This window comes from Vulpes lagopus, chromosome 10, assembly GCF_018345385.1.
Source record: "Vulpes lagopus strain Blue_001 chromosome 10, ASM1834538v1, whole genome shotgun sequence".
Classification (NCBI taxonomy): domain Eukaryota; kingdom Metazoa; phylum Chordata; class Mammalia; order Carnivora; family Canidae; genus Vulpes; species Vulpes lagopus.
Window position 1 is genome coordinate 65,471,205 of NC_054833.1, and position 144,179 is coordinate 65,615,383.

At 43.8% G+C, this 144,179-nt stretch overlaps 3 protein-coding genes across 4 annotated transcripts; all 3 read right to left on the minus strand.

Annotated features, from left to right (window-relative positions):
* Positions 1-29,870: 29,870 nt before the first annotated feature.
* On the minus strand, positions 29,871-50,131 carry LOC121500443 (Golgi apparatus membrane protein TVP23 homolog B). Its single transcript, XM_041772157.1, has 7 exons — positions 49,999-50,131; positions 45,066-45,148; positions 43,646-43,790; positions 39,178-39,267; positions 37,842-37,973; positions 33,988-34,116; positions 29,871-32,184 (listed from the first exon to the last, which is right to left on the minus strand). Exons 1-7 carry the CDS (start codon positions 50,008-50,010, stop codon positions 32,158-32,160), a joined length of 618 nt encoding a protein of 205 aa, XP_041628091.1. The 5' UTR covers positions 50,011-50,131; the 3' UTR covers positions 29,871-32,157.
* A 3,359-nt stretch (positions 50,132-53,490) lies between these two features.
* On the minus strand, positions 53,491-89,124 carry CDRT1 (CMT1A duplicated region transcript 1). Its single transcript, XM_041772156.1, is given in 16 exon segments — positions 53,491-54,350; positions 59,528-59,683; positions 60,514-60,782; positions 62,889-63,047; positions 69,005-69,147; positions 70,160-70,239; positions 70,242-70,307; positions 73,164-73,285; positions 79,790-79,990; positions 81,269-81,378; positions 83,858-83,980; positions 84,704-84,831; positions 84,929-85,129; positions 86,113-86,289; positions 88,295-88,526; positions 88,528-89,124. Coding segments are annotated over 16 exon segments (3,261 nt in total). The 5' UTR covers positions 88,801-89,124; the 3' UTR covers positions 53,491-53,529.
* Positions 89,125-96,995: 7,871 nt separating this feature from the next.
* Positions 96,996-118,086, minus strand: TRIM16 (tripartite motif containing 16). Of its 2 annotated transcripts, none has more exons than XM_041771980.1 (6): positions 117,526-118,086; positions 111,040-111,135; positions 107,000-107,233; positions 104,615-104,780; positions 104,072-104,167; positions 96,996-99,724 (listed from the first exon to the last, which is right to left on the minus strand). In XM_041771980.1, the coding sequence occupies exons 1-6, from the start codon at positions 117,997-117,999 to the stop codon at positions 99,141-99,143; spliced, it is 1,650 nt and encodes a 549-aa protein (XP_041627914.1). In that variant the 5' UTR covers positions 118,000-118,086; the 3' UTR covers positions 96,996-99,140. The 2 variants fall into 2 exon arrangements, with proteins under 2 accessions (XP_041627914.1, XP_041627915.1); XM_041771981.1 differs by lacking the exon at positions 117,526-118,086 and adding an exon at positions 114,595-115,275.
* Between the last annotated feature and the right edge of the window lie 26,093 nt (positions 118,087-144,179).

The window sequence follows — 144,179 nt, forward strand, 5'->3', positions numbered from 1 at the left end:
GCCAGGGCTGCCCTGTTTTTTGTTTTGTTTTGTTTTGTTTTTAGTGACTTGTTGTGCATTAAGAATGTATTTCCTGGGGCATCTGGGTGGCACAGTCAGTTAAGCGACTGCCTGGGGCATCTGGGTGGCACAGTCAGTTAAGCGACTGCCTTTGGCTCAGGTCATGGTCCTGGGTCCTGGGATCGGGTCCCTCGTGGGGCTTCCAGCTCAGCGAGGAGTCTGCTTCGCCCTCTCCCCCACTCCCCTGCTTATGCTGTTTCTCTATCTATCAAATAAATAAATAAAATCTTAAAAAAAGAAAAAAGAATATTCCCCCCCTCACGCGTACTTTAGGTGGTTTCCTGAAGGACTCAACATCAGAACTAACTGTGAGTTGCCTTTTTTCAGTGGGGAGAGAGGCAAGTATTTGCTGTTTCTTTGAACCAGCATCACATAAGACAGGGCCACAGGGGCTCCCCGTTGTGGAGTGATTGCACATTCAATGCATGAATGTTCTCAGCACTGAAAAGGAGTAGATAATAAAGACAGATACAGAGCTAGAGTCTCAGACCTTTTTTTTTTTTTTTCCTTTAAGATTTAACGTAAACATGTCCAAACAAAGAAAAAGACAAGCCCTTGTCGGTTTGGGTCAGATAGAGATCTGGGCTAAGATATTTTCCCCAGACACCTGGAGGGAGACCTTTGGTCCACATTGCATGAGTGTTGACGAGGCCTCTGTGGGGATGGAGTTTATTACTGGGGTCCGAGGCTGTGGGATGTGTGCCACTGCTCCCACCAATCTGGGTAGTGAGCGGTAGTGTCCTCCTGTCTTCCTCTGTCCTCCCAAATCCCAGCACGGCGACTTCCGCATGTGGCCCCAGCTAGCGATGTGTCCTCTTTTTGCCTCTACTTTTTTATTGGTGAGGTGGGGATAGAAACAGAACCATTCCCTTAGAGTCAAGAGTCAGCTAAGGAGTAAACAGGTGAAACTGTTAGCACAGAGACCACCATATTGTAAGTGTTCGTTAAATGTTAACCACTTGTGGGGAAGGAGAACTATTTACTAAAATGGGCTCACTCAGGCCCCTAGTAAATATCTGTAGTCTAATTATTCAGTTTGTTCAACCCAGAGGCTACCTGTACAGGTCCCACTGGCTGACTACTACATCCCTCCATTGGGGAGCTCTTCTGTTGGGCCCAAGGTATCTCTGAGTTGGGGGTGGTGAGGGGTCTGGCTTGGCATCGTTAGCCTGACTCTGGTAACTGACTCTCTTCCACCTCCTGTAGCAGGCTTCCCGTTGCCCGTCATGTGGAGGTGGGGAAAAGAGAGGATGTTGGCCGACTACTCTGGCCAGCTGTGAGCTTTGTCCCCTTCCCAAAGCTTTTGGAAAGAGCAGAGAGACATTGCAGGCCACAGATGTCCACTTAGACCCCATGTGGGGGGTGTAGGCCATGTCCTGCTCAGGTCCCACCATTGCCCACATGCCCTGTTCCAACCTGGCCAAGGTCTGCTCTCATTCTTCAGGAGATTGGGCTCCCAAAACCCAGCTCCCCTCCCTGTGGCTTCCCTGTGGCTTCTTACCACCTCCAAAGCTCCACCACCTGAGTGAGCAGAGCACCTACATTGGGACCAGGAAAAAGACCCAATAATAGCTTACAAATGGATAAGGGACAAGGCACAGTTGCAGCATTTTAAAATACTTTCAGTGTTTCCAGACCTACTTCTTGGTCACATCTTTTATGGCCATTTCCTCTCTTGAGTTCCTCCAGCCTCTTTATAATGAAAGGGTGAATGCACTGTCCAGCCTCAGCTCCCCCACTGTCTAGACAGTGCCCTTGGCAAGTGGGGTGCACTCACTCACGGTGGGGGGGGGGTCCGGGATGAGTCTCTGAGGTGTGGTCAGAGGATGCTCTAACTTTGACTTCTGATTGTTCTTATCTTCTTTTTCAGCTTCTCTTTCTGCGTATGTTTTAGATTTTACATAGGAGAGCAGCGAAAACTCTTCCTATTTGTAAATCGGTGCATGGGGTACATGGGGTGCGTGCTCACACTGGAGGTACGCAACGTCAAAGGTTTGATGACCTGCATCCTGGTCCACAGCTCCTGTCCATCATTCTCTGATCTGGCTCTAGGTGGCTTTTCCTACTTCATCAATCCCAGGAGCAGTTCCCCTCCTAGCCAGCGTGGTATTTGCAGCCCCTACCTGCTGGGGGTGGGGGTGGAGGTGGGCAGGCACCCACCAGCCTTCCCAAAAGACACTGGGCTTGGGAGATGGTTGGGCTCCTGGGGGGATGGAGGGGCAGCCCAAGGTCAGGCAGGCACTTGGTGACTTGTGACAGCTGCTGGTTGCAACTAGCCAGGAAGTATTTCAGAATGTGAACAGCAGGCAGCCCGAGCCCAATGTCAAGTCCCCCTGTGGCCACCCCCTTTTCTCCAGTGGGTGATTCACACTTCGCTGCACCTCTGCAAATCCTGCCTCCATTTGCACTGTCCCCTGGGGGTGAAGTGCCCTCCACCTTTCCTCTGCCTGGTAAAATGCCTCCCATCCTTCAAGATCAAGTTGGGATCCTCCCTTCTCAGCGGAGACCCTCTGAGGGCGTCCCCCTGCCCCCACCCTGCAGGATTAAGGCCTCCTGCAGCGCTCCCAGCAGGCCCTCACAAGGAGCGCTTACTGCTGCAGTGTGTTCTATGGGCCACACTCTCCGTGGCCCACACTCGCCCACCCCCCTCCCCAGCTCACTCACCACACTCGCCCACCCCCCTCCCCAGCTCCAACCCAGAATAAACACTATAAGCTTCTTGAGAGGAGAAATTCATGTGTGTCCACGAGTGCAAGGTGCAGCATCGTTTTATACACCTCTACGCACGAAAAGAACCTGCCAGTGGACGATTTCCAAGAGGCTAACAGCGCCTTTTAAGCGCTGCTGAGAATTAATGAACCGTGGTGCCCGGTTTGTACCTGCATCACCCCCTGTCTTGGATGGGGTTTGCATGCAGCACGTGATCAGTAAATACCCTTGGGTCCCTTGTCGGAGGGTCTAGCACAGAAAGCCAGGGGAGGAAGCACTGAGGAGAGGAAGGGCTGGCCCAGTGCCCCTGAGGCCGCAGGGAGCAAAGACAGCTGAAATTCGGGGAGCCCTCTGCACATGTCAGCTGTGACTGCTCCCCCTGTGGTTTGGGGGAGGAGTTCGGGGCAAAGGGACCCAAAACCCCAGCCAGAGTTCCAGCTCTGTGATGGCCTGCCTGTCACCAGAAAGCCACTTAATCCCTTTGACATTCCTCGTACTAAATGATGACAAGTTAGTGACATGTCACATTTACAGAGTGCTAACTCCATAAGCGCTATGCCAGCGCTTTCATTCTTTTTTTATTTTATTAAAAAATTATTAATAGGGGGCCCCTGGGGGGCTCAGTGGTTGAGCGTCTGCCTTGAGCTCAGGGGGTGATCCTGGAGTCCCAGGATCGAGTCCCACATCAGGCTCCCAGGGAGCCTGCTTCCCCCTCTGCCTGTGTCTCTGCCTCTCTCTCTGGGTCCTCTGGGTCTCTCATGAATAAATAAATACATAATCTTTTTTAAAAATTTAAAAATATCAACATATTTTTTAAATGGGAAACCTATGTCACTGGCCCTTTTTATTTTAAGGATAATGGGAGGGACAGCCCAGCCCCCCCTTGGGACATGTGACCTTAGTCAGGCCACTTCCTGCATTTCAGAGCTTCCCAAAAGTTAATCACAGGTACCCGGCCTACTAAAGTTATATTTTATGGAGACACAATACAAGACTGGATGTCAAAGAGCTTTGAAAACCACAGAGCCAGACGGATGTGAGAGATTGTTATAGGCAAACAATGACATTACAGATGTGAAAGTGCTCGCTGCCCTCAAGAACAAGGATCCTATTCCACTCCAGTGTGTCACCATAATAGAGATAGAGTCCCGGCTCTCGGGGCATAAATCTGCCCGGCTGGAAGCTTTCAGAGAATGTCAAAGTCATAACTCATTAATAGCAAGGCATCTTAAAAGTCTCTACAGTTTTCAGGAACCCAATGGAACTGGCTTTAGATCTTGAAGAATTGGAATCATTAAGAAACATAAAATCCAGGATGCCTGGGTGGCTTAGTGGTTGAGAGTCTGCCTTCAGCTCAAGGTAATGATTCCGGGGTCATGGGATGGAGCCTCAAGTCAGACTCCCTGCTCATCAAGGAGTCTGTTCTCCCTCTCCTTCTGCCCCTCCCCACCCCCACTTGTGCTCTCTTGCTCTCTCTGTCAAATGAATAAATAAAATCTTAAGAAAAAAAAAAAAAGAAAGAAACAAAGTCGTAATAGAATTTTCAGTCTAACAATTTTGGGTGTCTGCACCGTACATAAACTGGAAGACAGGTTTTTATTTAATGGGTCCCATTTTCCCATCTCTCTCTGTTCTGATCAGAAAACTGGTCCAGTCTCTAAACTTTTCCAAATCAGAATAACCACTGATTCCACTGGAGGGCTCAAGAATACCATTAAACTCCTCATTTTCCCTTTCAGTAGTATTTTGTGACTCCAGAAAAATAACTTACTTGCAGTATCTAGCAGGCAATCTGATGTCTTAAAAGCATAATATCAGATTTAAATTACAGACATGCAAGGAAGACTCCAGGAATTCAAGATCGTGGCTTCATCTGTGGCTATTTAGAGCCCTGGCTCTCAAACTACAGGGAGCTTCAGGATTACTGGACCACTTGTTAAGACACTGACTGCGGGGCACCTGGGTGGCTCAGTGATTGAGCATCTGCTCTTTGGCTCAGGTCGTGATCCTGGGGTCCTGAGATAGAGTCCCGAGCCAGGCTCCTTGCTCATTGAGGAGCCTGCTTCTCCCTCTGCCTGTGTCTCTGTCTCTTTCTGTGTGTCTCTCATGAATAAATAAAATCTTTAAAATATGTATATATTAAACAGCCCATAGAAGACCATTGAGACGTTTCCATGAATGTGGTATACTTCCAATTTAGAACTCCTGGGTGACACTCCTGCTTCCCAACTCCTAAAGCACCCATTGAATGTCAAGCAAACCAATCCTACTGCCACGACCAGACTTAATTGCACCAAAGGAAGGTGCCCAGATTAGAAGCCACACTGAATGCAGGAGAGCCCAGCCATCTGCTGCCCTGCTTGGGGTGGCTGGAGGAAGGTGGGGCGAGACCTCGGGTATGTGCCCTCCCCTCCTGGGCTCTCATTTCTCCTTCTGCAAAGCGAGGATGCTAACTTCCACCAGTGCAGGAGCTCTTTTCCTCTCACTGCCATGAACACAGTGACTTTGTTCTTCCACATGCCATTCCTGGTCCCCTTTTCTCTGTGCTATGTGAGGAACTTGCCAGATCGTCAGATTTGAGTTGGGGGGGCGGGGGGATGTCAGGTGCTCAGAGAGCCTGAGAACAGCCCCCCTAGGAAACCAAGGCAGACTCAGACAGTGGGGGGTCAGACCCAAATGGCAAAGAGCTTAGACAATGTCACATTGTGGAGTTTAAAAACATGCATTTTTTAGGAGCCTGGGCTTACTGAGTCAGCGATCTGGAACATTCTCAAGAGACTAAACATATCCCAAGAGTGGACTGAATTTTAAACTATGCTTTAAAAAACTTTCTATGTGAAAACAATTGGGCATTTCTTCTTCCAAAATTGTTCTGTATTTTTCTTTATTTAGATTTTCACGCTGCAAATAAGAAGTATCGAGGGCGTTTCAAGCCTCAGACATGGCGTTGGAGGTCATGGCCCAAAGAGTCATCTGGTCCTAAGATGGTATCCAGGGCACCAAGATTTATAGCCTTAAATCTCTCAAGCAAATTACACTTTCAGAGAAAAGAGGTAGAATGCTTGCCCTTGCCCTTCTGATTGCCAGTTTGAGGGTTCTCTGTCACAGCATCCACTAGCAGGATGCAAGGTTATTTTCAAGCAGGGGTTTGCAGCTGCCACATGCTTAGTTCCTGGTGTCACCTGCCTTCCCCGAGCAAGGCACGTGTGAAAGACCTGTACACAACCCAAAGCAGGTGAAACGTTTACCCGAGTATCACCACCACCCTCACCGCCCTCCTCCCCACCCTCACCACCTTTCCCCAGTTCACAGTAAAATATGCTTGGACTCCCGAGAGGCCAAAGTTCGTGGTACTGAGAACCTGAACCAGGTAAACCACTGCCTGAATCTCAGCATGAAGCAGCAGGACCTGGCAGGAAAAAGTACCTCCCCCGATTTTCTCAAGTGTGCTCTGAATCCAGGGACAGACAGCAAGGGAGGCCCAGAGACCCAGGGTCGGTCACTAACGGGAAAACCACAGCACCAACAAGCAGCCTCCGCACTTAGCCACGGGGGCTTCCCTTCTGCCCCTGATGGGGTACAGCCCTTACCTTGGACTCACGAACTTGAATATGAATTTGGGGAGGACGCGATTCAGCCCATCACGTGTGCATGCAACACCCATGGATTGAGCACCTACTATGCGCCGGCCATGTGCTGGGTCCCGGGGATATGGAAATTAGTAAGACATGGACTCTGACGTTAAGGGGCGCCCCCTCGGGAGGGGCACAAAGGTCGACACATAATTGCAGTTCAGGGCAGGAGCTTCAGTCATAGGGGCACAGGGAGTGCTATGAGGGCAAAGAGAGCCTGAAAGCATCAGAGAAGGCTTCCTGGAGGGAAGGAGGGAAGAGGTGGCATCTAAGCAGAGTCCTTTTTCTTTAGTTTCTTGGGTTTTGTTTTTTTTTTTTTTTTTAAGATTTTATTTATTCGAGAGAGAGTGAGAGTGAGAGAGATCACAGAAGGAGAGAGAGAGAGAAGGAGAAGCAGACTCGCTGCTTAGCAAGGAGCCCGATGCTGGGTCTGATCCCACAACCCTGACAGCATGACCTGAGCCGAAGGCACATGCTTTACCAACTGAGCCACCGAGGCGCCTCTTCTTTTACTGGGCTTTTTATTGTAAAAGTTATAACTGGGGGCAACTGGGTGGCTCAGCTGGTTGACCATCTGACTCTTGATTTCAGCTCCGGTCATGATTTCAAGGTCATAGATCAAGCCCCACCTTGGACTCCGCACTCCACCCAGAGACTTGCTTGAGATTCTCTCTCTCCCTCTGCCCCTCCCCCACTCATGCACACCCTGTCTAAAATAAATAAATAAAACCTTTTTTTAAAAAAGAGTTATACCTGGGCTCAATATAACAAATAGAGTAATATAAAGGTTTATGAGGGGGAAAAAAGTACTAATCTTCCCCTCGCTGCCTACAGTCCCTGCTTATAATTGAATAAAGGGTAACAGTTTCCTGTGAGCCTTTGCTCTATGCTCCTACAAATCGATACGCACATATATGGAAGAGTCTTACTAGTTTTCTAAACTCTGCAGTAAAAACGCAGTTATGCTGTGCACAGCACTCTGTGCCTTGGTTTTCCCAGTTAGCTCTATCTTAGCCGGTCCTCCAGAGGCCCCAGCTCATTCTCTTTAACTAGCTGTACCTAGAGCAGCTGTGGGCCTTTCTAGCATCTTCGCACTCAGTGTCAGGGCATCAATGCATTTTTTTTTTTACTTATTCATATTTTTCACTCAGTTGTATTTCAATTAGAAATCTCACTCTTGTCACAGGAGTGCGGTGGTCAGACCCTTGACAGCATAGCATGCAGCTGTCGTCGACGACGCCAGAGCAGATGGCCAGCAGTCTGGCTGCCTGACAGGCTCAGAAGTGCACACAATTCTTAATTCCTGCCTTTCGTTGTCAACCCTACAAATTAACAAGGTGGTTTTCACACCCCAGCTGGAATCTCAGGCAACATACCTAAGCATTTGGGATGGATGGCACGAGGTGGCAGACTGCCAGCCAGAGGCTGCAGGCCAGCCCAGCCCAGCCAGTCCCTTCCCCATGCAGGTGGCACCAGGTAGCGCTGGGCAGGTGCACCTTCTGGGTCCAGGAAGGACCGAGCGCTGTGTGTCTGGCAGGGCTAACCTGGAGTGGAAGGTGTGGGGCCGTCGGGGTGTGAGCTCTGCACAGAGCCTACTACTGTGTGATAAGCCAGTTGACGCTGCCACTGACCCAACTGGTCAGTCTGCCCAAGCCAGTTGGGGGCAGACCTGACATTTTATTCCTCCTGGAGGTCATTACAGGCCTGGATAAAATCTTCCACATTGGCTGGGCTCGGGATACCAGGTTCCCCTCACTGTAGGTCCCCCATCCCCCAGCAGTGTTCCCCTAGCCTGGCAAGAGGCCACACAGCCAGAGGTGGTGGACCTGAGCCCAGGTTGCCCTCCTTGGCCAGCTCACTGGCCCACCTCATACCAGTCCTCGCTGTGATGGTATGACTAGCAGGGTCGCTGTCCCGCAAAGCAGCACCATCCCTCCTTTCAGCAAGCACATGTGCCTCGTTGGGAGGCAGACACATGAGCAAGGACACCGGTGCTACATCAGACGTCAATTTTATGCTGAAATGTCGCTAAAGTCATTTAGATTCAGAGAAGGGTGGGAATGGAGTAGTTTTTGGTTGTGTCTTTGTGAAGAACCGGAATCTAGAAAAGCCAGAAGGCAACTTTCTGAACACCAAGCCAAAGAGTTGAGATGGTAATGATCCTAAAATCCAGCTTTTGTCGTGTACCTCCCTTGCTCTGGGGTCCCTCCGTGTGTCCAGGGCAGACTGCGGACGTGAGCCAGGGGGTTACAGACAGCGTCAGGCCAGCAGGGCACCAGCAAGGAGGCAAGGGCAAGAATGGGGAAGGAATCTTGGTGATTGCTGTGAAGGAAATCCAGAGGTCTGGTAACTGGTGTGAGAGGTGGTATGAAGACGGTCAGCTTAAGTCTGCTCGGGCCGCAGTAACAAAGTGCCCCAGACTGAGGGCCTCTAAAAACAGAAAATTTTTGTCTCACAGGTTTGGGGGCTAGAAATCCACAATCAAGGTGCTAACAGAGTGGCTCAGTGGCTAAGCATCTGCCTTTAGCTCAGGTCATGATCCCAGGGTCCCAAGATCGAGTCCCACATCAGGCTCCCTGCATGGAGCCTCTTTCTCCCTCTGCCTGTGTCTCTGCCTCTCTCTGTGTGTCTCTCATGGATAAATAAATAAAATGTTTAAAAAAAAAAAAAAAAAGGTGCTAAGGTAGGTGCTAGTAGGGTTGGTGTCTCTGGAGGCCTCCCTCCGTGTATATCTGTGCCCTAACCCCCTTATAAGGACAGCAGGCCTGTTGGATCAGGGCCCAGGCTAATGCCCTCGTTTTAACTTACTCCCTCCCTGTAAAGGGCCTGTCTCCAAAGACAGTCACATTCTGAGGGCTGGGGTTTAGGACTTCAAAATATGAATGTGGGGGCAGGGGGTGATTTAGTCCAGAACAGTTAGCAACAGGAAAATGAGTTTGGTTCCAGGGAGACCAAGTCTTGAGGTGCGGCCAGACCTCCAAAGTATAAACGTCCAGCAGGCTGTTTTGTAGATCTGGGCATAATATTGAGGGGAGGCCATGGCCACATGCAACTAGAAGCAGCTGCTTGCACGTCCAACTCACGGTGTGTGCTGTCCGGGGAAGCATGCAGGCATGGCTTCTCACCCTCCACGTGCAAGTCCAGAAACTCCATCCCATCCATTCACCCACCAAGCTCTGACCAAACCCCAGTGAGTTAGTTCACGCTTGGCACACTCGAAAGAGACTCCTTCGTAAATGAGAGGGCCTGTTTACCAATTAAGCCACAGAAATTCCTGGAAGGATCATGAGCACCAGCCATCTCCCTGGGACATTCCTTCCTGTTGACCATTTGGACTTCTCTCCCCTTCCCCATCACCCTGCACTGATGAGAAACTGACTGTGGCCCCAGGACTGGGCCCCACTCCTGTTCACACTCCTTTACTTTCAATCCTAAACATATCTTATGAATACTCTGCATCCTTCCCAGCATCTAACACAGTTTCTTTCTGTGCTCAACAAGTATGTGTTGATGGTCACGCAGGTAATCCCTCTTAGGGTCTGGCCCCTAAGAGGGTGCAGTGGAGCACTTAGGAGCCCAGGCCATGGGTCAGACTTCCCAGTCTGAATTCTGTTTCTGCCAAGTAGAATTGCGTGAATGGAGGAGAATCAGCTGCTCTGTGCCTCACTTCCCTCATCTTATCAAATAAATGCGATGCTCAGGTAGCTAATCTCACATGGTCATCATGAACATAAATGAGGTGATAGATGTAAAGTACTCAGAGCAGCGCAGGACAGTACAATTATATTATACAAGTGACGGCAATTTTTAATATCCACTGTGCGCTTGCTGCATTATCTAGTCCATCTCATTAAATCTCCAAGCAAGGGACACCTGGGAGGCTCAGTGGTTGAGCATCTGCCTTCGGCTCAGGTCATGATCCTGGGGTCCTGGGATCGAGTCCTGCATCAGGCTCCCTGTAGGAACCCTGCTTCTGCCCCTGCCTGTGTCTCTGCCTCTCTCTGTGTGTCTCTAATGAATAAATAAAATCTTTTTAAAAATCAATCCACCGATCTCCCAGACACTCTTTGAGATAAGTATTGCCAGCCTTGCTTAAAGAGGAAGCCTGGTCCAGTGAAGGGAAGCCATGTACCAGCAGCTATTCAACAGGTAACTGGCAGAGACAGAATGTGAGCCTAGAGCTGAGTCTTAGGCTTTTTCTCTTTCTACTCCACAAATTAGGCTGGAGAGAATCCTCAGCCAAGAAGAATGGGTCCTCAGGCTCTTACAGAGAACCCCATGGATGCCAAGAGTCATAAGGTGGGGCTCTCACCCAAAACTAAGGGGTTCAAAAGATGCTATCATGTCCCAGCTCCTACTCTATATGGTTGGGACCCTATACGCTAAATCAACATCACATCCAAGCTCAATAACTTTCTAATATGCATCATCCAGAAGGCATCCCTAGTATTCAGTGCCCCCAAAATGTTCCCCTCGGCACCCATCCAAATCTCCAGCATGCCGACATGCCCACATAGCTCCAACTAGCAAAACAGATGACGGCTGGGCTCCCCAGCAGCTGGTCAAAAACATAGATCGTGACAAGGACAGGTTGTTACTGTGCCTTAGAGAATCGCAAGCATTCCTTCAGCCCCAGGATGGCGAACAGTAAGACACTGTAGGTACTAATTCTAATTAATTAGAAGACATCATGGAGAATCAGTGTTTCCAGAGAATGTTGGCCGCTAAGACTGAGCTCAGTGGAAGAGGTTGACTAGTGGTGTCTGCCGGGAGCACAGGACGGGAAGCAGCGCACCAGATGCACGTTTGCCAACCCTTCTTCAACCACAGCGCTTCACGTCCACTCAGTTGTTGATGAAGCACCTGGTTATCTGTGTGGTTTATGACAACAACGTGGATATGACACATACGTGCAAAGGCACACGAAGATGAGAAATCAAATAAATATAAATGCAATTGCTATGTAGGGGAAATTCCTGTTTTTTTTTAAAGATTTTATTTATTTATTCATGAGAGACACAGAAAGAGAGGCAGAGACACAGGCAGTGGGAGAAGCAGGCTCCCTGAGGGGAGCCCAATGCGGGATCCATCCCAGGATCCCAGGATCATGACCTGAGCCAAAGGCAGATGCTTAACCACTGAGCCACCCAGGTACCCCAAAATTCCTGCTTTAAAACCTTAGGTACTCTTTTGTTAGTTTTATTTATGGGGTAGGGATGTCATGGATTCTTACTTTTCTCAACATTCTTCACAACACAGTCAGTTGGTGTCAGCTGCCTCTTATAGAGTCCAAGCTATAAAAAATTGAGCCATAAAAAATCTTGAGAATGGGCCCCGGATGTCACTTAGCTCAGTCCCTTGGCCACGGCAGGAACACTTCTGGCAACAACTGGACACACCTGTTCAGTCCCTTTATCGACCCTGCTGGACGAGGCAGCCAGTTGAACGTGATTGACATGACTGACATGATTGCCATGAAGCGTTTCCTTGGACTCAGCCAAAATCCTCTTCCTCTAAACTCTATCCAACTGCCCTAATTCTGTCTCCCAGAGCCATATGGGACACGAATACTCTGCCCAACATGACAGGGTTTCTTTTTTTTCTTTTTTAAATTTTATTTATTTATTTATTTAAGAGAGAGAGAGAGAGAAAGGAGGGGTAGAGGGAGAAAGAGAGAACCTCAAGCAGACTCCCACTGAGTGTAGAGCACAACACGGGGCTCAATCTCACGACCCTGAGATCATGACCCAAGTTGAAACCAATAGTCAGCTGCTTAACTGAGAGAGCCACCCAGGCACCTCATCGTGCCTACTTTTAATACCTGGATTTGAAAAAGGATCACACTGAAGTTCTAGAAAGATCTTTGGTCAGATAAAGTCAGTGACCAGGAAGCACTTATATTTTGCCATTTAAACTTTAATATTAAAAAAATTAAAAATAGTAAAAAATAAATAAGCTTAAAATTATGTGTGCTTAGGAGGCTGGGACTCCCAGGAAAGGTATTGGCATCTTGCTTGGCTTTATCCGGTAAGGACAGAGCTGCCTTGTCAGATGCAGGGCCTGCTCACTTTCCACCTCATTAGTCTTTTCAAGCCTGGTTTTCTTGTTTGCAAAATGGTGGTAGTTATACCTGTTTCACAGAAATAGTGCGGAGTAAATGATCACATACTGCAAGTACCTGGTAACGGAAAGCTAGAGATTCAGATATAAGAGAATCTTTGGAGAACTTCTGGACCAGGCATTCTTACACATTACTTGTCGGAGACAAAATGGGATGAGTCTCTAAAAAGTCTTAGTAATAACTTTCAGAATTGTAAATGTGTAGGGAAAGAATGTTTTCTGGGGACTTTCACGTCCAGCCAAGATGTGGTTAACAAGGACTAGACTCAACCTCCCATAGAAAACTGGACAGGAGAGATGAAATGATCTTTTTCCAGGCATCAGACAACAGGCGGTGCATAACTGCAGTGGCTGAGAACAGGAAAATAAATGAAGTGAGCCTTATAATCACCCTGGCTTTCTTCCTGGAGGCAATTTCTGACAATGAGATCAGGGAGGAGGAACCTAACCAGAGCCAGGATCAAAGATGATCTAAAGAAGGGAGAGTCCAGGCTAAGCAGGTGATCTCAAGTCTGGTCACCTGGGAACAGTGGAGTCCTGGGTTGTTTAGCTGGGAGCAAGAAAGACTTGGGGGGGCGGGCGGTACATGCAAATTGTCTTCAGAGATTAAAAAGTGTATCATATTGGGGCACCTGGGCAGCTCAGCTGGCTGAATGTCCGACTCTTGATTTTGGCTCAGGTCTTGATTTCACTCCCCAACCCCCCCCCCCCCCCCCCCCCAGCTAATGCTCTCTCTCAAAAAATAAATAAATCGTAAAAAAAAAAAAAAAAAAAAAAAAAAAAGAGGGCAGCCCGGGTGGCTCAGCAGTTTAGCACCGCCTTCAGCCCAGGGCCTGATCCTGGAGTCCTGGAATCGAGTCCCATGTCGGGCTCCCTGCATGGAGCCTGCTTCTCCCTCTACCTGTGTCTCTGCCTCTCTCTCTCTCTCTCTCTGTGTCTCTCATGAATAAATAAATAAAATCTTTAAAAAAGAAAAGAAAAAAAAACTGGGCAAAATGGGAGAATTCTCTTTTAAAAATATAAAGAACTAAACAGGCTAAGAAGAATAGAAAAGACAATGAAAAAACAATGAAAGTAACTGAATCAGGAACTTAAAACACACATACACGCGCACACACACACACAGGCACACACATGCACACACCATCACCATGTTTAGAGTCTTACAAGCAGATTCTATCAAACATACAAAGGAGAGATAATCCATATTTTGTACAGATTGTTCCAAAGGAAGAAAAAAGATACAGTCCTGAGCTCCTTTTATAAAGCTGACATAACCTTGATACCTTCCTACAAAGAAAACACCAGGCTCAAGCAGTAACTCCAGCCACTGTGACCAAACACTACAGAAAACAGTATTTCCATCTTTACACAAAGAGGTCTATGATATAAAGAGGGAATGCCTGCCAACTCACTTTACAAGGCAATCCTACCCTTGTAGTGAAATTCAATAGGACAGTTTGAGAAAGTAAAATTTCGAAAAAAAAAAAAAAGAAAAAAGTACAATTTCAGATCAATCTCACTCATAAACAGAGGAAAAAAATTATCTAAAATACAAAAGCAAACCCAATGCAGCTATACGTAAAAATGGTGAGGGGCACCTGATTGGCTCAGTCGGTAGAGCACACAACTCTCCATCTCAGGCTGTGAGTTCAAGCCCCACATTGGGCATGGAGCCTATTTAAAAAAAAAAAAAAAAAAAGTGAAGGATCATGAAACACACTGTATTTATTTCATGAGTGTAAGGTTAGTTTGATATTAGAAAATTATTTAATACAATTTACCACTAAAAGAGAAAATGACTCTCACAATGAGGGCATAAAAAAAGTTTGATAATAATTCCTTTCCCATTCATGACAAAATTCTCTCAGCAAGCAGGAAATAGACAGGAACTCCCCTATCTTGATAAATGGTATCTATAAAAATCCTATAGCAAATATATTTAATGGTAAAATGTTGAAAGCATTCCCTTTAATAATGGGAACAATACTATGCTATTACCACATCTTTACAACATTCTACCAGAGTTCCTAACCAGTGGAGTGAGGCATAATCAGATGAATAATATAAAAATTAGAAATAATCAAATTTATCTTTACTTGCAATTTGCATGATTGTGTACATAAAAATCCCAAAGAATTTATACAAAAAAAAAATCCTAAAGTATGTTAAGTTTAAAACATTTAGGAAATGTGTTTGTAGGGGCACCTGGGTGGCTCAATGGTTGAGCATCTGCCTTCAGCTCAGGGCGTGATCCCAGGGTTCTGGAATCGAGTCCCACATCGGGCTCCCCACAGGGAGCCTGCTTCTCCCTCTGCCTGTGTCTCTGCCTCTCTCTGTGTGTCTCTCATGAATAAATAAATATCTTTAAAAAAAAAGAAAAAGAAAAAAAAGAAATGTGGTTGTAAAAGATACCATTTATGGTAACAACAAAAAAGTAAAAGTACCAGGGCACCTGGTTGGCTCAGTCAGTAGAGCATGCAATTCTTGATCTCCAGGTCATGAGTTCAAGCCCCACAGTGGGTACCTAACAATAAAGCTAACAAATATATAAAAGATCTCTGGAAAAAATTATAGAAGTTTTATTAAAAAAAATATCAGGGAATGAAGTTATATGCAACGTTCATGGATCAGAATAATTACTATTGAAAAGATGAGAATCCACCATGGGGTACCTGGGTGGCTCAGTCAGTTAAGTGTGAGAGATCGAGATCTCTCTCTCCATGTGCATTCACCAAGAAAAGGCTGTGTGAGAACAGTGAGAAGGTGGCCATCTGCAACCCAAGGAGAGAGCTCTCATCAAAAAACTGAATTGGCTGGCACGGATTAAGTGTCTACCTTGGGCTCAGGTCATGATCTCGGGGTCCTGGGATCAAGCCCCACATCAGGCTTCCCCACTCAGCAGGGAATCTGCTTCTCCCTCTTCCGACCACTCATGGGAAAGTGGAGAATATTTTGCCCACAATGAACCATGGCAAAGGCAGGAAAGAATAGAAAAATTATGAGCAAGTAATATAATTCACTACAGATCTCTATGTAACACCATACCAAAGAAGTCTATATTAAAGGCTTAAAGACATAAATGTAGGGATCCCTTGGGTGGCGCAGCGGTTTGGCGCCTGCCTTTGGCCCAGGGCGCGATCCTGGAGACCTGGGATCGAATCCCACGTCGGGCTCCCGGTGCATGGAGCCTGCTTCTCCCTCTGCCTGTGTCTCTGCCTCTCTCTCTATCTCTCTGTGACTATCATAAATAAATTTAAAAAATTTAAAAAAAAAGACATAAATGTAAAATACAAAGTTATGAAACTTTTAGAAGAATATCTTTATGTCCTTAGGGAAAAAAAGAGGTTCCCAAGTATGGGACATAAAAAGAGAAACTGTTACAAAATGTGATAATTTCAATATTAAAATTAAAAACTTACTTTCAACAGGATTTCAAGATGGGACACAACATTTGCAACATGTATCATTGGCAAAGGATTTGTATCCAGAATACATAAAACATCCTTCCCAATATGGTATTACAAATTAGTAAGAAAATTATTAACTGAATTATTCAGTACAAGGTGCTGAGACAATGGGCTGTCTATACGGGGAAATATAAAATGAGATCCCTACCTCACACTATACACCAAAATAAATTCTGAATTATTTAAAAAGCAAAATATGAAAAGCAACACTTTCTCATTTTAAAAGAAAATCTTAGAGGGCCTGGGTGGTTCAGTCAGTTAAGCGTTTGCCTTCAGCTTAGGTCATGATCCCAGGTCCTGGGATGGAGCCCCACATCAGGCTCCTTGCTCAGCAGGAAGCCTGCTTCTCCCACTCCTTCTGCCTCTCCTGCTTGTGCTCTCTGTTCAATAAATAAATAAAATCTTTAAAAAATTAATAATAATAATAAAAGAAAATATTGAGTATCACTATGTACTACTTAAGAAGAGAGTATCTTAAATGAATACCAAAGAGGCAGGTTTATAAAAGGAAAGACTGGTAAATCTGATTACATTAAAATTGTGTAAGTCAAAAAAACACACTAATCAAAGTTACAAGTGAAGTTATAGACTGGAAGAAGCTATTTGCAACACATGGCAGACAAAGGATAAATATCCAGAATATTTAAAATGTCCTATACACACCACAAAACTCAGCCCATTTGGAGAACAACCGGATGTTGCCAATGACTATAGCCCAGAGTGGGGTGCATAAGTGTACGCGTGTACCTGCATACTACTCTCCATACCTTTGCATAATTCCTTGGACTTAGAATGCCCTTTTTCTGTTTTGTTCCTGAAATTGGGAAAAAGAGTTCATGAAAATTAATATTTCTTTCTTTGGGCTTCTCTGGCTAATTCTACATCCTCAATAGACAAGCTTTAAAATATTATAATTCATTACGACCAGTATTGTACTAGTCTGCTTGGGTTGCCATAACAAAATACCATCGGCCAGTGGCTTATAAGTCCAAAATCAAAGTGCCAGCCAATTTGGTGTTTTGATGAGAACTCTCTCCTTGGCTTGCAGATGACCACCTTCTCACTGTGTTCTCATACAGCCTTTTCTTGGTGAGTGCACGTGGAGAGAGATCTCTCACCTACTCTTCTAAGGCCACCAATCCTATTGGATTAGGATCCCAGCCTTATGATTTTACTTAACCTTAAGTACTTCCATAAAGCCCTATCTCCATACCTGACCATCTGCCATAACTCCACTTCTGTCCTAGGTATTAGGGTATCTAGATGAGTGTGCGGTTGTTGCCAGGCTATCTCTGTAGGTAAGTCTAAGGAAGGGGGTAAAAGACAGGATTCTAGGAAACAGCGTAATGTGATCCCAGAGAGAGGAAAAAATGTTCCAAGGTGTGTTTAAATTCTCAAGTAAGAGGTGACACCATTCTCTTTGATGTGGAGGTATGAAACAGATGGCCAAGGAAACTCCCCAAGGGAGTGTGTTTTTAGCCTAATTTTTGCTAGATGCTTTCACCATCTGGGTAGCATCTGCTATCCCATCTCTGTTTTGTTTTGCTTCTTGTGTGTGTGTGTGTGCATTTTTTTTTCTTTTTTCCAGAAGGGGCTGCCAAGGCTCAGAAGAAGGTACACAGGGCTGGTCTTTCGGCGGCCATAAGCACCAAGAGATCCATAGTTACTCACTCTTACCTAACCTTGGCAAGTTTTGCTGCTTGAAAAACTTTGTGCCTTCATTCCAAAATATGAACTTGTAACTAAGCATCAGTAGCTGAACAGACATGCCAGCAGAAGCCAAAAACCTAACAGTATATACACAGTGTCCTGCAAGGACAACCGCCCAGCTCTTCCTGGTGGCAGCCCTACTCATGGCCCCAGCTGGTCATGACCATCAGCTGCTTTATCCTTATCTCCTGCTGCTGCTCCATCTAGGGATCACCCAAAGAAAGTTGCCTGTGATTTGGGAACACTGGAAGTCCATAGCCTAGCCCAAATATACAGTTGAAACCAAGACACATATGTTCACTTTCCCCTGGGCTGTTAGATGGTGGGCACACGCTCAGTAGATGTTTACTGAGTGCCACGAGGTGTCTGGCATGGGGCTATGCACTGGGAATATAAAATTAAACAAGAAAGCTAGGATCCCTCCTGCCATAGAGTTTACAGACACCTGGAGGGCCCTGACGGTTAGTTGTATGTGTCAACTTGGCTAGGCTGTAAGTACCCCGTTATTTAATCACACACTCATCTAGGCATTGCTGGGAAGGTATTTTGTACATGTGATTAACATCCACAGTCTGTTGACTTTAAGTTAAAAGAGATTCCCTTTGGTAATGTGGGTGGGTTTTATCCAATTAGTTACAGGGCCTTAAGAGTAAAACTGAGAATTTCCTGAAGAAAGTTGGCCTAGAGATTGCAACATGAGCTCCTTCCCGAGAGTGCTGGCCGCTGGTTGCCCTACAGATTTTGGACTTGCCACCTGCCACAACTGCGTAAGCAGCCAATTCCTTGAAATACATCTCTTTGCATATGTGTGTGTGTGTGCATGAACTAGATGTACGGGCTCATCTGTAGAGACTTATTTCATGGGATGTATCCTGTTCAGATATGTAGATGCAAAAATATGGGCAGAGGTAGAGAGAGAGAGAGATACATTTCTCTCTCCTGCTGGTTCTGCTTCTCTGGAGAACCGTGATTGATACAGGGAGACTCACATGTGCACAAGGCAGTGTCCCAAGTGCTAGGACCAGGAAGCAACATACGTGGTTTGCAGCCTAAGTCAGGATCTCCAGATCTGAACCTTGGATCCATCCACGGGACACACCAGGCCCCTTGGATCAATTATTTAGGCCTCACTTTGCTCGCATGTAAATGGAGATAGTCCCCGCCTCCTCATAGGGTTATTGCAAGGGGTCAAAGCGGTTAACAATCTGGCCTACACTGGGTTGGGAGTATGGGGCCAGGATTTAAACTCAGGTCTGCCAGGCTCCAACGTGTGTATCCTTAACCCTTGCTCTGTCACCACACTCGGGTGTTTGTTCTGCAATAGACACTTTGCCATAGACAAACCCATACATTGTCATGACTTCAACTACGCTCTGTGGAGATGCCTCTTAAATTTATTATACCTTTGGTCCAATCCTAAGGTAGAATTCCAGGTCTCCACTGCATTCCAGTACTTGGATGTGACCACTGGCTTCAAACCCAAAGTATCTTATTTATTTTAGAGAGAGAGAGGGAGAAAGAGAGCAAGCGAGCAGTAGGAGGGGCAGAGGAAAAGAGAATCTCAAGCTGACTTGAGGTTGAGTGAAGAGCCCGACGTGGGGCTCGATCTTACAACTCTGAGATCACAACCTGAGCTGAAACAAACAGTTGGGACACTTAACGACTGTACCACTCAGGGGCCTCAAACCCAAACCTTAACATATCTTAAATGTAAACTCATCATCTTCCCCCACCATCAACAAATCCTGGCTTCATCACTCTCTACTTACATGATTCTGGGAAAACAACTGACCTTCTAATCCTCAGACTTCAGTTGGGGGCGGGGGAGGAGGGAGGGTTGGCAAGCAGACGTATCACAGACAGTTATTTTTTTGTGTCTTATTTTTTGTATCTCTGTGCCTGGTATATTGTAGGTACTAGATACACTATTTCATCTATTCATACAGGATCTATTCACCAGCACTGATTTTAATTTAATTAATTGTACCACAAGAAACGTGAATTTAGTCCTAACTCACTACTTGCAGGCTAATTTTCCAAGAAAATCATTTCCCATTAAACCAAGTAAATAAAGTGCTGCAATGGGCCGGTTTCATTTACATTTTATGTTGGTGTATTGCCATCTAGTGGACAATGTGCAAGGTACAAGCAAAAAGAGGACGGGGGCGCCTGAGGTCATGAGTCTGTTAAGCATCTGACTGGGTTTCTCCTCAGGTCCTGATCTCAAGGTTATGAAATCAAGCCCCATGTCGGGCTCCACACTGGGCGTGGAGCATGCTTAAGATTCTCTCTCTCTCTGCCCCTCTCCTTCTCTTAAAAAAAAATTTTTTTAAGGAAAAGAGCGGGCAAAGAAAAGCACCACCCTAGAAGAAATGTTTATAATTATGAAGACTGAGTCACACATGGCATTGTTGGATTTCAACAACCATCTGAGGAACATAACAGGCCATGCCTTTTAAATATAACAAATTATAAATGAACACTATAGCAAATTACCAGCTCATATAATCTTATGATCCCTCACTTGTTCTAAGCCAAAACTCAAAATAAGACAATCAGCATTCTTTCCCACAACTATTTTGCTACATTTGAATTCTCCATGCCATATGTTAGATGAGACTCTAAATTAAAGTGAAGCCACTCGACTAGGAGTTAGATTTCCTAACTGCTTTTCCTTTAACTGCTAAGAACTCTGTTTTCTTTTCTAAGTTACCATTATCAAGTGCTTACTGTGAGTTTAGGGCCATGCTGAATATTTGACATGGATTATCTCACTTAATCCTTGTGAATCCCTCCCCCTGCTAACTCAAGGGGTAGGTGATCTTACTTATGAGACTCAGCTTACCACCTCATCTATAAAAATGGGATAAATGACTTGTTCAAAGTCAAAAACAGGACGTACAACTGGATCCAGGACCCAGGTGTGTCTGAGTCAAACACAGGTTCTTCATGATTACATCTTTCCACATCCAACACTCCTGCCCAATTCCAACAATGTTGTGAGGACGAAACAAGTCATGGAAAGCACTTTTTGAAGAAACAGCAATGTTTGAAGGCTTATATGCAAAAGCTTACACAAATAGATGTAAAATGCTCTGTGTTCTAGTAGGACAACCATTACTTTGCAAAAGAACCATTGTGGATTGGTCTTTCTCAGTAGTAATGTCCCCTCTTTCATTACTGATTTTAGTAATTTTGATCTTTTTTTTTCCTAGTCAGTTGAGCTAAAAGTTTGTCAATTTTGTTGATGCTTTCAAAGAGCCAATTTTGGGTTCTGTTAATTTTCTCTATTGTTCTCCTATTCTGTTTCTTTTAGTTCCTCTCTAATCTTTGGTATTTCTCTCCTTGCTTACTTTGGGTTTACTTGGCTCCTCTAGTTTCCTAAAGTGAAAAATTGAGCTATTGATGGACTTTTTTTTTTAAGTTTTTTTTTTAAGTTTTTAAGTTTTAGATTCATAGCACAATTGAGAGGAAAATATAAAGATTTTTCATATCTGTCCTACAAATCCGTAACTTTCCACATGAGCAACACCCCTCACCAGAGTAGTATCTTTGTTAGAGTTGATGAACCTATATTGACACATCATCACCCAAAATCTATAGTTTGCCTTAGGGTTCACCTTTGCTGTTGTACATTCTGCATCTGGACAGATGTACAATGCCATGTATCCGTCATCATAGTATCACACACAGTATTTTCACAGCCCTAAAAGTCCTCTGAGCTTTGCCTATTCATCCTTCCTCTCCACCCCAACCCTTAGCGACCACTGATCATTTTACCGTTCCCATAGTTTTTGCCTTTTCCAGAACTTCCTGTAGTTGGAATCATAATGTGTAATCTTTTCAGATTGGCTTTTCATTTGGTAATATGCATTTGCCTCCTCCATGTCTTATGGCCCGATGGCTTTTTAGTGATGAATAATATTCCATGGTCTGGGGGGTGCCTGGATGGCTCAGTCGGTTAAGTGTTCAACTCTTGATTTTTGGTTCAGGTCATGATCTCAGGGTCCTGAGATGGAGTGCTTCATCAGACTCTGTGCTCAGCAGGGAGTCTACAGGAGATTCTCTCCCTCCTCTTCCTCTTCCCTGCCCCTCTCCCTCCACCCTAAAATAAATAACTTTTTTTTTAAAGCGAGATATTGAAGTCTCCAACTACTATTGTTAGATTTCCTGACCACATCACCTTTCACTAGCAAAGCAACTCAATTTATCCTCCTCAACAACAGTTACCATTACAACAGTTACATTACACCAGAGTGCATGCCATGATCTGGTACTATGCTGAATATTCTATATGCACTATCTCTTAATCATTAAAATTACTAATAGCGAATCATCAGTAATAATACTTACTGAATTATTTCTCCCTTCAATTCTCTCAGTATTTGAATTTTGGAGCTCTGTTGCCAAGTGCATATATAACTGTTATGTCTTCCGTATGAATTGACCCTTTAACCAATATGTAATATCCTTCATCTCTTGTAGCAATTTTTTTGTCCATTTTGAATATGTCATCTTACAGCTTTCTGATCTCATTTCTGATGAGAAGCAAGCTTTTAATCTTTTGAGCACCCTTTATATGTGATGGATTGTATTCTCTCATTGCTTTCAACATTCTGTCATTGGCTTTTGACAGTTGACTGTGCTTAGATGTGGATCCCTTTGAGTTTATATTTAGAACTTGTTGAGCTTCTTGGATGTGCAGAATAATGGATGGGGTTTTTTGCCCAAGCCCTTCATCAAATTTAGGAAGTTGTCAGTCATTAATTCTTCAACTGTTTTCTCCTCCTTCTCAGATGCCTATAATGTGTATATTGGTATACTTGTTGGTATCCCACAGGTCCCTTAGGCCGTGTCCACTCTTCTTCATTCTTGTTTTTTTCTGCTCCTCAAACTGGATGATTACAGTTGTCCTAATTTCTAGTGTTCTAATTATTCATCTAACTGCTCAAAGCTGGTGAACTCTTCTTGTGAATTTTTCAGGCCAGTTATTTTACTTCTCAGTTCTAAGATTTCTACTTGGTTCCTTTTATTTTCACAATGTTTAATCTTTTTACTGATATTCTCATTTTGCACATAAGTAATTTTTATAGTTTCTTTTAGCTCTTTGAACATATTTCAGACAGTTAACTTAAAGTCTGGGTTTCAAACGGTTTCTGTCGATTTTTATCCCTGGTGTGTAAGCCATATTTTCTTGTTTCCTTCCATATCTCATAATTAGTTGAAAATTGGGTAATTAAAATAATATAAGGTGGCAATTATGAAAAGCAGGTTTGTTGCCCCCTCAAGATTTTTTGTTCTTGCAGAGATTTTTTTCCGTGATTTTCCTTAACTATTCTTTAGTTATTCTTTCTGCATTATTTGTCATGTGTAGCCACTGAATCTGTTAGCTTAGTCTTCAGCTAATAATTAGATAGGATGTGCTTAAGCACCTGAAGCAGTATCTCCCACCTTTTGCTGAGGGGATCATGTGTACTAGAGCACATCTTCAACACTCTTGCAGTTTATAGCTCTAAGCCTTTATTTTTTCTGTTTGTGCAAAGCCTCAAGACCATCCAGAGCTGGAAGACTGGGGCCTTTTTAGGTCCTTCCTGAGCATGCAAATCCTGCACATGCATATGCCTTTCTGCATCTCTAGAAAAAGCTTAAAGCTTTTCAAAGCCTCCTAAGGACATCTCACTTTAAAACTTTTCAGTTTTTTGACCAGTCTCTTGTTTGCCCCAACTGACATCACCATTTCAGGCAGCTGTGCTGTTTACACAATTATCACTGATTATTTCCAACAAACAACCTGCAGACAGGGTTTTTCTCAATGAGTCATGTTAAATAAAGATAAACCCCTTGACTGGGATTTTTTAGGAAGCTGCAAGACACATTGAATAGTGAGAATTCTTTTGTCTAACTTCATATCTATTTAGAGGAATTCCAAACTATTCCAGTGGTTGCTAAGCCATTGTCTTTCACAGTTACTGTGGTTCAGAGATGTTGGTTTTCAAGGCTACCACAGAGCTGGGCAAAGGCAGATGGGATCCGGACCAGTTAAAATACTACAAAGCTTATTGTTCTCACAGAGACTCAAACATTTTTCTTGAATACCTGTTCCTCAAATTGTTGCAATTCTTGGGTTAATTTCTGGAGTTTGAAAAAGTTGATTTTGACAATTTCTGCCAGTGTTCTCATTGCCTTTTATGGAGGATCAGAATTTCAGAGATCTTTAACTTCACCATTCTTGAAATGCTTTTCCAGGATTTCTTTCAATAGAAAATGAAATACATAAGATTTCTCTTAATGCAATCAGCATATACTGAATTCACTTAGAACAGCAGACATTTCACCTATGATATACCATCCAAATGAGAAAATTGTTTGGCTTCGCAAATTTCATAGACTATCAGCACTGGTTTCCAGAGTATGGCATCCACCTCCAGTAAGCATCACAGATTAGAACACCAGAATTCAAGCTCAAATTTATCTGCTCTTCAGTTCCACCTGAGCAAAGAGGATCTAAGGGACAGATTGTCCATTAATAACTGCCAAAAAACAGTGTTTCCTACCCCTTCAGACCCACAGCCACTTGTTATTACAAATATTTTTAAATGCCCTTTTCATTATTCTAACAAATGTATAGACAAACAATATAGCTTACCTTGGGCATTTTTCTGAATCAGTATGTCTAATTATAACTTAGGGGAAATAAAAGGAATCAACTTCTGATGTTATGTAATTCAATATGAAAACAACTGGTCACAACTCCTGAAGCCACAATAAAGTAGCTTGCATATAGGTATATATAATTACCATGATGAGGCCACTGCAGATGCAGACCAATGCAGCTGCCATGATTTTGAATTCCAACCCAAATGCCATGAGCAATGCTGCCACTGGTGACAAGAATATTTACCAAATACCCTTGGTAAAGTACTGAACAAAGAGTACAACCTTCTCTTATGTGATAGTTGCATTTTTGGGGAAGTATGGCATATCTACAACAAATGTAAATTATAGCTGATACACATAAAATGGACTTACAATGTAGGCTCAGATAATTACTGTCAGTGCTCACCAGCTAAAGACCATGAGGAACAGAGCTATGGTCACACCAAGTTGGGTTTATTAGCACTCTTTGTACAAGGGAGACCCCACACCATGTGGGATGCCTCAGTATGAGGGTGTTAGGAAGGACTTATTCTAGGATTTGGGTTTGTGTTAGGCCCTTTCTAGAAGGGTTCCACAAATCGTTAGGTTTACTCTGGACTGAGGACTTTGAGAAAACAAAGTAATTCTACAATCTAATCTGGGAGGTAGCACAACTAATTGGCAAAGCAGCAGCAGTCACTCATGTAAGCCAGGAAGGGGGGTGTTTGGTCATTTTTTTGTGGCTTACACAGTATTGTTTCTATACTCCAACATGATTGTAGTGTCCTTATTTTCGCCTTGTTCTATCATGGTCACAAAATGGCTTTGTCAGATGTTAGTGTTGAATAAAATTATTTATGTTCAACAGAACGCCACAGCCTTAGCTGTTAGGTTAAAGGTCAGCTTCCAGCAGACAGCTGTGGGGGGAGGCATGCTTTCTTTTTCTCATTATAAACAAAATTTTCGTGTAATTGTTTAGTGGGAGATACAGAAGTTTTCAGGGATGCAGGACAATATGGGGCTGTAGAGAACTGTCCTATGCTCTACAAGTGCCTGGCATCCCTAGGCTCCACACATTAAAATATCACCCAGCAAAGTGACCAATCACTGTGTTAACCAACCCCTCTCCCCAAATTACAAAAACCCCTCCCTTGGGGGTGGCACCATCCCCCTGAGAACCACTGCTGTGAATATCCTAAATCCAATCCCCACATTATATTGAAGAATATATATATTAAGAATACATCAGACTACACCTTCATAGAACCATCTTACCCAGTTGTATTGAATGGCTTTTAGCCAACCCAGCAGCCGGTGTCCTCTACATAAAACCTCACATGAGAAATATGTCGTCAGCACTGCTAGTTGCCTATCTAATGTCCCTTTCTTTTTCCCCTACTAACAAAATCTCACATTTATGCAAGACAGCAATGTGCCTACCGAGGTATCTGCTTTTCCAGACTTCCTGACACCTGAGTGACATCATTTTGGCTAACAAGATGTGAGAAGCAGCAGGTCTTCTATAACTTCTGAGAAAGCTTTTTGCTTTTCTGATCAAAGAGGACAGATGCAACTAGAGCCTATAATCTTCTTCCTCAAAAATAGATGAGTCATCCTCAGCTGTGACAGTCATCTTGTGACCCTGAGGCGATGAGCATGGAGACAAAAACTCACTCTCTAAAGAACTGTTCAGTAACCACATCAACACACTAGCAATAGCCCACTTCCAGACTTCCTTTGTGGAAAAATACACAGACCCTTTTTTTATCTAAGCCACTATTATTCGTAGGATTTTCCATTACTTGTGGCTGAACAAATTTTTAATAGAGGAAATCAAGTTACAACAGACATCTGATGGAATAAAAAAAAATACATTATGTTAAGCCTTTAATATAATACTAAATTGGACAAAAAGCAGTGCTCAAACAACGTGTGGGAGAGGCATTTGAGTGAAATCTTCATTTTTCCATAGCAGGAAGTCAACAGCTGATGTATCAAGTTGAAAAGCCAAGAAATATGTAAGTAGTGAAAGAATATTATTTAGAGGTATGGAAGTAAATACCCCAAAATATAAAAACAAAAGCAGTTGAAGACATTTTCTTCTGGAAGCAGAATTGAGTGAGATAAGATTGTTGCTTTTCTTTGTAGCCTCTGTAATACTTAATTTTCTGACTCATGTGCTTTGTTTAAAAATTAATTACAGTGAAAAGTTCTATGAGAACTTTTTTTTACTTTACTTTTTTTTTTTTACTTTTCTCTTGGCAATAAATTGTAACTTCTTCAGGAAATTATAAGTGCCCTCCTTTCTTATGTAGAATAATATAAAGGTTTTAAGGAGTGCCTCCTGCTTCTCATAAGATATTATTTCTGGGCACCTGGGTGGCTCAGTGGTTGAATTTCTGCCTTTGGCTCAGGTAGTGATCCCTCGCAGGGAGCTTGCTTTTCCCTCTGCGTCTCTCATGAATAAATATATAAAATCTTTTTCTAAAAAGTAGATAATATTTCAATTTTATTTAACTGAAAACATATATTTTTAGAATGTGCTGTTCAAAACCAGCAATAGACTTAAGTTTGAAAATCACTGCACTATGGTAAAAATTGGCATAACTGAATTTCACCTGCAAATATACTGTTTGGCTTCACATGTGTTTCCTTCCTTTTTTTTTTTTTTTCTTTTGAGAGAGAGAGAGAGCATGAACAGGGGGAAGAGCAGAAAGAGAGGCAGAGGAGAGAGACTCTTTTTTTTTTTTTTTTTTAGGAGAGAGACTCTTAAGCAGGCTCCATGCTCAGTGCAGAGCACAAGAGGGGGCTGGATCTCAGGACTCTGAGATCATGACCTGAGCCAAAGTCAAGAGCTGAACACTTAACCAACTGAGCCACCTGGGTGCCCCTTTTCTTATTTTTAAATTTAATTTATAAGCACTAAAATATCAGATTTCATGTAAACATCTAGACTTTTTCATTTCTCTTGAAAAACCAAAAACTCAAGCAACACTTGTTCCTGAGTGGCAACAAATCGCTGAAATTGAGAAGCTTCTGGTCCCTCAGAAGGTGTGTAGACTCTCCTAGTTGACAGTTTTTAACTGGTCAACTCCACCTATCTGGTCCCACCTGCACTATAGGGATAAGGAATCCAATTTCTTTTCTTGCAAAAAGAAATAGCATGGAGCTGGGCGCCTGGGTGGCTCAGTCAGTTAAGCATCTGCCTTCAGCTCAGGTCATGATGTCCAAGTCCTGGGGTTGAACCCCACATTGGGCTCCCAGCTCAGCGGGGAGCCTGGTTCTCCCTCTCCCTCTGCCCCTCCCCCTGCCTGTGCTCTGTGTGTGTGTGTCTCTCTAATGAATAAATAAAAAATCTTTTTGAAAAGTACCATGGAACAATAGAAAGCTTACTGAATTAGGACTTAAAAGTTGTCTAAGTGTGACTTATCAGTTGTGCAACTAATAAGTCAAAGAAGGCTAGTAAGTCATGTTGTGGGAACAAATGAACCAGGTAATCAATTGGCTTACCACACCAGAATTTTATTTCTCACTTGCACTGTATGTCTCACAGGAGTAGGTAGGGAGATTCTGCTCTACAAGTCCCCCTGGGACCCACATTGGCTTGAGCACCACAAGTTGCCACCAAAGGAGAAGAAAGATTAGAGATTTTCCCTTCTTCACCCAGAAATGACACTGGTCACTTTTACTCTCATTTCATAACTACTCACATGGGCTCAATTAATTAAGGGAGCCGGGAAATGTAGAACAAATGGAATACTTGGTGAACATTACTATCTCTTAACACATGCAATCTTCTGTAAATTATCTTACTCACAGGGCACCTGAGTGGCTCAGTTGGTTAAGTGTCCAACTTTTTTTTTTTAAGATTTTATTTATTTGAAAGAGAAGAGCACATGAGCTAGAGCAGGAGCAAGGAGGAGGGGCAGAGAGAGAATCAGATTCCTGCTAAGCAGGGAGCCCCACACAAAACTCGAACCCACAATCCTGGGATCATGACCTGAGCCGAAGGCAGACACTTAACCAACGAGCCACCCAGATACCTAAGCGCTGGACTCTTGTTTTCAGCTCAGGTCATGACCTCAGGGTCCTGGGACTGAGCCACATGACAGGCTCCACGCTCAACAGGGAATCTGCTTCTCTCTCACTCTCCCTCTCACTCTGCCCCTCCCCCTGCTTGCATCCACTCTCTCTAAAATAAATAAATCTTTTTAATTGCACTACCAGGTATTTACACAAAGGATACAAAAATACTGATTCAAAGGGGCACATATACACTCCAATGTTTACAGCAACACTATCAACTATATAGTTTCCAAATTATGGAAAGAGCCCAATGTCCATCAACTGATGAACGGATAAAATAGATGTGGTCTATAGACAATGAATATTACACAGCCATAAAGAGTGAAATCTTGCCATTTGCAACAACATGGATGGAACTAGAGGGTATTATGCTAAGTAAGTCAGTCAGAAAAAGACAAATACCAAATGATTTTACTTATAAGTGGAATTTAAGAAACAAAACAGATGAACATAGGGGAAGGGGAGAAAAAAAAAGGGGAGAGAAAAGCAAACCGTAAGAGATTCTTAAAGACAGAGAACAAACTGAGGGTTGATGGGGGGGGTGGAGAATGGGTTAAGTGGGTGATGGGTATTAAGGAGGGCACTGGTTGTGATGAACACTGGGTGTTGTACGTAAGTGATGAACCACTGAATTCTACACCTGAAGCCAATTTTACCATACATGTTAACTAGAATTTAAATTTAAAAAACTGAAATTTAAAAAAATGAGATCATACACACACAAGAAATTTGATGAGCTCTAAAGGGTTATACAAATTTAAAAGGATCACAGAACCTATGGTGAAATTAATATGCTAACACATGTGCACGCATGCGCACACACACACACACCTTTGCCTATTTATTTCAGAGGTGTGGTCACAGAATAGGTACTCTGGGAGCTGTAAAATGCAATGTTGCTTTCATCTGAATGGCACCATGCAGCCAGTTCACCTGCACTCAAGGCTTGGGTCCACATACCTTTCCCTTGGACTCAGGGGGACCCTGGCGACCTTGTCAACCACCAGGGAAGAGCAGAAGTAATGTTATGTGGATTCTCAAACCAGTCATAAGAACACCACGGGCTTCTCTTGCTCTTAGAATCCAGTTGCTAGGTTGGGAAGAAGGCCAAAGAAGCCTACACAGAGACCACACAAAGGGGTCACAAAGGTAAGTGTTCCAACAACAACCTAGCAGAGGTCTCAGCTAACAGGCCACATCAACTTCCAGGCCTGGGGCTGAAGACACCCCCTAGAGTTTCCTGCCCCTAGCCAATGTGTAAAGACAGGCCTTCAAATCTTCCCAGCTGAGCCCCAGATCCTTTTTTCTATATAGCAGAAAAAAGCTGACCCCACGAGGCTATTTCCAAATTCTTGTCCCACGGCAAATTCCTGTCCCACCACTAAATGTTTACGCAGCAGTGTGCCATCTTTAGCACCTATAACAGTAGCATAATTACCACACAGAGGAAAGGACAAAATACATGTTTACTGAATCATTACATCTCAAATGCTATACTTACAGAAACAATCCTAGGGGATGCTAAAATATACTGTATTAATAAGAATTCCATTAGGCTATAGCAACAGAAAAGCTAAAACAGTTAACACTTCAACAAGCAAGAAGTTTGTTCCTCACCTAAAACTTCCGACGTTGCAGCTCAGGGCTGCTATTCTGGTCAGGGAGGGCTCAGACAATCCCTACCTTATTTCTGTTATTCATAAAAAGAGGCTTCCGAACCCCACAGTCCAAGATGACTGCTCAAGCTCCATCTATTATGTCTACATCTCACCTAGCGGGAAGGACATTTTTTTCAAGATTTTTTTTTTTTTTTTAAATCTAGCTAGCTAACTATCTGACGTGGAGGAGCAGAGGAAAAGAAACTCAAACGGACTCCCGGTGAGTGCACAGCCAGAGGTAGGGCTCGATCTCATGACCCTGAGGTCATGACCTGAGGTGAAATAAAGAGTCAAGAGTGGACACTTCACTGACTGAACCAGCCAGGTGCCCCTAGACCCCTCCTTTTCAGAATACTTCCTGCAGGTACATCCATTGGCCAGAACATGCTCATGTGGCCACATTAAGCTACAGCAAGACAATCTGAAGAAAGCTCTCTATTGCCATGTCCCTGCTGATAAATGTCCTCCCTGGAGGATGGAAAAATGGACTCTGGGAAATAAGTCTGCCACATATTCCAAAATTCAATTCATATTTGGCTTAAGATTACAGTTTCAAATAATGACACAGCTACCTCAGGAACCATACCAGTGTGGCCCCGGTCAGACTCTCAGCTCTAAGGATTTAGTTCAGAGCTTTCTGATCAAACACATGTCTTTACAAGATTATCAACTTTCCTCACCAGAATAGGTATAAGCAAAATGGCAAATAAGCACTTAATAAATTAATGATTCTTGAGAAAGCAAAAGACATTTAGTGACAAATAATTCCTCTAAAAACAAAAACATATCCTGGTGGGTAATCTGTGTTTCCTTAGACAAGGCACTCGATCAACCTAAAGTCCCATCTCATCAGCTGTAAATAGGTATCACATGTAAGTGGTTTGTCGTGAGGATGAAAGATTACACGTGTTAAAGTGTTTTGTAAACAGCAGTTTTATACAAATATAAAGTTATGAACCTTCAAAGCTATCACTCCAATAAAGACACTTATTCAATTAAACATCTTTTTAAATTTTTTAACAATGTATAAATACATTCCACAAAATAATCTGTTGGTTAAAAGACTCCAACAAAGTTTACAGAACCAAGAACAGAATTTGTAGACTCCTACAACCACTTGTAGATTGTTACATATATTGCTTTAAGAAATACCATTAATACAAACGCATGATTTACAATATCCCCATTATAGCAAGAAAAAAAATAGATCCATAAAATGTTTCTTAGGCATTTATTATGCCAAGTATTTAAATGATTATTCTCACTATGACATAAGAATAATACTCTTTTAGTGATAAAAGATAGAATTCATTAGGCCAAAGACCACTGAAGAGCTTCCAGGAAGTTCCAAAGTAAAATCTGGCTCTCCCTTCCAAAAAAATAAATAGAACAGCAGCAATCTCTAAGGTATCCCCTAAACATAAACCATGAAAATTCCATTTATATTAATTGGGCCTTAAGTACATGAGTTATTACAAATAAAAATAAAATTTACAAACTAGTTAACCATTGGCCCAAATTTGGTTTGTACCTGCCTGTGAGCGCCTAAGATGAGAAGTTTCATCACAAAGTATATATTATGTTGTAAAATTAACAATTACCTCTAACTTACACATAAGCCAAAGTGCTCACTCTTACCATGGAAGCAAAACGTTCTTCTGGCAACAATCTACAGAAATAATATGTACACATCTAGAGTTCTGAGACAGACCGAGAACATCCTCCTACATCCTACTGGATCCAATTACAAAGGTCTCCCTTACAAATGTCCATGAACACACTTTCAGTAATCCGGGATATACAGATTACGAGGACTATGTGCATACATATGTAAGTTGTGAACCAGTTTTGACAATGTTCCTGGCAACACCATACTTTCAAACCTGAAATGCTAGAAAGAAAATGAACAGTTGATGTGAAAACCACCTTTCCATTTTTTAAAGTAAATTTTAAACTGGAAAAACAAACCCAATGCTCCTCTTTGCAACATGTACTGAGTTCCAAAAGGTTCAGAGTCAAGAATCTCTTCAGTTGCTCCCCAGTGTAACAGAACACAGGAGCTTGCTCGCACTCTCCTCAGGAAGTCTGGTCTTCTCCAGCATTCTGCAAAAGAGAAAGAAATCCTTACTGTAAGTGAGAACTTACAGTACTTACTTGGTGAACCAGACTTCAAAGCACAAGGAAAACATTCCCTGTCCATCAGCAGAGCCAGGTGCTACACTACCTTACAGTGCATGGCCCAGTTATGTTAAAAATTCTGGACATGCCAGAGAAGCAATCGATGGTTCCACCGAGACGTCCAGCAAGCCAATGTCATGTTAGCAGAGCACCACCAGGTGCCACGTAACTCCACTAACCCGACCCATGTTATGGCAGGGTCAAGGTTCAATTTCCCTGTGCTCAATGTCCCTCCCTGCTTTACAAACACTAAAAACCCAAAAGAAAAAAACTAATAAACACATGCTTGATGGGCACCTGGGTGGCTCAGTCGGTTAAGCTTCTGCCTTCAGCGCAGGTCATGACCTCAGGGTCCTTGGACAAAGTCCCAAATCAGATGCCCTGCCCAGTGGGGAGTCTGCTTCTCCCTCTCCCTCTGCCTCTCCCTGCTGTTCCTGCACTCTCTCTCTCAAATAAATAAAATAAAATCTTTAAAACACACACACACACATTTGACAATAACCACACAGTGGACCACAGCAAAGGTCTATCTAGGACTGTGCAAAAATCCCTCAGAAGAATCATGTCCCTACAAGACTATTCGTTTTCTGTACTTTTTATCATTTATACAAGAGAAACTGTACAGTGGAATGAAAGAACAATAAATTTCAAGAGAAAACAGGTGGGTTAGGCCCTAGCTAAGTATCACGTGTTGTCGGTATATCCTTAAGAAGTCACTCAATCCATCAGGGTACCAGCCATCTAAATGTAGTTCCTGGACCAGAAGCAACAGCACCACCTGGGAACTTGCTAGACGTGCCAATTATGAGACCCCACCCCAGGTCAACTTTGGGAGTAGGACTCAGCAAACTTTCTCTTAGACTTGTGGGTGATTCTTAGGCATGTCCAAGTTTGAAAACCATTGTCTGGTATTATCTGCCCAACCTACTGCACTAAACACCTGGGAGGTATCATACAAAGTAGCTAGTCAATTTCTCCCAAGCTATTTAACCATTACTATTCACCTATGAACAGTACTTTTTCCACTGAAAACCCTGACTTAAATCTTCATACTGGGAAACTAGTTAAAACTTAATGTTCTAGAAAACAAACAAATAAATCTGAGTACTCTAAAACAATCTTTAATGATACAGTCTTATGTCTCTACTTGTTCTTACTATAAATCCTAAAATCATAATATACATTCTCCAAAACTGCTCATTTTAGAGCCACTAGAATTAATGGAAAGCTACTGAACTTAAGGCAAGTTTTTAAGGCAATTTTTTAAAAACAGATTGTTATCAACGGTAAGTTATCCCTGTGGTTTTAAAATAATTTCAGGGCAGGGTGCCTGTGTGTCTCAGTCGGACTCTTGATTTCGGCTCAGGTCAGTATCTCAGGGACGTGAAATCGAGCACCTGCTGAGAGATTCTCTCTCTCCCTCTCCATCAGCTCCTCCCCCCAACATTTTCTTTCTAAAATAATAAGTAAATAAGAATAAAATAATCTCTGGGCACTGACAATACATTTCTAGAATGTCCTAAAAGTCAAGAGTAATTAACATAACTTTATCATCATCTCATAGTTAAAAAATATGTGCCTTAAAAAACCTACTTTTTTAAGTATTTCACAAATAGTAAGAAACTCTCTAAGAATTAGAAACTTCATAAAATACTCAATAAGAATTAGAAATGATTTCATCAGTCACTGGCCACATCAAAATTACCCTCACATCCAGAAAACACTTACTTGTTTTAAAAACTGCTTTCCAAGATAAGATGTAGCCATGTTAGTTAAATTCTTCCTGCTGCCCACCTTGCACCTGATATAGCCATACAGGTTGGCACCTTGTAGCACCACACCCATGATAACCACCGCCTGGGAAAGAAAAAATAATCAATGGTTACTGGCCTAAAACTGACCTTTCTCTGTGCCAAAACAAAACACACATATGCCAAAAAACAAACAAACAAAAAGACACCAACAACAAAGCAGATTGTCATGGGAAAAAGAAGGAAAAGGAAGCTCATGGGTGGGACTTGTGCCAAGGAGACTCCTTAACTTAGCAGAACAGACCTATCTAATACATGCTGAGAACAACACACTCATCATCCACCCAACAAATACTATATTAAACACATATGCTATATAGCAGACCCCATGGCAATGCAGTGGATGAATCGTTCTCTAATATTTTATGTGCATCTGCAAATAAAGATTTATAAAAATTAAATAAGTGAGATTCAGAAGAGGCTCAAATGTTAATTATCCCTTTAACAATCATGAGAGAATGGCCAAGAGATAAAGCTCAACAAACCAGGAGCATGCAGAAGGGCATCTCTGCTCCAAGCTGACGTGTGTGACAACTGGCTTCTGGGGAAGCAAAGCAGAGTAGCAAGGCAGCAATCAACAGGTGTTTGCCTTCTGTGATGAGCAGGGTGCAGGGGGAGGCCTAGGAGGAAACGCACTTTGGCAGAGTGGTTTCTTCCTTGGGGCCACATCTAGGAACCTACAGGTGACCCCACTAAGAACATTAAAGACTAGAATAAAAAACTCAAGCCTACTTTTTAAATATCATGGAAGAAAAGTGCATTAGGACAATGTGAGGAGGTCTCATGGGTGGGCCTCCACCCATGGAGGGGTGGGCCAAGTTCTTCTGTTAAAGGTCAGATAACAAATATTTTAGGGGGCCAAGGGATCTCTGTTGCAAACACTCAACTCTGCCTTTCTGGCCCAAAAGCTGCCACAGACAATACATAAACAGGCAAGGCTAGGCTCCAATAAAAAGTTACAAAAACAGGTGTTGGGCTGCATTTGGCCCATAGGCCATCATTTGCCAACCCCTGCTCTAGAATAAACAACTCCTCAACCCATCGGCTGTTAAAAGGATTACCCAGGAAATATTTCTATCTGTAAAAAGCAACACAGCTAAACAGAATCTCTCTCTCCAATGCAGACTTACTCTCCTTAATCCTTAAGGAGCTGTACAGCTGATTTTAAGGAAGTTAGAGGATTTGAATGTTTAATTAAGGAATAGATTCAAATTCCTAGTAAAAGTAGATTTGTACTTGCTATTTAAAACTTGTGTTTCACAGAAATAAACACATTAGAATTACACAAGGTTAGTTACCTAAATAAATATAAAACTATATTTTTATTTAAATAAATCTCTTTCAACTTCTCATGCCTCTCAAATTGGGACACTCCTAATATGCCAGGGATCACCTGAATGCATAGACTGAGCATGAGTCCTGCTACACATTTTAAAATGTATTTATAAGTTAAGCAGACATCTGGTTTAAGATGGTTATAGGAAAGCCAGACATCAATATCTCTCTATCCCTAATATATAATAGTTTTTTTAAATACACAGGTTTAAAAGAGATTTTTTTTAAAGTCTTAAAAAAAAAAAAAAGGCAAACAAGCTGATGCTAATAAATATTTTAAAAGAGGTGGGGGGGGGGGTGCTGGTGGTGAGAGAAAGAGCCAGCTTGGTTTTGCTCTATACAACTCCTAGCTCTAATGGAAATTTAACGGATGATCACTACCCCCAACACCTTAGAGGCAGAAGTTGAAAGTATATAGACACCTCTGAGAAAAAAATGCAAAAAGAGACATGACTCCTACCACACAACACAAGCTACAAATCCCAGCAGTTTGCCATGAGATGCCCCCTCTGATAAGAAGAAGAAGAAGGACTGGCAATCATTAAGCCCATGTTCTCAGCAGAACAGGGGTAGGAAGAGGTTCCTGGAGAGCCTGAGTGACACCCCCTTACCACCCTGTAGTCTTCACCCAGGATCCCAAGCCACCTTCTTCTGCATAACCTGTCCCAGTTCTGTTTGAGGGAAGTGGAAACAGTGCTAGAGAAGAACGGGGCTGATTCCCCCATATGGATGATAAGGCTCCAGGGCCTCACAAATGATCTAAAGCACCAGCATGGAGCACATGCCCACCCAGGAGAAAGAACTGCACTATCTAAGAGAAGGCAAAACTAAAGCAAGCAAATAAGTAAGTCTATAACCAACAGAAATCCAAAAGCAGAAGCCGGGAAGAGAAGTGGGAGAAAGAAGTGTGCCATCCTTCACAGCAGGAAACCAGCACATATTTACTTCATTTCCTAATCCACGAAAAGAGGGTGTGATACAAACATAAAGGAAGAGAGACCTGCTAGAAAAACTAAAAATACAGAATAAACCTTCCCAACCCCAAGAAAGAATGCATGTGCATATACAACGAAAAAAAAAGACCCTATATAGCAAAAAAAAAAAGACAAGAAAATATTAAAAATACAGGGAAAAACATAAAGCCAAAATATACCTGATATCAGTAAATGTTAAAGTCAACTATGAAAAAACAAGATTCAAGGTTTGGGTCAAGTGACAGATTATATTTTCCAAAGATGTAGCAATAATACCTGTCCCACATGCTTTCCTAGAACCTCATCAAGCTACAGAGCTTATTTCCCATTCCCTTGAATGAGGACAGGTGGCAAAAGTGATGATTTCTGAACCTAGATTGTTCCCATGGCCTGAATTGTGTCTCCTCAAAATTCTAATGTTGAAGTCCTAATCCTAGCACCTTAGAATGTCACTGTACTTGGACACAGACTTTTAAAAGAGGTAATAAAGGTAAAAATGAGGCCACTAGGGTGGACCCTAATGCAGTATGACTTGTCTTTGTAAAAAGAGATTAGGACGGACGTGCATAGAGGAAAGACCACATGAAGGAAAAGATGGCCATCCACAAGCCAAGGACAGAGGCCTCACAAAGAAGAAATCAACCCTGCCAACATCTTGATCTGGGATTTCTAGCCTCCAGAACTGAGAAAATGTTCTGTTGCTTAAGCCCCCTAGAATGCAGTACTTTGTTATGGCAATTGTAGCAAATAACACAGCTGTAAAAGGCAACTCACCCTCTGAGCTGAGACACTCTGCATTAGAGCTATGACCCTCCAAGGAAATAGTCTAACTGCCATGAGAGCCACCATGCTGTGAGGAAGCCCAAAATGGCCTTGTGGTGAGACAACATGGAGAAGCCACAAGACCTCATGAAGAGATGCCTTAGCAGCCTCCAGCCACTGCCTAGCTGCAACCACAAGGACCCCAACCCACAGTCTCCCAGGCAAATCCTCCCCAAGCTCCTGAACCAGAGAAACAGTGAGAGATAATAAAACAGCTCTTATTTCAAGCCACTACATCCTGGGAAGATTTACAACATAAGCAATACACAACCAGAATAAGTTACCAGCTAATATTTTCAGAAAAGCCCATTCTGTTAGTTCCAAACCAAGCTAACCATTTTTGTTTGGCATTTATTGAACACCCCCATCCAACAAGATAATACTGCAATAAATATATGGTGACCTCTGTACAAGGCAGTTGTTAAATCAAAAACTCTGTTAGGCACTTGGGGAATCAGTGAAATGGGATCTTTAAGAGGATTCTGCTCTCCAGTTCAGAGAGCAAGGAGAGTTGGGGACTAGAACTTGGGAAATGTGTGATGGAGCTGCCTATTCAAGATGTTAACATAGGTGGTTGCTTCTGGTGATTATTCATCAGTCTTCCTAATGAATCAGTCGGTACATCCTCACTGATACTCACCAACCACTTCACTCGGAAGGAGAAAAGCGCGCTAAAGGCAAATATCACCCACAGCACAGGACAGGCAATAAGTCCTAACCAAAAGATTCTTGATTCGGCCTCGGAAACTGTTTTACTCTCTTGAGCAGATGCCTAAAAAAGAACATGAACTTAATAAACCAGTATTTTAGCACTTATCAGTAAAAAGTTTAACATTTTTAATTAAAAATACCTTAATTTAAAATTCAACTAAATTAATACAGATGATTCAAGTCCCAAGTTAGAACCCCGCCCCCCACCCCAAGGACAGTTACCATATTTACCACTATTTAATTTTAGGAACTAGCTTAAATGTGCTTTAACTCGAGAATTTTGTATTTTCAGTTCAGAATGTACAGTCTGTCATGACCCAAGATGGTAAAGGGTTGTTTCTGACAGGCTTCTGTTCAATTCTTCTTGCATTCTACTGTTTATTCATAAGAAAGCTTTGAATTGCACCATACGAGGTAATGTTCAAGGCAATGAAGGCTACAGTCACCCTGGAGACTAAAAAGTCAAGTCAGGGACCAGAGAAAGAAATGGAATCAGGGGATTTTGGACAATGACCAAAATGTCTTACCAATACCAAGAAATTTTAAAGGGTGGTAAGCTGCTTCCATATAGAGTAGTAATATAAAAGGAATATTACTGAGCACAATACTGTGTTCTCAGAAGTGTTGTCAAGGCCTTTCCAAGCAGAAGGCAAACAACTTAATCAGTAGTGTCTCCAGGAATTCTGTCCTCTGCCTTCCAGGCTGACTTCTCCAAACTGAACGTTCGCTACAGATAAGCAGGCCAACCCAAAACACATCAGCCTCCCCGAGGGTTCCTGAAGGCAGAAGCTTGAAGAACCCTGTTCTGGTTGACTCAGACTTTCTATCTACTTATAATCCCTCTTCTTTTCTTTTTCCTGCCCACATGTGGGAGTGAACCATGGGAGCAAGAACAGAAAAAGGTGCTGGAAGCAGTTATCCGCTGACAGGGAGAGATCCCTGGAGACACCAGGCACAGCCACACAAAGCTAAGAGACCACAGAGATCATTTAGCAGCAGTCCCTGATAAGCAGCTTAGCACACAGTACAAACTCTGACCCCAAATCCTTTCTCAAAGGCTTCTTTCCTGTATGTGCCTTACTTCCAACCTCAATTAGACAGAAAACGCAGATAGTTTGAGAAGGCCGTCTGGTTTAGTGCTGACATGCCAAGAGATCCGGTTAGTACTTTTCATCGTGAATCCCCCACCCAAAAATATTCAAATGTAATCTACACATAACTTATTGAATGACATTTTGGAAAAAAAGGGGGGGGGGGGGATTTACCTTCCTGGACTCAAACACCCAATGGCTTTTTCCATCTTCATCTATATGATTCCACCAACGCAGACCAACCATGAGTCTACCGGTGACATTCTGATAAAGATTAACATACACACATTTTAAAAGCATTGTTTAAAAAACCTATCATAAGGTCATATCTTCGTGTAACATATCACAAACCCAAAAAAATCTTCGGCTTTTCCTCCATAATACCCAGTTAACAAAGACCACCAGGTAGGCCTGGACATAAAAAAATAAAGAAAACGCAACAGCAGGACCAGCAGGGGTGGAGGTGACAGGGTAATTTTATCAATAAACATCACCCTAGGGTGCCTGGGTGTTCAGTCAGTTGAGCATCTGCCTTTGGCTCAGGTCATGATCCCGGGGGTCCTAGGATCCAGCCCCACACTGGGCTCCCTACTCAGCGAGGGAGGGGTGGGGGGGCTGCTTCTCCTTCTCCCTCTGTGTTCTCTCTCTCTCTCTCTTTCTCTCTCTCTCTCACTGTCTCACATAAGTAAATAGAATCTTTAAAAAAAAAAAAGAAGAAGAAGAAAAAAGTTTCTATCAATTATAAGCCACCCAGACTATGGTACTGTTTATAGCAGCCCAAACTGATTAGACAGTGGTGATAGACCAAGGCTTTTTTTCTTATTAATGTAACAAATTACTTTAATAGCTCTCTCAATCTTTATTTACTCAACTAATATTTATTGAGCACCTACTCTGTGCTACAAATAAAATGGTGACTAACAGATACCACCCCTGTCCTCATGGAGCTTCAAGTGTTATGGGGAAGAGAGGCAGTGAACCAATGCACAAATGTGCTGCCACCAACTATAGTAAGTGCGGTGAGGGAGAAGTGCAGGATGTCTTAAGTAAGAGGAGAACAGGGAAATCTGATCTAGTCTGGGAGTCAGAAAATGTCTCCCTGAGGAATCAACTTTGGGAATGAGAGTTAAAGGATAAGCAGGAGCCACTAATGCAGAAGAGTCTTAATTAGAGGTGCCCACTAACAGATTCAGGAGTTCTGTGAACTTGGTGAGGAAAAAAAATTCTATCTTCATTTTCACTAACTTCCAGCTGAAATTCAGTTTATCTTTATATTATAAATGTAGACAATAAACCCCAGTAGAATTACCAGTACCTGTGACTTGGACCAATAAAAACCAGGATATTATCTGCATTGTATTAGACCTGCTGCATGTATCACAAAATCGTGCTTATGCTCATCACGGCTTGGGATGCAATTAGACCTGCCTCTAGATCTTCTTGTTTAATGCATTCGTAAAGAAGCACATAGTTCAAAATCAGAAATTTGCCTTTCTTAATGTTTTCATTATATGTCAAAATAAGTGACTTCCTTCGTAATCCTACATATTTTCCTTCGTGTATTTAAAAGCGCTCATAGAAAATAAATAAATAGCACTCATAGCTTCGTGAGAGTCTCACATGGCACAAAAAAGGTTAGGGATCCTGGGGCCATGGTGATAGGGGGGTTAGAACAATATTCCAGTCAGCACAGAGCCCTGAGGAAGAAAGTAACATAGACAGATTTATAGGACTTGGTGACTGACCGGACTGGGAGTAGGAAGTAGGAAGAAGGCAATTCCTATGACTGATTTGCTCAAGTTAAAAACCAGTGACTCGAGACCCTGTGAAAGGGAGCACGAACGGAAGAGCAACATCTCGGGGCCAGAGAACAGTGAGATTCTATCCAAGCGGGGTGAATCTGAGGTTCCTTCAAGACAATGAGGTGAGACCATCAAGAGGACAGACAGATGGGTCTGCAGCTGTGAGGGCAGGCCTGGGCTGGCAACTGAGGTCTGGGGGTCACACAGCTCACAGACCACCAGAAATCAGAAGCACAGACATACTGCCCAGGAAAGGAACACAGAAAGAGAAGAAAAAGAGGAGCCTTCACGCCAAAATCCGTATTGAAGAAAAGCTAATACTGAAAGACTAAGGAAAAGAAAAGAGCTGGTAGGAAAGACGGAGGACAGCTAGAGGCCGATTTTACTGGCATTTTCAAACACCTCCTCAGAATATTTTCACACTCTTTTCCCATTTCCCCATTCTTTACATTTCTGCTTTGATCATTAGATTATTTTCCAAATTTCTCTTGGGGTTATTGTTTTTTGTTTTTGAAGCTTCTGGACCTCTAATAATAAAAACCTTTAGTCTGCCATTTTTCCTCCGAGTTCAGCCTTCAACACATTCTGAAAGTTTCGATCATTGACACTAACTTATAAATAATCTGTATTTATAGTCTGTTTCCTGTTTAAGCCAAGAGCTTTCACCAGGTTGGCTTTAATTTGTAATTCGGATTTTAAAAACCTTTTTTTTTAAAGATTTTATTTATTTGAGAGAGAGCACAGAGATCAAGAGAGAGAATGAGTAGGGGGAGGGGCACCTGGTCATTTCATTCAGATCCTTTAGACCTTATTTTTTTGTCGCTTTGATGTGTTAGACTCCTGTCACAATAATTTTCCCCACCTCCCTCTAGAGCTTCTAACAGTTTCTCCCTACACACGGTCGGAAGGAATGTCACTCTGTGAATGGTCCTCACTGTGACTCATAAGATGAGCTTCTCCGTTCCCTAAGTGCTGTCTTACTCTCTATTTAGTCTGATCATATTACAAATACCAGGTTTCTCTTTGTTTCAGTTGAGCTGATTATGATTACTATCTTTGTGTCCTTTTACTTTTTCTAACGCCACCATTTTAGTTAGATCCTTTGGTTGGAACTTATGATTTCTGACCCAATCTTCAAATTTTTGTCTCTTAAAGAGAGTTTAATCAAATTACATTTAGTGTTATAACTAATTTGCTACTACCTCCATCACCTTGCACTCTGCCTTGTGACATTTAAGCTTTGCTTTCCTTCTCTTACTATGTGAACTATGCTTTAGGTTGCTCCTAGCCTCTCCAACACTGTAGAAGATACACAACTTATTTTAAATTTTATTAAGTTACTATTAAAATTCTAAAACCATTAGTTAACCTTTTTTAGTGTCAGAAAAGGAATAAAACAAAAACCCCATAGAGGCTATTACATTCAAAATTGCTTTAATAATCTTTTATTTGCCTCTTATTTTTATTAATAAGTTAAAATTAAAAAATTAAAAATTAATCTCCTTTTGCCAAGTGCACTGAGGTTTATAAAGATCGTGATGCATCTCTGTTCTAACAAGTTTCCCAACCGGGCCTCCCCCTTCTACCAAGTCCATTTAATAATTTCCCTATTCTTGACTTCTTAATTTTACATCATATCTCAATGGTTTGGATATCTATAAGTAATTCTGCCACAGATAAAAGTGATATTTTTAAAGCCCCTGTTTAAAAGAAAGAAAGAAAGAAAGAAAGAAAGAAAGAAGAAAGAAAGAAAGAAAGAGAAGTTTATCAGAAAATATACTTTTGGGCAACGTTTTTTTAAAACTCTAAGCCCAGAAGGATTTAATTTATTTATAAACATTGGGAAATGACCAGGAAGAACTGACCAAAGGCCTAGTTCTCTTTGGCTAAACAGAGATTACATGAAAACAAAAAGAAACATTCCTCAAAACAAAATTGTGACTGGGATACAGTAAACACTGCAGAGCATAAAGCAACAGAAGAAATTCAAAGAAAGACAAGCCAAAGACAGCACAAAAGAAAAGCCTACATAAAAGAGACCTTTATAATCCTCATTCTCAGCATTTCGCAGCATGTGGAAGCTGGCCAGCACCAAGCCAGCCACTTTCAGTGTCTGTAAGAATCCAGAGGTCTAAAAATGGTGGATCTGCAGACTGTGAATATTATAACATCTTCCTGGTTTTTGAATCAATATACATCTCTCTGAAATCCCAAAATTAGCTTTTGGTTCTTTTTTTTTTTTTTTTTTTTGGTATTGTTACCTTTGATTTTTTTTTTCCTTACCATTTTACTAGGAAAATTTCAAGATACACAGAAAAGTCAACTTTTACAGTTACCACCCACTTAGCTACCACTAGATTCTACATTTAATATTTAATATTAATATAGTTACTTTATCCTATGTTATATGTCCATCTACCCAAGTACCTGTCTATTCATCTATCTCTCCACCTATCACTGCATTTGAGTGTAAAGCCACTTACTCCCTCCTATCCCTTACAACAGTTTCTGAACCTCAGCACTATTCACATTTTGGGGCAGGTAATTAAGCAAAACAGGAGGTATGAATGAGAAGCAGTATCTTCCCCGGCTGCTTATCACATTCTGTCTGTTTCATTTTACAGCTGATGTAGGCTGACATAAGGCAGAGACAAATCAGTAGTATAACAACCTACATGTGATCTAATGATATTAACATGATGAGGGCTGACATAGGTAACAAAAAGATAACTAATCTAACACAAATCCAAACTGCTAAGAGTCATTTTTTTTCACTTTTTACGTATCATTCAATCTCATCATATTAAATACAATGTTAAAATAAAAATGATTAAACCTACCTTGACTGCCCAAAAGTCACATGACAACAACAAGATAATTGTCACCATACAGGCAATAAAGCTGCTGCTGAACAATTCACAGAGAAGATAGACTACAATTGCACTGACTCGAAAGAATAAATGGAAAAATGATGCCACTGGATGTCTGAAAACCAAAACAAAATAAAAGAAATGCAATTACATTTCACCACAGATACTGCAGACGGAGATGAATGTTTCAGCCATAACATAACCATGCAGAGTTTCGTCAAAGCAAAAGAAATGACTTGAGGAAGAAGCAAACCGCCTACCTCTCTTTTTTCCTAAGTCCCATTATTTGACTAGACCCTGTTGTCACAGAAAATACACTATGGAAACAGGACTTTAATACCTCACTGAATATAAGCTTTCACAAAATATACAATGAGACACTTTGCCAATCTTGGAGAATTAAGAAAACTATACTCTTAGGATTAAAATCCTATCTTCACATAAAAAACTCATTCTGGAGCACCTGGCTGGCTCAGTCAGAAGAGTGTGTGACTCTTGATCTTGGGGTCTTGAGGCAGAGAAATTACTTAAAAAAATAAAAAATAAAAGAATTCCTGAGCCCTCAGGAAATCACTTCAGGCTTTAAGGCAAAGTAACTATCAGGTAGACCTGTTTTTAACAGCTTTATTGAGATATAATCCACATACCCTACAATTCATCTATCTAAAGTGTATATCCCAATGTTTTTTTGGTATAATCACAGAACTGTGCAATCATCACCACAATCACTCTCAGAACTTTTTCATTACCCCAAAAGAAACTGTGTCCCCACTGGCAGTCCCTCCTCACCGACCCCAACCCCAACCCCACCCCATCCAGTCATAAGGCACCACTAATATATTGCGGCCTCTACACATTGGCCAATTCTGGACATTTCACATAGATGAAATCATACATTATGTGGTCTTTTATGACTGGCATCTCTCACTTAGCTTAACATTTTCAAAGGTCAGGTAGACTTTGACTGTAGTAAGCAAATTTCTTTAGAGGGAACTAAATTTGGAATAGAAATATGTTTGGCTTGACATGTTCATGTTATTTTATTGATAAAACACATGATTTTGAAATTTACATAGTAAACCAAACTGGAATGGGTCTACAGAAACTAAAGAAATGGTGCATTCTTGGTAAACAGGAGCTAGAAGTAAAAACACCAATGATCACAAAATCGGATTCACAGATGTGAAAACTCAGCAATGAGTAAAATTCCATATGCCAGTTATTCCCAAAGCAAATCTGAAAGGTCCTCTTTGTCTCAGATCAAAGCTCAAACTAGTGATGTCCACTATTCACAAGGACATAACAAGAGTTCTGCCTCGAATCCCATCGGCTGGTGCCCATCTACAGACAGAACAGCACTGGGCACTCACACAACTCTTACACCTCCTACCTGATCTTGGATTTTTTTGGTCTGTTACTCGTCTCCTCTTCCGCATCAAACAGGGAAACATCCTCGGTGTCGTCATTACTGTCCTAGCAGGAAAATTAAATCTCCATGAAGTAAGGTGAAATTCAGTACCCACGTGCCTCCCACAAAGAAGACAGCACGACAAAAAAAAAAAAAAAAAAGGAGGCAGCACGCCAGTCCAAATGGAAGACAAGAGTAAGACACTGTCACGGACATCAGGGAGTTCACCACCTAGGGAAAGGGCACCCCAGGATCATGTGGCAACGAGCCATCGCTCCCCGCTGCTGAGCCCTATGAGAAAACCCAGGGGTGCCAATGATGCTCCTGCAAACTTCCCACGTGCGCTCTCAGCTGCTCTCTCCCCAGCCACAAGCGAAAGCAGACACCATCGCGGACACATTCGATGCTTTTGGCTCCTTCATGAAACCATCTGCCTACATCCTTGTTTCCCTGGCCCCTTCTCACCCTTCGATTTTTAGCCAAAGTGAACGCAAACTGTTGGTCTTGGAATCTCCTGCCTCCTTGGGGGCTTAACTCCATCAATTTTCCCTTTATTTACACTTCCTTGTCTCTTCGGCTCTTCCAATTGGATCTTTCCAATCAGGAAATGAACTTTTTCAGGTGTCATTTATTTCTTGAACAAGATGTTTTAAAAACCCTCATCCTGAACCCCCCTTCTCTCTTTGGCATTGGTCCCACTAGGCATTCCTCCCTTTCACAGCCTTAGATTCTAAGTGGCTAAGATCTCAACTCATTGCTTCAGCCTCAACCACAACAAACCTGCTTTTACATCTTGCCTAGTGCCAGCCACCCACCACTCACCTGTCTTTACCTCATCCCTGCCAGACTCCAGACCCTCATTACCCACAGAAGTGATCTCCCTTTTCTTTTTTTTAAAGATTTTATTTATTTACTCATGGGAGACACACAGAGAGAGGCGGAGATTCAGGCAGACGCAGAAGCAGACTCCCTGCAGGGAGCCTGACCCGGCACTGGATCCCAAGACCCTAGGATCACAACCTGAGCCAAAGACATACACTCAGCCACTGAGCCACCCAGGTGCCACAGAAGCGATCTCCTTAGTGTGAGCCACACCAGGTCATTCCCCTCTGCAAATCTGTTCAGTGGTTCTCCTCCATGCATAGTACAAGACGTCTCATGATCTGATCCCCCTACTTATCTTCTGACTGTCTCTCCCACTGAGTAATGCAGCAGCACCACTGCTACATGTTCTCTGAAAACACCATGGTCTCCCATCTGTCTTCCTTTCTCATGTGTTCTCCACCCAGAAAACTCTTCCTGTCTCCATCATCTACGTAGCTCACCATTAGGCAACACCAGATCTCTTTCTAATTTCAGCTAAAATACTGAAAGAACTAAGAAACTTTCACTGAAATACCCAGGCTTCCCATTTCCCATGTTCCCACAGCACCAGGACAAATGCTCACCTGCACAACCATCTCAAGGTACCTGCAGGTCTCCAATGACTACCTCCATCTAGACTCTATGCTACAGGAGGGCAGGGAGTGTCACTCCTCGTGCACTGCGTTGTAGTAACTCCTAGTGTCCAGCAGAGCACCCTGCCAGGTGGTAGAGTATTTATTGAAGGCAACAGCAAATGCACAAAGGAGGTGACTGCAGACTATGATCAGAGACAGGAGAAATACAAGTGCAAATGAGAGCAGGTGAAGGAAGAAGCTCATTTCTGTTAGTGAGTTCTGGAAGAGGGCTTCTGTGCTGGGCACTGACAGAGCAAGGGGGCCTCCTGTTCACACCAGTCCCTTGACTGGTGTATTTTCAAAGGCAGAAAGTAGAAATACACAGGTATATATAGGGAATGGCCAAGAAGTCCACATGGTAAGTGAACAGTGAGAGAAGCAGAACAAGAGCTAAAGCTTTAAAAGGAAAATGGACTCAGAGATCGGAGACCAGTAGTTCTCAACCTTGGTTTATAGGCTGGAATTGCCTGAGGTGCTTTTAAAAAGGAAACAAAACAAAACAACAAACAAACCCTGATGTTTGGGTCCCCACCCCAAGGTTCAGAACGTAATTGGTCTGGGGAGTGGTCTGGGCATCTGGATTTTTTTAAACTCCCCTCCCCAAGATGATAAAAATGTGCAGCCAAGACTGAGATCCACTGTATGATGCTATGGATTGAGACTTCCGCCCTTGATCCCAACAGTCCAATCTACATCCAGCAGCCAGGGTGACCTTTCACACTTAGATCATATCAACCTCCTGACAACCTAGAGGACTTTGAAAAACTGACTCCCTATCAGGACCCATGGTGACCTAGCCCTGCCCACTTCTAAGACCTTATCTCCGGACACCCCCTTCACGATCTGTGATGCACTGAATAATGCTTCCTCTCCCTCCTGCCAAAGACACCTGGTTCTAATGCCTGGAATTCATAAATATGTCAATTTACTTAGCAAAAAGATTTTTTGCAGATGTGACTGAATTAAGGATCTTGAGAGGGGAAGTGGAGCCTAGATTATACAGGTGGGCCCAACGATGTAATTACAATGGTCTTTATAGAGGAACAGAGGAGGGTCAGAGTCAGAGAGGGTACTGAGACCATGAAATGCAGAAGTCAGAGAGATTGAAGATGGAAGACCACCACTAGCCAGGAATGCAAGTGGCCTCTAGAAGCTAGAAACGGCAAGGACAAATCTAAGATTCTCTCCTAGAGCCTCAGGAGAGCTCTAGGAGAGCTCTAGGAGCTCTAGGAGCTCATGGGTTCCTAGAAGGAACACAGCCCAGGCAATACCTTCAGGTTAGCCAGCCCTCAGGACTCATTTTGGACTTCTGACCCAGAACTGTGACATGATAAATCTGAATTAAGCCACTAAATTTATGATAATCTGCAGCAACAGGAAACCTATAGAGTAACTATGCCCATGCCAGACTAAGTCTTCTTTTTAACTCCTTGAACATGCCAAATTTGCACCCCACTGGGTCCTTTTACATTTGTTCTATCTAGTTCTTCCTAGAACACTCTTTTCTCTTACCCTGTTCTTTGTAAAACTGGCTTATTAAATAAATACCGAGTGCCAAGCACTGTTTTTAAGTGGTACACCCTGTAATAAGAAAAAAGACAAATAGTTCTGCACTTTTGGAGCTGCCTTTACCAAGATGGGGAAGGCTGTGGGCACAACATCAGGGTGAAATTAAGAGTTTTGGGCTTTAAGCTGAAGATTCTGATATTAAGAACTTTAAAAAAAAAATTGAGAAGAGGAACCATTAGCATGTCCTGCACACAGGACTATCACGTTCCAATTTAGGTGTTAAAAGGAAAATTCTGGGGCAGCCCCGGTGGTGTAGCAGTTTAGCTACTAGCCCAGGGCGTGATCCTGGAGACCTGGGATCAAGTCCCACTTCCGGCTTCCTGCATGGAGCCTGCTTCTCCCTCTGCCTGTGTGTCCCTGCCTCTCTCTCTCTGTTTCTCTGAATAAATAAAAAAAAAAAAAATTAAAAAAAGGAAAATTCTGGCTACTGTATGGAGACTCTGGGAGGGAAAGGGAAAGACAAAGACACAAAGCTATGAGGCTGGTTTAGGATTCTAATCCTAATAACGGGGTCAAGAGGTAATGGGTTGCTCTAGGGTGGATGCATTGGAGGCGGTGAAATGAAGTGGACGCCTGGATGGCTCAGTCCATTAAGCTTTCAGCTCTGGTCGTGATCCCAAGATCGGGCCTTGAGCAGGCAGCCTGCTTCTCCCTCTCCCTCCGCCTGCTTTTCCCCCTGCTTGTGCTCTCTCCCTGTCAAATAAATAATAAAATCTTAAATTAAAAAAAAAATGGGAATAGTCAGCATGGTGTTTTTCTTCAGCCTGGGTACACGTTCTGAAAGCGGAATCTAACCATCACTGGAGGGACGTCTGGGTGGCTCCGAAGCTGAGCATCTGCCTTCGGCTCAGGGCTTGACCCCGAAGGTCCCGGGATCGAGTCCCAGGTCGGGTTCCCTGCATGGAGCCTGCTTCTCCCTCTGCCTGTGTCTCTGCCTCTCTGTGTCTCTCATGAATAAATAATTAAAAATCCTTAAAATAATAATAACCATCATTGGATCTTCTCCACTCAAGCGACCTCCTCAGAGTGGTCTTTTCTGACCATAAATTCTAAGGTTGTCCTGTTTCTCTGATACTTGCCACATCACTGTGTGTTTGCCCTCATTACCTGAAAACCTCCTCAGCTATGTGACTTATTCTCTCCTCCCACCCCGGCACCATAAGCCTGTCTGTACTGTTCACAGCCCTATCCCAGGGCCCAAAACAGTGAGTGCCAGGGCCATAGTAAACCCTCAGTAAGAAAAAAAATACCTACATTTTTGAGTGAAAGTGCACTATAAGCAGCAAAAACGTTTCTAGCATGGGAAGAGATTATTAAATGATTCTTACTCATCTGGTCGCAAACGGCAACCAACTCTTAAGGGCACAGATGCGATCACCAAAGTGGACCAAAGTGGTAACAATCACCACTGGCGTCACTCCGGCAACCGACGCACAAGGCGAGGCCCTGGCGGTGCCTCCTCCTCGCACTGGACGGCGGAGCAGCCCTCGGAGTCCCGGAACGGCTGGGGAAAGCCGGACCACCCGCAACTTCACACCTGAGAGCGTCCCCGCAGCCCGGCACCCGCCCCGCCCAGCACCCCGCGTCGGCGGCCACGGCGCTTCTGCACAGGCGCAGCCGGGCCACCCTCCTCCACCAGAGGCCTCGGGGCTCCCGACCGGGCTCCCGGACACGCGCCCGCGGCCCTCGCTCCCCCGCGGCCCCCACTCCCAGGCTGGGGCTGCAAGCGGGGCTGCAGGCTCAAGGGCCCGGGGCCGCCACACTGGCGCCCCTCGGACCCGGCAGGCCGGGCGCCCAGCCAAACCCACACCCACACCCGCCCTCCAGGCGCGCCCGCAGCCCCTCACCTGCTGCAACATGACGGCCCTGCGCCAGCCCCACTTCCGGGAGCCACGTCAGCCCCGCAGCTGACGCGATGTGGTCGCCACGGGAGGGGCGGGACAAAGGACAAGCGCGGCCCGTTCCCACTTCCGCTTCCAGGTGCTTCCCAAGGGGCGTGACTGCGAGGGCGGGGCGAGCACGTGGGCGGGGCATCCGGGGCGGAGCGCGAGGCCGGTTGGGGATCTCAGGGGCGGGGCGAGTGTGTGGGCGGGGCGAGCTCGGGGCGGAGCGCGAGGCCGGTTGGGGGTCCCGGGGGCCGGGCGAGTGTGTGGGCGGGGCGAGTGTGTGGGCGGGGCGAGCTGGGGCGGAGCGCGAGGCCGGTTGGGGGTCCCGGGGGCGGGGCGAGTGTGTGGGCGGGGCGAGTGTGTGGGCGGGGCGAGCTGGGGCGGAGCGCGAGGCCGGTTGGGGGTCCCGGGGGCGGGGCGAGTGTGTGGGCGGGGCGAGCTGGGGCGGAGCGCGAGGCCGGTTGGGGGTCTCGGGGGCGGGGCGAATGTGTGGGCGGGGCGAGCTCGGGGCGGAGCGCGAGGTGGCGGGCGGCGGGGGTCTGGGCGAGCGCAGGGATGGACTCGGCTCCTGTTAGCCGGCGGCGAAGCGAGGACTGAGCGGGGGCGGAGGGCTGGTCCTAGCGGAGCGAAAGACCCTGGCGAGAGCATCCCCGAGGCTCCGTCAGTGACCTAGAGCAAGGGGCGTGGGGCCCTATTATTTCACAGTTGCATTGTGTTTGAATGTTTTACAGCATATGTTCATGCACTGTATGTGTACCCTAAATTGTAGAAGCAACTGAAAAAAGATAAATGTGCTCCTGTAAAGAGGCGGGAAGGTGCTAAGAAGAAACGAGGTGGAGGGCTCTAAATGCAGGGAGGAAGACAGGCCAGGAAACAGTAAGGAACAGAGGTTGAGAGCGTGGGTTTGAGTCCCTGCATCTCCAGGTACTAGCTGCCCAGCTACCTTCTACGTCCGTCGCTCCCCAGTTATAAAGTGGGGATGAAAACGGTGTCCCAGGGCAGCCCGGGTGGCTCGGCGGTTTAGCGCCGCCTTCAGTCCAGGGCGTGATCCTGGAGACCTGGGATGGAGTCCCCTGTCCATATGTCCATTGGGCTCCCTGCTTCTCCCTCTGCCTGTGTCTCTGCCTCTCTCTCAATCTGTGTCTCTCATGAATAAATAAGCAAAATCTTAAAAAAAAAAGAAAAGAAAAGAAAAATGGTATCCCAGTAGGGTAAGCGTGCTTAGTAAATGGAATTCTTATTACTGCTTTTAAGTTTAATCGCTGGAGGTATCATTTCACTCCGTGAAGGACCTGAAATTCAAGGACTTTACATCATCTCTGACACTGTGATTATAATAGTGTGATTGTAACAGTAGCCTATCTGCCCAGCCTACATCAAAGTGCTGTTGGGAGACTCATGGAATTAACACATTTCCTTCATGGAGGGGATCTCTTCCATAGAAATCACAATTTTTACATGGCTATTTACTAGTGCTGCATTAATTTACTTGAGAGTGAGCAGGGAGGAAGAGAGAGAGAAACTGAAGCTGATGCCACAGTGAGCGCAGAGCCAACTCAGGGCTGCATCCCAGGACTCTGAAATCATGACCTGAGCTGAAATCAAGAGTTGGTTGCTTACTGGACTGAGCCACCCAAGCACCCCTGCATTCTACCTGAATCTATTACTTCCTATGTCAAAAAAGCTTAGTTCAGTCTACCTGCTGTGCAGGCAAAAGCCCAATTCTTCCCTACTGTGTTTTTCCACTATCTCCTTTACTCCTCCCATAAAGCACTTCTCTTCTGGTCACTAGATGCGTGGAAGTTTCTTCCCCACGCCAAGCAATTTTCTGGAACACCAGCTGGCTGTCCTACAATTCAATTCAATTCTGACAGTATCTATCAGGAGATAGAAGCCAGATCCACAGGTTATAGGCTCAGTCCCAGAAGACCCTCACACACATGTGTTTGCACTCTCTCACACACACACACTCTTCAGATGCCACTTGGAGGCCCAATTTCTCACCTGGGCTTCTGACCAACTGGCTATAGATCAAAGGTTCCAATGACCTCCTTCTTAAGTTCAATTAATTTGCTAGAGGGGCTCACAGAACTCAGGGAAACATTTACTTACCTGTATTAAAAGACACAGATGAACAACCAAATAAAGACATACAGGGCGGGGCAGCCTCGGTGGCTCAGCGGTTTAGCGCTGCGTTCAGCCCAGGTCTTGATCCTGGAAACCTAGGATTGAGTCCCACGTCTGGCTCCCTGCATGGAGCCTGCTTCTCCCTCTGCCTGTCTCTCTCTCTCTCTCTCTCTCTCTCTCTCTCTCTCTATGTCTCTCATGCATAAATAAATAAAAATCTTTTTTAAAAAAAGACATATAGGGCAAGGTCTGAGAGAGTCTGTGGAGTTGGGGTGTGTCACCTTCCCCATGTGTTCACCAACCTGGGAACTCTCTGAGCCCCATGCTATTGAGATTTTTATGGTGGCTTCATCACAGTAGGTATCATGGATCATGAACTCCATTTCCAGCCACTCTCTCCTCTCTGAAGGATGGGGGGGGCGGGGGCTAAAATCTCTAACCTTCTAATCCTGACTTGGTCTTTCTGGTGACCAGCCCCCATCCAGGAGCCATCCAGGAGCTCACTCTGAGTCCCCTCATTAGAATAAAAGATGCTCCTAGTGCTCATATCAGTTAGGAATTTATAAGGGTTTCAGAAGCTCTGTGCCAGGAACTGGGGTCAGAGACCAATATATATTTTCCATTATTTCACACCATACTGTGGTCATGCTGAGCCACCAAGGAGAAGCCACTCCTTTGGATAGGGCTTGAGCTCTCCAATGGGCCAGAACTCCCATAGTGTACTACATTTTTTTTTTTAATTACTTGCCTGGTCCCTGACATCATCCTTGGAAGGTCTAGGTGGAATCATCAACACATTTGATATGAGTGTCCTTCTTTGAAGAAAAGACAAATATGCTTAATTCTGTTCCACAGGAGTTAGCCCTGAGAAGGAAAAGAATACATAATGTTTTCAAATGCAATAGGTCAGCCCTACTAAGGGCCTCTCCTTTTAGATTAACTGGACTCATTGAGCTTCATCAGGCTTCAGTGCAAAAATACCAGGGAATTCCAATGCATTATTCCGATACAGTACTATCAGTTCATTTGCTATCAGAATAATAGCACTAAATTGGTAGTGATGAGTGGTATTTAATTTTCCAATGATCACTTTCCCATCTCCCACCAGTGATGTTGGGCTTTCATAAGTTTCATTAAATGGTTTTCAGTGGGAACACAGATGGCAATCTCTCCCAGTAACCCCACCCCACCCCCGTTTTCTTGATGATAATATCAATCCTTTGGTTCTTAGGAAGATACTTAAGACTACCCACATCGCCAAGGTATAGTCCAAAACAAACAAACAAGCAAGCAAAACAAAAGGCCAAACACCAACATCCACTTGGTTCTCTGTTTATTTTAAGATGTTCATTTCCCAAGGCTGGTTCAGATAAACATGTTTTGTCCAAGTTCAGGGGCTGCTGTTTTCCCTCGCTTCATGAAATTATCGATAGGTAGCCCTTTGATTTTCCTGATCCATGCAGCTTTGCTGGCTTTTTCTGGATTGACCACTCCACTGGGCTCTCTGGCCTGATACTCCTTCATCTTGGCTTCCCCATACTCTTTCTCCTCCTTTACTGTCAACAACATGAACTCAGTGTTCATTCTAAAGGGATCAAGGGTCTTGTAGAAGCGAGGTCGTTCTTTCTTGACAGACTTGGTTGTCATGCCCATTGGTGGAGCCAGCATGCGGTTGGGTTTAATAACCTGCAGGCTGGTTAATGGGCTGAAGTTGCGCACAGTCCCATCGATGGAGCTGGTCGCCTGGTCTTCACCCCTGAGGCTGCTCTCGAATCTGGGGTGGATAATCACAGGCTGGGGTATGGTGGACTGGACCCTGGGACTGTGCAAAGAGTTCTTCAGGTTGGGCTGCAGTTTCTGGATCTCAAGGGGAATATTGGTTTGTTTCACATTGATGGGAGGGTGGTTCCACCTCAACCTATCGACTGCGTTTTGGACTGATTTTCCTTTGAAACTCAGGACCTTCCTTGAATGGGAAATTGAAGGTCCCCAGGCATCAATGACTTGGGTTTGGGGCCTCCGGGGATAGGCAAACTCCCCTGAATTATGAGCCTGCTGCAGGGCATTAACTGTCAGAAGGAACTGATCTGGCGACATAGGGATTTGCCAGCGCTTTTTCTTTGAACGCCTGATCAAGTCTCCAGGAGTTTCGAGTTGTCCTTCTTTTTGTACTTTTTCCCCATCCTCTAGTTTTTCAGAAAGAGAAAACAAAAGCAAGTCAGAGTGTTCCATGACAACCAGTAAGTAGTTGCATGAAAGTTAAACCCATTCTAATGGCTGTGCAAACTGAGGTCTTTGTTATCCAATGGCCATGCCAAGATGTGGACAAAAATCCTCTGTGACACTGGAAATGATGACATATTCAACACAACAAGTGTTTAATAAATCTCCTAGAACCTGAGGACAAGTGTGTATTAAACTCTAGATATGCATGTTTTGGAGGTAAGGGATATAATACCAGTATTTCACACATTTTGAAACCTCCCTGTAGGAGGGAGCTTCACCCCTCTTTTATGATTCACAGAAAATAGGCCTTCTAAATTTATAGTAATGAGGGATGCCTGGATGGCTCAATGGTTGAGCATCTGCCTTTAGCTCAGGGCCTGATCCCACGGACCTGGGATCAAGCCTGCATCAGGTTCCCTGCTCAGTGGGGAGCCTGCTTCTCCCTCTGTCCATGTCTCTGCATCTCTCTCTCTGTGTCTCTCATGAATAAATAAATATTTTAAAAACATAAAATAAAAAAATAAATTTATAGTAATGAATCTCTAAACAAATATTGTATCATAAAGTTTGATCTCCGTCTTATTGATTACTAATCAAACTTGATTCTAAATGATCTTTGGGCATTTCCAAAACCAAAACAGCCTCCAAAATATATATCACCCCTAGGAAATGCAAAATATCACAACATAACCAAAAAGTACAATTTCTGAAAAGGAGTTCCTAAAATGTTTTTGAGTAATAGCAGCAGTTCCAAAAGCCACTTGACATGAACAAGAGATTCACTCTAGCATACTACATACAATCAAGGCTTCCAAGATGCTAAATACCTATGAAGTAACAAGGATGTCTTCGCACATGAGCAAATCTATTTTCTCTCTCCCATTTGGGCTTTTCAATCCCTACAATACCTCACAGATATACTGAAAACATTATCCCCATTTTTTTAAAAAGATTTTGTTTATTTATTCATGAGAGACACACAGAGAGAAGCAGAGACACAGGCAGAGGGAGAAGCAGGCTCCCTGCAGGGAGCCCAATGTGGGACTCGATCCCAGGACTCCGGGATCATTACCTGAGCCAAAGGCAGACGCTCAACCACGGAGCTACCTGGGTGCACTGCATTATCCCCATTTTACAAAAGGAATAACTCAGTCATGAAAAATAGAAGTTATTTGTCTAGTCCAATCTAACAATTAAAAGTCTGTATCCCAAATTATGTCAATGCATAACTAGCAAATAAAACGCAAAGTGCACTGAGCATATAATTTTCCTTGACAAAAAGGGCTTTATCCCAAGATGTTTGTGTATGGGCATACTAAGAATGAAGTTTCAAATATCTCCCTGTCTACTTTGTTAGAAAAATAATATCTCATTAAATTATTAAATGTTGTGGGGTACCTGGGGTGGCTCAATGGTTGAGCGTCTACCTTTGGCTCAGGGCGCGATCCCAGATAGGATTGAGTCCTTCATGGGCTCACCATAGGGAGCCTGCTTCTCCCTCTGCTTATGTGTCTGCATCTCCCTTTGTGTCTCTCATGAATAAATAAATAAAAATCTTTTAAAAATTATTAAATATTGTTAAAACATTAAATATTATTTAATAATTACAGTATTAAATGATTGTATTACATATTATTACATTCCTGTTAAATTGTAAAATATTAAGTATTTTTACTAAAGCATACAAAAATAAAATTAAGATATCAAAATCGGTCCTTCTAATCCCAGAATAAACCACCCTGCATGTGTGTGTGAAAACATACATAGCTTTTCTCCTCTAAGAAAAAGAATTGTGTCGGGGCACCTGAATGCCTGAGTCAGCTAAGCGTCTGACTTGACTTTAGCTCAGGCCACAAGATTGAGCCCCACCCAAGTCAGGCTCCCAGCTCAGTGTAGAGTCAGCTTGATATTCTCTCCTTCTCCCTCTACCCTCCCCGCACTGTCTATAAAATAAATAAATAAACAAAATCTTAAAAAAAAAAAAGGAATTGTGTTGAGAAAGTGGGGTTAGAGGGAACATACCTCAACTTAATAAAGACCATATATGAAAAACCCACAGCTAACATACTCAGTGGTGACACACACACTTGCACACAAACACACACACACACACACATATACAGAAGAATATTATGTAGTCATTAAAAAGGATGAAATTATGCCATTTGAGACAACATAGATAGATCTGGAGGGTATTATGCTCAGTGCAGTAAGTCAGACCAAGAAAGACAAACACCACATGATTTCACTCACAAGTGAACAAGTGAATCTTAGAAAAAAAAAAAGAATAAACAAAAAGTAGAATCAGACCTAAAAATACAGAGCACAAACTCATGTGCAATAAGTTGTGCAAGTGATGGGGAAATGAGCAAAATGGGTGAAGGGAAGCAAGAGATACAGGCTTCCAGTAAAGAAATGAATTAAGTCTCGGGAATAAAAGGCACAGCATAAGGATTACAGTCAATAATATTGTAATAGAGATGTATGGGGACAAATGGTAGCTACACTTGTGGTGAACAGGGCGCCATATACAAATCTGTCAAATCCTTATGTTGTACATCTGAAGCTAATGGAACATTGTGGGTCAACTATACTCAAAATTTTTTTAAAGGAATTGTGATGACTCATTGTTCATTAATGTGTCTTTTTTTTTTTTATAAGAATATATTGTGTGGCAGCCCCAGTGGCGCAGCAGTTTGGCGCCGCCTGTGGCCTGGGGTGTGATCCTGGAGACCTGGGATTGAGTCCCACGTCGGGCTCCCTGCATGGAGCCTGCTTCTCCCTCTGCCTGTGTCTATGCATCTCTCTCTCTCTCTCTGTGTCTCTCATGAATAAATAAATAAAATCTTTAAAAAAAGAATATATTGTGAATCTCTAAGTCACTATATGCTATATGTGGATCCTCATGATACAATTTTTAGCTAGTAGATCATATTCCACAGTATGAATTTTTCTTTATCTACTTAGTCATTGCCCACTGGTGGACATTTCATTTGTTAGTGATCAACTTTAAAGAAATGCAAATACTATTTTTCTTTATCATATAAGCAAGTACAAAATTATGGATAAGCAAGTACAAAACTATGGATAACACCCAGTTTGGGCATGGATGCAGTGGGAGTTCTCATGCATTGTTGGTGGGACTGTAAATTGATGAATCATTTTTTTTAATTTTTTTTATTTATTTATGATAGTCACAGAGAGAGAGGCAGAGACACAGGCGGAGGGAGAAGCAGGCTCCATGCACCGGGAGCCTGATATGGGATTCGATCCCGGGTCTCCAGGATCGCGCCCTGGACCAAAGGCAGGCGCCAAACCGCTGCGCCACCCAGGGATCCCTGATGAATCATTTTTAAGGATGACTGTGGCAATATCCTTCTGAATTTTTTCTTTTTTCCTTTTTTTCTTTTTTAAGAAAACACCCTCAAGGCAGGGCTTGAACTCATGACCCTGAGATCAAGACCTGAGCTGAGATCAAGAGTCAGATGCTTAACCAACTGAGCTACCCAGGTGCTCCTCTAATTTTTTTTAATCCAAAGAAAATAATCAGTTATGCTAGTGTTATCTTCTTTTTTCATTATTTTAAAACATTTTAATTCCAATATAGTGAACATACAGTATTATGTTAGCTTCAGGTGTACAATATAGTAATTCAATCATTCTATACATTACCTAGTACTCATCATGACAAGCGTACTCTTCATCCCCTCCACCTACTTTACCCATCCCCCCACCCACCTCCCCTCTGGTCACCATCAGTTTATTCTCTACAGTTAAGGGTCTGGTTTTTGGTCTTTTTTTCTTTGTTTGTTTTGCTTTGTTTCTTAAATTTCACAAAAAAGTGAAATCATATGGTATTTGTTCTTCTCTGACTGACTTATTTCACTTAGCATTATATCTAGATCCAAATGGAAATATTTCATTCCTTTTTATAGCTGAGTAATATTCGTGTGTGTGTGTGTGTGTGTGTGTACCACCTCTTCTTTTTTTTTTTCAATTCTTTTTAAATTTATTTATATGTGAGGAGAGCATGAGCAGGAAGGACAGAGGGAGAGGGAGAGATGTGCTCGCTTCGGCAGCACATATACTTAAAAAAAGGGAGAGGGAGAGAGAATCTGAAGCAGACTCTGTGCAGAGCATGGAGCCTGATTGCAGGGCTAGATCTCACAACCCTGAGATCATGACCTGAGCCAAAACCAAGAATCAGTCACCTATATATCTGAGCTGCCCAGGCACCCCTATACCACCTCTTCTTTATCCATTCATCTATTGATGGACACTTGGGGAACTTCCATAGTTTGGCTATTGTAAATAATGCTGCAGTAAACAGGGATGCAATCTTTCTAATTTTTTATAGGTTTATTTATTTATTTACTTACTTACTTACTTATTTATTTTAGAGAGAGAGCCCAAGCAGGGGTAAAGGGAGAGAGAGAGAAAAGCAGATTCCCCACTAAGTGCAGAGCCTGCTGTGAGGCTCAATCTCACAACTCTGAGATCATGACCTGAGCTGAAATCAAGAGTCAGATGCTTCACCAGCTGAGCCATCCAGGTGCCCCAATATCTTTCTAATTTTTAAGGGCAGTTATCCTTTGCCTCAGCATTGCCACTCCTAAGACTTTACGCTATAGGTATACCTCTACGGGTACATAAACGTTAGGCTTTTTTCAAGGATGCCCATTGTTAGTATAGCCCTCCTGAAACTTAATTTGTTTTACCCTCACCTTGAAGCTGGGCTCTATAGGGAATTTGATTCAAAGAACCACTATTACATTAGCAATAAATATTTGAAAGCATTCTAAATTTTTACCAAAGTCTCTCTCAAAAACAACAAAGGGACATCCTATTCATGATGACACACCAGTCCAAGAAGTGAGAAGTCTCAGTGGCAGGCATGGGAGGCAGCCTGTGAGCCCTAAACTGGAAGCACAGCTCTTCCGAAGGTTTTCATGCTGGACCTCAAGTTAGTAAGGAAAACCAATTACCCTTCAGCAAAGTCAGACATTTTACCCACTCTGAATTCTCAAAGATAAGCAAAGTCATTGACTTGCTGAAAAACTAGCCAGAACAGACCAAGTGAGCAATAGAGAGAAAGGGAGAGAGAGGATCTTGCCCCTGATCTGGAATAAAATATCACCGTTGGTTGTTTCTCCTGTGAGGGATTTTGTTTCAGAACTCTCTTGTCCACCATCTATGCCATTTGCTTCCTTAGAAACAGGACTTGCTCTCTTCTTGCCATCTCTCCGGGGCGATTTTAACTTTCCTTGACTTTGAGGTGCCTCTAATAACACTTCTAAAGGAAGATTAAGGAGGAAATCATAGTAATTACAGAATTCAGTTAGGTCTAAATAATGGGGGCATAGCTGGTAATTTGGCTGATTTTCACCCAAACTATCACCTTGTTGTTTGTCGTCAGGTGACACTAGGTAAGTCATATGGAGCCTGAGGTCTGCATCACATCCTGCCTCTTCTGTCACCCACTTTTTCAACTGATTGTCAAGCTTTAGGCATTATCTAAACCTACTGGTTTCTCTTTTCAAGACAGAGCTCATCATTTGTCGTGTAACACACCTGGACGCGATCTCTTGATGTTCTCTCTAGAGCCGCAGATCCAGTTTCACATAACAAATATGGGACAAGTGAAAGGAAGGAGTCTGGCATTCCACACATCACTCACACGCATGTACACACACGCACATCTGCTTCCTACTAGTATTCTCTGGGTATGCATGTTATCAACCAGGGCTCTAGAGATAATACATTCTGCATAGAACATTTTTCTATGGTATAATAATATCTTGTCTCTGTCCTAAGGAAATAATTATGCAATCTATGTTTGAATGGGAGTGGAGAGCATTGGTTGTTTTTCGTTTTAATGGCAAGTGGTAAGGGCCAGTGTCATCTACTGTACAAAGATTCTAGTATGTTTGTAAACCCAGGTCTTGAAAATCAGGAGATTCTCTTGAGCTGGAGAATGGTCTCCCACCTTCCTTAAAGGTTCAGATTTACATCATCAAGAAACCATTGGCTAAAATATCATACAGAAAAACTAGCCCTGCCAGCCCCCCTCCCCAGGTGGTTCATCGGGTACCAGTGAGGTGGCCTAGGATGCAGCTCTCTTACCTGTAGGTACCTTGGTTGCCTTGAGGAAAACTCGGGACCTGTAGGGTTTACTTAATAAGGACTCCTGGGCCACAGTTTGTTTACTGGACATGGAGTCCTTCAGGCTGAAAACCTGAGTGCTAGACCTGGAGAGAATTTCTGTGAGGCCATTTTCTTCCCGGTCATCCTCTTTATCCTTCTTCTTTTGTTTGGCCCGGTCCGGAGCATACTGCCACTTTATATTCTCAAACTGGAACATGAGAATATTGCTCTCTGTGTTGATCACCATCCTGGAACCAAAACAACAAGATTGCCCACAAAAGGCAAGGAGGCCACAACTACCCGGCCTCCAAAAACGCATTTCAAATACTGTCCCATCTGGGGCAGCCCCGGTGGCGCAGCGGTTTAGCACCGCCTGCAGCCAAGGGTGTGATCCTAGAGACCCGGGATCGAGTCCCATGTTGGGTTCCCTGCATGGAGCCTGCTTCTCCCTCTCCCTGCTTCTCCCTCTGCCTGTGTCTCTGCCTCTCTCTCTCTCTATCTCTCTCATAAATAAATAAAATCTTTAAAAAACAAAGCAAATACTGTCCCATCCAAAGCTAAGCCCAAGGGCCCAAGAAATGACTCTACAAACAGGATGGTGGAGGTGATTGGAGGGTCTGGAGCCATGAATGGTAGCAGGCCAGGCAACAGGGGTGGTTCTCTTTAAAATTAACTGTAAGAAGGGTACATATGTTTTGATCACTTCACCTTTCAAGGTAAAATATTTTAAAATAGATTTCCGTTCATAGAGTGAGTGCCAAGTCCCTAGGGTGCCCAAAGCAGAAAGGAAAGGTACTCATTAATGTCTTAAAATTCACTCTTTTTTTTTTTTTAGGGCACAGCATCCAAATGCCATGTTTCATTGCTGTGATGGGGGTAAGGAAAACTCTGTAATGTGGAGGACTCTGCTCCCTCGCTGATCCTCCAGCCAACTCTCCGTCCCTCTATCATTCCAGGGACCCTTTGCATGCTCTACATTTAAACAAAACAGCTGCATTTTTATAAAGCAGGATGATTTCCATCTTCCCTAATCCACACTTCTATGCCCTGGTAGGAAAAGAACTCCAAACCTGAGCCCCCCAGCAGGGCCCCGGCCCCCCAACCACCCACTGGTTTCTGTTGTCCACAATGCTCATAGATCTACTCTGTGCCTCGATCTCCTGGAACCATAAACAAGAAATGGCAATACCAGGCGTAGGTTCCTTTGTGCTCTGAAACGCTGAATTTGAACCCCTTAACTGTCAGCATCAACTCTCTGTAAAAGTGGCTTGTTTTGGTTAGAAATGCTAGAATGGAATTTGGGGAATCTTTCCAATTAGGAATCCCTTTTGGACTCCACTTTTACTCAGGTTCAGAGGAAACTGTCTCTCTTTGGATGTCATAAAAAAAGAAAAGGTCAGGGGACTCCTGGGTGGCTCTGCAGTTAAGCATCTGCCTTTGGTTCAGAGCGTGATCCTGGGGTCCGGGGTTGAATCCTGCATCGGGCTCCTTGTGGGAAGCCTGCTTCTCCTTCTGCCTATGTTTCTGCCTCTCTCTCTCTCTCTTCTCTCTCTCTGTCTCTCATAAATAAGAAAGAGAGAGAAAGAAAGAAAGAAAGAAAGAAAGAAAGAAAGAAAGAAAGAAAGAAAGAAAGAAAGAAGAAAGGAAAAAGGTCAGAGGTGATTTTTTTTAATGGCATTATTACCTGGTATCTGAAAAGTGTCCCTTTATTGAGACTTCTTACCAACCTTTAAGATGGGAAATAGCACTAGTATAGTAGCATTAAAAGGAAGGCAATCAGGCTCAGGAAAATTAACTGATTTCAACTGAGCCGGTGCAAAAGTTAATTCTATTTGGGCATTTTCACAAAATATTGCCTTCAACCTAGCCTATGATAAATACAATACTACCTAGAGATAGTCACAATTCTGTTTTCTGTAAACTCACCTGCTCAGCTCTGCCCCACTGAACACTGGACCCCCTGCTAATACCATCCCATACCCTCCTATGAGTCTCTTTGCACCAGGAGTGAGCATCAGAGACAGAAGGTCAGAGAAAGCACTCTCTGCAAGCAACAGGGGCTACACATCTACAGCGGAGCCACACTGTACTCACTGCCTGATTAGCCCAGACATCCAGGACAACTTAAGAGTAATGCAAACCCTGCTTGCTAAGTTTTGTGCAAAGTCTGATTAGCCACTCCCCCAAAATGATTATTGCCTTTCTACAGCCAAAGTATTAACTTTCTACAGCTAACATTGTAGGGGGAGCACCCACTCTCGCCTACTGCCGGCAAATGCAGGGCTGGTGTCCCAGAGAAGAAAATCATCCAAACGAAAGAGCTCACGGCTCTGACCTCCACGCCTACCACCCACCTGTTGCCCTGAATAAAGAAGGACAGCACAGGATCACCTCTGCCATTGGCTTTCATCACCTTCAGACAGTTCCCATTTAGGAAATTGTAAATGCGGATTTTGCCATCTGCACAGGCACTGATTACCCGGAGGAAGAGTAGAGCCACGTGGAGCACTTCCCTGGAATGGAACAGAGCAACAGGCAGTATGTGTCGGCTGGCAAACTGTTGGGGTTTGTTTGTAAGCTTGTTGTGGGCATGGCTGGGAGGCTTTGGTCACAACTGCCCTGCATGTGATGCTTGCCATCATTTCATAATTCTGGATGCAAACCTTTAACCTTCAAGACATGGTTGTGCCCTCTCCTCCCCTTCTGCTATAATTTTTCCGACAATCTGGTCGCAGTGCCACAGGATAGCAAGAAGCAAAGGCTTAGGTCATGGGTTTGTGGGATTTTTTTGTCTTTTGTTTTGTCTGATCATAGATTATCACACATTTCCTCTTACAATTTGGTTCCTACCTACTGGTTTCTACAAAAGTCATGCAGAGAAGTGCTTGATGTTTTGCTTACTTTTCAAGCAGCATTTATAGATAAAGAACAGAACAGATGGGAAAATGATCATCTTTATATGAAGCAAAAACCCGATATTTCAGCAGTTTCATTGAGGGTCTTAAATTGATGGCTTCTGTTCTTTCAGTGAAATATCCCAAAGGAAAATTGTTCCCAGGGATGAGAGCTCCCTTTTGTGGTAACCAGCAGAAACAGAGAGAGGACCAGGAGGCTTAGATGCCTCCAACAAAACCTTCCTACCACGGCTGTGGCCAAGTGGGACTCCAGGAGTGTGGAATATTCAATTCTGCAAAATACAATTACCCCATTCCTGTTAAGGATACTAGAAAGTTGAATTTGGTGCCACCAATTTGTTAGATCTTATGTGCAAAGCAAGTCCTTTGATCCCTGCCATCTGTACCCATCCAAGTCCATCCATGGCCCAACTCATGTGCTACCTTCTCCATAAAGTCACACTTTATTTCCATTTCCCCTTTCCCACAGACACATGCACAAACCTCAGGTACACTGTTAGATTCTCTTGGGCAGAACACATGTCTTACTCATCTTTGCATGCCCAGCACCTAACACAAGTCCTAGCCCATAGAGGGTCCTCAATAAATATCTGTTGAAAAGGCAAGTGTCAGCTCAAGTTTCAGAGTATGATCATTGATACAGTGGATTAAAAGAATGACATCCACACCATACCATTTGGCCTTAGCCCTGAATCATATCTAAGGGCCAGATTAAGACGTTTCAAAGCCCCAACTTCTAGCAAAACAGAAACAACTAAGACTTTGAAAGGCAGCAGCATGCTTAGCATGTTCAAAGGACAACAAAAAGGCCAATGTGGCTCATGTGATAGATCAATCAATCAAATGATCACTCACTCCACAGTGTAAAATAAGTATAAGAAAGTCCAACAAAGTTCTAGTTTTATTTTTAAGATGGAAACATAAAGCATTTATTGGTGCCTTAAATGCATCTTAGTCTACTTGTAGGAAAATCCAGAGCTAGGAGAGGTACCTTATGATAGAAGGGTTTGCCTCTTTCAAAAGTATCTCTTTTGATCTTGCAGAGCTAGACCTGCACTTCTCATAGGCTCCGATGACATTTGGTAGTTCAGCCTATACCATTATAGCCTTGTGATGGAAAGCATGGGCTCTGGGATCAGAAAACCTGAGATCAAAACTTGATTCTACCACTTACTGACTGTGTAACTTTGAGAAAGTACCATAACCTCTCAGTATTTAGTTTTCTCCTCTATGAAAAAGGGTTTAAAAGGGCAGCCTGGGTGGCTCAGCGGTTTAGCCCCGCTTTCAGCCCAGGGCATGATCCTCAAGTCCCACGTCAGGCTCCCTACGTGGGGCCTGCTTCTCCCTCTGCCTGTGTCTCTGCCTCTCTCTGTGTGTGTGTGTGTCTCTCATGAATAAATAAATAAAATATTTTTTAAAAAATGAAATGAAAAATGGAGGGTTAGTGATTTCTGCCTCAGAGGACTGCTGTCAGGATTAAATTAATGAAGACACCTTTCAGACAGCCCAGTATCTACCCAATAATGATTATTATGATCCTATCATAGCCCAGTCTCCTTTCAGATTTTATCTCACCCTATAAATAAGTCATTTCTTTCTTAAGTCTCCTTTTTTGTTCCTTCTTTATCAAAAGACACTGCAGAGAGTGATGTCAGGAAGAATAGTGGAAGGAACTCCAAAATCCTTCCCCAAAACCCTTCCATAAAAGCAATGAAAAAACTATCACACTCAGTTTTTTCAGAACTCTGGAAAATAACCAAAGGCTTACAGCAACCCAAAGAGCACTCAGACAAAAAATAATGGCTTTGTCCCAATACAAAGAGTGAACTTTATGATATATTGACTTACCCGACATGGTCCCATTTCCAACCCCCAGCTCAGTGGTAACCATGAAAATAACAGCCCATATTCCTGGCACTAGAGGAAACAGAACAAATTTCCTTTACAACAAACTTCCTTTACAGCCTCTCTCAAGGCTTCCTGGAAGACTGGCTCAAGAAGCTTGTCTTTATTTTGCCATAGTAGGAACTCACCCAATGCTAAAGCCACTAACTTGGCCGATGGGGGCTAGGGGGACAGGTGGAGGGGGCACAGTATTCCTTGAAAGCCTTCATAGGCAAATATTGTAGTCACTGCTGCCTAAGGCAATAGATATCCATTAGATCAAACATTACACTAACCAAAAAGCTTTAAAGTTAAAACCAGGAAATAAAACATCCATAAGGATTTTGAAAAGCTCAGGCATATTCTTGGGACTCTATGTGACCATATACAGGGTTGTACACATGCTGAGGAAAGACCTGAAAAAGCCCTAAGCTCTCACTCTTAGCTGACCTTAATATTCTCCACAAGCAAAAGTAAGAGCAGAGTTGTAAACTGTCTGGCTGATTGAAAGTTTCCCTCAACAGGCACACAGAGCTCCTTGGCAAAGAGTGGGAGATATTTCACTTCCAGGTGTTCAAATAAACCTTATTCCAGTCAGTGCACTACCCAGCTAATAGAATAGAGGTTTCAGCAGTCAAACAAGACACCTATACAGACTCACTAAACAAACACATGATAAAAAAACACAACAAACCCTGGGAATGGGGAAGAATATGATTTCCAGAGACATCATATTAAAATATGCCAAATGCCCAGTTTTCAAATATATATATATAAAGCATAATAAGATACTAAAGATTATAGAGAGGAAAAAAATTAATCAACCATCTACAAGGAAGCCTAATGGTTGGACTTTCAAGACAAAGACTTTAAATCATCTATTCTAAACATGTTCAAATAGCAAATACATGTCTACAAAACTAAAAGAAAGTATGAGAATAGTGTCTCACCAAATAGAGAATACCAATAGAGTTAGAAAATATTTTTTAAATGTTCAAATAGAAATTCTGGAGTTGAAAACTATAATAACTGAGATGAAAATCCACTAGCGGGACTCAACAGCACATTTATGTAGGCAGAAGAAGCAAAAGACTTGAAGAGGAGTCAATTTAGATTTTCCAGTCTAAAGAACAGAAAGAAAAAAGAATGAAGACCAATGAACAGAATCTCAGAAGCCTGTGACATCATTAAACATCAACACATCATACTGAGAGTCCCAGAAAGAAAGGAGAGAAAGACGCAGAAATATTTGAAGAAGTAATACCCAAAAGCTTTCCAAATATAATGAAAAACATTAATCTACAAATCCAAGAAGCTCAATAAACCCAAACTGTGATAAAGTTAAGAATTCCACATCTAGATATATCATAATCAAACTGTAAAAAGCCAAAGTCCACGACAATATTGAAAGCATCAAGAGAGAAGCACCTCATCCCATAAAAAGGATTAACAACTGATTTTTCATCAGAAACTATGGAGTCCAAAGGCAATGAAACGACATACTCAAAGTGTTGGAAGGAAGAAAAATAACTGTAAACCAAGAATTCTATATCCATCAAAACCATCCTCAAAAATGGAGAAATTAAGACATTCACTAATAATCAACACTGAGAGTTCATACTAGCAAGAAATGCTATACGGGTTCCTTCAGGTTGGAATGAAAGGGCATTAGATAGAATTCAAATCCACATGAAGAAACAAAAGAGCATCAATAGAGGTAACTACCAATGTAAAAGACAGTATAAATGTGGGGGTTTTTGTTTAAAAGTCTTTTTTGGGGGATCCCTGGGTGGCTCAGCGGTTTAGTGCCTGCCTTCGGCCCAGGGCGTGATCCTGGAGTCCCAGGATTGAGTCCCACATCAGGCTCCCTGCACGGAGCCTGCTTCTCCCTCTGCTTGTGTCTCTGCCTCTCTCTGTGTCTCTCATGAATAAATTTTAAAAATTAAAAAAAAATTTGGATCAAGAGGACAGAAGGAAGACCCTTTTCTTCAGTTCTTCTTCCACCAAAGGACAGATAGCATGACACCTACATTGTATTCAAAAGATGGGTAACAGTCCCATCGTTAGATCCCTCCAGCAAGGCAATCTGCAAATTGGCCCTCATTAACAATCAATTAGAAACATTTATTGAGCACTTCCACATGCACACCACTACTACAGTTGAGTGGAGGAGGGGCCTCACAAACAAGAACACTGACCATGTCCTCCCCATGTCTATGGTTTTGCTGTAACTGTGAAGGTATCAAGGACCAATGTGAATGAGATGTTGAGGTTGTCATTCAATGGCAATAGAATGGTCTGAGAAGGTCTCATTGCTGAGGTGGAGTAGGAGGCTCCCAGGTTGACAGAATGGCTACCAAACTTTGAGGTTTGCTGGGAACAGGTTCTTTTCCAGTACCTAAACTAAATCCTACAGAATCGTGCTTGGAAGGTTTTAAAAACATATAGTTGAAATTTTCAGGTGATGTCATAAATATTGACTCTTTCAAGTTTTGATGATCCAGATAACATGCTAAGAGGCTTACTGATCATCACATAAAGGTTGGATAAATCACGGAACAGAAGCCCTGCCCAGCACATGCTCATCAATAATGTAGTCATACACCACCAAGAGTAAACATACACATGTATACTCAAATCCCCTCCTACCTCCCACAAAGTCAGTGTGTCTGCTCAAGAGGTTCTTACGAAGATATGAGGAAATCTAGGGCCATATTTTACTAAACAACTATTCCCAATAGATCCCCTAGAAGATCCATTTACACTTTTAATCAATTAAGATAGTATTTTGTTTCCCTAGAGTTTTTAATAGTGCACTCAGGGGAAGAAGCACCATTTGTAGTGTATAAGAGTGACATAGCCTATAAACCCATGGCCATGGCAGAACCATTAACTGACCACAGTACCCTTTCCAAACAAGCTCAGATGTGACCTCAGACTACTTCTTAATTGGCTCCAAGCAGCCACCACCACTAAATTGGGATTGGAATTGTAAAATGAGATCCATTTGCTGTCCTAGAATAAAACGTAGCCAACATGGGGCACCTGGGTGGCTGTCAGCTAAGCATCTGCCTCCAGCTTAGGTCATGATCCTGGAATCCTAGGATCGAACCCCATGTCAGACTCCCTGCTCTGCTTTCCCCTCTCTCTCTGCTCCTCCCCCCGTTCATGCTTTCTCTCTCTCAAATAAATGAATAAAAGCTTAAAAAGAAAGAATGTCACCAACAGACTCAGATGAAAGCTCCTTTTTTAAGCCCTTATTTTTAAAACTTTGGCACTTGGATGATTTTAAGCCTTTGTGAACATAAGCTTCCTGGGGTAAAGACCAACTCCAAGTATTTTGTTTATTAGAACTGGCATTTTTGGGGACAGTTCTGCCAATATTCATAAGTTTGGTAGACAACAGATATAAACGTATCATGTGTGTCATAAACATAACATTTCAATAATTCCTCAAAGTCCACATCTAGTACTGCTATTTCTTAAGAGAAATAAGTGACAGTGGGAGATGAAATGGCCAAATGGGGGCAGAGTGGGGATAAGTAACAGGCAGAGGGGACAAAAGGTCAGCAGAGAGCAGAAGGGACCAATCTGCCAAAAACCAAAGTGTAGGCTATGAGGGAAAGGGAGAGAATACTACATCTATCAATCCAGGCTTTCCTGGCACCTACTTTGGATGCTTGAAGGCCATGAGACACCGCTCATACTTTCCCACCATGCTCCAGGCCATGACCAGGCCATCAGCACTTCCCGAGAGGAGATGCCACTGGTCAAAGCACAGGCACTTCACGGCTCCCTCGTGGCCACTGAGAGTCTGCAAGAGAAGATGCCTCTGTTTCCAGCCCATCTTCAACTCAGATTGCAAGTTCTCCAAGGGCCAAAGCTGAAGGCTTCTTTAGGTGAATTGCAAAGCCACACTCTGCCAATCCATGACTACCACTCACTTGGTATTTACCGGAGCCAACTTTACTTTTGTTCTAATAAGGCCAGTGGTGTCCCTGCCTCCCTCTCTCCAGAGCTCTCTTTCCATTGAAGGAAGAATGTGGTCAGGAAGAGGCCTTGCTCTTAGTGGATCTGTAGCTGGGAACAGGTCTCATCTTCCTGGAATACTAGAGAGGGCCAGAATTCACCATCCTCTGCTGCCACAAGATGTAGAAGGTGTAGGGCCAGGCATTCCATCCCCAGTTCCTTGCCAAGACCAGAGGACACCTGGGGCATCCCTGCACCTGTAACTGCTGGTTAGACCATGGTGACAACAAGATTAATGGGAAAAAATCCACCACCCAGGCCAGCAGCTTCTCACTGTACTCCTGTGCTCCTGGCACAAATGTATCTCACCACCACCCACTAGGGCCAGGGGGGTTTCAAACCCAACATTTTTGTGTGTGTGAACATTCAAGCACTTCCAAGACAGCCAATGTTCTCTTTTCACCAGAGAGTGAGGAGAAAAAACACTGTGACTTTGTTTGTTCCCTTACCCCATGCAAGAGTTGGGGTAAAATGTTCTAGAAAAGGAAAAGTCAGTTTACCTCTGCTATTAAAAGACCCTGAACCCATATATCATGCCGAGTCAGAATGTAGCCTTCTACCACCACCTCCATGAAAACGTGGGTCACATGATCCCTGACCCTCCACTGACTCCAAATGGCCCCCTTTGGTGGAGGGCAAGGAGGAGCTTCCACATCAGCTCTTCAGGACCACCCTTTTGGAGACTGTAAGTTGATAGCTTTAAGGATTCTGGGGAGCTCCATGGGGGAGGCCATAAGTCTCATCCAGTCCATCACCACTAGGGTGCCCCTTCCCCCCACAACTTAATTCCCTCTCACCTTTACTAGCTGGGCCATGACAATGTGCCACACTTTGACCAAGCCCCGCTCACAACTGCTCACGATGTAGGTATCGTTGATCTGGTGGCCAAGATGGGGTCTTTGTGTTTAAATGTCTTCAGACACTTCCCTGTTTCTATGTCCCACTCTGAAAGGGAAGGGGAAGAAGAGGGGCATGAAGGCAGGTTAAGGTAGAGTTCCATACCCCATCACAGAAGCCAAGCCCATCAAGTCAGACCCTAGAAGGCCATCACCCGGCCCAGCAGGCTCACCAACAGCTCTGTGTGCTTCCAACTAGAGCTCCCTGACCATGGGCCCCTGGGAGAGCCAGCAATGCACACACCTTGCCTCTAAACCTAGAATTTTGTGTTGGGGTCCAAGTGCTAGACAGCTCATCTCTAATAAGCCTCCTTCTTGAGCCTGAAAACTACTTGCTATTGAGTGGACTCCAAGAAAATCAAGGCATGTGTTCATGGCATCATTGCTTCCAGACACTATTCTCCTGACTCACCCTTTCTACCCCCCAAAGAAAAGAAAGCTGTCTATCCTTATTTACATTTTAAAATATTTCTGAATCTGACTTTTGGATTTTACTAACTGACAGATTGCCACAGCTGGGGGCAGGCTTAATGCTGCTTCTATATAGATGGTGCTGGAGCAACTGTCTAGCGTACTGTAAGTGTTAGGAAGTATGAAAGTAGAAAGGTAGGTGGGAGAACAAAGCTTAAGAAAAAACTGAAATTAGGCACCACAAATTCATCAGGCCCAAAGTACCTCTCAGGCAACAGGATGCATAATCTAAGACAAAATAATAACCGCAGCTGATACTTAACCTATAGCACTTACGAGCCAGGCACCATTACAAGTGCTTGACATGTATTAACTCCTCTTCACAAGACAATTACTATCATTATTCCCCACCACACAGATGGGGAAACAGGCATAGAGGGGTTCAGTAACCTGGTCAAGATCATGCAGATGATAAGCAGATAGAGCTGGGTTTCAAATCCAAAGATTCTGGATCCAGAAGCCATGCTCTTAACCACATACATTAGATTAACCCTAACATATAAGAATGTTTTTCTTCATGTATTTTTACATATCCATTAGCCCTTTTATCCAATTAGAAAGATGAAAACTGAGAGGCACTTGGCTGGCCTAGTAGGTGGAGCAAGAGACTCTTTATCTTGCGGTTGTGAGCTTGAGCCCCACATTGGACATAGAGATTACTTAAAAATAAAATCTTCAAAAAAAAAAAAAGGGGAGAAAGTCAGAAGATAAATTAAAAGAATCTATGGGGCAGCCCAGGTGGCTCAGCGGTTTAGCGCCACCTTCACCCCAGGGCCTGATCCTGGGCACCCAGGGTTGAGTCCCACATCAGGCTCCCTGCATGGAGCTGGCTTCTCCCTCTGCCTGTGTCTCTGCCTCTCTCTCTCTCTCTCTCTCTCTCTCTCTCTCTCTCTCTCTTTCTGTGTGTGTGTGTGTGTGTGTGTCATGAATAAATAAATAAAATCTTTAAAAAAAAATAAAAGAAAAGAATCTATGGGAAGGTGCCCTTGTTTAAAAATTTAACAAAGGGCGCCTGGGTGGTTCAGTAGCCAAGCATCTGCCTTTGGCTCAGAGCATGATCCCGGGGTCCTGGGATCAAGTCCCACATCAGGCTCCCTGCAAGGAGCCTGCTTCTCCCTCTGCCTGTGTCTCTGCCTTTCTCTCTGTGTGTGTCTCTCATGAATAAATAAATAAAATCTTTTTTAAAATAAATAAATAAAAACTTAACAAGTGGGAGGTTACATTTCAGATCTCTAATCGTCTCTTTTTCCTTCTATTTTGGTAACCGAGGCAGGTGGGAGGACCCCAGGGGATGTAGGCAGTCTGGGGTCTGGGGCTAGGATTCTATAGGATAAAGCTCATGATGTAGAAGGCCCTTGATAATTTGGCCTCAACAAACTAACTAGCCTTATGTCCAACACCACATGCTGTAGTCCAGCCATACCAAGCAAGGGGAAGTTCTAGAAATACATCATTTTTTCAACCTTCTGTGAATTTGCCTGTGCTGTGCCTTCTGCTTATAATGTTCTATATTCTCCCTCTGCCTGTAGAACTATTTATCCTCAAGGCTGCACTCAAATAGCACCCTGCCTGTGGTGCTTTCCCTGTTACTCTTATTTCTATGGTCCCTTAGAATTTCACATGTTGGGATACCTGGGTGGCTTAGTCAGTTAAGAATCTGCCTTTGGCTCAGATCATGATCTCAAGGTCCTGGGATAGAGCCCAGCATCAGATTCCATGCTCAATGGGGAGTCTGCTTGTCCCTCTCCCTCTCTCTCTGCCCCTCCCCCTGCTCATGCTCTCTCAATCTCTCTCTCTCAAGTAAATGAAAATCTTTAAAAAAAAAAAAAAGAAAAGAAAAGATAAAGAAAAGAAAAAAAGAATTCCACGTGTTGGTTAGGAACACATGATTTAGAGTCAGACAGCCCTGGGTTCAAGTCCCCACTCTACCACGCAGCAGCTCCAATTTGGGGCAAGTTGTTTTTCTCTCTGAATTTTAGATTCTTCATCTGTATCCATGCCATAGGCTTCTTGTGAGGGTTAAATAATCAATATGTGTAAAGCATCTACGTCAATCACAAAATTAGTATTCAATAAATGGCAGCTGTTATTATTCACATATTTATTATAGCCTCCATTGCATATTCATGTATCTATCCCCATTAAGAGATTATGAGCCTCTTGAGGAGATAAAAAGCCATATTGAAAGGGCCATATCATATTCATTTTTTATCTTAGCACCTAGCAGTGTCTAATATATTGTAGGTATTCCATAAATAGTTGTTAAATGAATGGATCAATAGATACGTGGATGGATGAATGAATGGATGGTTGGATGGATGGTTGGATGGATGGATAAAAGAATGTCTTACTATAGAAATGAGCAAAACAAGTATTTTGACAACCCATGGATTTGGGGAAATTTCTGAGAAAGTTTAAGGAATTTCTTTCTCACCTTTCACTTGGCAATCTCTTGCTCCAGATACGAGCCTGTTCTTATATAAATCCATGCAAGTGATTGTCCCCTGGTGGCCATTGAAGATTCGTATACAAGCCCCACTTTTCAGATCCCAGAATCTGTGGAATCAGGCCAAAAAAAAAATGTTTTTGAGATTTTTCTGAGGGCCCAAAGGGATCATACTGTATATGACTTCCCTTAGATCAACATTTGTTGAAAGGCAGCAAAATTCGTGGTCAAGCTTAGAGTCAGAGGTCTGGATTTGAATCCCAGTTGCAGCTTTGGGAAAGTTACTTAATTTGAATCCCGGTGTGACTTTGGGAAAATTACTTAATTTCTGTGTAAGCTTCATTTCCTCATTGGCAGAATACAAATGATAACTATGATAGTTACACGTCATTGGGGTTTTGTGAAAAATTAAATACACAAATGCAATGATTGTCAACTAGGAGTGATTTCCACCCCTAGGGGACATTTGATAATGTCTGAAGACACTTGGTTGTCTCAAGTGGGAAGAGAGATGCTACTGTTATCTAGTGCGTAGAGTCCCAGGATATTGCTAACATCCTCCAATGCACAGGATAGCCTCCACATGAAGTATTTTACAGTCCCAAACTGAGAAACCCTGCATTAATTCATGTAACATTGGAACAATGATCAACACGTAGAAAATGCTTAGTAAGTTTTGGTTGGTATTAGGTGGAAGAGTTTCTAGAATTACCATCAGGCTTAAAATCCATGGCACTGATTCAACAGTAGGGCTGATTTTCAAATAAGAACAAAAGAACAATTTACTTCAGTCACTTGGATCTAAAATATTTTATGTGTATTTCTAAGACATATCTAAGAGATATATAGGAACATGTATGAGTCACACCATTTTTAATAAGCAAACCTGCCTGAGGTCTTTGAACAATCACTGATACAGACCTCCACTTCAGCCAGTTTGCTTTTGTGACAGGGCAAAGTGTAATATTAAGATATTGGGCTCTGAAGCCAGGTTGTCTGAGGTACAATCCCAGGTCCAATACTTACTAGCCGTATGATCTTGGATAAGTTAATGAACCACTCTATCTCAGTTTCCTCAGATGGAAATTGGAGATAATAATGATAGTTACTACCTCATAGAGTTATTATGAGACTCGGCACATAATAAACAATTAATAAATGTTCCTTTTGTTTTTCTTTGAATGTGCTAAGCTTTTTCTTCTAATATTCCCAAAAGGTCCTGTGGCTTTAGCTGTCTGTCAGAGCCTGCTATGCACCACAGTGCATTTAATGATATCCCACTGGCCTGGAAAAAAGCAAGTTTTGAATTTCTGTTTCTAGCAACATGGCCAACCACGTGTTCAGGTTGTTTTTCTTAATTTGTGCAGAAAATATATTTGATAAACACTTTTAGAGAAATAGGAATAGGGATACCTGGCTGGCTCAGTCAGAAGAGCATGTGACTCTGATCTTAGAGTGGTAAGTTCAAGCTACGTGTTGGGTACAAAGATTACTTAAATAAATAAATAAGCTTTAAAAAAATAAAGAAAAATAGGAATAGGAATAGAAGGAACTTCCTTGATTCCACAAACTTATAAACAAAGAGTCATACAAGCATTATACTTAGTGAAAAAACTATAGATGTACTCCCTTCAAAAAGGAGAACAAGATAAAGATGCCTGCTCTCACTGCTTCTGCTTAACTGGAAGGTCTAGGTAAAGTCAGAAAGAAAGAAAAAGAAAAAAGTAGTATATAAGTATTAGAAAAGAAGGTAATTATCGTAATTATTTCTGTTTGAAAGACTATCAGCATAGAAAAACCAAATCAGCACACATACTTTTAAAACTAATAAGAGGGCGAGGGTGAATGGGTGACAGGCACTGAGGGGGGCACTTGACGGGATGAGCACTGGGTGTTATTCTGTATGTTGGTAAATTGAACACAAATAAAAAAATTAATTTATTAAAAAAATGAAAAAAAAGAAAATTTAAAAACATAAAAAAATAAAAAAATAAAACTAATAAGAGAGGTTAGCAAGGTTACTGGATACAAGAACAATCTATAAAAATCAATATCATTGGTATAGAGATACCAGCAATAATCAATTTGAAAATATAAACAAAAATAAGATACTATTCACAATAGCAATAAACTTAAAGTTTATAGATATTAAATAATAATACACAGACTTAAAAAGAATACATAGACTTTTACAAATAAAATTTTAATATTTTTTAAAGAATTTATGTCCAAGTAATCTTTACATTGAACGTGGGGCTTTAACTCACAACCCTAAGATTAAGAGTCGCATGCTCTACTGATTGAGCCAGCCAGGGACCCCTATAAATAAAACCTTAAAGGTCTAAGAAAGAAAAAAGAAACTAATGTGTTGACCAAATTAGTCAATAAACTCAGTGCAACCACAATCAAAAGTCTAGTTTATATTTAAGTTAATGAACCTACTCTAAAAACTAAAAAAGATATATACTCTAGCTAAGTTACATTAAAAAGAAGAAGAAAAGTAAAAAAAAAAAAAAAGAAGAAGAAGAAGAAGAAAAGTAAGGAGTAGAACTTGCCCTACCATCATATATTATAACATTATCCTAATGCATAGTTAAAAACAAAACAAATTAAAAACCAGAATGTTCCTGATTGACATCTCAGCAAGTTATTTTGTGGGTATCAACAAGGTTATTCTCAATTTTTAGGGGAAGCATAAATCCTAGAATCGCCAACACAATACCGATGGAGGGAAACAAAGTTGGAAAACTGACAGTACTTGACTTCAAGACTTACTGCAAAACTATAGTAATCAAGATGGTGTGGTATTGGTTAAAGAACAGACAAATAGATCAATCAATGAAACTAAATAGAGAGCCCAGAAAGAAATTAGCAGAAATATAGTCAACTGGTTACAAAGATAATACAATGAAACAATAGTCGTTTTAACAAATGCTACTGCAACAACCCATAAGCAAAAAAAGTGAATGTAGGCACTGACCTAACACCCTTCACAAAAATTAACTCAAAATGGATCACAGACTTAAATGTAAAGTGTAAAACTATAATACTCCTAAAAGATAATGTAAGAGAAAACTAGCTGACCTCAGGTATGGCAATGATTTTTTTAGATAAAACACCAAAAGCACAATTAATGAAAAGAGATAATTGATAGGCTAGACTTCATTAAAATTAAAATTTCTGCTCTGCAAATGACAATGTCAAGAAAGTGAGAAGATAAGCCACAGACTAGAAGAAAATATTTGCAAAAGGCACATCTGATAAGTACTACTATCTGAAATATACCAAGAACTCTTAAATCTCGACAATGAGAAAACAACTCTGGGATGCCTGGGTGGTCCAGCAGTTGAGCCTTTAGCTCAGGACCATGATCCTGAGATCAAGTCCTGCATTGGGCTCCCTGCAGGGAGCCTGCTTCTCCCTCTGCCTGTGTCTCTGCCTCTCTCTGTGTGTCTCTCATGAATAAATACATAAAGTCTTTTTTAAAAAAAGACAATAATTCTGATACTAAAATGATGGATACATGTCATTATACATTCGCCCAAATTCATAAAATGTACAGCACCAAGAGTGAACCTAAGGTAAACTGTGGATTTGGGGTGATTGTGATGTGTCAATAGATGTTCACCAATTGTAACAAATGTCCCACTCTGGTGGGGGATGTTGGTAATGGGGAAGGCTGTGAATATAGGGGAGCGCAAGGTATATGGGAAATCTCAGTATTCTCCTCTCAAATTTGCTGTGAACCTAAAACAGCTACATAGAAATTGTCTTTTTTTCAAAGGTGTTTTTGATGCAAGATCAGAAAAACAAACCAATAGTCTAGAATAGAGAACTCACAGAGACACTCTCATGTACGTGTGGGGAAATTACCATGTGATAAAGAAGGTACCACAAGTCAGTGGAGGACAGGTAGATTCCTTACTAAATGTTGCTGTGGGGGAAACTGCTTGCTTTATTTCAAAATAAATAAATGAAATGGAAACTCTACCTAACACCACGTACCAAGTTGGACTTGGTTAGGTTAAAGAACTTAATCTTAAATAGGTTAAAGAACTGAATGTAAAAGGTCAAACTATAAAGTTAATAGGACAAGGGGTGCCTGACTGGCTCAGTTGGAAGAATGTGCAACTCTTGATCTTGGGGTCATGAGCTCAAGCCCCACACGGGGTGTAGTGATTATTTAAATAAATAAACTTTTAAAAAACTTAAAAACTCAAGTTAATAGGACAAACTATTTTTTTAAGATTTTATTTATTTATTCATGAGAGTCACACAGAGAGAGAGGCAGAGGGAGAAGCAGGCTCCATGCAGGGAGCCTGATGTGGGACTCGATCCCAGGACTCCAGGATCACACCCTGGGCCAAAGGCAGGCACTAAACCACTAAGCCACACAGGCGTCCCAGGACAAACTATTTTAAAATATCTTTGTGAACTAGGACTAGAAAGACTCATAGACAGAAGATTAAAAGTATGGATAAACTGATACATTTTATTACAGCAATATAAAGAATTTTTATTCAGCAAAGGACACTATAAACAAAGTTAATGGAGTGATGAAGGAATAGATGATATTTGCAATTTTTAAAATGACAAGGGGCTAATACAAAGAAGAAAATGTAGAACTGCAAATCAAGAAGAAAATTAGAGTAACCCCAGTAGAAAAACAGGAAAAAGATACAATCAGGCCATTTATAAAAGAGAAAGCAAACTTATTAGTAATCAAAGTCATACAAATGGAAATGATTTTACACATATCCATCTGGTATTTGGATGCACATATCCAATAGTTTGAAAAAAAATTAAAATCTAGATGATGCCCAGTGTTGGTAGGGAAAGAGATACAAGAGGTCTGCTAGTGAGAATATGGACCCATACAGTCACCGTGGACTCCAGTTAGTACTTGGTGAAATCAGGTAGCACCTACCCTATATCCCAGCAAGTCCATTCCTAGATATATATACCTAAGAAATCTCATAATGTCAATAAGGGGACAAAGATGCTCAAAGCAGCATTATTTGGAGGCAAGCTGGTGTCCTTCACTCGGGAAGCAAGCAGGTGAAACATATTGGAGTACTACGTGACTAACCAGATGGTAATGGGTACATCTTTGAAACATAGGATGAGGGACGCCTGGGTGTCTCAGTGGTTGAGCATGTGCCTTCAGCTCAGGGCATGATCCCAGGGTCCTGGGATCGAGTCCCACAGGAGCCTGCTTCTCTCTCTGCCTGTGTCTCTGCCTCTCTCCTTGTATTTGGGGACAAGATCAACATTTAAACCAATGGACATCCAGTAAAGCAGATTGCCCTTCATAATGTGCATGGGCCTTATCCAATCAACTGAAGGCCTAAAGAGAACAAAAAGAACAATCTCCCCTTACTCCAACAGTGGGATTCTCCAGCAGACCACCTGTAGATTCATCTGCACCCTCAACTCTCCTGGGTCTCCACCCTGCAGGCCCACACTGTAGATTTGAGACTTTGCAGTCTCCATAATCACGTGAGACAATTTAGTATAATAAATCTCTTCATATATATATATTATATATATATATAAAGACACACATCTCACTGGTTCTCTTTCTCTGGAAACCTTAATACACACATATAAGAGTATGCCCAACCTCATTAGTAATTAAAGAAGTTATGATTAAAACCACAATAAAGATTATTTAAAGCCCATCAGATTGACATTTAATATCATTGGTCTTGAACATTTAAAAGTGTTGGTGGGATCTAGAAGAAGGGATCCTCTCATACCCTGCTGATGAGAGTGTAACTTAATGCAACCGTTTTGGAAAATAATTTAGCACTCCTACCAACAAATTGCACTACAGGGGCACCTGGGTGGCTCAGTGGTAGAGCATCTGCCTTTGGCTCAGGTTGTGATCTTGGGGTCCAGGGATCCAGTCCCACATCAGGCTCCCTGCAGAAAGCCTGCTTCTCCCTCTGTCTATGTCTCTGCCTTTCTCTGTGTGTCTCTCATGAATAAATAGTAAAATCTTTAAAATATATTTATATGTGTATATGTGTGTGTGTGTACATTTTCAAACACTATTTTGCTACTAAAGCATATTTCACACCCACAGAAAACTACTTTCCCCTGAGGAATCTATAAAAAAAAATACAGCCATCATCTAAGAGTGCTAGAAAAGATACGTTCTGATTCACAGCCTTCAACTAGAAAGTAGCCTGATGATAGATATAAATCTATCTCATTCAAAGTTTAATTTTTTTTTATTATTTATTTATGAGAGTCATACAGAGAGAGAGAGAGAGAGAGGCAGAGACATAGGTAGAGGGAGAAGCAGGCTCCATGCACTGGGAGCCTGACGTGGGATTCGATCCCGGGTCTCCAGGATCGCGCCCTGGGCCAAAGGCAGGCGCCAAACCGCTGCGCCACCCAGGGATCCCTCATTCAAAGTTTAAACAGTATACAAATTATTGGTTTTTACCTTGACAAATAAAGAAGAAATATTATGGGATATTCAAGAAATCAGTATCATTTAAGGTAACTTTTCAAAAAATACGAAAAGGAAAAAGCATGCATGCTTCTTCCACAAACTGAGTTTGGGCCTTGGGTAGGGTGGACCACGACTCCCTCAGACCACTCACCTGATACTCAGGTCATAACTCCCGCTTAGTAGAAAGTTCTCCTCCTCACACAAGAAGAGAGTGCGGACACTCCCAGCATGGCCTCGGAACTCGATGGGTAACTCCTTTACTTGTATGACATCTAGAAGCTGGATCTTACGGTTGGATGACACTGCCACCAAATCTCCTCCAGAATAGTGGATGACTCTGTTTCGGTCCCACCTGAGTTGCCAGGGAAAAAGATGATCCATGAAAGAAGAGTTAGTGTCCTTCCAAGAACTCCCTTAGGATGGTGGCTGTCACCCTCAGCGATAATATAATGGAAAGTTCAAGGCCTTCCAATAAGGGATATAGCAGAAGGCACATCCTTGGTTGACCCCTACCTCATACTATACCAAAAAGTCTTTTAGGTTGAAACCTAAAGACAAGGGGTCCCTGAGTGGCTCAGTCAGTTAAGCATCTGCCTTTGGCTCAAGTCATGATCCCAGGGTCCTGGGATGGAGTCCTGCATCCGGCTCAGGGAGTCTGCTTCTCCCCCTCCTGCTCCCCTGCTTATGTTCTCTCTCTCTCTCTCTCTCTCTCAAGTAAATGAATAAAATCTTTTAAAAAACTAAAAACAGACAAAACCATGAAAAAAATCTGCTAATGTATGATAAATCCCCAAGAGAACAGAATATGCATCATTTCCCAAACTTATTTGACCATGGGAAGCCCTATACCAACTGCATATCCCACTGTTTCTTTTGTTGTTGTTTCTCTTAACCAATATCCAATGAGCACATATCAGGTTCCAAGTCCTGTGCTAACACAGGAAACACAAAGATGAATTAGATGTGGATCTTGCCTACAATGAGCTTGTAGTCCAGTAAAACAGGGTAAGTTAAATTAATTTTCCAATCATAAGACTTTCAGCAAGTAGATAAAATATGAGCAAGATGACCAAATCATTTATAGTCCAAACTGAGACTTTGTTATTGTGAAAGGGGACACTATTATTAATAACCCCAGGACCACAGAGTAAAGCGGGATTTTTTAAAGATTTTATTTATTTATTCATGAGAGACACAGAGAAAGAGGCAGAGACACAGGCAGAGGGAGAAGCAGGCTCCCTGCAGGGAACCTGATATGGGACTCGATCCCAATACCCTGGGATCATGACCTGAGCCAAAGGCAGACACTTAATGAATTGAGCAACCTAGGCACCCCAAAACAATGAAAATATTTCAAAAAAAGCAATGCTATCATGCACATGATTTGTGTGAATGACCACTGATCAGTACACCAAAAATTGTAACAGGAGAGCATCCTCCGCCCACTGCGAAGAATGGTGCAAACATCCAGCATCTATGCTCTGGAGGGATCTCATGTTCATGGTGGGCCAGAGCTTGATATGATAAAGGACTGCCTTCCCAAGTGAACAGGGGTCATGGGAATCCTAACGACACGGTTGTGAATGATTCAAGGGTCCCTGAAGACCTGGATTCTGACCCCAGTACCTACGTGTCAGAGAGAATGCGGATATTATAAGTCCCACAGAAGATATTTCTCTCTTCCATCTGGACCTGCTGAGTTTCCTGGTTCTGGTATGCGGCCCACAGGTTGTAGTCATTCTAACAAGGGAACACTCGGAGTCAAAGCACAGTGGCAACTTTACCCCGGGCCCCAAATATGCACCCCCTAAGGTCTTCCCCGGCAAGGACAAAAGGGCCCAAGGATTCTTCCTCTTTGGGCTGTGGCTCCTCATGGGAGGGACCCATGAGCAAGCACTACAGTAATCCACAGTGAGTCAAGGTTCCTGACTCATCCTTCATCTCCTTGCACCCCTGGGGCTGCCCGGTCCTTCCTTTTTATTTTATTTTTTTATTTTTTTTAAACACTTTATTATTTTTTTAATTTTTATTTAATTATGATAGCCACACACAGAGAGAGAGAGAGAGAGGCAGAGACACAGGCAGAGGGAGAAGCAGGCTCCATGCACCGGGTGCCCAACGTGGGATTCGATCCCAGGTCTCCAGGATCGCGCCCTGGGCCAAAGGCAGGTGCCAAACCGCTGCGCCACCCAGGGATCCCCCCAGTCCTTCCTTTTTAAAAGCTCCTTCCTTCTTCCTCTCTCCTTTCCCCTCCCTCCCTCCCTTTCTACCCTCTGTCCCTCTCTCCCTCCATGGCACACTCTGAGCCACTATGGCATGCCAGACATGCTAAATTCTGACATAGATGACTCTACCAGACTCTCAGCTTCACTCCTCTTTCGAGCCATACTCTTCACCCTCAAATAAAATGAAATGACAACCATGATAGCAGGAAACTGAAAATCAGGGTGAATTTATCATGAAACCAAAGAAGACCACAGCATCACACTTGGATCTGGGAACATCTCTTCAAGGTCTCCTTCCCACCTAGACTTCTTCTCAATGCCTATAGACTCTTCCTGGGGATGCCCATTTTTCTCAGCTCAATCTCCTTCTTGATCTCTAACCAAGAAGTGTTGTTCACCTAAAAGCCTCTCCCCAGAATCTGTCAACCAACCTCCCCTCCCATGTCCAAGTAGCTCTGATATCCTGCCTTGAATTAATCAAGACTTCCTTGACTTCTCACGGCCTGGGCTGGAATCCCTTGGCTCTTGTTCATCAGCTAAGCTTTGAAAGCCTAGAAGCTCCATGATGGAGTCATTGGGAGCAGAAACACATGATTCCAATCCCAGCTCTGCCACTGACTAGCTAGGAGACCCTTGGCAAGTTCTGGAACATCACAGCCTTCATTTCCACATCCATAAACTGAGAGCAAGGGTATCTCCTTGATCTACAGTGAAGATCAAGTGAATGATGTATACGAAGCCCTTGGCACCACACCTGGCACACTGGTCAAGCTCAGTGCCCATGGCAATCACCACCCCTCAGAAGCACTCACCTATACCTTTCCCTAGCAGACCTCCTAATTGTCTTGCTCCCTCATGTGTTCTCATCTGTTTCTCTCTCTTTTCTTAAATTAGAACATTTCTAAAATATCAAACACTGCCCAGGTAGTCCTTTTTGGTTGGGCAATTACTAGCTATCACCTAAAGAAGAAGGGTGTTAGTTTTCTTATACTTAGAGCAACAAGCTCAGAAAGAGCAAGTCAGCATGTATCTCTGTCACTCTATCTGGGAGACCTGAAACTCTCTGTGCCTCAGTCTCTTCATCTGTAAAATAGGTAAAGAGACAAACTCAAAGACAAAAAACAATTGCAAGTCAAATGAAGTCCACCAACGTTTTTTTTTCTTTGGCCCACATAGATTTTTTTTAAATGCTCTTAATTAGTTGCCAGCATTTAAGGAAAATAAGAGACGTCACAAGATAACTCAGATTTCTAACCTCTCTTTAAAGCTCAGATGGCTAAGGAGGTTGAGGACCACAGTCTCTTATGGCAATTATCAGCCGGAGCTGAATAGCAACCAGCCCCTTCAGGTGGAGAAAGAACTCTCCAGCTAATCCCGCTCTGTCACACCTGTTCACACCACCAACCTCCCCTCATTCATGTGACCTGTCTGGCCTCTACAGATATATGAACTAGATGGTCTCTCTGGTCCCTTCTATCTCTCAAATTCTAACTCCTACTACACAGCTTCCCTATGAGAAGCTAGAGTCTGGCCACCCCTCATTAAGTATCCTTTTTTGTCCACTGGATAGATTTCAAAACAGAAGGCCTCTGAGCAGAGAATTGGGGGCAGGAATATGACGGTTTTAGGAATGACCGCCATGTCTGGAAAAACTGTATATAGAGCTCAGAGTCTTTTATCTGCTCTTCATCGTTGCCTGAGATTTCCTGGGGGGTCTATGTTTAAGACTCCCAGCTATTACTGACATCCACTCATTTAACAGATGAGGAATTTAAGGCTGAAGGAGAGGAAGTCACTCGCTTGAGGACACACACCACAGGACTCTGGTCTTCCTTAGGGAACGTTGCCTCCCATCCCCTAAATCCATGCACTACATCCTATATCCTCCCACTTTCTCTACCTTCATGTGACTGCTGAGTCTGGACTCGACTCCAGCACAGCTAATGAGAACAGGACACTCACAGTGACTTGCCCCAGATGCCACTCCAACCCACCTTGGTTCTCAGTTTCCATTTCTGATTTTTCACACGTATGCACTTCCCATCATCGGTCATTTTAGGAACTGGGATAAAAAGCTTGTTGGCATAATTGGGATCGATTCCCATTGTGTAGGATCCCTGAGGAAAAAAATAAACATAGAATGGTTGTCTTGGCCCCTACTCTCCAAGAGGAGGGGGAAATCTAATGCTTGGCAAGATCTGAAGGTGTGGGTAAACTCTGGTGAAGGAAGGCCTAGGCCTGGCCCGTTAGGCCATTAGTGTGCACAGATTGGCGTAAGGTGGATAAGGAATACCAAACACCTGGAGGGACACCGGTGAGAAATGGCCAGCAGTTCTCCACTTCCCAGAGTATGGCCCACCTCATAACGCCTGCCTCTTCTTGTCTTCTGATATCTCTCTCTGCTGGGAAATATTCAAGCTACCAAGGACCCATGATTCAGGTTAAGGCTTCAGGCAGGAAACAGAAGTAAAACTGCCAGAGCTAGACACTATCCAGGAGAATTGCATTTTAACCTAAGAATATACTTAGTGGTCTTCGAAACATCTGCAGACCATATGGGGAAAACAACCCCCTGCTCTGTGAGGTTTCAGAAAGGCTCTGCCTCTCTCTTCCTGAGAGGTTTCTATGCATGCTGTCCCTGCTGGATGCACTGGCAATGGGGTGATTAGTGGGGAGTCCAGACACAAAGGAGGTGACTACGGAAGCCTACAAAGCAGCAAATGTGGAGCAGGAGACCGAACAAGGCTCTACGAAATAGACCAGAAAGGCCCACAGTCAGGCCAACCTCAACACAGAAATGAGGCTGGTGTCCAGAGCGACCCTCCCCAGACAGGAAGTACCTGCAAGAAGGCAATATGGTTCTGAATGAAAGTATGCATCGACAAATCCATCTTGACTTGCTGAGCCAGGGCGGCCCAGTGCTGGCTCACAGAAGTGCACCTGTTCAGGCTGTTTTTATCCAGCATACCTGGGGAAAACAAAACAAAACAAAACAAAAAACCTGGACCTGGGAACCTCCCAACTGAGCTGTGATGAGCAGCATCTCAAGAAATAGCCCAGCATACTTAGAATATATTTGGAGAGGTGGATGGGCAGGTAACGGATGAAGTCTCGGTATTTGCTGACTCCGGAAGACAGGTCTTTGACGACATCCAAGTCAACCAACAAATCCGAGGGGGTGCTTTCTGCCTTGGACATGCCCACTTTTCTGGAAAACAGCTTATTCATCTCAGAAATACACTGGAGTGAACTCTTCCGTTGTCCTTCTAGAGGAAAGCCAGAGAGGGATTTGGATGAGATTGTCTCTATGGTAACTCCAGGCCAAAAGAAGCTCTCAGAAAACCCTCTCCCCGGAAATGGAGCTCATCGGAATTCACCCTCAGACCACTGGATTTCTGTCATCTCTTCTGCCAAACTAGAAATAACAACCTCCCCAACCAAATACACGAGGACTTTTCAGCCTTCCCAGTTCAAGAAGATGCCGGTAGAATCAAAGCCCCGCTCAGGTGAAATGGCCTTGTGCCTAGAAGTTCCTTAAAATATCCCAAGGAAAAAATGTGAACAATTTTGTAAAGGGAGCACTGAATGAAATGATTCGGTCAAGTGTTGATAACTATTGAAGTTGAGTGATGGTTATGTGGGGTGGTTATCAGACGGTCTTATCTGTTTAAGAAATCTGGAAGTTTCCAGATAAAAAGTGCTTGAGAATCAATGCTTCTTGTGTTTCTTGTAATTATGTCATGCAGAGCTCTCGCTTCACAAAGCAACTTAGGAGAGCCTTGAGGTTGGGTTCCAGCTCCCCACTGCTTTTGTTTCCTCCTTAAGACTGAATCCAACGCTGCTGCAAACAATAGTCACCGGTAGGCTAACTTCTAGAGGTGTCCACCTCACCAAAGGTCAGGGGCCAGATGAGGGATGGTGGCCCTGGGGCAGAAGGAGACTCCAAGGGAAACCCTTTGATAGCTTCCTTTCTGAGCTCTATTTTCAGATGTCTCTCAGAGACACCAGGATGGAGAAGCGAAAACATGGCCTTTAGGGTTGTCATGACTGCCTTCAATCCTTGCTTCTTTCCTACTTGATGTGGGATTCAATGACGTAACAACTCCTGGTGTCCAACTCTTGGTGCCCAATGAATGTTCATTTCCCAAATCTCCCACCCCCGGATGCCACTGCCCTAGCCAGCTGCTCTAACTCCATCAGGACTTTCCGAGCTCGTGTCTATTAACTTTCTTGCTACAAGTTGACTTACCAGTATTAGACGCTTCACCCTCCGTGTTCTCAAACAAATTTTCTTTCCCTAAAGTTCTGGACAAAGGGAAGGATGTATTCCTGGTGCTGGCTGCCCAGAAAACACCTGAGGTCTCAGTCTGTGGGTTGTAGTCTTTCTCAGGGACGAAAAACAAATCACTGGTGTCTTGATTGAGGCCTGAAAAGCAAAGGGCCAGGACAAGGTTGTTCTTTAAGAGGGGGTGTGGAGGAAAGGAGGTGAGATAAACTTTTATTTCTACTTGCTTCTCTTTGATCTACGTGAAATGGACCGGGCCAGTTATGTCTGGTTTTTACCGAGGGGCAGGGGGGACTCCGAGTTTCTATGCAAAAATTGCCCAACTCTTGTTAGGTTTTGCCAGCCCATCTACAATGCAAACTATCTCAGAGCCCCATATAAAGGAGAAGAGGGCTGTGGGCAGGAGCTGAAAGTGGGACAATTTTTCTGCAGTGCCTGCTTAATTTTCTTCAACAATATCAGTAACCGCCCTCGAGTCAAATTAGAAAAAAAATTTAAGATTTTATTTATTTATTCATGAGACACACAGAAAGAGAGAGAGAGCGAGCGAGGGGCAGAGACACAGGCAGAGGGAGAAGCAGGCTCCAGGCAGGGGGCCGGATGTGGGACTCGATCCTGGGACTCCGGGATCATGACCTGAGCTGAAGGCAGAGGCTCAACCACTGAGCCACCCAGGTGCCCCTCAAATTAGAAAATTTAACTTAAGAAACATGCTCCCCTAGGAAAGAGGGAAACTTGTTACAATCACTAACTGGACTCCCACAACTCCAGTCCAAGTGCCTGACCCCTATGGTGGGTGGTGAAAGCCTTCCAGGGGGAACCACAGAATGCTGTCTGTGTGTGTACAAGCCAGGCCTTCTGGAGTCTTCCGGCTCCTGGAGGGAGCAGCAAGCTGTAGGACACGTTCCGTTGGGGAGACCTGGTTTCCAAGCCCCCTCCTGCATGACCCAGGCCGCGCCACTCAAAGTTCAGTGTCCCTGAACTTTGGCTTCCTTATCTACAAAATTAAGGAGCTGGACTGGTGGATCTCTGATCTAATTTGCAGGATGCTCTGATTTTTCTTTTTCACCATCTCCAATCTAGATTTTTATTCTTTTACTTCCCTAACCCACCAAAGAAATTACATGGGATCTCAGTGTCCCCTGGGTTATCTAGCTTTGAAATTATTTTGGATGCTAATAGTCTACAAATATGACCACAAAACAGGTCTCTGGACATTTAGAAAATCCCCACCTTCAAGAGCTCAACACTGAGATGCTGAGACTCCTCCATCTGATGGCTCCTCTCAGCCTTCTCCCACCCCATCCCCCACCAATCCTGGGCTGGATTCCCCCCTCCCCCCCCCAATCTCTTGCCTCTTTGCTGGTTTCTTTTGCTTTCCCCATCCAGGTGGTTAAACATTTCTAAGACATGCTCACCCACACCCTAGACCAATGGCTCTCAAGGTGAGGTCCCCAGACCAGCAGCAGCAAACTAAGAACTTTTTAGAAATGCAAATCTCACGCCCACCACTGAGCTGCTGAATCGGGAGTTCTGGGGGAGGGTCCCAGCCCGTGCTTTCAAAAGCCTTCCCAGAGAATGTGATGCAAGCTAAAGTTTGAGAAGGCCTCCCCTGCCCTTATGAGGCCCCTTTGCTGTCTCCAGCCTCAGACAGACCCCTCTGCCAGGTTGGAATTTATGCACGAGAAGGAAGATGGTGGAACGAATGGGCAAAAGCCCTAAACTTTGACCTCTTGGCCTGGCTTCTGTGCAGTGCAAACCGAAGGGCAAAAGAATTCAGAAGCCATCCCCTTCGGTCCCTACCGAACCCAGTCTAAACCCTAAGCCAGTAATGCAGGAACCACACCACACCAGAAAGCAGTAGAGGTGCCGACCAGCCGTACGTGGGCCTAAGTCCATTTTCAGTGCCTGACTGTTACAGGTTCTATACCTCCTTCTGCGTTTGCATGTTACACTTTTCTAGAAGGAAGTAGCATTCAGCGATTTCTCCTTTGGGAAACAGGACCGCATGTCAGGCTGAGGAACTCTATCCTGCATTCTGGAAAATCCCCATCTACCTAAGCTTGTCCACACCTCTGGTCCCTGTGTGGCCTGGCTTCCCAGTCTTCGGAGAGCCCCTCCGGTCTCCACCCGTGGCCTTGTTTACCTGAGACGTTGTTCCTCTCTCTCAGAAACAGGACTCTGATGACATTGGCAGCAGTGAGCAATAACTTGGGGTCGCACATTTGCAGCAGCAAGAGCGTGTAATTTGCCTTGGTCCGATGGCTGCTTTTCCCAAACCAGTACAGGATCTCCCTCATCTTCTGTTCTACCGTTTTGTCCAACATCTGGTTCAGGGAAGACTTGACGATTTTCCCCTCCTTCCTGCTGAGGTTGATCCAGGGAGCGGCTGTAGATGAAATCCTTCCCCTGCGTGGTCTGCAAGATAGTCTGAAAATAGTGCAACAGATACAAGCTATCCAGCTGCTTCAGGATGCTAACTAGAAACCGCTTCTGAGGCACCTCTCCGATCCTTTGGAACCACTCTTTGGTAGAGAAGATCTTCCAAGCCAAGACGCATGTTTCACACTTCTGGCACACGGGGACAGAACTGTCCCCCTTCTCACAACGAAAGTAGGGGGCATTCCTGAGCCTTGAGTCCAGGTTTTCCATGATCCTGAGATGACCAGCTCATTTTATCCTTGCCTGTTGTCAACCCTACCAAACACCAGAGGGTACAGGAGAAGCTGATACATATCCCAGTTGAGCCTTTTCTATTATAAACATTTCCCAGAGGAAAGGTAAACCTGTTGGATGGAAAGCTTCTCTCTCCCAGAAACTGCCGGTAGAAGTCTGGCTTTTTGTACTGACCTCCTAGGAAACATGGTTTTACCGTAAGTCTCCTAAACCGGGCACTGCCTAGGAGGAGGCAGTTGCTGTATATTCTGAAAGAGCTGGTCATCTCATTTCTAGAACAACCAGAGGAGTGTTAGTCAAATTGAAGGAATACAGGCACCCCTTTTGAAGGAAAAAAAAATACATATATCATGTGGAGCTTCGATTGTTATTAATGACTTCTAAATATTCATGGATATAAAACTGGATGCAGGGGCACCTGGGGGGCTCAGTGGTTGAGCATCTGCTCAAATCGTGATCCCCCTGGGATGGAGTCCTACATTGAGTTCCCCACGGGGAGCCTGCTTCTCCCTCTGCCTGTGTCTCTGCCTTTCTCTGTGTCTTTCATGAATAAATAAATAGTTTTTTTAAAAAATTGGATGTAAACTTCCTACATGTATAGCTGTTTGGTTATGAGGCAGCTATCCCAATGATCTTAAATATGTTTATATTCGTTTTCTAAACCCATCGATGAACTGAAAATGCAGATGTTTAATATGAATGTAAGTTGTTTCACTGCTTCAGGATGCTAACCAGAAACCTCTGCTGGGAAGCACTCCTTCATGGGAAAAATTTCACACAGCCTCAATGCCTTGCATGAGGATGTGTGTCTGGGTGGCAGGCACAATCAAGGGGGTCACCGCTTGGGGTGCATTAAATTGAACACAAACCCAAAGAAGTGATTGAAAGTAAAGAACTTTTGATTGCTTGGCACAAGCAAGGAGGCGGGAGATAGCTCTCAAAACACTGTCCGTCTGTGGGATTAGGGCAAGAAACTTTCATTCAGTATAATAGGGGGCAGGGGCAAGGAGTTTGCATACATATTAAGGAATTTATATGTATTCTATTTTGTAGGCGTCTTGGTTCAATTGCTCATGCCTAGCATGTCCACACGCTCGTGCATACATTACATCCAAAAAATGGCAGAAAATTCTGCCCTTGGGTGGAGATCTTAGTATCGTAATGAGCTAAAGGTAATTTCACGACAAGTGGGGAGACAGGTGCAGGGGCAGGGGTAGGGTTGGATCTGTGCAGATCCTCAGCTCCAAGCTGGCTCAAACTGGCTCCTGTAGGAGCATCAGGAGAAATACCTAGCTAGCTGCTCTCTGGTGAAACACCCAGCTTGGCAGCTCACTGACAGGAAACGCTGGTTCTGCAAAACACAACGCATTCCTTCCTCGGCTCTTGGGCTCTTGTCCGTCCCCCGCTTCCTTCTGCTGCTAGCTTTCAGCCCTCTGATTTCAGTACCTTGGAGTTGCATCCCAGCCAACAGTACAGCCGAGTGAAGAAGAGAGAGCGGTCTGGGCCCAGACTCCTGGGTTTGGACGCCAGCCCAGCTGCTTACTAGCTCTGTGTGCACAAGCGCAGTACTTAACCCCCTGTGCCTCAGTCTGCCCATCTGTAAAACAGACAACAAGAGTTCCTACCTCAGAGTCTTTTTTTTTTTTGAGGATTAAATGAGATACTACACACAAAGCACTTAAAAGACTGTCTGTTAATATTCAGCCCTCCCTAAGTACTAACTACCGTCCTGTTGTTGTCATTGGGATCATTGTTCTGGGCAGCCAAGTAAGCAAAGCGTGCTACATACAATCTTTACAGGAGTGCATGTGCATACAGTGAGGTGCATGTGAAGAAATGCATGTGTCTGTGCATGTTTTTAAAAGAATAATTTCAAAGGAGCACGTGGGAGGAGGCTCAGTCGGTTAAGCATCTGGACTCTTGATTTCAGCTCAGGTCATGATCTCAGGGTTGTGAGATTGAGCCCCCCATTGGGCTCCGTGATCAGCGTGGAGCCTGCTCAAGATTTTCTCTCTCCCTCTCCCTCGGCCCCTCCCCTACTTTCTCCTCTCCCTCTCTAAAAAAAAAAAAAAAAAAAAAAAATACAGCTACCTTCTAGGATTAGATCAGATATGAGACCAGTCATCACTGCTCTTGTTCTTATAATTATTTCCCTAGGTTAAGCCAAAATGTGTGCAATAACTGAGCATTTCTGGTGCCCACGCCTGGAGCCCTGGCACAATTAGAGAAAGGGATTGGATATCATTGCCCAGCTTGGTGCCAATGGCAGTCACACGCAAGGGTTGGGGTTAGGGACAGGAATCAGGCTGGGGAAGAGATCAGTACCAACAGCTCAGCCTCTTCTGTCTGAATTAGTATCTGGAGAAAAGGTGAAAAGTGGATTAACATCTAAACGACCAGTTGGGAAGGCCAGACACAGGATGGTGGTCAGGAGGAAAGAGCACCCAGACACAGAACACAGAGCCCTGGGGTGTACAAGCAGGAGACACACTACCCCCCAGACCTGCTACAAACTGGAAGTAGCTTGGTTTTAAAGATCCAACTATGTTAGGCATTTTAATCTGTGAGGCTGATGAACATCGAGGAAGTTTTAGGGGCACCTAGGTGGCTGAGGTTGAGCATCCACCTTCAGCTCAGGTTGTGATCCCAGGGTCCTGGGATTGAGCCCCACATTAGGCTCCCTGCCCAGTGGGAAATCTGCTTTTTCCTCTCCCTCTGCCTGCTGCTCCCCTGCTCGTTCTCTCTCTCTCTCTCTCTCTCTCTCTCTCTCATAAATAAATAAAATCTTGTTTTTTTTTTTAATCCACCCAACTCAGTGTTTATTCCATGCTGAAGGCCATCTGTGGCCCAGTGGCGGAGCACAAACCTGGGAGTCAGAAGGGACTGGCTGGAACCCCACAGCTGTTCCTTACTAGCTGTGTGATCTTGAACAAGCAACTCAAGCCTCTCTGAGTTCCCATTTTGTTATCTGTAGAAGACACATAATCCCCACCCTTGCAGGGTGTTGTTCTATGAGGACTAGATTAATTGAAGTAGGTAAGCATGGAAGTTACTTCTGCTGCCTCTCCATTCCACTCACCACCCTGACACAGATACACACACACGTACACACAAATGCACACACAGCATCTTACCTGGCACACGGAGGGAAGATGAAGCCATTTAGGATCTGGTGTTCCTTTAGAAAGTGCTCTCAGTGGAGGGCAGGACAGGGTGACCAGATGGGATAAGTCAATGGTGGGGAACTGGTGCCAGTGTACCCAAAAAGGGAAGGCAGACAAGTAGGTCTCATCAGAGTTAAGACCCAAGAGAGGAAAACATTTCTCAAAGGAAGTCTTTGGGGCTGAGAAGTACACCTGGAGATTTCTCAAATATCCAGACTACCAGCAGCCTGGAGCTTTCTTGCTTTTTTTTTTTTTTTTTTAATGTTTATTTATTTATTTATTTATTTATTTATTTATTTATTTGTGAGAGACACACTGAGAGAGAGGCAGAGACACAGGCAGAGGGAGAAGCAGGCTCCATGCAGGGAGTCCGATGTGGGACTCGATCCCCAGACCCCAGGATCATGCCCTGGGCTGAAGGCAGCACTAAACCACTGAGCCACCCAGGTGTCCCAAGCCTGAAGGTTTGATGCCTGTCCCCTGGCTGTCCTTTCTGCCCTGTGTTATTCTGTTTTGTTCCCAATTCTGATTAAATCGTCTTCCCATACGGCCCCAATCCCTACTTCTTTTTTCCCACCCTCTCGTGCGGTTTGGAGAACCCCAGAAAGCACGGCTGCCTCACTCCACCCAGCTCTGCTGCCCCTCTCTAACTTTGCACCTGAGGTTCTACTGTTCGCCTGCACAGCCACCTGCCCTGGCTCAGCCAGCAGGAAGTCAGGAAAGCCCTCAGGTGGCCGAGTAGCAGGCTGTGTGTGGGATGAAACCAGGCCGGGCTACAGCCAGTTACATGCCTCTGAACGATTCACTTGCCACTCTCAGCCTGCTCCTCCTCTGTAAAATGGAGATCGTACCTCTGTCTAGCTCACAGTGAGTGTCAGGGTCAGATGAATGGATGTATTTGAAGGGCCCCTTATGGGGCACCTGGGTGGCTCAGTGGTTGAGCATCTGCCTTCCGCTCAGGTTGTGATCCAGGGGTCCTCCCTGCAGGGAGCCTACTTCTCCCTCTGCCTGTGTCTCTGCCTCTCTCTGTGTGTCTCTCATGAATAAATAAAAACTTTAATTAAAAAAAAAAACTGTTTGTACTAAAGCTCACAGACACTTGTTACCGGTAGTTGAAGAGTGGAAAGGGTTAAGGAGAAGCGATAGATGTAAACCAGTTGTTCTCAAACATACTTGTGCTCCAGAATCCCCTTGAGGCCTTATTAAAACAGATTGCTAGGCCCAGCCCCCAGAATTTCCGATTCCTAAACCCAGCCTGGGAGCCCAGGAATTTACATTTCTATTAACCTTCTGGATGGTGCTGAGGCTGCTGGTGGGAAAACCACATTTTAGAAGCACCAATATAAGCTATGCTTGTGTTTCAAAATCTGTGAACAGAACTTCATTTTAAAAATAAACACAGGGGGATCCCCGGGTAGCTCAGCAGTTTAGCACCTGCCTTCGGCCCGGGGTATGATCCTGGGGTCCTGGGATCAAGTCCCACGTCGAGCTCCCTGCATGGAGCCTGCTTCTCCCTCTGCCTGTGTTTTTGCCTCTCTCTCTCTCTCTCTCTCTCTCATAAATAAATAAAATATTTTTAAAAATAATCTAAGTTTTTTGTGGCTCAGTGGTTGAGCATCTGCCTTTGGTTCAGGTCATGATCCCGGGGTCCTGGGATGGAGTCCCACATCGGGCTCCCCACAGGGAGTCTGCTTCTCCCTCTGCCTGTGTCTCTGCCTCTCAATGTGCATCTCTGATGATAGATAGATAGATGATAGATGATAGATAGATGATAGATAGATAGATTCTTTTTAAAATAAAAATAAACTATGCTATAGTAGTTTTGCAGTCTTTTTAAAAAGATTTATTTGTAAGTAATCTCTACATCCAATGTGGGGCTCGAACTCACAACCCAGACATCAAGAGTCCCTGGTTCTACCGACTGAGCCAGCCAGGCGACCCCAGTTTATAGTCTTTTAATGGGTTCTAGCTATACATTTGTCTTTGATGAACACATGATATGTTGGTTAAGGGTACCAAAGTGATCACTGGTGTTTTATGAATAAAGAAGGGCCAGGTTTTAGGGCTGGCTGCACTCTGAAAGACTCGTGGGGAGTCTGATGTTTTACAGATGGAGAAAACGAGGCCCCAGATGGTTGAGACAGCTAAATACCACTGGTAGAATGCCCGAGTTGAAGAAGAGAGTGAGCAGTAATACATTCCAGTGGACAGAGGACGTAGTGGTCTGGGGCAATGGTGAACACTGACTTCCCTGAACTGGGACCAAGAAACTCTACAGTCCTAGTGGCTCATTCGAGGAACAGATCAAGGACAGCATACATGGAGACAAAATGAGAAAAAGAAATAAAAAGAGTCATCTCCATCTGACAGCCTTGCTCCTTACCCTGCCCACTGCAAGGATCCTGGCCCTGACCAGCACTGGCTGTGGCTACTGAGATCAGCACAGAGTTTGCTTGGCAAAAAGCAAAAAGAAAGGCTGAATTGAAGAATTGATGAGAACCATCAAATGGACAATACTGTCAAATGGAAACATGTGGCTGTTTAAAAATAAGAAAAATTTCTAACACGCAGACTCCATACCTTTTGGGTTATTGTTCCATTAAAGCAACTCATAGTACAGATAAGTTGGTCGCACAGACCAGGCCTCTTAGTCTTCCCCAAGAGAGCTGGACAAAACAGACCAGGAGCCCACCTGTGAGCAGAGTTCTGCTCCCAGGACTCTGGGCTGCTGGACACTTTGCCACAGCACCTGCTCACCCTCCCGACTGGCCCGGGGTCCTACCCATACTTCCAGCAGCCACAGCCAGAGCCCCAAGGTAGAGGCTAGCAACCAGACATGCGAAACCCATCACTGCCTTAACATCACTGCCTTAACATCACTGCATAAAGCCTGGAGCATCCTGTGGGAAAATAAACATCAAACATCAAGCTTGAAACTGCCTGAATGGAAGATGGGGCCAGGATGCAGGGAAGACGGCATGGGAGATATGGCTAGAACAGAAGAAAGGATGACAAGGGTTTTTACAGAAACTTCTGGAAGCACGTTATCATTTGAAAAGGCTGAGAACACTGAATCGTGATAGCTCAAAGCATCTCAGATAGATTAAGGGGTTCATTGCAGTTTGTAGTAGTTTAGTAGGATCTTTTGAAAATTATTTTTATATGAGTTTTTTATATATAAACACACACACTTTTTTCTCCCAAGGAATCAGGGTCACTACATTAATTAATCTGGGGGGAAAGTCATTAATTTAGGGGAAAGGACTTTGACTTCAAATGCCTGATCACAGCTATCCTGACCCTCGGTCTTTGTTAGATGACCTGTTTGCCCTCTTCTTTTCCAGTACCTGGCCTCCCCTCTCCAGGGAGACTGGATTTACTCAAGTCTGTAGAATAAGCCAGAAATGAAGATAAAGACGAAGCATGTCCCAACAAAGACTGAATGACCAGTCATTCTACCATAGTGTGTGTCCTGCATGTATACATCAGATGTACATGACATAGTAGCCCCCCCTGCAAGGCCACCTACCCTACCAACAATGCATCTCATCACGGATGCAGAGAGAGGGGAGTCGTGCTCAAATATGAGGGATTTAGAAGCAAAAAATGTGCACACTACCATTTCTTCCATTTATATCTTTGGCTAATGGGGCTGGAGTTGTGAATCTTAAAATGAGGGCAGTTGGCTGTAAAGATTGAGAGCCATCAGATAGATGGTCAGTCAACAACACAATACAAAATTCAAGACAGCCTCAAAAAACGTTAAAGACAGTACATTAGACATGGAACTGAGAGATGTATTCCATACTGCCTTGTCTGTTATTATCTTGAATAGATTTCTTTTTTTTAGCCTAAGATTTTTTTTTCTAAGATTTTATTTTAAGTAATCTCTACACCCAACATGGGGTTGAACTCACCACCCTGAGATCAGGAGTCATTTGCTCTACTGACTGAGCCAACCAGGTGCCCCTGGTTGGGATAAGAATAGTAGATTCCTATTTAGCTCTTCAGTTTCAATCATTTTCACTTCAACTTAAATCAAATTATTGGGGGGTACCTGGGTGGCTTAGTGCTTGAGCATCTGCCTTTGGCTCAGGTCATGATCCCGGGGTCCTGGGATCAAGTCCCACATCAGGCCCCCCAAAGGGAGCCTGCTTCTCCCTCTTCCAATGTCTCTGCCTCTCTCTGTGTGTCTCTCATGAATAAATAAATAAAATCTTTTTAAAATTTAAATAAATAAATAAATACATAAATACATAAACTAACTTCTTGGGGTGCCTGGGTGTCTCCATCGGATAAGCGTCCAAGTCTTGACTTCAGCTCAGGTCTTGATCTCATATGGTTGGTTGTAGGATGAAACCCTGCATCCAGCTCTGCACTCAGCAGGAAGTTTGCTCCAGATTCTCTCTCTTCCTCTCCATCTACCCCTCCCACCCACTCTATGTCTCTCTCCCTCTCTAATTAATTAAAAAATAAATCAACTTCTTATGATCAAAAGATACAGCTAGTTATGTTTTGAGTCACTATATCTTAGTGCTTAGCATAATGGTTTGCCTGTTATAAAAGCCGCGTATGTTGAGTCAATTTGATTTGAAGACAGTCACTCCAAAAACATGCTGAACCGGGTTAGAGAAATAAGGGCTACACACCTGAGCCAAAATTCATATCTCATCATTTCATCCCAAAGCTTGGGAGAACATGGGAATTTACTCAGATTCCAACACATTCCTGGAAAAGAATGCCATATGCACTTGAACTTCAAAAAGTTGAGACAAGAACGATTACGTAATGGCTAAAATTATATTCTGATTCTACAATCAGATGGTCTAGTAATGGAACAAAACAACCATGCGCCAAAAGGAGTTCCTGATGAGTTCAGATTTGTTTTTTTTCCAAATGCGTCTACACAATTGAAGAGGAAATAAATGTAGGTAAACACAGAAGGGTGACGCGTGCACACACACACACACACACAGTTTGGGGGAAATGGCAGAGTATAAAATAGGCCTTGTTCTCATGTTTTATTCTTTTTTTAAATTTGTTCATTTTAGGCAATTCCAGTTTGGGGACCAAAAATAAGAAAAAAAGAAAAATGACCCTCAGTTGAAGCCATAACAGAAAGAAAGTAGATGTTTCTCTCAATTTTGCTTTGATCTTTTATATCAAGAAGGGAGGTGCTGACACTGAAACTGAACAAAAAGAGCTGGCAGAGAAATGAAGTTCAAGTCAGTCGAGGAGACACACCCTAAAGTTTCCTTTCTAAGACCTCAGGCACTCTGACCTAAATAAATTACATCTCACAACATGGACACTGTTTACCAATGTGACCAAAAGCTAGGCAGTAATAATATGCAAGAAATTAAGAAAAAAAAAAGAAATTAGGAAAAGTGGTAGAGGATGGAGGACACATAAAACTCTTGGCTTTTAAAAACAAAAATAAGGTAGATTCTGGAAACGACAGACTCATCAACTCGATGTTAACTCACAGAAGAATCCTAAAATGGTTTAATCAAGCAGTTGGCAAGCATTTAGGAAGTAAAGCAGCCAGCACCAATAACCCACAGAGGCTCAATAAATACAAGGCAGGCCATATGATCTCATTTTCTCTTTTGAGAGCATTGTGAGACAAGTGGAGCAAGGAAACCCATACGTGTCTTGATTACTGCCTTTGGAAAAAGTCCTTCCTGGTGTCTGGTGGATAAAGGGCTAAAAGTGGGTTTTAAAACTGGGCTGTGTTAGTGTTTTACCAAAGTATAACTTACTGAATAACTAAACCCAAAATGTATGAACTGGGGGCTGCCAGATTCCATATCTGGCCCTACCCTGATCAATATGTATCAGCAAGAGGAACACTTCAGAAGAAATGTTTACCAACTCTGTAGGTGATACCAGAATAGGAAGGAGTGTTCATCTATTAGACACAGCATCATGAATCAAAAGTGTCTCAGCAAGCAGCAGTGATGCAATGAAATTTTAAATTCAAGTAAAAAAAGATTAACTCAATAAAATTCAAATTTTAAAAAAATCCGATAAAAAATTCAAATCCTATAGTGTATAAATCCTTGGATATAAATACAGGATGGGGTCTCTGGAAACAAGACAGGTGACACAAAGAAATGTACTCTTGAAAAAGGACTATCAGACGGTTGAAGAGGAAGAGACTTGCTTTGATACACTTCATAGGAAAAGATCCAGAAGTTATGAAGGAAAGTGGGAAATGTAGTGTGAAAACAGGACTACTTCCCTGGAGGATATGATATGCATGAGAATTGTCTTCAAATATTTGAAGGACTGGCCTCTGAATGAGAGATCAGACAAGTCCACATCTCGAGGTGAGACTCTCTCCAGAGGTCACAGGGATGAAGACTTGGACTCTGTTAAGATATTTATCATCTTCACTATCCAAGACTAGGATGAGCTGTTGTGTGAGGTAGTGAGGTCCCTGCTGCATGGCCCAGCCAGAAAGAGTGTGTACAAAGATGCCGAGTGTTTAAGATGCTTGATGTCCCCACCGAGGAGTTCTTCATGTAGCTTATTTCCTTACACACAATACCCATGATCTAATAAGGAGGGCAGTAAGGTGTAGTGGTTAAAATCTCCACGTCCGCTTGCTCAGGTTCGAATCCCAGCGGTGCCAATTACTCACCGTGTGAGCACAATGACTGTGAGCAAGTTAACTAACTCCCCTCCCTGGACCACAGGGGCCCCCTCTGCAAAATGAGGATGATACGAGCCTCCTTCCCAAGGGGAGGCTGTGAAGGTGGAATCAATGGCCATGCAGCATCCAGAATAGTGTCTGTGGCATAGGAAATGCAAAATGGAGTTTGCAATGGGTTATGCATGATTGCTCTGCAATCTTTTTGATCATCTGAAGATTCCTGGTCACTGAGTCCAGGCACAGTGTGACATTCACCAGACCGAACAGGAGAATTTCACTAGAAGATGAGAAACAGGGTGTAGGTACCTAGGGGGTGCTATACAATAGGGAACAGCACAGCAGGGAGCAAAAGGGAAAAGCCAGGGACGTCCCTCCTCGTGCAGGGACCCCCATGATTCCTAAAGCCAGCTACCACTGGCAGACGTTTCCATCTCCAAGTCACCCTTAAGATGCAAGCTGCCACCCCATCTTGGTGGTCAGCAAGAGTCGGGGGTCTAGGGAGCAGCCTCGACGGAAGTTGGCATGGGCTTCTCGGGCTCCTCCCCCAGATCCATGATCCGGATGGCATTTTCCTTCTTGGAAAGCCAGAAGGCAGGGTAGACTGGCTCTGAAAACCGGCACTCGAACTTGTGAATCAGAGTCATGGCATCAGGCTCCACACCATAGAAGGAGAGGATCCCTCCCGGAAAGTCGACATAGACCCCCAGCCTCCGGAAAGGGCTGGCTTTGAGCGGTGTTTCCGTGTCACTGTGCCAGGCTGTGAACTCCTTTCCGTTCCAGTGGAGGCTCCACGAGAAGTTGTTTCCAGAAATGCAACTGTTGCGTTCCTCCCCTTTCCGATCAATGCCTTTGCAGGTCAGGCCAACATAGGTGCCCGCCCCGGAGATCTCTACCTCAAAATAGTACCTGCGTAGGTACAGGCTCTGTTGGGACAGCACCTGTCGCCAGTGCACAAACCTGCTGGGGAGGTCCGGGTAGGGATGCTCCCAGGGCGTGGTGTTGGTGACCTTGCGATTGTCCTCCTGCAGCCGCAGATACCTGTGTGCCGTGTCCGGGTCAAAGGAGATGTCACATGCATCTGAGGGGATGAAGAAGGGCAGGCAGGCAGGTCAGGAACTGGCCGCTGCTTGGGACAGAACACTTCCAACCCAGCCCACCTCCCAAGTATGAATCAACATCCCTCTCCTCTTCTCTGTTTGCACAGGTCGATGCTCCCCGCAAAAAAAAGAGGTGGGCAAAAACCAGAGAACAGAGACCACAAGTCACTCTACTTCCTTCCTTCTGAAAGTTCAGATTGCTTGGCATTTCCTGTGTTATCTGTGGAACTGAATCAAGAAATAAAATCTGGGACGCTTGGGTGGCTCAGTGGTTGAGTGTCTGCCTTTGGCTCAGATCATGATCCCAGGGTCCTGGGATCGAGTCCTACATCGGGCTTCCTTCATGGAGCTTGCTTCTCCCTCTGCCTGTGTCTCTGCCTCAGAGTGTGTGTGTGTGTGTGTCTCTCATGAATAAATAAGTAAAATCTTTTTCAAAAAAAGAAAGAAAAAAGAAAATCTGCTGGTCTAGTCATTTGTTCATTCAACGAGTATGTATTGAAAGCCATGCACTATTCACTATTCTCAGTGTCAACAAGGGCTTGTGAAAACAGGCACTCACACATCCACACTTGAGTCTTTTTTTTTTTTTAATTTGACCAACATTTAGCTGGGTAAACTCTCAAACGTTCCCTCAAACATATTCTCTTCCTGATTCCAGAGAATAAAAAAGTAATGGCACCTCCACGCACCCCGTTGCTCAAGTCACACTAAAGGTATTTTTGAAATTTCTTTCCCGCCATCCTCACCACCCGTTTCCCCCACACAGACAGCATCAACTCTGTAGATCCCTCTTCTGTCCAAACCACTGCTTCACCCCCAACCTAGTCCAGAATAGACTAGATTGCTGACCATGCTGCTCTGTCTTGAACCTCTTCCAGCACTTCTCTGCCACAAGGCCATGGAGCATGTTTCAGGGTGTAGGCTTAGGTATATCATGTCACCCCAGCTTCAAGACCCCGGTTGGTGCCTCTTGCCCATGGAATAAAGCAGTGATCCCTCCTCCCAGCCTGCACAGCCGTGCATGACTGACCCTTGCCTGTGTCCCCAGCTTTGTCTCCTGCCCACTAGCCCTGGATTGCCATGCTCCAGGCACACTGACCTCAGAAGCATGCAACCCTGAGCCCACTTCAGGGCTTTAGCACAGACCATTCCCTCTATATGATCATCACCCTCACCTGAGCCTAGGTGATTCCTACTGATCCTTTCAAATTGTAGCTAAGGGTTCGTGTCCTCAAAGAGGCTCTCTGCGACTCCCCACCACTTTCTCTCAGAGCACTCTCACTTCTCAAGCTTCATGGTACTCAACACAATGTGTATACTCTATTTATTTATGCGTTTTTTTCATGCTTATCTTCCTCCTAATCTCTACACTCCACATTTCACATAGGACTCTATCCCGGTGTTCTAGCTCAGAGAAGATGTTCAGAATATATTTTCCAAATGAACTAGTGCATTTGAGTCTATTTGAAATCTATTAATATAAAAAATTATTTGGATTAACGCAGAGTTTTCCAAATTCCTTTGTGTCTAGGTAAAGAAATTCTTTTTTTAAAAAAAATCTAAGAAGTTAAAAGGAAAAATGAAGGGGTGCCTGAGTGGCTCAGTTGGTTGAGTGTCCAACTCTTGATTTCGGCTCAGGTCATGATCTCAGGGTTGTGAGATCAAGCCCGTGTCATGATCCATGCTCAGTGTGGAGACTGCTTGAGATTCATTCTCTCTCTCTCTCTCTCTCTCTCTCTCCCTCTGCCTCTCCTCCAGTTCTCTCTCCCTCTCTCTTAAAAATAAATAAAAATGTTTTAAAAAAGGAACAAGGAATGTGAACTGAGGACCTAGGTATATAGGTGCTCACTTTGGCAGCATATATATAAAATGGGAATGATACAGAAATTAGCAATGTCCAGGTGACATGCAAATTCATGAAGTGTTCCTTATTTTTGAAGGCAGTCAAAGGTACAAAGTTCTAGTTAGATAAGTCCAAGGGATGTCATGTACAGCATGGTGACTATACTTAACAATACCATATTGCATATTTGCAAGTTGCTAAGAGAGTAGATCTCAAAAGTTCTCATCATAAGAAAAAAGAATTCGGTAACTACGTGAGGTGATGATTTTTTTAAAAGATTTTATGTATTTATTCATGAGAGACACAGAGAGAGAGAGGCAGAGACATAGGCAGAGAGATAAGCAGGCTCCCTGTGGTGAGCCCAGTGCGGAACTTGATCCCAGAACCTCAGGATCAGACCCTGAGCCAAAGGCAGATGCTCAACTGCTGAGCCACCCAGGAGTCCCCATGTGATAGATGTTAACCAAACTTATTGTGGTGATCATTTCACAATATATGTATATGTCAAATTATTATATTGTACACCTAAAACTAATAAAAGTCATATGTCAATAATATCTCAAAAATGTGTTTTAAAAAGGCATCTTTTTTCAAAGATTTATTTATTTTAGAAAGAGAGAGAGTGAGCATGAGTGAGGGGAGGAGCAGAGGCAGAGAAATAGAAGCAGACTCCCTGCCGATTGGGGGACCCAATGTGGGGCTTAATCTCACAATCCTGAGAGATTATGACCTGAGCCAAAACCAAGAGTCAGACAGACACCCAACCAACTGAGCCACCCAGGCACCTGAAAAAAGGCATATTTTTAAAACTACCTGCAGCTCTGTGTTCCTAAAAGTTCCCAATAGCACCAGCAGCAGACCTTTACCGACCAACTCCTTTGGCAATCCTTAACATCCAGGTATCGAACGATAACATTCTTCTCATCTAAGGGCATCCAGGACTTCGTGGCAAGTAGGTGACTCATTGTCTTGGGACAAGAAAGTCAGAATGGGTCTGGAATATTCTGTTAGTGCCAGAAAGCAACGATACTTTTCAGGATTTCAAGGGCGGAATGCCAATACCTAAAGGAGAAAGAGTGGCAGGGCACCTGGGTGGCTCCATCGGTTCTGAGCAGCTGACACTTGGTTTCAGCTCTAGTCATGATCTCAGGATCCTGGGACAGGCCACACATAGGGCTCTACACTCAGCAAGGAGGCTGCTTGAGATTCTCTCTTTCCCTCTCCTTCAGCCCTTCATCTCACTCTAAAATAATCTATCTCTAAAATAAATAGGTCTAATTAAAAAAAAAAAAAAAACGGTTGAAAGGAGAAAGAGTGGCTCCCACTTATCAAGTTGGCAGTTTGAGCCACACGACTTTGACAGGTCAAACAATCTGAGTCTATAAAAGGCTCAAAGTTCATAATGATACCCAAAGAGGCAAAGTTAATATTAGGTGTGAAAAAAAGACTTCTGTAATGGCAAAGAAGATAGGTTATAATAGGATACACTTCATATTTATCTTCATGTTAAGAATAAGGGCTGTTTGGTTTCTTGTACTAATTACATCTGTGTATAAAAATACAGATGTGCTTCTGTTGGGAAGCAGGAGAGAATAAATAAAGGAAACTGTGTAAGTAAAGAGGTCCTGGGAAAACGCAGGAGCTGTGGGCAAAAACAGAGACAGTCCTCGGAACCCGAGGCTCCATGTGATAACTGGAAAAAAAGGGGGTCTAACAGTCTACCAGTGGTCACCCCCAGGAAACAAGCAGTAGCAGGGTTCAACGGCATGTTCCAAAAAGATTAATTCACCAAATGTCATAAAAATGAGTCTCAACATTTATGCAGTCCTGCCTCTCCTGGGACTTGCTAAGTACCGACCAGAAATACAGTGTTTTAAAAAATGCTAACAACAACAACAACAACAAAAAACATGCGAACAGACCAGGTCAACACCACATCATGACAGGACAATGGGTTATGCAATTCCAGCTGAGCCAGACTTCAAAGGGAGTCATTTGGTAACTAGCCAGGATCTTCCAAAGTGCCAAGCTCACAAAAGACAAAGTAAGGGACAGGACCCAGACTGGGGCAGTCTAAGGAGGCAGGAAAACATCTGTGACCCTAGATCAGACTATGGGTCAGAAAAAGGACATTGGTTGGAATGCCTGGTGAAACACTTGAATAATTCTACAGATTAGATTATAGCAGTGTAACAACATTCATTTCCTGGTTTTGGTCAATGCACTGCAGTTATATAGAGTGTTAATGTTTGGAGAAATTGGATGAAAGGTATGCAAGAATTCTTTGTCCTGTTTTTGTAAATCTGAAATTCCCTCCAAGATGAAAAGTAAAAATAAAAATTTTTTTAATGTTCCATTTAGGAGTAGACCTGAGGTTGCAAGAATCTGAAACTTTCATGAAGGCCGATGCTCTTGCTCCAACGGAGCAAAACACTGACATCAAGTAAGTGGTTAAGGGGGTTAAGGGAAGCTGTTTGCAACTTACATTGGAGGAACTGTTGCCTGGTGCTGGGTTCAGGTTTTGAGGTCCAATACTTGCGCTCAATAACAGCAGACACGTGAGTGCTGATATTATATTCCTCTAGGAAATCAGAGAGTTATGAATGCACACCTGTCCAGGTGGTGAGAACCTAAGAAGCAGGACATCCCAGCCACTCTTCCCTTGGCTGCCCGGGAGAAAACAAAGAGCTGCACTCTAGTCGTGTCAGAGACAATCATGCTCAGTGGGTGATTTCTCTCATGGGTGTGAAGCAAAATATGCTGGACAATGATCTCAGAATGGCTTGGATTTCACTTAAAAGTATAGGTGTTAGCAACCTCTGAAACTAGTCATAGAAATTCCACCCAGTTGCGGGATGTAACTAACTCAGCTTCTCTGGGTCTCAATAATAAAATAAAACCATCATGGTAAGTGTCCATTAGCAACTCATCTGGCCAAAGGATGGCTTTGAAAATTCCCTGATTTGCCCTCCCTCACATTCTGAGGAAAACACATACCACATCCCAGGACTCAGACAGCTTTCCTCACCTTCCTTGGAGAAATCCTGGAGCTTCTCCTTGTAGTTCTGCAGCAACTGGATTAAATGCACCGTGGAGTCTGTGATGACCTTGCGGATGCCCGAGAGCTTATCTTTGAGTCCTATGTAAACACTGGGGAAAGCACTGTCCTCCGTGTTCGTAAACTTGCAGTACTCCTGCAGGAAGGGGAACGTGGCAAACTTGCCTTCGTTTCTGTATTTCTGAAACTGGACTGCTCTCATTACATCACCTCCTGCATCTGCAAAATGGGTTGATGGTAATGTGCCCTTCACAAAGCAAGCATGCACAACATGTCTGGCTCAGGACCCGACAGCATAGCAAGCTGTTTATGGTTTTGGGGGGGTTTTGGGGGTTTTTTTGGGGGGGGGATTGTGGTTGTTTTTCTTTAACTAGGAAATGGGCTTTTAAAAACCAAGAGAGACACACACAAAAAGAAAAAGAAAAAAATTAAGAATCAAGAGACGCTAGCTGCCTGGGAACAGCTCCAATGCACCTCCCAGACTACAGACCAAGAACAAAAACAAGGTGTGTGCCAACAGCCCAAATAGCAACAGTAGCATTCCTGCTACATTCATTCCTGAAGGACTTTTTTTTCTTTCTTTTTTTAGAAAAATTTTTAGAGGTTTTATTTCTTTATTTGAGAAAGAGCGACAGAGCGACAGAGAGAGAGAGAGAGAGAGAGCTCAGGGGGAGGGGCAGAGGGAGAGGGAGAAGCAAGCTCCCTGCTGAGCAGGGACCCCACCCCAGGGACCCCACCCCCACCCCACCCACATGGGGCTTGATCCCAGGACCCCAGGTCCTGACTTGAGCCCAAGGCAGACACTTACCAGACTGAGCCACCCAAGCACCCCTCTTTTTCAGAATTTAAACACAAGCCATGGCTTATGGGAGGGGTGAGTGGAGGAGCAGGTGCAGCACTTGGAAGATCCAGGACCAAGTCCTCAGACAGGAATGCTGCCTCTGCCTTGTCCGTTCAATCCCATACACAGGCTCTCTCTAATTTTTGCACTGTGCTTTGGAGTTTGAACAGTGCTTTCAGGTAACTAATCATATTAAGTTGCCTAAGCTTCAAATCAACTGGGTGATCAGGAAAGGCTGCTTTCAGATGCAACACAGTATCAAAATCCAAACTCAGCTGGAGCATTGCAGGGCCCACTGGCTATAGCAGAAAATTTAGCAATAGAAACAGCTGCTTCTGTTGAGCCCGGGTGGCTCAGTGGTTTAGCTCTGCCTTCAGCCCAGGGTGTGATCCTGGAGACCCAGGATCGAGTCCCACATCGGGCTCCCTGCATGGAGCCTGCTTCTCCCTCTGCCTGTGTCTCTGCCTCTCTCTGTGTGTGTCTCTTATGAATAAGTAAACTCTTAAAAAAAGAAAGAAAGAAAGAAAAAACAATTGTACCAAAATGGTTAGGTAGAGAAAGAGAAGAAAAAGGCCAACCCACAGGATAGATAGAAAGGTAAGCATTTTGGGGCACCTGGGTGGCTCAGTCAGTGAAGTGTCTGCCTTCGGCTCAAGGCTGTAATCCCAGGGTCCTGGGATTGAGCCCCAGGTCAGAGTCCTGGGATCGGGCCCTGGGTTAGGGTCCTGGCTCAGTGGGGAGTCTCCTTCTCCCACCCCCACCTCTGGCTCATGCTCTCTCTTTCCCTCAAATAAATAAATAATCTTTAAAAAAATAATAATAAAGGAGGAAAGTTATTGACTCTGGCCTGATTGTCTGATAAATGAGGCATTTGAGACCTAGAGAGGTTAAGTGACTGGTTAATAACCACGCAGCTATCTAGTGACACATCTGGGATGATGGAATTTATACCCAATCTCTGCAAGATTACACGTCCTTCAGATGTGGCCCTAATGGCACGAGGCTTAGTGTATAAGGAGTTGCCCTGTAATGAACGTCCCATCTCTGCTGAGCCTTACTAGATCAACCAGCACATGCAGCTGAAGGGCATGTGAGAGGGGGCAAGAGGTCTCCAGCCTCACCCCTGCCAGGTACACTGATCTCAGCTCATCACTTCCCCCCTGAAATCCTCCACCAGCGTAGGTAACTTCGAGCAGAAGAACAAAGTTCTCTCACAGCCAGATGCCTGCCTGGCTGGGCCAGCCTCACCTCCATCCCTAAGTGCTCAGCAACCCACGCCCCAGCCTTAGGAAAGCGCTTTATTCCCCCCAAATCAGCTGCGCTTTCTCAAACCCCTTTACCTGTGCATAGGCCGTTCTCTCCCCGCAGCTCCCCGTGCACCCCACTATCAAAGAGCAGTTCCATTCCCATGTTCCCCACATCTGCCACAGGCCTAGCAGAGTAAGGGTGCTCCCAGGCACTGGCGGCCCGATGCCTCTGCCTCCGCCCCCCTCGCCTCCCCCCTGCCCTCGTACCTCCAGAAACAGGACAGTGTTGCTGATGGCAGCGATCCTCTCCAGCTCCTGCTGCCTCTTCTCCATCTGTGCGCCCCTGTGCTCCAGGTGAGTCTTGATGCCGTTAGCCTGGCTCAGAGCCGCTTGCTCCTTCTCCTCCAAGAAGAGCATCACGTCAGCCTGGGCCTTCCTCATGGCAGCAAGCAGTTCCCCAAACTGCTCCTCGGCCACCACCTTCACCTCTGACACGGACATCTGGGGAGGGAGGGGCAGTGAAGAACATGCTAGCAAGGCGTTCACCCTTCTTGAAGCTCAGCACACAGGGCCCTAAACCTGAGAAACCCGTAAGTTAGGGAGCGATTTTCTATTGTAAAAGGAAGGTTTTATTCGCCTATGAATCCTGGGGTGCTGGAAAAAGCGGATTTGCCCTCCAGGGTAATTCGCCATCATCAACCTTGTCTCTCAGACTTCTTTTTTATTTTTAAAGATTTTGTTTATTTATTCATGAGAGACTCAGAGACACAGGCAGAGGGAGAAGCAGGTTCCCTGTGGGGAGCCCGATGTGGGACTGGAGCCCAGGTCCCCTGGATCACGACCTGAGCCGAAGGCAGATGCTCAACCCCTGAGCCACCCAGGTGTCCCATCATCTCTCAGACATTCGATGATCTCTGAGAACCCTGCCAGCTCTGACAGTCTGGGGTTACCATTCAAGTATCTAAAATCATTTCTCCTACCAGGGCAATGCATGTATTCAGTACATTGATGGCTATATTTCTTGAAGGGAAATTGATCATTTAGCTTCTCTGAACAAATCAGGAGCATGAATTCGCTTTCTCTGCGTTTCATGGCATCATGAGTCCATCGAACTGAATACACATGGAAGCTCACGGTTTCTGTACCAGGCACAAAATGTTTAGGGTGTGGGTAGGTGGCCTTGGCACCTGAGCACGGCAACACGAGCATACCCCAGGCAGGAGGAAGAGGGTGTCCAAATAAAATACAAAGCGACCGTGTGATAAACACTAAGGGTTTGCATGATGGCATGTAGGCATGTGCATGTGTACTTTCTACCCTTTCACAGGATGAACATCCTTTAGAAATGCCTTCAGTCATAATCATATTTATAACATCAGTCAAGTGTAAATGCTTTCCTCTGTCCTTTGCTAGTTCTTAAGGACCGGTGCTAACAGCTCCCTCAGATACTGTCCAGTTTAAACTTCATCCAACTGTCTTAGACACACTTTCCTTTGCTCATATTCTCCTCACCTCATTCCACAGCCCAGAGTGTGTTCTCTACCTGCCTCAATCTACCCCCACCATCATCCTCACCCACACCAATCCCATCTGAGAGCAATCAGAGCAACCCCTCCAGGGCTGTTTTTCTGTTCCCCCCTCCTGAGAGTAAGGGCCATCCCTGGGTATCCACAGGGAGCCCAAACAACAGATAGCTCGCTGAGGCTGAGGCTGCTAGGGCAGCTCTGTCCCCTGGCAGGAAGGATGGGGAGGGGAAGAGGAGAATTAGAAGGGCCTGGAAAGGGAAGGACTCAGAAAGGTTGGCACTCTGGGCCCAAGGGCATGTGGAAGCCTCAAGGTCTGGAGGGAGATGGGAAGAAATGATGACACCAGGCAGGAGGAGCTCTGCTTGGCTGGGGACTCTGCTTGGCCAGGACTCAGGAATACAAGCCCACAAGTGAGCCTTGATCTGCTGGGAAAGGAAGGAAGGGGAAGGGAAGCAAGGGCATCTCTACTGGGGGCAGGGAGATGGGTAGAGCCTCTCTACATTGTGATTTTCATGCCAACTGCCCCATCACTTCGTGGTTTCCTCAAGGCTGGGGCAGCTGAACAGAATTAGAAACAAATGAGCCCGTAATAGGGACTAAGTAGGAAGGCAGATGGGAGATCTTCTCCAAATTCCTCAAGCCCAGACATAGAAAAGCTTGTAGAGAAGAGCAGCTGTCGTGTATGTGCCCAATGTTAAATTTCTCATCCCTGAAGCATCAATTTCAAAAGGCATCCATCTGGAATAAACATATTGCCAGCTGTGGGACACGGCTAAGAGCAGCACAACCAGATAAGGAATCGGGCCACCCCCACCCATGAAGCTTCCTCTTTCAGAAAGCCCTGAAATCTAGACAACTGACCCCTTGAGTGACCCTGCTTCTTCCCAAGCCTTAATTCCTGCTCTTATGCTTTAAATAAACCAACTAAGAGTGAACCCATGAAACCCTAGACACCCGCCTTCAACTCCAGGAAAGGCAGATCCCAGGTCTGTACCTCTCCCTCCCTCTCTTTTCCCTGTGACCTTGAAGTAGGGCAGTGTGGCCCTCAGGCAGTGTTCTGTGCCTTCTAGGACCTTTGAGTAATAAACTTTGTTCTCCAAATCGCCCTGACAGTTTCTTGCTGACATGAGTCTGGCAATCACAAATTTCTCTGGAAGCACCACACCATGAGGCTGAGAAGTATGAATCTTAAAGAATCCACATCCCTCTCCTCCACCAAGGCCCTCCTGAGGAAGGGTGATGGAAGAAAGCTTGGACTGATGTTGGAGGATTGACTCTTCCGCTGTCAAATGTGACCTCTCCTTCCTAAACCGTTTTACGGAGAAATACTTCTTCCTTGCATGTAAATGGAATGTGCAAAGGATTCTATTTACCACCAAAATAATGACAAGTAAAGACCAAAGAGAGGAGGGGCCACAAGCATATCAAAGTATCGAAGTTTAAGGTTTAGAGAGAGGATGGTACACGTGCCTCTAAATGTCCTGAGTTTCTTAGGTGGAGGGAACAACAATCCCAGGTTCCTGTTCCATCAATCTGGGGGCCCCAGACCAGTCTTGTTACCTCTTGGTGCATTCATGTCCCTTGTACATGTTGACCATTGTGATAACTACCTCCCCAAGTTACCACACAATTATGGGAAGAGCTGAGTAGGAATGGAAGTGTCTGAAAAATAAAGGGCTAGAAACAAAAGGCAAGATGCTCATGTGGTTCTCTAGATTATCTTGAGCCTGGAAATCAACAATATCTGAAGGTTTATAAGACTTTAAAGAGACAATTCTTTTTCTTATTTTCATAAGATGATGCGAGTGCAAAAGATGTATTGATCTTTCACAGCTAGTTAGCTGTAAACACCGAGAAGGAGAAAATTAAATTAAAATGGATACATGCATCAGACATGGATGGATGGATGGAAGGATGGATGGATGGATGGATGGATGGATGGGTAGTTGGATCGAATCATTCATGGAATGCAAAGATGCTGCTACTGAGTCATTACGATAGCTTAGGTGTTTTGCATTCTTTTCTGAGTGATGGTTTGGCTTTCCACTAATGAGAAGTATTTGTGGAACTGTTTGGGTGTACTTAGAGTTTATATGGAAACTGGCCATAAACCAGAGAGACTAAAAGCAAGCAGCCTGGCACACGATTGGCCTTATTAAGTTACCATCCACTAAGCAAGTAGTTCTCCACACCTTTTTCTGGTTTCCAGCACACAGGACTGGTGACACTGCCATGCAAAACACCCTCCTATCATAGGAGAAGCCCTGAGTCTGTCTGATTCTTAGACTTCTAGCTAGATATCCTCTCCACTCCCCGACACACACCTTTTTCCTGGTCAAAAAAGGATAAGCAAGTGTAAAAACAAGAATGCTGTTATAATAGGATTAATCTTGCTCCTACAATGTATTGGGTTGTTTTTTTTTTTAAGATTTAATTTCTTTGCGAGAGACACAGAGAAAGAGGCAGAGACACAGGCAGAGGGAGAAGCAGGCTCCCTGCGGGGAGCCTGATATGGGACTCCATTCCAGGACCCCGGGATCATGACCTGAGCCAAAGGCAGACTCTCAACTGCTGAGCCACCCAGGTGTCCCTCCTACGCTGTATTATTAAAACAGAAATCACTTGCCAGTTTTGAACCTTAAACTAATTTCATAGCAAAAGCCCATGGACCTGGAGGGTAGGCCTGCAACCCCGTGTCCCAAAAGGCCAGATGGGCCTGACTGAGCCTACAGCAGCAGCCAGGTGTGCTGACAGATGGCAGGTGACCCAGAACAGCCTTACCAAAACAGATTTGTGATTCGCTTGGAGCCTGGCGATGGCATTCTCATTCAACCTGAGTTTCCGTTCCAGTTCTAACTGGGTCTCCCGGAGCTCAGCCTAAGAAGAGAGAAAAACGGTGTTGAGGAGTGTACATAGAATGTCCCCAGGAGCCATGGGGCTATCCACCCTCCTTGCATGGTAAGGAGAATAAGGAGTATTTGACCTTGGGAGCTGCCTTAGAAGCCAGCCTGGGGGCCTCAAAGGGACATGAAAGGTCAGCTGTGTGGGGATCCCTGGGTGGCTCAGTGGTTTAGTGCCTGCCTTTGGCCCAGGTGTGATCCTGGAGTCCCGGGATCGAGTCTTACGTCGGGCTTCCTGCGTGGAGCCTGCTCCTCCCTCTGCCTGTATCTCTGCCTCTCTCTCTCTCTCATGAATAAATAAATAAAATCTTTAAAAAAAAAAAAAAAAAAAAAAGGCCAGCTGTGTGCAGCGCCTCCTGGGGCTGAACTCAACACGAATAGGCCAAAAAGGCCTCGAGCACATACATTGTGCTGCGCTGGTCTGATGACTTCCAGAATTTAGCTGGATGACCTCCTGTTACCCTGACCACACCCCCATTAGCTAAGTACCACTGACCCCATTTCACAGATGATAACAACCAGCGTCAAACGGTTTATCAGTAGAGTCCAGCCCAGCCCCTCTGCCCCCAGAATAACCTAACAAGGAGTATGAGCTGGAGCCAAGGGTGGGGACCCCACCTTCTCTTTTCTTTTTTTTTTAAAGATTTTATTTGTTTATTCATGAGAGACACAGGCAGAGGGAGAAGCAGGCTCCCTGCGAGGAGCCTTATGCCAGACTCGATCCCTGGACCCTGGGATCATGCCCTAAGCCAAAGTCAGACGCTCAACCGCAGAGCCACCCAGGCATCCCGACCCCAGCTTTTCTACGTAGCAGCTGATCCTTTGGAAAAATCTTCTTAACATCTCCAGACATCCATTTCTTCACCTGTGAAATGGGGATAACTAAATTGGGATAACTCCCAACACATGGGGGTTTTGTAAAGACTTAGTGAGATAGCATGTGTTAATGCAAATGTGTTCTAGCAGCTGGCACGCTGTATGTGCTCCCCAAATGCCATCATGGGTGCCCTTCTTCTTGACCATTGCTACCATGGCCACTTTCCATCACACACTCATCACTCTGGAGGGGGGCAGTGCCAGCCCTCCCGGCCTAGGCCAGTGCCTGCCTGAGTGAGAACCTCAGGTCTGCCTCTCTGACCCCACTGCCTGCTTCATTCTCCCCTCCCAAGACTCCCTAAGCACTTTCTGCCAAGAAGTGTACCAAGGCATGACGCCCAAACCTTTGCAGCCTTTGAAGGCCCTACAAGGACATGAGTCAGCAAAAAAAGAAAAGAATAGCTCTAAAGGCTTTCAATAGGTTATGTCAGCACTGGAAGCTGTGCCATTTGCACCCTAAGGAAACTCAGAGGGCAAAATGGGTCTCTGCTTTTTCCCACCGAAGCCTGGCAGGAGTGCCCCGCCCCCAACTCTCCACCATCCAGAGGCCTCCCCTCACTCTGCAGAAGGCAGATAACTTCCTTATTTTGTTTTGCTGGGGATCTGGGATGCTGACTTGGAGCTGGGGGAGCTTTGTGACCCCTCACCCCTGCCCCCGACACCTGTTTAGGTATGGGGGAAGGGTCTGGCCTATTTGGTGGTAGTCTTTATTACACAGTGACCTGTTCCAGGGAAGGGGGAAACACAAAGTGCTTGTTTAACGGTAGTGAGAACACCCTGAACACAACCAAACAATGGGCGTGGGCAGCCCCAGCATGATCCAGAGCCACAGGGAGACTCCCAGAGAGCAACCAGGGAGAGGGCTCTCTCTCCTGCCTGCAGATTGCCATAAAAGGAGAAAAGGACTCCTAAGTCCCTAAAGAGGACCTCTCTAAGTGAGTCACCCCAAGCAAGGGAAGGCACTCAGGATTGCCACAAAGGTGGAGTCACTTTGGGAGACCTGTATATCCAGTTATTCCTGTTCTGAGAAAAGGACAGGGTGCCTCGGGCTCTGGCTTTAGGGTTTCCCAAGATGTCAGCCATCCACCCACTCTGGGGCCAGGGCGGACCTTGCGCAGAAGTCAGATGGTGGTGCCCATGAGTGCAGACAGCCCTGTATTAATGAGCATGGGGGTCCTGCCTACTTTTTTTTTTTTTAAGATTTTATTTATTCATGAGGGAGAGAGAGAGAAAGAGAGGCAGAGACACAGGCAGAGGGAGAACCAGGGTCCACACAGGGAGCCCGGTGTGGGACTCGATCCCAGGTCTCCAGGATCACAACCTCGGCTGAACGCAGCGCTAAACCGCTAAGCCACCTGGGCTGCCCCGGGTCCTACCTACCTCAACAAGGTAATGACAAATGTGATGTAAAAGGTATAGTATTTGGGGTGTGAAGGCCTATCGGATCTCTGTCAGATCATTTCTCTTCTCCTCTGGTGCGGGGCCACGGGAATGGGTTAACAGAGTTGTTCTTGCTTCTACCTACAGGGGAAAGTAGCACCCAGAGCTTGGGAGTCAGACATGGGGTTAGAGATGCAGAGAGACTAATGGAAGAATGAGAAGAGGAAATTGCAGGTGGTCCAGGTTCCTCTGTATTTCCAGCCACACGACGGCGACTCTGCTGGACAGTTTGCGTGTAGGTAGCACCAGAGCTCCACCTGGCCTGGTTCCATTCCTCAGCCAATTGGCCAGAACCTACCAGATGCCAGTCCAGTCAAGTAGGACACCCTCCCTGCTCCTGAAAGACATACAGCCTGGTAGAATGTTTAAGGGAAAAAAAAAAAAAAGTTATGTAACACTGAGCCCAAGGCATCCCTCAGAATTTCTAGAAGAAATTCTTTTCCTGAGTGCCCTCCACCCTGTGTGTGTTTTGGCTGCCATCAAACAGGCTACATATGATGCTGGTTAACTGCTCCCCCGAGAAGCATGACTACTTGTGCCTTACAGAAACTTGCCTCCTGCTCTACACGGAGTCACTTCCAGTTCCTGAACTTTCTGGAACCAATGCTGAGGCGCAATGTGATGTGGCCTGTCCCTAGTAGACCCATGATCTGAAGCAGATCTTCCCACCTCCAAGAACCCAGTCCTGACCTCACTCCTGCTGACAACTCCATCTTGGAACATGGAGCGGTTCTGCGGCGTCAGCCCTTTGGTACTTGAGAGGAGCCACAGAACATGCCTTGGCTTCCTCATTAGAGTCCAAGCTCCTTGAGGACAGACAGTGCAGCCTGTCGATGGGAAGCAATCCATGATGCTTGATAAGCTTGAGGAAGAATAGGAAAGACCCACATACATTTCCTGAGTCAGAACAGGAACATGGCCAAAGGATCCAAGTTTTAATAGGCACGCATGCGTGAATGCACGTACGCAGCAAGGCCGGCTGACCTTGAAAGCAAAGGGGCCTTAGGAAGCTGGCCTGGAGCGGCCATCAGTCCCATTCAGGAAGACTTGAGGTGTGGGGGGTGTTTCTGGAAGCCCAGCAGGATAGAAGATTAAAGATCAAAGAACAAAGAACACCCACCTCCAAAATCCAGAATTTTTGCCCATTGGCATAGCTAGAGACCAGGGGAGCTTCAGCAGGGGCTCACTTGGTTCACCTGCAGATCTGGCCATGCAGGTTCTCAGCTATTTTTGTCCTCGTGGCTGACCCTGCCATTTATACTTTCCTACAAAAACACGCCTGCTTGAATAATTAGCCCTTAACACCATCCAAAGTGACCTTCTGCAAGCTGCTCCGGCAGGCTGGGGCTAGCTGAAGGGGATACGAGGCTTCTGGAGCCTTCATTATGTCCCTAGTAAAGCTTTCAAAATAATCCTGGTGGCATTTTCAGTCTCATCAAGCCACTGTGTCTTCGGGGCTGGTCTCTTGGCCTCCTTACAAGAAATCTTTTGGCTCCTAAGACTTGGCAGAGCCATCTAGAGTGTGGCTGTACTTATGAAGTAAACTTGCTCTCTGAGCTGAAAACAAGGACACAAGATAGAAAAGACGAGAGCTCTTATGCAGACCAGAAAGGTAGAGGTTTTGAACTGGGGTCCTCACCAAAAATCTGGGGTATGAGGCTGTTGGATTGTACATGTAGCCGTGATGGCTTTTCAACACCAAAAATTGCCCTGGAGCCCTTTACCCAGTTCTTATTTTACCTTACACAGCCCTCCCCTAGGATGCCTGAATTTGAGATTCTGTATATGCTCTACTGCACTCTTCCCTAACTCTGTGATGCACCAGTTGGTTGATACTGTGTTTAAAATTCATATTGCATATCTACTGGTACAGATACAAAATTTCTGAAAGGAAACAGAAGAAAGCAGAGATAGTAGTGTTTGCCTGAGGAAGGAGGTAGGGGGGATCCAAGATGAGATGGAGACCTTTTCCTGATATAATCTATTACAACGCTTGGTGGAGATGGCCTTTCAACATGTATATGCATCACTTCTTCCAGTTAAATATAGTAACATTCAGATATTATACCCAAAAAGAACAGCAGTATACTTTGTTTTAATATCTCTACTCTGTGTGTGGCAGAATTTTTGGTACAAAAAAAAAAAGTGAGGTTATAATATGATCATGTGATCTTGGGGTCCTCTACTCATGTTCCCATGTAGGGTGGCTTTCCAAAAGCATCCCCTCCTCACTCCATGACTTAGTTGTCTGTATGCGTTTGACAAAATGTGAAGATAAAAAGAATTGCCACCCTGTAGAGTTATCTGAGGACTGAATGAGAAAATCCACCTTCGGCACACAGCAATGCTCCATGAAGCCCATTTTGCTCAACCATCTGTTGATACAGAGCATCTCCGTGGTTAAAGAAAAGCATTACACAGAACCTCGTCCTGGTTATGAGAGGCAGTGTACTGCTTTCCTGACAGGACATTCCCTGACTCCAGAAACAATGAAAGCAATTGGCAAGTGGCTTCCTGAGCTGGGAATGGTGACTCACTGGCATCTGGAGCTTTCCAGAACAATTCCCACTAAGACCAGATAAAATTCTATGCCTGAGAAAAGACATGGAGGAGGGGCCCTGGCAAGTAAAGTGCCCTTCCCAGAAAGCCCTTCCCCTTGCTGCCCAGGAATATTGGACCAAGGAGTTGTCCGGGGTCTCCCACCCTGTGCTGTGCAAACAGGGAGCTGCCAGCGGTATGAATGTAAGGAATGTGGGAGAAAAGTCAACTACACTACTCCCACTAAGAAAGAAAGTACTCATGGAAAGTCCAAGTATGGGGATCCCTGGGTGGCTCAGCCATTTAGCACCTGCCTTTGGCCCAGACTGTGATCCTGGAGTCCTGGGATCGGGTCCCATATCGGGCTTCCGGCATGGAGCCTGCTTCTCCCTCTGCCTGTCTCTCTCTCTCTCTCTCTCTCTCTCTCATGAATAAATAAATAAAATCTTTAAAAAAAAAAAAAAAAAAGGAAAGTCCAAGTATGAGAAACAAAGAACACAAAGTAGCTAAATTGGGGCACCTGGGTGGCTCCCCTGGTTAAGCATCTGCTTTCTGCTGGGGTTATGATCCCCAGGTCCTGGGATTGAGCCTGGCATTGGGCTCCCTGCTCTGTGAGGAGCCTGCTTCTCCCTCGCCCTCTGGCTATTGCTCTGCCTGCTTGTTCATTTTTTTCTCTCTCTCTCTATCTCTCTGTCAAATAAATAAGTAAAATCTTAAAAAAAAAAAAAAAAAAAAAAAGGTAGCTAAATCCATTCCCAAGAACTTCTCCATGTTTTCAGCTTTAGGGTAAAGAAAAACTGGTTGTTCTAGAAAACATCCTATCTGATGGGAATTAGATTACAGGCTGTGAGCATGGTGTTTCTTGGTCCCTCCTGGTACCTCTACCTGATGAGGAATTTCTATTTTCCCTAAGTTAAGCCATCCTTGACATGGTACCTGGGGGTAAGTTTCCAATTCTATGCTACCTTAGTGGTTTTCAAGCTCTCAGATTTCACACCAGGTTATCTCTAGAGGAGCACTTTCTACTGGTCTCCCATTTAGGGTAAAGGGGAAAGAAAAGAGATATTAAAAGTAAAAAAAAAAAAAAAAAAGACTTTTTTCCCTTGAATTTCTGCCAAGGTTTCGTTTCACAATTGCCACACAGATCCAGCCAGAAGGAGACGTCACTGCCCTAAGCCCCACAAGTCCTGCACCCCACACCCAAACACACATCCGTCACCGAAGGCTGAGTGAGAGACAGGTAAGCAGCAAGCATGAGGGAGAGAGAGACACACACACAGAGACAGTCCAGGAGCAGCAGGACGGAGATGGGAGTAGAGTGACCTACTTCAGTTTCCAAAGTCAAGTGCAATAGATATTTACCCTGGAGGAGCAGCCAGGTGCTAGGGCTGGAGCCCTTGTCAGGACCCAGGAGCACAGAAGCCAAGCCGGCAGCCCCGTGGGTGGTGGCCCAGCCTCTCCCTGTGCCCACCACCTCCCCACCACCCCCTCCTGGATGGACCCCAGCACTTGCCTCCTTGTCCCTGCGGGCGGCATCCAAGGAGACCCGGGCGTGGCCCTTGTGCTCCTCCTGGCCACACTCCTGGCAGATGCACTGCGCATCGGGGCGGCAGAAGGCCACCAGTGGGCTGCGGTGGGCAGGGCAGGTGCGCAGGTCCCGGTCCTTCACAGGCTCGGTCAGCTGGTGGCTGTGCAGCTTGCTGTTCTCCTGGTGAGGCCGCAGGTGCTCCTCGCAATAATTCACCATGCAGGTCAGGCAGGACTTGACGGCCTTCACCCTGCCCGTCCCCAGGCAGAAGTCACACAGGACCTCCGCCTCCCCTTCGCTGGCAGGACTCCCCTCTGTCTCCCCCTGGGGGCTCCCCGGGGAGCCCAGGTCCTCTTCTTCTGCCGGGCTGCCCGACCCAGAGTCTGAGCTGACGGTGGCCAGAGAGTGAGCGGTGATCCCGGGCAGTGGCCCTGGAGCCATCAGCTCCAGCTCAGCCATTTGGAAGACTCTGGCGCTGAAACTGCCCTTCCTCTGCCCCTCGGCCCTGGATCTTGTACAGCCCAAGTCCACCGAGAAAACCACGCCTATAGGATTGCAGCTGTCACTGGAGTTTAACTGTTTCCGCCCTCCCAGAGGAAGCTCAGTCATCACTTTGCCCGAGGCTTGGACGGCCGCCAGCTGCAGTGATGACGAGGCAGCTAGGTTGTTCAGGCTGAGGACGGCAGCTCAGAAGTCTCTCCATGGGCTCCGGCCCCTCCTAGGCCTAGCCCCGAAACTTCTCTTCTTGTGTGAATCATTTGCTACCCATAGGCTCAGCCACAGACCACATGTGTCTATGGTCGCTCTGGAAAGAATTAGAGATTCCTGAGCTCTGCTGTGAAAAGCCTACATTGCTTTATGAGGCTGGCCAGGCAAAATTTTTGTTTGTATTTTTTAAATGATCTAAAGTGTCAGGACTTCAACGATAGGACAGCCCTTTATCCCGTCCCATCTCATAGAAGTGGACATGAGGCACCTAAGAAAGGAATATATGTCCCTGACCCTGACCTTGCCCATACTGCCTTCTCGCAAATGGGTATTTAGGGAGTCAGGGAAGAATGTGTCTCCTTCCACAAAAAGCTCCATTCAGACAGCTCTCCCAGCTACATGTCCCACCCCAAGGTTCCTAGAAAGAGGAATGTAGCAAGAAAGAGCCCTTTTGTCCACCTAATAAGATGTTCCTGGGCATGGTGTATGAGTTTCCTTGTGCTGCCATCATGAAATACCACAGACTGGTTGATAGAAACAACAGAAGGGGCACTTGGGTGGCTCAGAGGTTGAGCATCTGCCTTAGGCTCAGGGCGTGATCCCACAGTCCTGGGATAAAGTCCTGCATCAGGCTCCCCTGCAGGGAGCCTGCTTCTCCCTTTGCTATCTCTCTGTGTCTCTAACGAATAAATAAATTAAATAAATAAATAAATAAATAAATAAATAAATAAATAAATACCCTGTCTCCAAATACAATCATATTATGAGGTCCTGGGGTTTAGGAGTTCAACATATGAATTTAGGAGAGAAAGACAGAATTCAGCCCATAACACATGGCCAAAGGATGAGACAGGAAGCATCCAGCTCCTTAAAAGAAAGGAGCTCCCAGGGATCACCACTGGATGGGGATACACAGTGTACTTAGTATCTGCCACATGGGCACCAAGGCACCCAGGATGATTCCAGGGTGCCTGGACCCCAACATCCGTATCTTGGAGGAGAGGTTCTACAGCTTCCCCTCCCAAAAAAATTTCTTTAGATATACTCAAGGGGATTTGGAAAGCTTATGAAACAGGGAAAGAATGGGGAAGGGGACTCTGGTGCAGTCCATCCCTGGGATCTGGGATTGAGGTGGCTCCATGGCTCTCCACCCCCAGGGTGAGCTCTGTAGGATCTCGGTTAAACCAGACAAACCAAGGAACATTTCTTGTCACTGACCAGGACGTGCCAAAAATTCAAGAAATCCAGAGGCTGCTCGGAGTTGGAAGGAATTAAGGTTGCAAAAATCTATGGAGGTTCCTCAGAAAGTTAAAAATAGTACTACCCTATGACCCAGCAACTGCCCTACTAGGTATTTATCCAAAGGATACAAACACAGTGATTCAAAGGGGCACCTGCACCCCAATGTTTATAGCAGCAATGCCCACAATAGCCAAACTATGGAAAGAGCCCATCTGTCAATGGACAGATAAATGGATAAAGAAGATATATATGTATATATATAACAGAATACTACTAAGCCATCAAAAAATAAAATCTTACCATTTGCAACAAGGTGAATGGAACTAGAGGGTATTATGCTAAGCAAAATAAGTCAATCAGAGACAAATATATGATTTCACTCATATGTGGAATTTGAGAAACAAAACAAAGGATCATAGGGGAAGGGAGGGAAAAACAAAATAGGATGAAATCAGAGAGGGAGACAAACCATAAAAGAGTCTTAACTGTAGGAAACAAACAGGGTCACTGGAGGGGAGGGGGATAGGGGGATCCGGTAACTGAGTGATGGGCATGAAGGAAGGCACGTGATGTAATGAGCACCAGGTGTTACATAAGACTGATGAATCACTAAACTCTACCTTTGAAACTAAGAGTAGATTCTTTGAGAATTAATTGATTTTAAATAAATTTTTTTAAAGTGGGGAAAAAAAGATTGTAAAAATCTGTTTCAGCTGTAGCCCTGTTATATTTTCAGCATGCATAGGATATTCATATCATAATTGCCTAAAAGCAGTCCTTTCCAGCAATATAAAGTTCCTAAGTAAGTGTCCCTGTCCTGACTACTGTTGTCCACTGGTGAAGATCCCACCAGAAGAGGTTTCCCTGATTTAATTTCATGGTTCTCAGATCTCCACCCAGGAGGGAAAGGAGCTGACTTCTGCAGGCCGTCACTGCTCTCAGGGCTTTCTCCATTTATAGCAGACGGGGCTGCTTCTCTTTCCACCTGTTTGTTGGAATGACCTGGTGCTGAAGCAGAGCTGGTCCACCCACAGGTGCAGAGCCTGTGATCTCTCTAGGGAGGAGGAAGAAAAGTGGCTGCTCTGCTCTACAGGCCCCAGAGCCTCAGCGGCTGATGAGCGGCTGTTGAAGCAGCCTGGTGTCCACCTGGCCTCTCTCATTCATTCCTTCATCTCATTCCCACTCTCCTTTCACAAAGTATTTCCCTGCCTGCCTCTCCTCTATTGCTAGTCCTATAGGGCAGCTTGGGGGCATATTCAGACCTTCTCTGGGTCTCCACTGGGGAGCCTAAGCTAGCAGGTGGTCCGCAGAAGCAGCAGCAGCAGCAGCAGCAGCAGCAGCATGGAAAATAGGAAATCTGGATTTCAGTCCCCGCCTGGCCTGAGAAAATCCCTTGTCCCCATAAAACCTGAGTTTCCTCACCCATAAAATGAGCATGTCAGGGGGCACCTTGGAGGCTCAGTGGTTGAGCGTCTGCCTTCGGCTCAGGGTGTGATCCCGGGGTCCTGGGATCGAGTCCCACATCGGGCTCCCCGCAGGAAGCCTGCTTCTCCCCCTGCCTGTGTCTCTGCCTCTCTCTCTCTCTCTCTCTGTGTGTGTGTGTGTTTGTGTGTCTCATGAATAAATAAATAAAACCTTAAAAAAAAAAAATCATCTGAGTCAGGGCTGGCAAATAAATTCCTGGCTTGGCTCTCTGGAGCATTGTGCTATCTCTGACTTCACATCTGAGCTTACTGGGAGAGTGGAGGTTGTCTGGAGGCCCACATCTAGCCCTCTGGGGACCACAGAATTCATCACAGCTTCTAAATTCCTTCCACTGCCAGGTCTTGAAGCAGAGCCTTCCAGGTGATGACTTCAGGAGAGCCCTGAGCTCTCTGACCCTGCTTCCAGGAATGTAGTGCATCTCATCGGGCCAAGTGGTAGTTTGGTATTCCTTTCCAGAATTAAGGGAGGTGTCCCTACCCAGGATTTTGAGGGCTTGAATTCTAAGAATCCATGTGGCATGTGATTTGTAGGTAAGCGGGTAATTATTAATCAATCATCCAAGTGACCTTGTGACAATCCACAAACTGGCAAATTCCCTAAAAAGTACATAAACAATAAATGCCAGCAGATTCCCTCCAATGTGAGGAACAAAGGCAGAAGGAAATGTAGATAAAATGAAATATCCTTATAACCTGCAGCCCATTGACAAATACTTGAGGCAGAGGGAGTGTAGTTCCTCCAGGAAACTCCCTGCCGTCTTAATATTAATGCCTTGCTAGAGGGAAAAGCAACTTTAGCTTGATAACAGTCAGGCCCCCGGGATCCTGCGAGTCTTTCTTAGCATATAAAAGTCCTTTTGGAAACCTCCCTTTGTCCTTCTGTCCCTCAGCTCCAAAGCATACAATCAGCCACCCCTCACAGCCCCAGTGCAGCTCTTTCTGTCCACAGGTCCTGTTCTCATGTTCTAATAAAACCACCTTTTCGCACTAAGGACTTCTCAAGAATTCTTTCCTAGCCGTAGTTCCCAAACCGCAACACTCCAAACCACATCACCTCGTTTGTGGGTTCGAAGTCATCATCTCCAAGAATCTGGAACAATTCAAGAGGTTTCTTAACCTAAAGACTCTATATGGCAGTTTCTGGCTAAAGAAGCTCCTCAAGCTTTTCTCCTAAGCAAACAGCGTCATCCCGTCTGTCTCTTCAAAAATCTCACCAGATTTTTTTCATTTGTGTCTCTGCTGAGCCACGCAAGAGCTGTGATTCACAAATGTAGGTAATATCTGTCTGTGAACCTGCAGAAATTAAGAAAAATCAGCCCATCAGACTGATAAAATGAGAATAATATAATAAAATCGCTACAAATCTGAATTTGATTGATTTTAAGGGATAATACTTTATTGAGACTGTGTCCTGTGCCCTTTTCTGGAAGTCAACATCTCATCTTTTATGAAACTGGGGATAATAGTGGGGGTAGAAATTATCACTTTGCTGTTTTTCTGCCAAAATCCCAGAGTCCGAGAATCATGGAACTGGAAGCATAGATTGTTCTTCCAGAAACCAGCCTAGACTTTTTCTGGTTCACCTGGGGTTGTGGGCTTAGTGGAATTTCTGGCTTGGGATTGTTCTCAGCAAAGAGGTCCCCACTTCTTCTTTTCTCCTAAGATCAGAAGACAGTCTCTTGGGTTGTTTTGGCGGTAAGTTACTGCTGGCAAAACAGGAGAACAAACAGAAGGGGAGAACAGAGCTTAGGGACTAGAAGGATCATTGCACTTAGTTTCAGAGCATGATGGTTGTAAGTAGCCCCCACCTCTGCACCCCCAGCCTCCTATCTCTTTGTGAGGGGGTAGTGACTGGTCCTGCTCCCCGCCCCCCACTCCAGGAAGGAGGGGGTACCTCAAGCCTTCCCTTCACAAAGAGCCTGAAGGGCTCTTGCTGTTGGCAGGAGAAAACCGGCCCAGCATCAGCTTCAACTTAGCTTTAGCTACAGACATCCTCCAATTGTTGAGGAGAATGAATTTCCTCTGCCCTTTGAGGCTCTCTAGCCAGGCTAAGACTCAAATTGACATGAGACCGACTAATGGGAGAAGATCAAATTTACTTTTGTACAAACAGGGAATCCACGCAGACTTGGAAATTCCGAAGACAGGCAAAATGAGGTCTCTGTGTCGTTCTGAACCAAGGAGAAGGGGGTAGGCGACTCTGGCTTCAAAGGACAAAAATGTAAATCACAAGACAATGAACAACAGTTAGTTAATATTTGGTAAATAAATGTTTGCTGGGTCACTGGGGAACAATGGGACATAGAGGACTTTGGTCACACAAGCCTTCTTAGGATCCTGCCTGTCCATGGTACCTAGTTCACACCATCCCGTAGCTCTCCAGGGTGATAGTTCTCCTTCTGGAGCAGGTCCTCTGTCTGAATTCTTTTAGGCAGTTGTGGGGGAGGTAAAGAGCTTTTCCTGAATCTGCTAGTGTTTTATTGCTGTTGAACTCAAAACAATTTCCATGCCAAAGTGGCTGTTCTTGAGGAGGCCTGCCCTGGCCCCCTCCACAGTGAAGGAAGTGCAGTAAGGTTATTTCCTCCCTAAGCCGCAGAAGGGCTAATACTGGGTTGCTCCCAGGCTCCGTCTTGTTTGCCAGTGAGGTGTGGCTGTGATACACCTTGACCATCTCTTCTCAAACAACCCAGGCTTTCAAGGCCAGAGTCAGCAGCTGGTTTACCCAGAGACCACATCATAGGGAATCTTCAGCACTCTGGAAATGGAGAGCTGAGGAATTTGACCACACTCTCCAGTTTTGTTTGATTGTTGTTTGTTCTATTTTTTTATTTAATTTTATTTATTTATTCATGAGAGACACAGAGAGAGAGAGAAGGAGAGAGAGAGAGAGAGAGGCAGAGACACTGGCAGAGGGAGAAGCAGGCTCCCCACAGGAAGCCCAACGTGAGACCCAATCCCAGGACCCCGGGACCATGACCTGAGCCAAAGGCAGATGCCCAACCACTAAGCCACCCAGGAGTCCCTGTTTTGTTTTGTTTGAGAGAGAGAGTGTGTATATGCATACGTGCTGGCAGAAAGGGGAGGGAATGAGGGCACATAGGCAGAGAGAATTTTAAGCTGGCTCCACCATCAGGGCAGAGTTCAATCCCATGACCCTGAGATCATGACCTGAGCCAAAATCAAGACGCTTAACCTATTTAATCAGATGCTTAACCTACTGAGCCACCCAGGCTCCCCTCTCCAGCTCTTAATAGATTACAGAGCCTTATGTGGTACATAGTTAGCATATTTGTTCAACCACATTCTATTGAATCTCCATATCAACCTCCATAAAAACAAACCTAAAGCAGTTACACAAATTAAATTCTTGTTATCTTTATGAGTTAGACCTAAAAATGGCAAAATAACCTACAGGTAACAAATGAGATAAATCTTTTAAAACAGGTAACAAACGTTCTCCCTTCCCCTGGGGATGGAATAGGGGTTCCCAGTTTGGCTCATGCCAGAGGCCCTGAAGTCAATTGTTGTTTTTGGTTACTGCTTGCTTTCTGGAAGTTAGACAGCTGTCCAGGCCTGAGTCAAAATGGGCTATTTGCTGGGATGCCACACATTCCAGGAAGCCATATTTACCTTCATAAAATTATCTTGGGCCAGCCTAGGCTGGCCAGGGTGTGATCACCACCAGCGTGCTGAGAGAAGCAGCAGCTCAATAAAGCTAATGGGCAGGGCAGGTGGGCGGGCAGGCAGGGAGCAGCCAGGCGATGTGCAGCTTGCAGGGCCAGGGTCAGGGACCTTTTCAGTTTACTAGCAAGGTGGAGACCTTCCGAGTTGGAAGGAACCTTAGAGAATCATCCCCTCTATGCTCCTCCTTCCTAACATTTATGAATAAGGAGACTCATATCCAGAGAGAACATGAGGGTTTGATGTCAGATAAGCAGAAAGGATGGAGGGATGGTAATGTAGGAGCCTCAGCATCCTGACTAGATGCATGATGCCCATGAAGCAGAGTGAGGAGTGGGCTGCACATTGTGTGGGGAAGCGATTGTAAGATGTGGGAAAGAAGCCAAAGCATTGCTCACAGCCTGTGAGGGTATGCTTGTCGGTGTGTATAGTTCTAGACGTTCTGGTTCTGATCAAAGCAGAACTTGAAGATTACCAAAACCCAGAAACTTCCAGGGAACTGGCCAGTCAGCCCAAAGGTGGATGCATACTTGCCAAGAGATGAGAAGAACAAAAGTGAGCATATGGGGGTGCCTGGGTGGTACAATCAATTGGGCATCCAACTCTTGGTTTCGACTCAGGTCGTGATCTCAGGATTCTGAGATTAAGTTAAGCTCCACATGGGGCTCCCTATTCAGTGGGGAGCCTGATTGGGATTCTCTCTCCCTCTCACTCAGCTCTTTCCCCTTGTGCTCTGTCTCTCTATCTCTCTGTCTCTCTGTCTCTCTGTCTCTCTGTTTCTCTCTCTCTCTCTCAAATATTTTGAATATTTATCCATGAGAGACACACAGAGAGAGAGATGGAGACAGGCAGAGGGAGAAGCAGGCTCCCTGAGAGGAGCCTGATGCGGGACGCGATCCCAGGACCCTGGGATCAGGATCTGACCAAAGGCAGATGCTCACCCACTGAGTCACCCAGGTGCCCTAAAATAAATAAATCTTAAAAAAAAAAAAAAAGTGAGTATCTGGGCTGCCCAGAGTCCGGGACTCGGTGGAAACCACTGTGTAGTAAAAGGGAAGGAAACATTCTCCCTCTACCCTCAAGGTCTTCCGGCTGGACCAAGCATTACATTTACATGAGACGGAGTAATAGAGGAAAAATATCAAAGTTTTATCATATGCACAGAGAGACCCAATAAAGAAATTGAAACATAAAGAAATTGATGAGGGTAAAAAGCACCAACTGACACCCCACAACTCCTGCCTCCATCCCCCAGGTAAGATGTGAGTAACATCTCTAGGTACCCCTGGCTGCCCTAAAGCTAAGGGAAGGAAAAACAAATGGTTACTTTATAGAGATCACAGTTCTCTAAGACTTGAGTCTCCCTCAGTTTACAAATGCCTCGGTGATTTTCAAGGAAAAAACATTCTTATCATAATCTAAACTTCCAGAAGGAAATGTAGATAAAATTAAATGCCCTTATAACTTGCAGCCCATTGACAGACTCCCTAGGCAGGCAGAGGATATAAAGCAAGGTTCCTCCAGGAAGCTCCCAACTGTCTTGGTTAAAGCTTTACTAGAGGGGGAAACTACCTTAATTTGACAATGGCAAGGCCTCCAGACTTTATGAGTCTTCTTTAGCTTATGAGAGTTCTTTTGAAAACCTCCTTTTTTCCTTACCCCCAACTCCCAAGTGTATAATCAGCCACCCCTTTCACAACCCTGGGGCAGCAGCTCTTTCTGCCCACAGGTCCAGTCCCTGTGTTTTAATAAAATCACCTTTTTGCACTAAAGATGTCTCAAGAATTCTTTCTTGGTCATCTATCTGCTCTGGACCCCACCTACATTTCAAAACTACATCAAAATGACTGAGGTGGGCAGTTTTTATATTTTTTTAGACACAGACAATAAATCTGTGGGGAGGGACACCTGCGTGGCTCAGCAGTTGAGGATCTGCCTTTCTGCTCAGGGAGTGATCCTGTGGTCCCTGGATGGAGTCCCACATCATCGGGATCCCCACAGGGAGCCTGCTTCTCCCTCTGCCTGTGTGTCTGCCTCTCTCTGTGTCTCTCATGAATAAATAAATAAAATCTTTAAAAATAAATAAATAAATCTGTGAGGAAGTGACAGGACCAAGAAAAACTTAACTTTGGGAGCTTCAATGAGTGAGGAATTTTAAACAGAATTTGGGCTGGAGCGGTCCAATCAGTACAAAGTAACAAAGGTTGTTTCTACGGCCTTTCCAGCCCTAAAGCTCCCACCTAAGGGGATGAGGATGTCTCTTTACTTCCTGGTACAGGGAGGGCACCTTTCACACAAGAGATGTATTCCTACTTTCAGGGGGACAGGGGAGGGTCTGAGATTCCTTCTTATATAGGCTGTCTCTTCAGTAACTTTCACTTCAAATAATCAATATGTCAAAATGGCAATTTTGGGGGGCAGCCTGCCCTTGGCCCCTACATTTGTTTATGGAGAGAACCAGGCCTTGTGCCATGGGGAAGTGCTGCCAGGCCAGACACAGACAGGGAGGAAGGGGTTTCCCAAGCAGAGTGGGAGAAATGGGGACTCTGCAAGAAGCCTGAGCTGCCAAAAGCTCCAGAACCTTCCTTCATCAGCTCAAGCAGAGAGTTGTAAAGTGAACCATGAGTGGGCATGGGCAACCCAATAGGACATTCAAAGCAATTCAGAAAATGTACAGCCCTGAGCTGGCTGATGCATCTCCGCATGTGGGCTTTGATGAAGCTCAAAGGCATATACTATTGATAACACTCATATTAATATCAGTGCTAAGGGCTTGACATACAAAATATGGGCTAATCTTCACAATGACCCACAGGGAGAGATGCTATTACTATTTTTATTTAGTAGATAAGGAAACTAACCAATACATTTAAGCTAATTGGGCTTAAGTCACTTGCCCAAAGAGCTGGGTTCTGAACCAGCTGGGATTTGAACCTAATGGGCTGACTCAAAGCCTGTGATGCTAAGGGAACACAACTACAATTTATCTGAAGAATGTGCATTTTGTTAACTCTCCCCCAGCAATCCTAGAATCAGCTCCTTTTATTTATCTATTATTATTATTATTATTATTATTTTAAATAAGAAGTAAGGACTACTGACCTACATCCCTGAACAAAGAAAGGAAGAAAAAAAAACAAAACATTTTTCTTTTCTAGGGCCAAAACCAGCCCCTCCCTCCAAAGATCTTTGTGGCCAGGGTCAGAGGACAATGGTTTGGTTTCTTTTTTAAACAATATGCACACTCGGGATGCCTGGGTGGCTCAGTAGTTGAGCATCTGCCTTTGGCTCAGGTCATGATCCCCGGGGGTCCTGGGATTGAGTCCTGCATGGAGCTCCCTGCAGGGAGCCTGCTTCTCCCTCTGTGTGCATCTCTGCCTCTCTCTCAGTGTCTCTCATGAATAAATAAATAAAATATTAAAAAAATATATCAGAGCTGTTACCTCTATAAGAGTAAAACAATCACTATCTTGCCAAGAATATTTTAGTAGGAAGGAAACAAGCTTATTAAATGGAAGACTTGAGTGTTTTTGTTATGGGAGGAATCCAGATAGAGTCTGACAGAGAATCTGGAGTTAGAAGTGGCAAATGGTAAGTCTCTATCACTCTGGCCTAGCACCGACCAGCTCTGACCCTAACCTCTCTGAGCCTGTTTCCTCATCCATCAAATGCGGATGCAGTATCTGCTCCTACTCACTTACATTTTGTGAAAAAAATTATAAGAGAAGCCATCATATAAAGGCAAGTAGATTTGTAAACTAAGAATATGTGGTCACAAATACACACCAGGTATGTGATGAGCTGAAGACTTCTTCAAAGGTGTTTTCTCAAGCTCTGAGACAAGAAACAGGCCAAGGATGACCTTCTGTAGACAGAGAGGGTTAGGGATCCCTGCAAAAAGGAAGACGAAATATAGCTTTCTTAACATTTTAGGCCGCCAGCCATTTTGTGATCCATGCCTGACTAGCACTACTAGCTCAAACACATTTTCTGTGGAACTTCCTGGAAAACGCTAAAATTTGAGAAAAATAGGCCTCAGTAGTCAATGATTTTAAGGGAACAGAAAAGTGTGAGAACAAACAGCCACTACCGGGCCAGGAAATAGCCTAACCATATCAGAAATAATTAATTGGTGGTAAGACCCAACCCCAGTTCTGTTTCAAAAGTAAAGATTTGGGCAGCCCAGGTGGCTCAGCGGTTTAGCGCTGCCTTCAGCCCAGGTCATGATCTTGAAGACCCAGGATCAAGTCCCATGTCAAGCTCCCTGCATGGAGCCTGCTTCTCCCTCTACCTGTGTCTCTGCCTCATTCTCTCTCTCTCTCTCTCTCTCTTTCTCTCTCTCTGTTTCTCATGAATAAATAAATAAAATCTTAAAAAAAAAAAAAAAGTAAAGACTCCCCTGAAGCACATTCTTCAATCATTTTGCAGGATTTAAACTCTCCTGAGCTCTCAAACACACTAACTGGAGCCAAAGAATTGATGGTGCCTGCCCTTGCTGGCAGTCTACTAGAACCTGGACTCTGTCAACTCAGGATGCCTTTTGCCCGAATTCTAGATTGAACTCTCCTCTGCCAAAGGACCCCTCCACCCTCCATGAATTTCCATGCACCCTTAGCTTAAAACTCCCTAGTTTTGTTATCGTGGGAGACACTGCTTTGGGAAACATCGTGGTATTCCCCTTCTTGTTGCAAGTAAAACCCTTCCTTTTCATGCCCTTTGACTTGGTTGTGTCTTTTGGCTCCACACTCACCAAAAGGTGAGTCTAGTTTCAGGTTACAAAATTTGGCAACCCAGATGGGATCTCCCACCTAACCCCTTGGAGAGTCCCCAGCTCCCATGAGGGGATGCAGTGGGCAGCGGGAGGTCACTGGGCCAACTGGTCTGTGTTGCTGGGGAGCCTGGGAGAAGGGCGTTAAGAGAATCCCTCTTGGCACCTGATGCGTTGGTTGATACAACTGAATGCATTCAGCGACTGCTTAGGACATTGGAATCAGAGAGTTTTTTCAGAAAGGTCAGTGGCAATTACCCCACAAATCACTTTCTGGCTTTGCCCCTATTTCAAGGGGGGACAAAAGGAGGCGCTTGAGATCTGGTCTGGATGGGAAGCCTAAAGGATCCTAAGACATCTCTGTGTTCCTGAGTCCCGGGTCTCACCAGGGATACTTGATCCTGGATACCTGATCCTGGAGGCCTCAATGAGATAAATCTCAGGTTTCTGGAGATGATAGAGAGGCACAAGTGTGGTGCATCCAGAAAACAGTGAGTGTGTACTTTTAAATTATCAGTCTTAAGAGTTTACTTACCAATTCTCCAGAGAAGGGAATTTTCAGTTGGCTAAGAATAGCCAAATCAATGGATCCACCAACACTTATTAGAGACCTCTTGGCAGATGATGGCAAATCCTTAACAGATACCCAAGGTCAGGGGAAAGGTTTTTAAAAAGGAAGAAAGGTCCCTTTGGTAAATGGTCTGGTGGACTGAAGGCTCTTTGGAGTTGAGCCTACAAATCCCCAGTAGAAGGAGGTGACAGTGTCCTGGATCACCGGAAGCATGCACCCTGTACAGGTTCACGTGATCTGGGATAATCTCTGGTAAATTAAAGTTTGTTTGTTGGCTTAATTAAAATAGGCATGTCTTGGGCAGCCCTGGTGGCGCAGCGGTTTAGTGCCGTCTGCAGCCCAGGGTGTGATCCTGGAGACCCTGGATCGAGTCCCACGTCAGGCTCTCTGCATGGAGCCTACTTCTACCTCTGCCTGTGTCTCTGCCTCTCATTTTCTCTCTGTGTCTCTATGAATAAATAAATAATCTTTTAAAAAAATAGGCGTGTCTTTTGGAGTTATCAACACATCAAACATAATTTAGGTAATCAACCTTTTTTCTTCCTGAATAAAATTCATGTTGTATCTGTTGCAATTTGTCACCAAAAATGACTTAAAATAATGGCTGATTTTGTCTGTCTCATGAAGTTTCCACAGGTAATGGTGTGGGAAACAAAGAAAAAAAGATAAATTTCCTTACTACTTACAGCCCATTGACAAGTCCCTGAAACAGGCAGAGTGACCTTCCTTTACAAACTCAACTGCTTCAAGGTTAATACTTTGCTGAGGGCAAAGGGCAGTCTTAGCTTAACATTATCCCAATCCCACAGGATCCTGTAAGTCTACTTTAACATATAAAAATTCCTTTGGTGGGGTGCCTGGGTGGCTCAGCCTGTTAAGCATCTGACTTTGGCTCAGGTAATGATCTCGGGGTCCTGGGATCGAGCCCCTCATCAGGCTCCTTGCTCAGGGTAGAGTCTGCATCTCTCTCTCTCTTTCTCCCTCTGCCCCTTCCCCTAGTTGTGCTCTTTCCCTCTCTCTCTCTCTCTCTCTCTCTCTCCATCTCAAATAAATAAGTAAAATTCTTTAAAAATTTCTTTTGAAACTTACTCTTTCTCTGCCCCCCAAGATGTATGTTGGCAATCATCCCTCAAGCTTATGGCCCACTAACATACATCTAAAGGGTCTCATGACTAAGGTTTTACTAGACAGTAATAAATGACCTTTTCCTAACAATAACTAGCTCTCTCCTCAAGGTCCTGGAAATTTTGCGTCCAAAATTCCTTAGAGACTTACATTTCCCTAACTCCCTCCAAACTTGAAAGTATATAAGTAGTCACCCATGACAACCCCAGTGTAGCTCTTTCTACACATGGGTCCTGTCCCCAGGCTTTAATAAAATCACCTTTTTGCACTGAAGATATCTCAGTGATGTCACCTGGGGAAAATTGCCAGGTACACTTTACAGTTCTGCTCATCCTCAAGGATGTAAATACCTCCCAACTTTCACAGATATTTTCACTGCAGGGATAGAAGTTTTTTCCTGAAGAGGTGAAAAAGCAAATGAAGTCATCAAAGGGTTCCTTAAGGAGGTGATCCTTACTTTGGGTCTTCCCTTAACAAAACAAAATGATAATGGGCCAGGATTTGTTTTTAAAATAAGCATGGGATATGGCCCAGGCTCTATGGATAAAATGGAAGCTACATGCTTCCTGGAGGCCACATCATTCCCAAGAGGCTGGAAGATATAATAGAACTTTAAAGAAAACTTTAAGCTTTCAAAAAACTCAGGAAAACTGGTTGAGGCTGTTACCCATGGCTTTAACCAGTGTCAGGGCAGCCCCCGAAGAGAAGGCTTGCACTATACCTATTTGAACTGACATGTGGAAAACCTTTTCCAGACACGTCAGGGAACCAGAACTTGCCCAGATACTGAGACTACACAGGCAATAAAGCATATAATTCAGCTAGCCACTTTTGTGCCTGCCCTCAACAAATATGCAAATATGAGATTCCCTTCGTCAAGTGAAATTAAACCCCATCCCTATGACCCAGGTGACTGGGTTTACTTGCAGACCTAGAAATTAAGATCAGCTGAGGATCAGCTTCAGCCCTGTCTGGGCAGGACCCCACTTGGTGCTATTAACCACTCACTTTTCTCTCAAGCGACAAGATGTGGCTCCCTAGATTCATCACTCTCAGGTAAAGAGTACTGCAAAACCAGACATTCTTAAAGCGTATTCATGTGAGGCATTAATGAACCTGTAGTTCTTGTTTAAGAGGCAGTAATCGTCACATAAGTACAACTTTGCTCAGATGTTCGGATGTGTGCTGTCAAGCTGTGAAAGTACTGGAGATAATCTTTTTGTTGCCAACGGTACCACCTATAACCTTCCTCTGTCTCCTGGGGACCAATATACTCTGTCTATACATTAACCTGCTAGTTAATGTCTCTGCTAGGTTGTAACAGCTCCACATAAATCACATAATCCAACAGGGATGTAAAAAATTGCAGCCAAAACCTTCTGACTCCATAACTTACCAACGCAGCCGCAAGAGAGTCTCACTCTTCTAACCAACAACACTGTCTCCTGACAGCAGGAAGTAGCTACAGAAGAATGACCAACGCCCATGACCCCTCAAAAATGAGGACTCAAATATCTCAAGGGGGTGGGAGTTGTAGGCAGATAGGGTTTGGGGATTCCCGGAAAAAGGAAGACAAGACATGGCTTTCTTAAGCCTAAGAGAAAAACATTGCTCCCACTGACCTCTCGAGAATGTATTCCCGCTCCCACTCCCACACTGAACTTATCTATGCAGCTCCTGGATCTGTGTCAGGTTTGAAACCTTACCCTGCCTGGTACCCATCCTGACATTCATACTGACCTGTTGGTTTTGTTTCCCTCATTTGAGAGTAGGATCATTTGTAACTTCATCTTTGAAATATAGTATGGCTTCATCTAGGGGATCCAGGAAGGAGAGTGCCCCATAGACTAGAAAGACATGCCTGTGGGGTGGGCTTACAAACCTGGGTAAGGTCACATCTGGTTGAGCCATGCAACACATACCCTCTAGGATTATATGAGTGCACTGAGGATTACAAATCCGAGTCATGGAGACTTTAGTTCCTCTACCACTATTCATTCCCCAAAGGGAACTCATGTTTTGACTTTAATGACCAGTATATAAAGAAGCATAGGGATGCCTGGGTGGCTCAGTGCTTGAGCACCTGTCTTTGATGCAGGTCATGATCCCAGGGTCTTGGAATCGAGTCCTGCATCGGGCACCCCACAGGGAGCCTGCTTCTCCCTCAGCCTCTGTCTCTGCCTCTCTCTCTCATAAATAAATAAATAAAATCTTAAAAAAAAAAAAGAGGCATAGGTAGTTGGGTAGTATTGTAAGTCATCTACCCAACATGGCTTGTTTGCTTCTGGCAAGTTGTTCTGTTTGCTCTCCTAACATTCTGCCAAAAAATTCACTCAAAGCCAGTTTTTCATTATGAAATGGCACGAGGAAAGGATCACAGTATATTACGTCTCTAGAGGAAGATTATAAAATGGACTGTACACCATAAGCCTAATTATGTCTGGAAGAATAACCTTGAAGTGTGTGTGCGTATAAGCAGGTGTACAGCAGGAAGTGAGCTTTATGAAATTACTGCCAGCAGTGACCTTTTCATGCTTTCTCATATTTTCCAAATTTCAAACTAACAACTCATCATTGACATAAAAATGGTACCTTTAAAAAAAAAACATAATTCTGTCTGTTGGCATGTCTCCCATGGCAATTCAGTGATCATGTTCATAGGCAGAGCCGCCTGGGATTTGAGAGTCAGAAGACGGGTTTGCATTCCTGCACAGCCCTCGATTAGTCACTGACAGATGTCATTTGCCTTATCAGCCCCAAGTCTCTTCACCTATAAAAGTAGCAGTACTTGCTTTGTGTAACTTTCAGTGTTACTGTAAGAGGCTATTCTAGAACAAGATAATGCATCAGAAAACTATATCATGAATGGATAATTTTTGAAGGACATCAAGTTCTCTGGGTTGCCTTCATTCCTGTGGACATTACTTTTCAGTCTGCTTATTTTGCTCCGCTCCTATTACCTGGCTACTAACATGAGAAGTCCTTGGAGGTCTTAACCCAAGATCTCCTTCTTTTCACAACCTCTTTCCTCTCCCTAGATGATTCATCCCTAAGACTTCAGTTTCCACTGGTAAAAATGACTCACAAGTTGGTGTGTCCAGCCCAGACTTAAAATAGGAGATCTTATATAAAATTTGAGAACTTGACTTTCTTATAGCCACCTCGAACTTGACGCATCCAAAATTCAACTTATGACCTTTCCAGATCCCACCACAACAAAGTTGACCCTCGTCCTGGTTCTTTTCTCTGAGATTTCTACCAGCACACAACCAGATGTACAAACAGAAACCTGGGTAACATCCCTAACTCTTCCCTTTCCCTCACCCCCCCATACCCACTTCATCACCATTCTACATCCCAAATATCTCCAGAACTTTTACCCTTCACATTTTGCACTGCCATCACTGTAGTCCAAACTGACATTGTCTCCAACTTCATTATGATGAGCCTCCAAACTAGGATTCCTGTATCTATTTGTTCTTCTATCTAGTCCATTCTCCACACTGAACCCAGAGAAAGCTTTTTAAAAAATCAACTGCATTGGGATACCTGGGTGACTCGGTCCCTTAATCTGATTTTTAACCTCATTTTTAAAAATTTCTATAGATTAGTTTTACTTGTTCTAGAATTCCATATAAACGAAAATATATAGTAGGTATTCCTTTGTGTCTAGCTTATTATTCATTCAGCAAAACAATAAGATTTATCCATGTTCTGGTGCGTCAGTAGCTTGTTCACTTTTATTGCTGGGTACTATGTCATTCTATGACTAGACTACAGTGTGTCTCAGGCTGATGAGCATTTAGGTTGTTTCCAGGTTTTGGCTTTTTGGTATTATCTTTTTCCTATCCTTTTAACAACCTACCTAGGTCTTAATATTTAAAATGAATCTCTAGGGGCACCTGGCTGGCTCAATTGGTGGAAAATGCAACTCTTGATCTTGGGGTTGTACGTTTGAGCCCCATGTTGGGTGTAGAGATTACTTAAAAATAAAATCTTGGGGGTGCCTGGGTGGCTCGGTCGGTTAAGTGTCTGCCTTTGGCTCAAGTCATGATCCCAGGATGCTAGGATAGAGCCCCATGTTGGGCTTCCTGCACAGCAGGGAGTTTGCTTCTCCCCCTCTCTCTGCTCCTCCCACCCCCCCCCAACATGCTCTCTCTCTCTAATAAATAAAATCTTTAATAAAATAAAATCTTAAAATAAATAAATATAAAATGCACCTCTTGTTAGGCATTACATAAGTGAGTATTATTTTTTAATCCAATTAAATGATCTCTGCCTTTGGGCAATGAGGAGGAGGGAGGTGAGGTGAGGTGAGGCAAGCAGTGGAGAAGAAAGCTAATGGATTTCATTAATGGGATAAGTATAACAAGCATAAAGTATTTGTAAGGACTTGCCTTCATCTTCCAAAAACTGGATGCCTGCCATGAACCCAGTGGTTCTAAAAGTATGGTCTAGACACCTGGGTCCAGGGAGACCTTTTCAAGAAGTGTGGGAGGTCAATATTATTTTCATGTTGGGGCACCTGAGTGTTCAATTGGCTAAGCATCTGACTCTTGATTTTGGGTCAGGTCATGATTTCAGGGTCATAGGGTCAAGCCCAGCTCAGCCAGTTGTCTGCACCTCCCTCTCCCTTGGCTCTTCCCCCTGTTCATGGTTTCTCTCTCTCTCTCTCTCTCAAATAAATAAATAAATCTTTTTAAAAAATGTTTTTCATGTTATTACTAGGATATTATTTGCATTTTTCATTGTGTTGACATTTGCAATGATGGTGCAGAAGCAACGGTGTACTAGCAGTCACTGTACTCTTCCTAGCGACGCACACAGAAATTTAAGAAAATCAGTTCGTTTGAGTATATCTGATGAAACTGCAAAAATTAATTTTATTAAAATCTTAACCCTTGAGTACTCGACTTTATAATATCCTCTACGTGACAAAATGGAAACTATGCATAAGGCACTTCTGATGGTTTTCTAGGAAAAATGTAGTCATGTAATTGCATGAAATGCAGAAGTAGATTCTCTTTTTTTTAAGACTTTATTCATGAGAGATGGGGGGGGGGAGCAGAGACACAGGCAGAGGGAGAAGCAGGCTTCCCGCAGGGAGCCTGATGGAGGACTCGATCACAGGACCCCAAGATCACAACCTGAGCCAAAGGCAGATGCTCAACCACTGAGCCACCCAGGTGCCCCAGAAGTAGATTCTTTTTGGGGGAGCCTAGATGGCTCAGGCGGTTAAGCATCTGGTTTTGGCTCAGGTTATGATCTCAGGATCCTGGGACGAAGCCCTGCATCAGTGTCCATGCTCAGCCAGCAATCGCTGGAGATTCTATCTCTCCCTCTCCCTCTACCTCTCCCTGCTGCTCGTGTTCTCTCTTTCAAATAAATAAATGAATAAATAAAATATCATAATTAGACTAGGGTTATGGGGTTTTGGAAGGAAGATCACAGAGGTAAAGTGCATTCTCGCTGCATCATATCAACAGCACATACAATCAACAGGACTTATCCTGTTTTCAGTCTTGATTACCTAGTTGGAATGGTGTTTGACAGGTTTCTCCACAACACCATTTGTTGAATGGTCTCCTTCTTAACTGAAATGTTTAGTCCATTTACATTTAATGTAATTATTAATATGGTTGAGTTAAACTCTACCTTCTTACTATTTGTTTTTCCTTTGTCCCTTCTACTTTTTCTTGTTTCTACTTTTCTGCCATTCTTTGAACTAATTCAATATTTTTTAGCGTTCAATCTTGTTTACTCTCTTCACTTCTTAGTTACATTTCTTGTTATTATATTTTTAGTAGTTGCTGTAAGGTTAACAATATGCATCCTTAATAGATCATGGTCTCTTTAGAACCTCGTTCCTCTTCATGCTTGATGCTTCATGTAAAATATTCCACATTTCCTACTTCATTTCACACTCTACACACTTCACACCTGACTCTTCACATTTCACAAATGTATAACGCAGCAAATATTTCATTTACTCCTACTTTGTCATTTGTGCAATTGTTGTTATATCTCTTACCTCTACATTTGTGATAAACCCCCACCTCACAGTGTTATCATTTATAAACAGCTTTTTAAAGAAAATGGTCTTTTATGTTTACCCACTTGTTTTTATCATTTCTTCCTGTAGTTCCACTTGGTATCATCTCTCACAAGGCCAAAGAATATCTATTATTTTTCATTGTATAGTTTGTTTAGCAACAAATTCTCTTAGCTTTTATCTGAAAATGTATTTATTTTATCCTCATTTCAAAGAATATTTTGTTTAAGTAGGTTCTATGCCCAAAGTGGAGCTCAAACTCACAACGCAGAGATCAAGAGTCACATGCTCCATTGACTGAACCAGCCAAGCACCCCCTTAAAGAGTATTTTTATTGGATATAGAATTCTAGAGTGGCATTGCTTTTCCAGAACTTTAAAATATTTTACTATTTTCCTCTGGCCTCCATAACCTCTGGTGAGAAGGGAATGGGTCTTTCTTTTCCTTGTTCCTGAATATATTTTTTCCTCTTGGTACTACAAAGGTATTTTTCTTTATCTTTGGTTTTCAGAGGTTTGATTATAATGTACTGAAGTATATATATATATATAGAGAGAGAGATAGATAGATCGATCTTACTGGCTTTACTGAGCTTCTTTGGCCCGTAAGTTGGTGTTTTTCAGCAAATTTGGGGAGTTTTCAGTCATTATTTCTTCAAAAGCTTTTTTCTGTCCCAATTTCACTTTCTTCTCCTCCTAGGACTTCAAGTACACGTATATTAGATCATTTGACATTGTTCTCCATGTCTCTGAGGCCCTGTTCAATCTTAATCCATTTTCTATGCTTTCTCAAATTAATCGGTCTCTGAGGTTACTGGTTCTTTTGTCATCTCCAATCTGCTGCTAAGCTCTTCTACTACATTTTAAATTTTCCATTATTTTTCTTTTCAATTCTAAAGTTTTTGTCTGATTCTTTTTAATAGTGTTTATTTCTCAGCCAAGGTTCTCCCCATGCTTACTTACTAAGGTCATATTTTTCTTTAACTTTCAAACACATTCTTTAATTGTAAGACATATTTGCAATAGTTGCTGCAAATGGTTCATCTGCTAAGCCCAATATCTGGACAACCTCAAGTCTGGTTTTCTTATTTATTTCATAAGTTATGTCTAGTTTTCTATTGATTTCTTTTCACAATTTCTTTGTCTATTAATTTGTTTTTAATTAAACACTAGATCTTATGAATAGTTTGGTGTAAAAAGGTAATTCTGTTACCTTCCTCTGAAGAGTTTTCAAGTTCTCTTTACGAAAACATAAGTCAGTCTCTAAACACTGGCCTCCCTTGTCATGGTTTGTTTTCAGGCTTTGATAGGGGGAGTCCAAAGAAGGTTTTGTTTTAGTGTATGGTTCTTACTCCTAAGGTGTGGCCTTTCTGCTGAGATAGTTGGATGCCACTATGTGCTGAGATAGTTGGATGCCACTATGTGCTGTTGATATGATGCAGCGAGAATGCACTTTACCTCGGTGATCTTCCTTCCAAAACCCCATAACCCTAGTCTAATTATGATATTTTATTTATTTATTAAAATAGTTAATAAGGAGTTAACTTCCACTCTGCTCTGTTAGAGCCAGAATTCTAATGTCCAAGTGAGTAAGGGACAGGCAGGGCTAGGTAGGGAGAGATAGGTAGGGGGCCATGTAATTAGGCTCACAAAACAAAGTTCCAAAAAATGCTGAGATGTAAGGAAACCAGGGATAAGGAAACAAACCAGACCACCTTGCCCTAGGTGTGGATGGAAACGATATTTTTTATGACAGTCGCCTGTGATCAAAAAAGAATAACCAAAAAAAAAAAAAAAAAAAGAATAACCAGACCCAAAAGGAAAAGGAAGCCATTAAAGATGGTATCACCAGTCCTTACTCAGACCAGGACATCACAAAAATAATAAGGCCATGAGCTTCCTGGTCAGTTTTAAATACAAGACTGTTGGTGGGGGCCTACGCTGGCAATCCTGTCAGGACCCCTCTCACTCCTGAGAGCTTTCTCTGTATCCTCACTTAAGGAACTCCTATCACTTTATTCACTCTCCTTTGTCTGTGAAATTCATTTTTCAACTCCATGAGACAAGAACCTAGCTCTCCTGCTTCACAAGAACTGTTCCTTCTATAGTATTATTTGACTTCTAGGATCTCTGTTCCATCCTCAACTCCATAGTAGCTCCAATCTTGTAAACCTTGTATGATCCCACCCAGTTCATGTCAGCTTACCTCCCAGCCTCAGAGTTGCAGGGGATCTGTCTATGTACTGCTGCAGCCCTCTATTTACACATCTCCCTCCTCTCTGTACCTCACCTCCCCCACCCTGTTCCTAGCTGCTTCAGATGCTCTGGATCCTGATTTCTGCCTCCTCAGCTTAGTAGGACCACTGTGCTCTGCTTGACTCCAACTCTCTTTGTCATAGTTGGAAAATTGTTCCTACACAGAAAAATCAGGTGATCATGGGGTTCACCTTGTGAGTTTTTCCTTCTGTCACGGATTAGTAGTTTATTGCTGCCTGTCATACATTGCCTAAAAATACTTATCTCTTATGTTTTGTCAAGTTTTATAGATGTTTATGCTGGGCATGGCAGGCTTGTCTTGTACTGGTTAGCCCATTGTGGCTGGAAACAGAAGTCAAAAGTTTTATAAAATATAAATTTGATTGTGTTGTTCCTGTGGTAAAAATTCTTCCATAGCTCGACCACTCTGAAGATAAAGATCCAAATTTTCAAATGGTCTGCAGGATCTTGTATGATCTGAGCCCCACCTGCACTCCAGAGTCATCCCTCCTTCTTCCTTACCTTCATTTCTTCTTTAGCTTCTGGCTTTCTTCCAATCTCTTGCCATGTTTTCTCCTACCATTCAGTTTTTGTACCTCATAGTATACTGCCTAACATTTCCCCATCCTCTTCATTAGCTATAAAACTATAATAAATAAAACACTGTGAAATTGGCACAAAATTCACTAGAACAGAATCCAAAGACATACCCAAGTGTGTATGCATTTTAATACACTGAGAAAAGAAGCAGATTATATACTAATGGTTATTAGTTGGATTGGCTATTTGAGAAAATACAGTTTTCTCCCTAACTCATCCCTTGATTAAAGACAAACTTAAGATAAAGCATTAATAAGCAAAATGTATAAAATGCTACTTCAAACTGATAAGAAGAATACAACTCAATATAAAAATGAGAAAAGGAAATGAGTGGGCAATTCATGGACTGATAAACATGAAAATATAGATAAGTATATGAAATGATGACTCACTAAGAATGCAGTATAATAAAATATAAGTTAAAGTAATAAAATATTGATAGTATCCAATGTAGGAAAGAGTATGGGGAAATAGGTATTCCCTTACACTATGAGAATACAGATTAGTACTGCCAATTCATCAAGATTCTAAATGTACATATACTGACCCAGCTCTCACATTTCCAGGAATCTATCTTACAGAAATAACAGCAAGACCACAAAATTGCTTGTATCAGCAAAAATTGGAAAGAACCCAAATGCCCATCCATAAGAATATATATAAATAAATTACAGTACATAAATTACCAGAACAGTATACATCCATTAAAAAAAATAATGAGATAGCTCTAGATTATTTATGTCCACAGTAGAATGCTGAGAATTAAAAGTGAGTTGCAAAATAAAAGTAATAGTACAATACTAGTTATACGTGTGTGTATATACACACGTACATAAGAATCTGGTGATGTCTGCATCAAATTTAGTTCTAAAAGGTAGGAATTGAAGGGGAACAGAAGAACCTCATGTTTTTAGTTTATATACTTCTATATTATTCTATATTATTTGGATCTATTGCGAAAAAATTACTTTTGTAATTTAAAGACAATTTGTGTGTGTGTGTGTGTGTGTGTGTGTGTGTGTGTGTGTGTCAATGCACATTGAGATTACATAGACTATTCCAATGGACTATGCTCCTGGTGAACTCTAAAATCTCAGCAGCAGGCATCATGACTGCCACCTGGTGGTCACACAAGCCATGATAAGTTGCCTATCAGCGTTCTTCAACATCAGCACTATTGACATTTGGGGTCAGATAAATGGGGGTGGGGTGGGTTGGGGTAGGAGGCTGTCCTGGGTATTGTAGGATGTTTAGTAGCACCCTTTGCCTTTATCTTCTAGAGGCCAGTGACACCGTCTCCCCAAGTTGTGACAACTGAAGTTCTCCAGATTGGTAATTCTCCTCCCAGGGGATTGAGCAAAAATCACTCTGGTTGAGAACCCCTGATCTAAGAGAATGGGAGTCTTGTGAATGCACGGAAAACATACAAAATGTGCTCATTCATTCATGCACAAAAATATCACAGTAGACAAGGTATCTTTACAAGATAGGTTTCTAATGTCAGTTGGAACTAGTGATCTCTTACCCATAGTTGCTCTCACACAGAATTCCTTTCACAGCTTTGCGATATTCTGAGGCTTAAATTCACTAGCAAGAAAAGCTATTCTTATCCAGTGAATCCCTAACTGCCTCAGGCAAATGCTGGCACATGTGTCCCAAGCCCCACTCTCAGTGCTTGCTTCGGCAGCACGTATACCCAGCCCCACTCTCAGACATAGGGCAGAAATTCACAGCACCCTATGTTGTGGCTTTGGCACAGTGCTCATCAGGATGTGCCACAAAACAGCAAGCCAGTCCCCTCCTGTCCCTCACTCAGCCCACTGGTTTACCCCCTGTGATAGTACCCCTGTGCCCACTGCAGTCACAGTATCACTGCCCTTTAGTCTACAGGTCAATAAGAAATATTACGGGGCTTAAAAAAATATTAAAAGTCTGTGGAAATTCAGCTCTGCTCTCCCCCACCTTCAAGTAACCCCCAAGAAACAAAAACATAAAACAAATAGGGCCTGGGCATATTATTTAATCTCTCCAGATTTCTATCTCCTTATTTATGAAACAAAAGGCCTACACCAGATATTTGAAGTTCCCTTTCAGTTCTAAAATCTATGATTAGGGACGCCTGGGTGGCTCAGGAGTTGAGCTTCTGCCTTTGGCTCACAGTGTGATCCTGGAGTCCTGGGATCAAGTACTATATCGGGCTCCCTACATGGAGCCTGTTTCTCCCTCTTCCTGTGTCTCTGCCTCTCTCTGTGTCTCTCATGAATAAATAAAATCTTTTTAAAAAATATCTATTTGGCAATTAACTAAAAATATTTTTTAAAAATAATAAAATAAAATAAAATCTATGATTAGAAACGACTGGAAACGATCCACTAAAGGCTTTGCTGTTCCTGTTGCAACATACGTATTTTCTCCAGTAAAGATTATTCTGTGTAAAATTAAGCTGGTGTTACTGGAAGTCTTTTTATTTAAATTCCAGGGTCCTATAAGAACTGTAATTGCTGAATAAGCATAGAGTTCCAAGCCACAGCGCCAGAATATGTTTATTGCATTTCTAGGGCTTTGTTGTTTTCTCCACTGTACATTATATGATATCAATAATATATGAATTGTATTCCCACTTTCCTAACATTTATATATTCATATATATTACATGCATAATATGTACACGATCTGATGCTGGTCAAGATTAACCAAAACTGAAGGCTTTGCTGTATTTATATGTACTCTCTAGGGTTAATCTGCATATGTAGAGTAAAAATTCAGTGAGGACAGGTCCCCTCAAATTTACAGCAGTCGTAAGGTCTCGTTTCAGTGGGAATTGTCAGATGAAGAGTAAGGATGAAGGTAAGACCGGAGGCTTTGGCACATCTGCTGTGTTCACATTCTTCTCTCTGGTGTGTGTTGGAGTGTGTGTAGGAGTGAGGAGTAAGATGTGTGTCACCATCAAGGGTCTTCCACTTTTAAGATATTCAGAGAGTTTCACTCAAGTATGGATTATTTCATATCAAATTAGTTTCCAGTGATTACTGAAAGCTCTTCCATACTTGTTGCATTATATATGGCTTCTTTCTAGCATAAGTTTTTTGTTTCTAAGGGTTTTTTTAAAGATTTTATGTATTTATCCATGAGAGACACCTAGAGAGAGAGGCAGAGACATAGGTACAGGGAGAGGCAGGCTAGGGAGCCTGATGCGGGTCTTGATCCCAAGACTTCGGGATCATGATCTGAGCCCAAGGCAGACGTTCAATCACTGAGCCACCCAGGTACCTGTTTTGTTTTGTTTTGTTTTGTTTTGTTTTAGAGAGAGAAAAGAGAGAGCAGGAGCAGGGGTAGGAGGGCAGAAGGAGAGAGAGAATTTTAAGCAGGCTCCACATGCAGCTCAGAGCCTGATTCTGGGCTTAATCTCACAACCCCAAGATCATGACCTGACCTGAAATCAAGGCTTAACTGAGTGAATCATCCAGGTGTGCCCCTAATGTCATTTTATTTTAAGTTCTACTCTAGTTAACATACAGTGTTATATTAGTTTCAGGTGTTTGCAGTCTTTTTCAAACATGGACATTCTATTTTTAATTTTTTTAACATATTTTTAAAGGTTTTATTTATTTATTCATGAGAGAGAGAGAGAGAGGCAGAGACACAGGCAGAGGCAGAAGCAGGCTCCATGCAGGGAGCCTGATGTGGGACTCGGTCCTGGGACCCCAGCATCATGTCCTGGGCCGAAGGCAGGCACTAAACCACTGAGCCACCCAGGGATCCCTCAAACATGGACATTCTTCAGAAGAGATACTCCCCAGAAATCTTTCCACTACTATTTTGAGGCTGTCCTCTATGTAACTCCAAGGGGTACTAATCACATAGACTCTGGTGCTAATGTCACTTGGAATCCTTGAAAAGTGGGTCTTCTAATAGGATCGGTTGAAAGTTGGAGAACAGGGGCAGCCCGGTGGCTCAGCGGTTTAGCGCCGCCTTCAGCCCAGGGCATGATCCTGGAGACTCAGGATGGAGTCCCACTTCGGGCTCCCTGCACGGAGCCTGCTTCTCCCTCTGCCTGTGTCTCTGCCTCTCTCTCTTTGTGTGTCTCTATAAATGAATAAATAAAATCTTTAAAAAAAAAGAAAAAGGAAGTTAGAGAACAGAAGATCGAGAT

Bases quoted from the DNA above. Each gene is read 5' to 3' on its own strand.
- LOC121500443 (XM_041772157.1), bottom strand. The intron at 43,791-45,065 runs GTAGGAGGTGTA...TTTGGTTTTCAG, and splicing joins CCAAAAAAATCCAAGATCAG to ACATCCAGTGGCATCATTTT. The intron at 37,974-39,177 runs GTAAATCCCCCC...GTTCTTTTTTAG, and splicing joins GGGTGTTTGAGTCCAGGAAG to GCATCTGCTCAAGAGAGTAA.
- TRIM16 (XM_041771980.1), bottom strand. From the start codon at position 117,999: ATGGCTGAGCTGGAGCTGATGGCTCCAGGGCCACTGCCCGGGATCACC. The intron at 111,136-117,525 runs GCAAGTGCTGGG...CTCTCTTCTTAG, and splicing joins CCGCCCGCAGGGACAAGGAG to GCTGAGCTCCGGGAGACCCA. The intron at 104,781-106,999 runs GTACGAGGGCAG...CCCTTCCTGCAG, and splicing joins ACACTGTCCTGTTTCTGGAG to GAGTACTGCAAGTTTACGAA.